The 137,461-nt window shown below is 37.9% G+C and overlaps 1 protein-coding gene across 3 annotated transcripts; it reads right to left on the bottom strand.

Moving 5' to 3' along the window:
- Positions 1–16,065: 16,065 nt before the first annotated feature.
- HIPK3 (homeodomain interacting protein kinase 3) lies at positions 16,066–110,203 on the bottom strand. 3 transcript variants are annotated; one of them, XM_024752623.1, is made up of 17 exons: positions 109,954–110,203; positions 80,814–81,909; positions 42,187–42,310; positions 33,668–33,787; positions 32,448–32,534; positions 31,770–31,954; positions 30,544–30,703; positions 30,005–30,128; positions 25,240–25,361; positions 24,493–24,614; positions 24,240–24,401; positions 24,021–24,083; positions 23,429–23,725; positions 22,980–23,120; positions 21,243–21,478; positions 20,832–20,959; positions 16,066–19,977 (listed from the first exon to the last, which is right to left on the bottom strand). In XM_024752623.1, the coding sequence occupies exons 2-17, from the start codon at positions 81,905–81,907 to the stop codon at positions 19,501–19,503; spliced, it is 3,642 nt and encodes a 1,213-aa protein (XP_024608391.1). In that variant the 5' UTR covers positions 81,908–81,909; positions 109,954–110,203; the 3' UTR covers positions 16,066–19,500. The 3 variants fall into 3 exon arrangements, with proteins under 3 accessions (XP_024608391.1, XP_024608392.1, XP_024608393.1); XM_024752624.1 differs by lacking the exon at positions 109,954–110,203 and adding an exon at positions 109,115–109,329; XM_024752625.1 differs by lacking the exon at positions 24,021–24,083.
- Positions 110,204–137,461: the final 27,258 nt, after the last annotated feature.

The raw sequence follows: 137,461 nt of genomic DNA, 5'->3' as shown, positions 1-137,461 counted from the left end.
CGCATCCTCGCGTGGAGCCGCCGCGCGCCCCCCGTACCCGCGCGCCCCGCCGGGCTCCGGGCTGGGGAGGGGGACCCCTCGCGGCTGTTCGCGCGCCGCGGACATCCGTACAGGGCGTTGGAGGGGTGGGCTTCCCTTCCTCGCATTCCCCACCAGTCCCTCGGCTAGAGGAGGGGAGATGGACAGGAAAGGTCCTCCGGCCCGGAAAAGCGGGGTAAAGAGTCGTGGTCAACGTGCTGAAGAGGTCAGAAAGACCTTTGGCCTGGGTTTTGGAAAGCCCTTTAGATGGGGGAAGCGCTTTGTGCTGTTTGTTCACTACTTCTCTGAGGGGCCCTCGGACACCCGAATGCCAGTTTTACCCCTGAGGAACCGAAGCGCCTGTGGCCTAGTTGCAATAACATTCTGGGTTAAAACGCGTTATAAATATTTATTGCAGCCACACAATGTGCAAAGCCGTGCACATTGGAAAGACCAGGGGAAAGTCTCTTCATAAAAGTCCCTTCCTGAAAGTAGGACATTTAGTCGCTCTCTGGTGGGACACAAGGGCCCGATATCAGCAGAACTGGCCTCCTTGCTTTTCCCCTTGCGAAGCTGGATGTCCTGAAGCAAGTTACCTAGTTCATCGGAGTTTCACACATCCCCTATTTATTGACTAATATTTATTGAGGGCCCACTGCTTGCCAGCTACTATGCGAGGCATCAGGGATCTAAGTGATGAGCAAAAATGTAGTCCCTGATGTGATGAAGCTCCAGCTCTATTCGTTCAAGTGCCTGTTATGTGTCAGGCACTGTTCTAGACACTGAAGACAACAGCCACCAACAAAATCCCTGCCCTCTTAGAGCTGATATTCTAGTGGAAGTACACTGGCAATAAACAAATAAGTAAGAGATAAAATGTCAGCCGGTGATAAAAGCTATGGAGAAAAATCAGTGTAAAAGAAAAAATCGGGGACGGAGTGTTGCAATGTTAAATAGAGGGAAGGAAGGTGTCACCAAGAAGGTGACATTTAAGCAAAGACCTGAAGGAGATGAGGGAATAAGCCTGGCAGGAAGAGCATGCCAGGAAAAAGGGGCAGCAAGGGTGAAAACCCAGGAGCACAGCTGGCTGGGGCATTCAGGGCACAGCAAGCCAGCCAGTGGGCCTGGAAAAGTGTTAAATCTCACTTACTGTGCATCTGTAGGATAGAAATAACACCATATTTCATCTAAGACACACATTTTTTCACATATTAACTTCTCAGAAGTCAGATGTGTCTTATCATGCACCTAAAATTTGTTGACATATAGTAATACCTTCTTGGGGTTCTTATTATTTAAGTTTGCTGTTCAATTAAATCACTTCTGCTGTTTTTTTTAAAAATTGCAGTCTAACTGCGGCAATAAAACAGCTCAAAAAAATCATTTTGAGCCACTAATGAGAAAGCCATGATTCAGACAACACCATAAGATAGGAGGCATGGTGCTGGCCACAAGGGGTGATCCCAGGGACAGTGGGGTGGAGCGTGATGGTGCCAGCAGTCCAGGCAAAGTTGGACTGAAAGATGCCAAAGTTTGGAGCAGCAGAGGTGTTGAGGAGCAGGGAGCATGGAGGGGAAAGAGGGCAAAGAGAAAAGAGAGCAAAAGTGGGCAGGGAGGTAGAAAAAGGCATGTGTGGAGCCCTGGGGCCCCTTGTTTGAAGCTAAGAACTCTGTTAGGAAGAAGTGGGAGGTGGAGAGGGGAAGGAATATTGGGACCAACTTGTGGAAGTCTTTGGACACATTAGGGCTTTTTCCCAAAGGGAGGGAGAGGAAAAGGGGAAGAAAAGTCAGTCTCAGGAGCACCAGTGATGTGCGGGCTCTGAGTTAGCAGCTGAGGACACACAGGCAGGTGTGATGGAGAGAAATATAAACCCTTGACTAGTCATAGCCTCCCCCGCCCCACCCCACCAAACCCAGTCCTTTTCTGCACATTGCAGTGGGGAGAGAATAGAGAGGGAGGCTAGGACTGAGGAAGCCAGAGGGGCTGACTGAATTCACATGGAAAGGGACAGAACGTTGCTGGCCTAAGAGATAGAAAAGATCCAGAAGGGGAGAGGCTATGAGGCAAGAGAGGCAAAACCCAACCAAAGCTGGGTTCTCTGTGAGCATGTAGAGAAAGTGGAGAGAGATTTGAGGGACAGAGATTTGGGGCTGAGAGATAGCAAAGTATATCCTCTGCATTGTAAATGGGATTTTCCCTTCAACATTAGTTGCCAGAGTTAGATAAGGTATAAATTACTTGTCAGTGTTTTTGGTGGTTAGACTGATGTTTCATTGAATCTTTCTCTCTGATGAGCTGGCCTCAAGAGCAGACACAATGCTTATCCTCAAGAAGCCCCAGTCTCAAATCTAGTTAGGGGGCAGACACATACGGCATTAGCCTCAGAGAGATGCAGGGAGTATGCACTAGAGGCATATATGCACATCGCCCATCATCACGAGAATGTGGGTGAGGACTGGCTATTTCTGCCTGGAGGGAGAGGAGAGGTGAAAGGAGGTAACATTTAAACTTGGAGTTTGCTGGCACCACAAAAGTTAAGGTAGAAAGGTGTGAGAGTTTGCAGCATTTTTCAAGGAAAAGTAAAGTTTCTGGTGAGGGCAGCACGGAGGGGACCTGAGGAGATCCTGCTTCAAGGCCGGAGACCTAAGCTGGAGGCAGATGTAGAGAGGCTGAGTTTGTACCTTATCCTCATCCAGTAGGAACAGCTCCGGAGAGGTTTTCTGCAGGCTCAGGAAGCTTGATGAGATCCCAGTCCTTGACTGATGGGTGAGGGTACAGACTCTGTTACTTGACTACTTAGATTTAAATTCTGCCTCTACCATTTACTAGCTGTATAACTTTGGGCAAATCCCATAATCTTTATAGATCTCATCTATAACATTGGAAATAGTAAAAGCACCTACCTCTTTGAGTTGTGTTAAGGATTGAATTGATACATTTCAAGTGTTTAGAAGTACTCTTGACACACGATAAGCAATCAATCTTATCTGTTATATATAATATGACGATTGCAGCCCTCTTAAACCATAAACCCTCTTGTTAATTTTAGTCTATTTAAACAGGGCTTTTGGACTTAACCTATGTGTGAATTTTTTGCTAGGTAGCTTTATAAAGTCAGTGTCTTTTGTGCAAAGCATTTAGGAGGAGGGATTGGGGTGGGGGGGTGGAGAGATCAATCCCTGGGCAGTGGTTTTAGGCCCTCAACTTGACATTTCCACCATTGCCGTGGAGGGGAATGCCTGGGCCTGTTTCATTCTTTTTGCAATAAGCAGATATTTCTCCTCTAGTTCTAATCTCTGTTACTCACACTCCCTGCTGGTACAAAGCCCAGGTCTACACTGTGAAGTCCTTCTTTCCTGTGCCCAAAACTGTGGTAGGTCCTGGAGGCCCTGCGGTGTGCAAGGCGCTGCCTCCATCCTGGAGTGAAGGAGACAAGTAAACACACAAGTCTGCCTCGCCTGGCAGGTGCTGTGGGCACACACAGAGGGGACCTGAGAGAGGAGCTACCCGGTAGAATGGACTAGAAGAGGCATGAGACTAGGGAGAAGGGGCCACCTGAAATGAGGCTATTGCAGAAGAGTGGATCATCTTGGTTTCCCTTTTCGCTCATCTCTCAACCTATGTTTTTAAGTTTCCAAAGCTCACTCTAAGGCCCAGCCCAACAGGCCCAACAAGGTGATGCGAGCACCCACGAGGGCCAAGCCCGACTGCCCAGGTGGGTGATGCTGACCTCAGTCCTGGCCGTGGCCCCTACGGCAGCCTAGAGATTCAGTGTTTGTTGATTTGAACTGGTTTTCCATTCATGACATTTCAACTCCCCGGCTTCTGGCTAATTGCTCTCCAAATCCTCCAGTGGGAGGAGAAAATTGGTTTTTTAACCGTCAAGGGCTAATTTGTCTTGTTAATATTTGTTGCTTTTGGGGCTCGTCCAATCACAGAGCGGGGATATGGTCCAGGCGTTGGCACTCTGAGGCTAGCTCATTTCCACTGCACACTTTGCCTTCATGTTCCAGCTCAGCTACGTGAAGCCCTTTCCTCAGGCCCTGTGGGATGGCAACTAGCATTGGCCATTGAAAATCTCACTGATTCACGACCTGGGTTCCAGTCCTAACTCTATCACCTAATAACTGGTGACCTTGGGGAAATTTTGTAAACTCTCTGTGCCTCAGTATTCCTCTTTAAGAAAATTGGACATGTCAACCCAAGATATCAAGGTATCTGCCCAACATAAATAAAAACAAATGTGCACACAAGTACAAATACTTGTAGCAGCATATTATTGACAACAGCCAAGAAGTGGAAATAACCGAAACAGATAAAATGTGCTCCAGCAGCATACGATTCATCAATAAAAAGGACTGCGGTTCTGAAGCATGCTACAACGTGGATGAACCTTGAAGACGTTATGATAAATCAAAGAAGTCAGTCACAAAAGGCCACACATTACATGATTCCACGTATGTGATGTCCAGAAAAGGCAAAGTCAAAGAGACAGAAAGTAGCACGGTGGTGACCGGGGGCCGAGGAAAGAAAAATGGGGAGTGACTGACTGCAAAGGGCACAAGCTCTCTTTTTAGGGTGACAGAAATGTTCTGAAATTAGGTCGTGGTGATGACGATTAACTCTGTAAATATACCAAAATTCATTGAATTGTACACTTAAAACTAGTGAATTTTGTGTTACATAAGTCATAGCTCAATAAAGCTGTCCAAAAAAAACTAAGCGTGGCACAAAGTGCTCAATAAATCTTTGATGTTATTTTTATATAAAGCCTTTCTCAATGCACATAAAGGAGAGAATATTTACATTTAAAATCTCATTTTAAAGTTCTATCATTTTTTAAAGGTATATAAGAAGCGTAATACAAACAATACGTATCCTAACAAGGATATTAGCCCACTAGCGATAAATGCCAGCTCCTCCAACCAACCAATGCCCCTTTTTGTTTGCCAAAAACACTTCCATTTTATAGACAATCTGATCAAGTGCATCTTCAGACCAGATGAAACCATCACCCCTTTAGAGGCAACTTGCGGGAATTCCCTGGCGGTCCAGTGGTTAGGACTCCCTGCTTCCACTGCAGGGGGCATGGGCTCAATCCCTGGTCAGGGAACTAAGATCCCGAAGGCCGCACAGCACGTCCAAATAATAAAAAAAAAATAATAAAGGCAACATGCACAGTAATAATGTCTTCCATTCTTGAGTACCTGTTAAGTGCCTGAGAGTGGAGACTTTCTCTATGTTAACACAATCCTATCATTCTTCACAATGTCTGATTTAAACCATCGTTTTTTCTTCACGCCTCCATTCATTCAATAAACCTTTACTGATCTCTACTATTAATATGTGCCCAACACTGTGCTCCCTGGGACTATGAAGACGAGCAAGACAAAATCCACCGCCCTCAGGGGGCTCAGGATATAGCAATGGAGAAATTAAATCATAAAACAATTATTTATGCCATAGGTGAAAAATGACATAAGGAAGGAGATATGAAATCTCTTCCTGAGTCAAGGAAGGATGCCAGAGGAGGTGACACTTGAGCTGGGACATGTCAGGCAGACAAAATGGAGACAAGAAAGAGGGGCTCTGAGCCATGCCACAGTATGGAATTGTAAATCAACGGGTACCTTCACACAAGACCAGGATGCTGGTATGGCTGTTTAGTATGGGGAGGAAAGCAATGAGGGATTCTCTTTTTTTTTTTTTGCGGTTCGCGGGCCTCTCACTGTTGTGGCCTCTCCCGTTGCGGAGCACAGGCTCCGGACGCGCAGGCCCAGCGGCCATGGCTCACCGGCCCAGGCCGCTCCGCGGCATGTGGGATCCTCCCTGACCGGGGCACGAACCCGTGTCCCCTGCATCGGCAGGCGGACTTTCAACCACTGCGCCACCAGGGAAGCCCGAGGGATTCTCTCCGTGAGGCAGACCAAGGACATATCACAGAGAATCTCCGCCTAAGAGATTTGGACATTACCCTAAAAGTGATAGTCACAATTTTAAAGCAGGCTAGCATACAATGGCAACTCCAGGATTTCCGCATGAGGAGCTTGGGGGGAAAATAGTCAAGAACTTGCCTTGAAACTGAATTTGATAGGCAGAACTCTGCTCTCAGAACTTTGTTCCTTTTTATTGATGGATAGTATGCTGTTAGACTGGATATTTACTTGCACTGCCTCCCTTGCCTAAGCATTTTTTTGTCATCTCCACTGCTACTATCTTAATCAGAACTGAATTTTAATAAGACCGCACAGCAAGTAATAAGGAGGTTGGTTGGAGCTGGGAGAGGATGGTGGGCTGGAGGCAAGGAAGTCAGATAAGAGCATTAGCTTAGACAAGTTCCTAGGCCTGAGCCAAGGATGAAGTGGATCTGATAGGGGTAACTCATGATAGGAGGAGGACGGTGGGCTGGGAATTGAGGAAAACATTCAGCCTTTGGACTGGGGTGATTGAGGATGTCATTAACCAAGATCTGAGAATATAGGAAGGGGAGGTTTGGGGGGGAGGAAAACAAGAGCTAGAAAGGGCATCCAGGTAGAGACGCCCATTAGGCCCAAGTTTCATACATTTTAATGTGTACATAAATTTGTAGATCTTGTTAAAAAGAAGATTCTGATTAAGTAGATCTGAGGTCACCAAGAGTCTGCATTTCTAAAACATTCCGAGGTGACGCTAATCCTGATTGGTAGATCACACTTGGAGTAACAAGACATTAGGTCATTGAACACAGGGCTTAATCGCATCCCAACAAATGAATTTTTAGAAATCAAATTCTTGACCTTTGGTAATTTTTGAGAAACTATTCCTGTCTTCTCACGAGTTGAAATAAAAAAAAACAGATTTGCTTCTGTTCTTTACTTCCATGTAAGAAGATTATACTTCCTCACACATTACTGTGTGACTTGTAGTCTTGCTGTCCTGATTTTTCCCTCCCTATTGATATGAGGCTTGGCCATATGACTTTTTTGGATAATGGCATGTGACAGTAGTGAGCGCATGCCAGTTCCATTCATAAGCTTTAGGAACCATTGCAAGGTCCAATTCTGCGTCTTTTCCCTCTTCCATCAGGAGAGCATGTCCAATATTTATTACTCCTTTAGTCCAGATACAAACATGAAGAAAATCCATGGATATACATAGGCTGTAGCTAGGAGCAGAGCTGCCACCAACCTGGGACCTATATATAACAAGAGCAAGGGATAAGGCTGTGTTGCTTTTAGCTACTGAGATGTTGAGGGTCATTTGTTACTGCAGTATAACCTAGTGAAAGTTGAGTAATAATAGTCTCTCTGCTATTAATGAAAGAAACAAGGCTACGAATGAAACAGAAGAACTAAAATAAATGTTTCATTTTTTAAAGTTATTAACTTTTCTTATATATCCTCTTTACGGATACCAAGAAGACACAGAATGAGGTTGGAGGCTTATAGTAAACCTTGAGATCATTTGAACCCAAGTTATCAGGAGAGTTTAAAGAACAGCAGCCTTGGATATGTCATTCTGCCTATAAACTTGAACAAATAACGGCCCCTCTGCTGTTCACACAAATGAGGAAAGTGGAAGCACTAAATGCTTTATGGGGTTACGTAGTGATGTGCTGGATCTGGCTTGTACTAAAGTCAGCTGAGAAATTTTCAGCTATTTTGTGAACCACTTGTTAAACACACTCATTATTAGAAATTGAATTTCATAAACTTACAATTAAATGATATTAAAAACAAAAGTAATAAATATAAGCAGCTCTCACTTTATATGGTTCCGATATGCACAAATTTCAGTTACCACAGTTTAGTTAAATAACACCAGTCCATCAACAATGTGGTCCAAATTTTAGTTACCACAGTATATTTACTACGAGTGAAGGCATAAATTACAAACTTTGCTGTTGGCTCTTCAGTCCATAAATCACTAGGTTAATAATGAACGCACTTCATGATCAGTGACCAATCACATCGCCTCTTCCAAAGACTGTTGGTGATTGGTCACTGCGCATCTGTTCATCAGTTCATGCAGACAGCAGAGTATGTAGTTTTGTTACCTTCTTGTCTTCCCGTGATAAACCCACGTGACACTTTACAAAAATGGATAATGGAAAGAGGGAATTGGCCAAAAAAAGATGAACGTGCAGCAGAGAAATGGAAAATGATAATGCTGGAAGTCAAATTTGAATCAAATGTAAATGGAGCCAAAGAAGACAAAGCTGATTGTGAGAAGGCTGACACGCCGCTGTTTGGGAGACTGTACATATACAGCCAGAGGAACTTAGTGAAGGCAAACTCATCAACATAAACTAGCAAAGTGTTGTGACAAAGAGGATGACGATGTCCCAGAGAGGAAGTGATGCCAGCAACAGAATTCACATTAGAGGAGTTACCAGAGATATCTCATGACATTCAAAGCTCAAAGGATAAAATGTTGGAAGATGATCGAAAAGTACAATTCACCAAGATATAGAAAAGATGCATCATAAGTTATACAATGAGAAGAATGCAAGCACTGTTTAAACTCTTGATAAGTATTTTACAAAGAAATAAAACTTTAAAACTCTAATTCTCAATGTTTCTAATGTCTTAAATTATATACTATTATATTAGCCGTACTATTTTTTCATTTTCCTACATACATTTATAACCAGCAGCAGAGAGCTTGTAATGCTTTAACAAAAAATATTCAAGGTGAGGGAACAATTGTAATTATTCCCATTGATTATTAAGATCACTTTGCATGGTTTCAGCTTGCATGGTCATTTTTATGGTCCCACACTACTGTTTTCAAAACGTACCTCTAATTATTTCACTACATTTTGCTATTATCTGTGCTCTTGATGTTATTTATGTCTATTGTAACTATTTAATGGAAGTACTATCTAATGGTGCACATCTCTTCCAAACTTTATGTTCAGTGACATCACGTAGGTAGCTTGAAATGCTATGGCGGGAATATTTATAGCATGGAAATTGGCAAACACTACAAACTCAACTACAAATTAGAGTTTAGTTTATTGTCTTGTTGATTTTCTAGACTGAAGTGATGAAGAAATTGTTAATGCAGTTAAAAGTATATCGTGTGTGTAGCTGTACATTATAAATAGCACCAAAAAATTGAGGGAAAGCAATATTCTCCCAGTGTTTGAAAACTATCATCAGACTGAGCAAGAAGTTCACTCACGTCATTGACCAACAGTGTATATATGATGATAGATGACCAAGGTGTATCTTTGTTGTTTCACTTTGGTCTTAAATGCAAAAGAAAATAACATTCAGGTCAGAACCGCCCTTGTTCATCAATAACGTAAGCAATGCTTTGCTAAATCAGATAGTAATAAAGCATTTATTCATAGCCTGATTTTGTCAAGTTGTGGCTGAATTATAACCATATAAGAGTTTGGCAAGACTCAGTGAAAGCCTTCTGTGAGAATCAATTGACTATATGACATCTATAATAAAAAGTGTTGTATATTTTATCATCATTTGTCAATTGTGTGCCATACATTATTTATATTAATAAAGGTTATAACACACTTATGTACATACATACGCATACAACCCCCAGGCAGTTATTAAATAGTTACCACGCTGGCTTTAGACAATGTAGTGAGGCAAAACATCCAAAAGCTTCAGAGTCAAACAGGGGCTTGTTTTCAGCATTGTTTGTTTCTGTGTTGTTCTATTAATAAATTACTGAGCCTCTCTAAGCCTTTTCCTTCTTCTGCAGAATAAAAAAATAAAGAGGGATTTTGGCACAGGAAAAGGGTTATCATGAGGAAGATAATGTACATAAAAGGCTCTGGTAAAAACTAGGTACTGAGTCACTTTTTCCTGTTACCATTTCCTTCCCCTTCCGGCTGCAAACCCTCTAAGGTTGATTTCCTTTGCTGGAGATGAAATAATCCACACGTTTTTTGGACTACATGGCAGGTATACATGGCAGCAGAGGAATGGAGGGAGGAATGGATATCTCCCGTTGATTCCATGATAAACCAACTAGTCTATTAATTCAAGGATTCACTGAGGCTTGGAATCCTTTCTCACTTTTTCAAATTCTATTTACAAAAGTCAGAAATTTCTCACTCTGTATTATTCAGTGTTCATGGGACATAGCCTGCAATTCGCCCCATCTCTACTTTGTTATTTTCTTTAATGTTGTTATCCCACCAAACTGGAAAGAAAAATTATTAGAGTACTCTTTCTCCCCCTGCTGGCCATACTACGATATAGCAATAATGAAATGAACGGAATGATCCAATGTCAAACCTGAAAGGAAACTCAAAGAATAACTATTCCAGCAAACAGGCTACCCACAAACCAACTCTGGCCTGCAGATGACTTGTGTCTGGCCTACGCCATATTTAAAACAAACATAACTTTTTTTTCAGTTTCATTAGTTGCCAATATTTCACTGACATCCATATTTGTTTTCTCAGAAAACTAGAAGTTGGTAGACATTGAGTGTGCCATGCCACGTGCGTGTCCTGCTCCCTTCGGACTTACCGCCCTGCTTGGCCACAGTCCCCACTCAGTCTGCTTCACTTACTTGTGTAGTCTGCCCAGCCCTTGCTGCTTTTGAGTTTGAAATCCCAATCTCTCTCTCTCAATTTACCAGGGAAGCCCAAACTTGCTCAAAACCGGACCACCTAAATGAGTAGCCAAGCAGGTAACAAAACTGGGCCTCCTAAATTCCATTCAACAGATTTTTGTTGATTTCATTCATTTATTTAACAAATGTTTTAGTGCCTGCTATGGCCAGGTACATAGAGTCAAAGATATGGCACGTACAAGATAAAAACGGCCTTTGCATTCAGAGTTTTAGTTAGTGAGAAAAGCAGTCAAGATAATTATAAGAAATATGATGAAAGTGATGAAATAATATGGGGACTATGACGAAGCAGCAGCACAGCTCCTGTTCTCACTTCATCACCTCCTTCAAGTTAATCACCATCATCATGAATATAACACAACCATTTTCATGATTTACTAAATAAGGTCCTCAAATCCTAGGGTCCACATTTATTCAAAATCCATTGGGCACAAGCGCTAAACAATGGGGAAACAGCAGTAAACATGGCATTTATTAGATGAATTTTCCCATGCATGGGAACACTCATCTTTCTCCCTGATCAACTGCAATCAGTGTGTAAGCCCGAGAGTCACAAGATGGTTAGGGAAGGTAGGCTGTAGTTGCTGGACAAACAACATCTCTCTGCAAAAACGGAGTCAGATATGAGCTTGAGTAATGGGGATACAGGATTAAAGCTAAACTAAGAGAAAAGATCAGGCTTTTCTCTTGGTCAGCGATACCTATGACACCATAATTGGACAGTACTACAAAAGACAAACGAACTACCTCTGTATCATAAACATTACTCAACTGGGTCCTTTGAACCCTTGGCTCTTTGGAGAAATGGCTACTTCCAGATCCAAGGCAGGAAAAATACAAGGTGAGCATAAGGCACCTTATTAGGCCAGAAAATGAGGAAACATTCAGAGACTAATGCAATAATGTCAAAAGGATTCGACAGACCTGAAGATAGTGAATAATTTTACCTTATTGAATAAAGCAAAATCCATGAATCCATAGTGGTGAGAGAGACAGAGAAAAACTGAAGGGAGCACAGGGAGAAAGGCAGAAAGCCTTTATTAGAAGAATGATGCCAGGTAAAGAATGTAGAAGGAACGATATAATTGAAAAATCACCATTTTGCAACCCCCAATGTAATAATTGATTCAGACAATAATCATCAATGGACGCTAAAGCCAAGGAGCAAAATGCTATTGATACTGCCACAGTACCAACCCCACAGACGACAATGGAGAGATTTGCTAGTAACCTCTTTATGTTAGTGTCATAGCCGATAACGGACAACCTGACATTATGCGCCCCTTAATGTGAAGCAATAAGGCACAACTACTCCTACAATTCTTGCAAATGAGCAAACACTAAATCTGATCAAACCACTAGACCCAACTTGTACTTCACAGAAATTCATGCTACAATTAGCATGAAGAAACACACACAGATTTTAGACTATTCTAACCTGAACTCTTCAAAAAAATGTCATTAAAAAAAAAAAGACTGTTCTGAATTTGGTCAGAGACATGTCATAACCAAAGGCAGTGGGTAAATCCTTTTTTTATATACATATATACACTAATATGTATAAAATGGATAACTAATAACCTGCTGTATAAAAAAATTAAATTCAAAAAAAAAGGAAAACACTTATTCACATCTTTTTTTTCTCACATCTTTATTGGAGTATAATTGCTTAACACTGTTGTGTTAGTTTCTGCTGTACAACAAAGTGAATCAGCTATACGTATACATATATCCCCATATCTCCTCCCTCTTGCATCTCCCTCCCACCCTCCCTATCCCACCCCTCTAGGTGGTCGCAAAGCACCGAGCTGATCTCCCTGTGCTATGCAGTAGCTTCCCACTAGCCATCCATTTTGCATTTGGTAGTGTATATATGTCAGTGCTACTCTCTCACTTCGTCCCAGCTTACCCTTCCCCCGTGCCCTCAGGTCCGTTCTCTACATCTGCCATCTTTATTCCTGCCTTGCCACTAGGTTCATCAGTACCAGTTTTTTAGATTCCATGTACATGTGTTAGCATACGGTATTTGTTTTTCTGACTTACTTCACTCTGTATGACAGACTCTAGGTCCATCCACCTCACTACGAATAACTCAACCTCGTTTCTTTTTATGGCTAATATTCCATTGTATACAAGTGCCGCATCTTTATCCATTCATCTGTCGCTGGACATTTAGGTTGCTTCCATATCCTGGCTATTGTAAATAGTGCTACAATGAACGTTGCGGTACATGACTCTTTTTGAATTATGGTTTTCTCAGGGTATGTGCCCAGTAGTGGGATTGCTGGGTCATATGGTAGTTCTATTTTTAGTTTTTTAAGGAACCTCCATACTGTTCTCCATAGTGGCTGTATCAATTTACATTCCCACCAGCAGTGCAAGAGGGTTCCCTTTTCTCCACAGCCTCTCCAGCATTTATTGTTTCTAGATTTTTTGATGATGGCTATTTTGACCGGTGTGAGGTGATACCTCATTGTGGTTTTGATTTGCATTTCTCTAAAGGCAATGGGTGAATCTTGATTGGCTCCTAGACACGGGGAATGGGGAGATGGCCATAAAAGACACTCTTGAAACATCTGGGAAATTTTGAATATGGACTGGAAATTAGATGTTATAAAATTGTTCATTTTGCTAGGTGTTACACAGTTTTGTGATCAGCTGAAGAATGTTATTCTTACAAACAGATGCATGCTTGCTTAAGTACTTAGGGGCCAAGTATCATGATTATCCACAAAAGGTTCAACTTAAAAATTACATATAGAGAGATGAAAATGTGGCAAATGTTAACTGGTGAATCTAGGTGTAGGATGTGTGTGTTATACTATTCTTTTTGTTTTTCTAATGAAAAATTGGTTTATAGTAAGTATAAACATTCGATGTGATAAGAAAAAGTGAATTCTTTGGATTCTCCAAGGAAATAAGCAATGTAGAACCAAGCTGATCACCTCTCTAAATTACACATTTGGGCACTCAAAATATTTCTGAAGTTTGTAAAACATGCAAAATGCTCATGTTATAAATTGAAGTAGAAAATATCAGGATCTAAAATTGCTTACATTATTTTAACCACCTCAACACTTACATTTTTGAGTTTTAAAAAATCTGTTTTTCTGCATTTTCCAAGTACAATGTAATCAGGTATTATTTTTATGATTGAAAAATACTAATTATTAACATCTTATTTTCCCACTTCAAATAACCATACTTCCATTTAGGGAAAAGTACAGATTCTCGATAAGATAAAATAATGCCATTAGAACAAAAAGTTGACACAAAAATTAACATGAAATGGACCACAGAGCTAATAAAAGCCAACACCTAAAACTCCTGGCAGAAAACAAAGGAGAAGGCCTTTGCAACTTTGGGACTGGCAAAACCTTCTTAGGACACAAAAAGCATAAACTGTAAAAAAAATAAAATAAAATAAATAATGAAAAAAGCATAAACTGTAAGAAAATAAATAACTTGGACTTAATCCAAATTCAAAACTTTTGCTCTTCCAAACACCCTGTAAAGAAAATGAGAAGAAAAGCCACAAACTGGGAGAAAGTATTTGTAATACAAACGTCTTGACAAAAGACTAGTATCCACCATCTCTTCTGGACTACTTCAACAACCTCCTCTCTGGTCTTCCAGCTGCTCCTGTGGCCCTGCCACCATTCTCCACGATAGCCAATTCATGGTGTTTACTTCCCATTAACATAACACAGTAAAATCTAGACTCCTTTCTTTGGCAAAAGGCCTGCATCCCCACCCCTCTGGTTCTGTCTTCTAGCTCCTGCTGCCCACTCACACACTTCCTCTCTGACCTCACAAGCCACTTTCCTGGTCTGTCCATATTAAATCTCATCCCTGACTTAGGGCCTTTGTACTTGCTGCTCCCTCTACCAGAAATACTCTTCCCCTGCATGGCTGACTAGCATTCTTCTTGTCACAACTCAAATGTCACCTTCTCATTGAGGCAGATCCTGACACGCTCCTTCTTGGTCACTTAATCGGGCCATTTTCTTCATTCTGCTTACCCTAACTGAACTTATTTACTTTCAAGCTTTCCCTCCCACAAAAACATCTGTAGGAGCAGAAGAATATTCTGGCTTTGTCCACTGACATATGCCTAGCATGGAATGCCTGGAACATGGTAGATGCTTCATAAATATTACTGAATGACTCCTGACATACCTGCTGTGACAGGCACTCTGCTAGGTACTGGCTGAATGGTTTACGTGTGTTGGTCAATGACTTTTTAATCTCTTTAGAAAAAAGTATTTTAAATTCCTAGATCCATTTAAATAGCTAAATACTTCCTAGTACTCTCAAGAAGCCAATTTACCTTCAAGTAAATTGCAAAATTTGGATTTCACCTATATGTGGCATCAGTACTTTGGGCTAGAATGTTCACATAATTTTGAACAACTCACACCCATGACTAAATGGAAAGAAACAAAAAATACATGTGAGGATGTAAAGTAACTAGAACTCTCATACATTGCGTTGAGTGTAAATTAATTTAACCACTTTGGAATCCTGTTTGCAGTACCTAGTAATGTGAAACATCTGTATACCCTATGACCCAGGAATTCCATGCCTACATATATGCCCAAAGGAAATGCATACGTGTTCACCAAAAGATATGAACAAAAAATGTTTGTAGTAGCACGATTCCTAACAGCCAAAAAGTAAAAACAACTCAAATGTCTATCAACAGAACAGATAAACGATGACATATGCACACAGATGAATACTATACAGTAATGGGGTAAATGATCAACAACTACATACAACGTGGACGTACCTTAGAAATAAAATGTTGAACAAAAAGAAGCCAGACACCAAGTGCATGTACATCGAGTAAAAGTATACTGAGAGAGACTGAGAATACGTATTCTCACTGGTATGTTCTGGCGGGGCGCTGAGAAACTTTCCTCCTGATATTTCTCTGAAGTTAAATCCTGGAAGTATAAGGCGGTGTCTGAAGGCACAGCCTAAACTGGCCTACTGGAAACCACATGCTTTTGAAGCCTTATGTTTTATATCTTAAAAATACATGTGAAGTCCCTATTCTTCATCCATGCACATTGAACAGAAATATTTACCTCAAAAGCTATTCAAGAAAATATTCAAGGGAAGCAGGCCCTGGTTATCCTGTGGTTACAGTACTGTGGCACACTACCTCAGACTTCAGTTTAAAAAAGAACTGCTGGAAAGTAGACTGGTTTGGTTAGACAGCCTGGTTCACGTCTCAGATTCACGACTCATTAGTGCTGGGAGTTTGGGCAACTTACCTAGATATTTTGAGCCCATTTCTTCATTTACACAATGAAGATAACATTATATCTCACAGGTGGTTTTGAGAGTTAAATGCGATGATGTTAAGTTAGGTAACTCAATGCTCCTCACCTTTTTCTTCCCTACCCTGTAAGTAGTACTGGGGTGGAAAAAAACGTCAACAAGCAGTTTGCTGCAATATATATATTTTAATTCAAAGTGAATCGACAGTAATACACCATAAATTCTTATTTTGACACTCACCAAAATAGTCACCTGGAAAACCCGCTTTTTGTGACAAAGTACAGAAGGCTTGGTCACATTTAAATCACTGAGAACTAGAGAGAAATACTATCGCAAACCGTAAGAGACATTTTACATCCGTAAAAATTTTCCCAGTCCTTATTGTAATATTGCACAGTGCAATTGCTACATGGCAAACTAGTGTAGCATAGAAGTAAAAGCAAAAACAAACCGAAGAAAGAAAGCCACAAGTCTAAAACCGTTAAACAGTTAACAGTTCAAACTCAGTAATCAAATCTATATCATTGGGTTCTTTAAAACAAATCTTCCTACACCTTGCAGTGTATGATTTAACTTTTACTTAACACAAATCAACTTTAAAATTAGTAGTAGAGATTTTTAAAATGAAAAAGTTTTGCTACTACAGTAACATATTTAAACATCCCGAAGGAAAAGAAACGAAATGTCAAGATATTTGATTAAAAAATAATTTGTAAATTAAAGTAGTATGCAAATACGCAACTTGGAAGTCATGCAGTGTTTTATTTAAGAAAGCAGTAAAACCAAAGAAAACTGGTAAAAATGGTTTTAAAGAGCGTACAAATTCTTTTGTCGGTATGCTAAATTTAGACTTTAGCAGGATCTTGGATCTTTTTTTATCTTCTTAAACACATAAAAAGCACGTGATTAGAATCAGTTAAGAGCAGTGTACTTAACTGGGGTACGCCTTTATCAAACAGGTCTATTATATTATGAAAACATTGAAGTTTATCATTCACCATCAATTTAACAAGACATCTCAGTCTTGGAACAGAAATACAGAAAATACGATGTTTCAGGGTAGTGAACATGGCCCTGAACAGGAAGAAAACTGCGCCAGTTTTGTACCTGGTACAAACATCAATCAATCCTTTGCACTTGGTGTTTCTGAAACATCCATTGCCAGCACTGATTCTTCTCCAACAAGTGAGCAGATACCAGTAAACTGCTGGACCAGATAAATTAAATTAGAAGGCTGTGGAGGGGAGCAAGTTTACTTAAATAGTGACTCCATAAATTTGCCATCTGTAAATAATCTTTTAAATTAATCTTAGGCTATTCCTTTTTATGTGTAATATATATATATATATTTCTATTTATATAAAATGCATAGAATTGATTACTAAAAACACTGAAACTTGTGGGGAAAATTAAGTCCTTCATTTTCAGTGTGACTAAAAATGTACTGCTGGTTTTTATCTTATGATCTAATACTGTAATTTTTAAAATTAATTTCAGGCACATTTATTTCATTGATGATTATTAAATAAAACACTGCTTGTATTCATGGAGTAAAGAAAAGTTTATCCATTATTAGCTTATTGTCAACGCTGTACTAGTGGTATGCAATTCATTTATCAAAGAAATGCTGTAAATCCAAAACAGTTGGAGTTTACACTCAAATGCTTTGTACTGTTTATTCCAGTAAATGCTGTAAGATTATATTCCAGATTTTTAAGGAAAAAAAGTTAAGTCAAGCCTGCAAGATACAGCTTTCTCAAGTGTCTACAATGTCAGTATGAAAATTAAAAATTAAGTTACATTGATACATCCCAGTTTTTTTTATATGCAGTGATGAGCACAAACATTAATAGAGATAAAATACTGATGCAAATAACACACCCCAAAATAACATATGCAATTTTTTTCCATCATTTACAATACAGTAGTTACAATGACACTCCAAACAGAAAAGCAAAGTAAAAAATCAAAACCCCAACTTCTATTTCATGTAATTAGACTTATACAGAAATTAGAAGGCTAAATAACAACTAGTTAATCACCTAATTTCACAGCTATCTGAAGTGGCAATCGTTATATAGCAGCTTATCTATGATACATTCAAGATAAATGATACAATTTATTATTTGCCCATAAGCTAAAACACAGCCTGCTTAATACCTTCCTTTAAATTCCACCTCTACACTACAATATACTTGAGGTCTATGCAAAAAGTAGCTACCTTTTATATAGGAAATGGATGATTAAGTCTTTGGTGCTGTAAAAGCAACTTCATTTAAACATCACCACCACCACCACCAAAAAAAAAAAAGGAGGGAAAAACCCAAGACGCACTTCCTAGGAAAACAAGCATGTAATTTCTGTCCCTGACGGAATGTATTAAATAAGCAAACACCACCAACAAGCAAAACAAGTACTACAATGTAAAAATACTTAAAAACAAAACAAAACAAACCCTCTCACATGCATAAATGAAAAATTGCACACAAAGAACTCACATCTTTTCAAGCTTCAATGGTAAATATTCTGCTACTATTTATTAAATACTGCATGGTTTGCCCAAGCTAGGATGAAACCACATCATGAATCAATGAGCATTTTCTTTCATTATCTACTCAAAGTCATGCCTACTGTACTGCATCTCTAAACATTTTATTAAATCCAATTATACAGCAAACACTCCCAAAATAAACTTAGATTGTATTGCAGTTTCACTTAACAGTATATAAAATGCTGTGTTGTGACAGGTATCAACTATCCATTAGATACTGAATCACTTTTTCTTAAGCACTACTACCTGCTTGCTTTTCTTGAAGCTAGATCATTCTGAAAAATCAAGACAGCAGAATTCAGCTATAGCAAACATGCTGCCCTCTTAGTAAGGAAAAAACAGCTACAACCTGAAATCATACCACACAAAACCAAAAATGAACATTACTCCATCAAAGGAAACTAAAGAGTAAGTCTGAACTTTAAGTGCTGCAGTCCTCAACATTTATATATAGTAATAACATTAACAACCTCAAATATTTAAGGCACTATGTGTGGGAACGGTTTACAATGCAGCTGAGATTATTAGAACAACATTTAAGAGCAAAGTCTAGGCAACATTTTGCCCATGCAAAAGACACATGCAAATGTAAAGAACAATAGCTCAATTTCTTAGGTAAGTGACCCAACATTTATACACTAAGACACAGATAATACAATTCACTTGTATGCTGTAATTCTGACATATGTGCATCTGTTGCTCTAAGTCTGTACACAGAATGGCTTCCCAAATATAGACGTGTCTTGCACTAGTTAGAAGGCAATTTTATAAAAAATAGTGGGAGCAAAACTGGACTTCTGCTCCCATAAGTCACCTGCCTAGAGTTACTACATAAGAAGATAACATGACCAAAGACAAGTTATACCAAATGTGCAAAACACATTAAAAGTGAGTTTTTTTTAAAGCTCAAAGTTGTTTAAATTGCACCCAAGTCTACATGATTCAAAAATAATTTTCTTGTGCCATGGCTAATATTTATTAAATACCATGTTTTATTTTTAATCAAATGTTTGTATCATTGAGCTTCCTCAATATACTCTTTTGAATTTTCACATATATGGATACTGGCTGAGTTTGGTTGGACTCAGTGGAAATCCAGTATATGCAGGTGATGCTGCAATGTAAGAATGTGGTGGGAAGATTGGTTTGTACTGAGTCTGATGAATGGTTGGGGATGGTAACAGACGGGGATTTATGCCCACTGGGACTTGGTGAACTATGCCACTGGGATGGGAGATATTATAAGTTGGATGCTGTAACATAGGTCTTGAGGTACATGGAGAGGCTAAGAGGTGGGCCACCGGTGCAGCACTGCTGAGGGTAGCTGATGATGGGTATGGAAGTAGAGTAGGCTGTCCTCCGAGGTGCGTATTTCCAGCCAGATGGGCGTGCACAGCTGTGTGATTAGGACTTCCATGAGAAAGAGTGAATGGATTACTAGTAACACTAGTAGGGATATAAGCTTGCTGTCTTCGATGTCCAAAGTTTCCATTCCACTCTTGATGCCCAGATCCAAAGTGCTGAACCTATCCAAAAACAAAACAAAAAGATTAATTACATATTTTATAAGTCAAAAAGAAAGGGAAATTACAAGATACTCTGTGACTGATAACCCACAGAGGATCTCTCAGATCTTAGCTTATACACTAAGTATAAACAGAGTGGAGAAAAATAGCGATCAATTTTATATATATATTAGTATTAGCATTTTAATATGTATTACTGCATATTATTATAATATTAACATTGCCACTACCCCCGCTAGTAGTGTCACTATTCCTACCACTACTGATAGCTACCATTTGCAGAGCACCTATTATATGTAAGACTAACACTTTACGTACGAGACTGTATTTAATTCTAATTATAGTTATATAGCTATCATTCCCATTAACTGTGGTCCAGACTTGTTGAAGAGACCTGGCCAAGGTACTATACATAGCACTTGGCAAAACCAGGATGTGAACGCAGGTCTGACTCCAATACCTATGATCTTTTCTTTCCCCCAAGTGAAACACAACTGCCAAACACAGTGCTGACCAGATGGCAAGTACTCAATAAGGCATCTCTCACCATCACAACTAACACACAAGAAATGTAACCATCAATGCATTGGTGTGCATTCTGGTTTAAAGGGCCTAAAACAACAAACAGACTAAAAAACTTTAAGAGAACCTAAGAACCTAATCTTTCTGAAAAATTCAAGTTCCATGGATAATCGGATAATTATCCTATTATTAAGCCAATTACTTTTTAAGTCACTTGGGATAATGAAAAGGGAAAAATTTATTAAGATTTTATACAGTGTGAGAATCTTTTTCCCCCCAGTTAGAAAACTGTTAAATTTGAATCCCAAAGACTCATAAATTCACAAACATACCTGACTGAAATTCAAATGCTGCTGCTGGAATGCTGATGTCAATTTCTGCTGACGATTACCTACTGCGGAAGGCTGGTTTAATCTTCCAGGAGCAGATCGTCCTTTTATTAATGGCTGGCATACAGAATCTGGCAACAACAAAATACCAGAAAGTAGCTACTTTTTCCTTCTTATGTAAAAATTAGAAAGGTCTTTAGATATTTTACGCAATAGTGATTTGAGAACCTTAAAATTAAATACAAAGAAAAGATCTCATGGTTTCCAAGGACTGGGTGATATTAGAAGATATCTCCTTTGTACAATAGATTTGGCAGGGTCAGGCTGGAAATTCAGAGATGACTTTTGGCTCTAATGTTCCTAAATTAAGACCTTTTAAGGGACAATCAGGGAAATAGAGAGGACTCAGTTTACCTGTGTTTGCCATATGCTCATCGGCATTTAATCCATTTTCTAGTCCCATTGGTGGCACCACAACAGTACAAACAGCTGGTTTGGTTTCTGCGTCAGCAGAGGTTACCAGTTCTGTGTTTTGATGCGTATCCGCCACAAAACTGCTCTCTGCAAACGGGCTGTCATGTCCTGAAGAGTCTGATGTTGGAGAGCCATCCACAGTATCACAACTACTTTCCTGTTCTTCATCTGACATACTACAACAAGAAAGTATTTTTATGAACAATGTTTTTCAACATTAAATCTAAAGTTAAATAATTTCCAGAATCCCAGCAAATTGATAAGAATCTTATTCAATTATTTCATACCTAATTACAACTTCTTCCTTATCAAAAAAACATTTTTCATAGATTTCCTAGACTCCCACATTAATTCTTTTTTCAGACTGCTAACCCTAATTCTGTCTATCTAGGAACACACTCTTGGCACTTATTTTTCCCTCCTTTCCCTTCCCACTTGATCCTTAGTCGCAGTTCATAAAATCCCATTTATAAATTACAGAAGATTTCATCAAGACACTACAAAAGAAGTGCTGTTCTGGATAACTGAAACAAAATGTACAAACACATAAGCATGCAACTTGCATATTTCAGATTAAATTCTAATGTTATATATGTGCCTTCAGTGATAATTTGGGTCCTTTTAACTAACCAGTTATCTGAAAGGTCTTTCCCACCTCTCTGAAGGTCTAGCCAGTGTCCCATTTCTCTTCTCGCCCTGACCCTTGGGCCCTGCCCACCACCCCCCAACTCCTTGGGATTTCTACAGCATTTATATTGTTTTACTACTCACTTCATACTTAACAATTTGAAGCATCTCTTTTTATATGTATATTTTAATTATATACTTTTATCTTTGTATTTTATTTATATATATACACATCTTACATGTATGTGTGTATTTACATATACATATGTATAATATCAACTTCCAAACCACATTATAAACAAGTTATAAGAAGAAGATGTGTTAATACTTCTTTATGCTTCCACAGAGCTTAGTTATAACCAAACTATTCAAAACCATATTTCCTGATTATGGAAAAAAGAGAAGACGAATAAAATTAAAGCTAAACTTTTTCAAATTTTGTTTCCACTAAAAAAAAGAATTTCTAAAAGCTAAAATCAAATGTATTTCACTGAAATTTTTATGGCTCATCTGTTAATGCGTTAGTACCTCATGCAGGTTAGGAGAAGCTCACTACTTTAGTGGCAAGGCATGTCCCTGGCCAAAAGGAAGGGTAGGAAGGAAATATGCATGAAACCGTGCAAATCAATCACTATGAGAGAAAAAAAATCAGCAAATACTCTACTGACAGTGGGTCATTACTTTATTATGCAAAACACTCCTTTTTATTTTGCTGAAGTATATGTTCTTATTCCAAATTTAAATTACAACAGTAGTCTGTGGAGCTGGAGTTGAGAATGTGGCTTTTTCACCCTTTCAAAACAAATGATTCTTTAAAAATCATTTATTAGAACCTCAATTTTTCATTTAGATCTGTTCTGTAATAGTAAAGAAAATCACTACTTAAAACCTGAGTTTATAAAAAGGTGATCTAGTTCAAAAATTATGATCAAGAGAGAAGTCACTGTGGTAAACTGGCAGGTACTTACTAATTTAAACAACAACAAAAGAAATCATAGGCTTTTTAGTAGACTTAATATTTATAATGTACTGCTATTGAAATTCCTTTACCTGTTCGGTCTCTTGCAAGGGGATGGGCTGGACTGCCCTGAGGAGCTGGTGCTCAGAGTACTCTCAGGACTACTTAATGAACAAATCCGATCAATATTCAAGGTGCTCTGGCAAGCTTCACAATCCAGATTACCTTTACATCTAAGTAAAGAGGGAAGGGAAAACTGGGTCAAAAATGAGAACATACTTCCCAAGTAGCCAAAATTTACATTATTTAATTAAGGATATGAAACAGTTAAGAGTGACCTACATGGACAAAAATCTAAAGCTCATAATACAGGAAAAATGCTATAGTAATCATGCTAAATGCTATTCAGGAAGTTTACTCTGAAGGACATGAACAGACAAGTAATAAAGCACAAAGTTTTTTTTTCCCACTGCAGCAGAGGGTGCCATCATCATTATTTAAGGATGCAGGAAAATCGCGGGAAACTGCTTTTGGCACTTACTCTCTGAGCGAATGTCTCTGCGACGTCTCTTCTTCGTCAGTGTCACTGCTAATGGTGATCACACTCACCGCAGGACTCGGGGAGTCAGCGATGATGATGGTTTGCCGCTGTTTATCTGAAACTGATGAATCAGGGTCCTGCCTGATAGAAGTTTCACAACAATTTCTTGCCTCTCCTTCTGAGTTACGATTGTCCTGTGTTTCTATGCAACTTGCTTCCTCAACATCTTTCCCATTTACTATCTTTGGAGAAATAAATGCTGATTGTGGGATATTGGTATTCTGCAATGAATTACTCCTGCAATCAAAGGAACAATGTGTTATTTCTATAATCAAAATATATACATGACATTTTTCTAAGACAGCTTGTTATAATTAACAATGCAAACCTTCACTTGTTAAGATTATAACACACTAACATACAGATGAGTCTGTGATATATAAAATACCTCGAGAAATATAAGTGTAGATTGCATTTACATATATTCAAATGGTCTTTTTTTTTTCTTTGGTAAATGTGATATCTGAGTATCTAAAATGGTCTAAAATTATAGGTAGATAATAAATCAAAAGGGCAATAAAGGCAATCTTACCAACTGAAAGCATTTATTTCCTCTCTTCCTGGCTCCCATTCCATTAGTTTTACCAAAATACCTCTGAGAAATTGAGAAGGGAGCTGGCTTAGTGTTTGTAACAAAGCTATCAAAGAGGTCATTTTGAATGCAACAGAGTGACCCTTTGGTGTACATGCAAAATTTATTTTAATGATTAATTTTCAAAATGCAGAGGAAAGTTAAAATATCAATACCAACCTGTTCTGGCACAGTTTATTTTTCTTGGTGGTGGCAGGCTGAGGCCACACAACATGTGCGATGCCCACACTAATTGGCTGAGGGGCTGATAAGGTGATCTGATTGGTTAGAAGAGGTTGTGGCATCACTGAGCTGTAATGATTGCTGTGTGAAATCATTTTCCTAGGGAGAAAATTTAGAAAAATTGAATCCCTACTTTACCATATCTAGTTTGCAAACTATTCACAAAGAAGTACCCTTGTTTTTAACTTACCCCCAGTCTCCGAGCCTTTGTGAACCAGCCATACCCTCAGAAGCTAATGTAGTAGCAGGAGCCATGGGTGTTATCTGTTGCCAGGCAGGTACCAGCATCTGCTGTGTTCTACCAGACCATGTCTGTTGCAGCAAAAAACAAAACCAAAAACAAAAGAAAAACTAGTATGATACAAGTTAACTCAAAGTAACAATCTTCTAGACGGGAATAAAGACACAGACCTACTAGAGAATCGACTTGACGATCCGGGGAGGGGGAAGAGTAAACTGGGACAAAGTGAGAGAGTGGCATGGATATACATACACTACCAAACGTAAAATAGATAGCTAGTGGAAGCAGCCACATAGCACAGGGAGATCAGCTCCGTGCTTTGTGACCACCTAGAGGGGTGGGATAGGGAGGATGGAAGAGAGGGAGGGAGACGCAAGAAGGAAGAGATATGGGGACATATGTATATGTACAACTGATTCACTTTGTTATAAAGCAGAAACTAACACACCATTGTAAAGCAATTATATTCCAATAAAGATGTAAAAAAATTTTTTTAATTTTTAAAAATAAAAAAATTCAATAATTAAAAAAAAGTAACAATCTTCTAATAATTATAAAAGTTAAAGTCAATAATCTACAAGGATTGAATTCCCATCTAGGTCATTTTCATTGTTTCCAACAGCACAAATGGATTAGTGCCTCTACCTGAGTAAAAGGAGGACAGCACATACGTAAAAATAATGAATTATTACCAACCTGAGAAAGAACTCCTGGTCGGATCTGTAGTGGCTGCATGGCTGGGGCCTGCGTTACAAGGGGTACTGTATTATCTACCCTTATTGAATAACTAGTGGGTTTACCATGTGTTGCAGGAATACCTGTGAAATAGAAAAGAACAGTTCTCAAATAAAAGAAAAAAATTTTCTCTGAGTTACCTTATAAAACTCTTAAATTTATGAATTGCTAAAATTCTTATTAGGATTATAAAAAAATTCCCTGCATAAAATTTTCATAATATTAGAAAGCAATCTATTTGGAAAGTGAGGTACTGTCTATCTACCTTGTGGTACCTCATTCCAAAAATTGTTATAAAGCTACTCTTTCAAAGTTGAATGATTTGTTTTTGAAACTTCCCATTCCTTTTAAAGTTTGCTATCATAGCTTTCCTTTCATTTTAGAAAGTTCTGCCACTGGTAAGACATGGAAAGGTGAATCTGGCTCAACATGCTTATCCTCTAGCAGGTAAATGTTCATCTTTTCATACAAACTTTTAGCTATGCTTGGTATTCTCTTCTTTAAAACTATGATAGGATCTTATACACGTCACCAAAGGAGGAATGTATCACAACTTCAACTTCAATGGCCATGATGGTTTACATGATTCAATAAAATTCAGGATGGCACACTCATTTCAACCTCTAAAGGAAAAGCAAAAAACAAACTTTTCTGCCTTATATGATACAACTAAGCATTTATCGTTGTGGTTTAATTTACTAGTATTTCTAGTGGAGAGCTACTGGAACTCCAGGACAAACATGTTCCATTTTGCTTACCCCCTAGGAAAATTAGAAAGCAGGATTACTACCCACGTTAATCCTGTTAATATTAATATGTCTGTGTCATACATTGCAAGAGCACCTTGCAAATATTAAGTCTTATGGTACTAAACTTTAAGAGAGTAAAGTAGTATTACACCAACTAAGAACTTTGACTCACAAGATTTTAGGGATATCTCCTAAGATTAGAAAGCTGAGTTACTAGAATAAATTCACTACTTCATAATTCCAGTCTATTGTATTGTACTTACTTTCAATATGGGGTGGCAGATCATTTAAACATAATCAGTTTTTGGATAAAAGAGACCTTGTGTGATCAGCCATTTAAAAAAATTTTTTTAAAAACAATTCTTTTTTTTTCCTACTGAAAAATAACCTTACACTTTTTATTGCACAAATATTTGTAAGTGATAATTCTAAGGAGAATTTTATTGTGTTTATCTTCTTCACAGAGGTGCTTATCCTACTGGCAGGGTGTTCTACCCTCTGAACTCCACCTAAAGAGCTACATGTGAGGGACTTCCCTGGCGGTCCAGTAGTTACGACTCTGCGTTTCCAATGCAGGGGGTGAGGGATCGATCCCTGGTCAGGGAACTAAGATCCCACGTGCTGCAGCACATGGCCAAAAAAAGTTTAAAAAAAGACAAAGAAAAAAAAGAGCTACATGTGAATTAGATCTACAAAGATCTATGAGTTATTTTTTTAAACTGACCTTCTTACCCTTTCCAAAAAGCATGTCTTGATCAACAAATTCTCCAAGGAATGGAATATGAGCACACCCAGGCTGTGTAGATATATTGCAGCAATAGAGAATCTCATCAGAGAAAAAAGCATCCTCACTTTGATAAGGGTGAAATCACAGAGCAAATTCTTAAATCCCCCCAAAAAAAGATTGCCCTTAAATTCTCCTCGTAATCAATGCCTTAAGACAAGAAGAATTCTCCTATAATCTTTTTTTAAAAAATCAAATTCAAAAGTGGGTTCAGGGCTTCCCTGGTGGCGCAGTGGTTGAGAGTCCGCCTGCCGATGCAGGGGACACGCGTTCGTGCCCCGGTCAGGGAGGATCCCACATGCCACGGAGCAGCTGGGCCCGTGAGCCATGGCCGCTGAGCCTGCGCGTCTGGAGCCTGTGCTCCGCAATGGGAGAGGCCACAACAGTGAGAGGCCTGCGTACAGCGAAAAAAAAAAAAAAGAAAAAAGAAAAAAAAAAGGGGGTTCAGATCCTAATTTTCTATATGCTTATTAGGTTGGCTAAAATTTTTATCTTCGATTACATTTGCTTGATACCTGGAAAGCATGACACAAAAAGTTTAAAGACTGTTCTAGTACAACAGAGGAGAATTTTGCTGGAATGCATTTGATTCTAAAATAGCAGTTTTCATCCAGAGGGGATGAATAAGTAGCTTTTCAGATTGCCAAATAATGTTAAATGCTTGTTTAGTAAATACAACAACCTACACTCAAATTTGTTAAGTAAAAGCTTGTCTAAGTCTTCTGTACTTTAAACATGGCACAATATTAGGGATGTGGCATCCATATAGCTATACCTACACGTTATATCTATAGTATCTAAAATATATGAAATGCATGATGAACTTAAACAGTGTAGACCCAAGGTAAAAAATTTAAAGTGAAGGACAAGAGACATAAATTTTATTTTAAAATCCGAAGTATAATGGTACCATAACTGCTACCCAATAATCATTTAAATATGTTTCTTTGAAATGGATTAGCACATTATGAGGTAAAGGGGTAAGAAGGTCAATACTGGGATTTTCTACAGAGATGCCAAAATGGATTAGAGGGAAAGCTTTCATTTCTAAGCAGACACTATACTAAGATAAGAAACAGTGAGACAACATATTACAGAGCCTGCCTGTTATGCTGCTGCAGCTGCACCTGTTAGTTCTTTAAGTGAACAAATATTTTGCTTTCTCTCACTATTAATTCTAAAACTATTGTTCTTCACATTTGATGAGTTAATGAGCCTGAAAGTATCTCCTTTTCTTTCTGTTATCCTTGTTAGGAACCACTTGCAGTTGTTAACATATGTACAGAAAGGTTACTAACCTTTTATTAATTACAAGCTACATAAAAAGATAAAAGATTTGCCTAACCTCATTGAATGTTTTAAGAATGATGCCCAATTGTACTTAGAAATGTGTCCACAAAGCCTTTTGGTACAAACAGAAGGTAGCTCTGAAAAAAAAAAAATTGTTATTCCAAATCTTTTTTTTTTTTTTTTTTGGCTGTGCCGCACAGCTTGCAGGATCTTAGTTCCCCTAACAAGGATCAAACCCAGGCCCCCAGCAGTGAAAGCCCAGAATCCTAACCACTGGAATGCCAGGGAATTCCCTGCTATTCCAAATCTTGATGAAATATACCACACTGTAGGTAGGTGACCCCCAAACTGATTTTGGTACACGGAAGAGATCATTAGAACCTAAGAATCTATTAGTACAGATTAAAAACTCATCTAAGTGACAATGTATCTGTCAAGATACCACTTACGTAGTAACTAATTGAAAAACAAAAAAGCATCAGTCTTGCATGCTCAAGAATTTAGAAGTAAAATGTCTATGACTTACTATTAACAGTATGTGTATGTTTAACAGACAGATAGAACAAATACACCATGTTAATACTTGTTGAATCTAGGAGAAAGGACATTATTATTCTTTGAACTTCTCTACAATAAACAGTTGAAGAAAAACAAAGAAACACAACAGCATCTTTAAGAGTGCTGACAATATGATATAGGTATTTTTATTACCAAACCAGCCATGGGTCACTGTCACAGATAACAGACCAAAGCTACCCTGGTAGAACCAAAGTGGCTAAAGAGCTGCTATGTTTTCACATCTCTCATTACCAGCCAAGCAAGTCAACAAACATATTTTTGGTGCTTTGTTAGGCACTGTGGGGAAGATTAAAATAAAAACTTTAAAAAGTTGCTCACATCCTTAAATGAAATAAAAATTTCAAATATAACCTTCAGAATCCAGAAATATTACAGCTGGAAACGATCAAGATAGTATCTATTCAGTCTGTTTTCTTTGACAAAGGCTGAAGCAAGTTAACAGACTTGTCTGGGATGGCAGAGCAAACAGCAGAAAGAGAACTAGATCCCAGGCCGACTTAGCACCAAGAGCTCTCACTTACACTACACAGCATTACCACCATGCTTCAAAGAGTCATTTCAGGCCCATTTGGAATCAATCTCTTGCTTTTAAGATATAACTAGATGTCACAGCCTAGCAAGGACATAAGAATGTCATGTAAAACGACATCACTCAGTCATCCTCGGTATGCTATTTCCGAAGGACATAGGAAAGAGGGCTTTATGCTAGCTATTCCAGTCAACAAGTTCACTGCTATCACCCTTTCACCACTAAGAAGTTCCTCAGTGTGAAAATTTATGGCATCTTCAAAGGTGTTCTGTCACCATCTCACTTGAGGATTTGATTCGATATTTTTATCTAAATAAGGGCAATTTGATCAAAATCAATCTTCAAACAAACAAACTAAGCTATGGGGAAAGAACAAGACTACAATATTTTAGGAAAGAAATCCTCTGACCAAAACTTAAAGAACTGAGCTCTCAATCACTGTAATGTCCAGCGATGACATGCAGATAAGTACTTACTTGAACATCTGGAGCAGTTATACCCAGTACAGGACAATCCATACCTTTCCAAGTTCATTAATTTCCACTAAGGTATGTCATCATGCTAGACTCTACAGGAAATACAACTGTCGTATGGTCCATTTTGTTAATGATGACTACAGTGGAGCTGCACTCAAGAAGTATCACTGGTCTTAAGGCTACTGACCTGCTTAAATTAAATTCAAATGTAGCAGTACATGTAGCAAAACCCATGCAGTGTATTTAAAGAATAGATGCCTAAACTTATTTTAAAGTAATGCATGCCTAAATTCAAAGTGTAATTTGAATAAAAGAATACCTTGAATAGCTGGTGGACAGATAATCAGTGTCTGCTGAAAAGCATCACCACAACCAAAATGAGCAGTTCCAGCCTGCAGAGGAATCCCATGGTGCACAACTGAATGAGCAGATGTGGTTAATGCCTGAAACGATAGACGTACATGGCATTCATTATACAGAGCAGGCTTCTAATTGCTGTACACATACTTTATAAGCAGAAATCAAATGCATTTCAAAAAATCGTAATTCTATGATAAAAATGGACCCAGAAATTGATCTTACTGAAGTCTACTTTTTGTAGAGTTGAGACACAGAAGGGCAGGGAGATCATATTGAAAGAATAAAAGGTGAAGGAAAAAAATGGATTTGAGTAGATATGCTCCAATTGTTACCCTGAAATATCAGAGATTTAACAGAACAGCCATAGTAAGACTTCATCAGCACTGGAACTTCTAACTGCTGACTTGGAAACTTCTGCATATTTCAAAAGCAAATCAGCAATCATTTAAAAAAAAAAAAAAAGAGGAGCATAAATTATCAAATACTATAAGTTCTTACCTGACTTCTTAATGTGCCAATTTTAGTAAAATTTGCTGTCAGATTAGCAGTACTGCTTGGAGCAACTGGTCTCAAGAGTGAAGTTTTATTGTGATTATTTGTGTCACATGAATTCGGATGGGACTTACAAATATCCATAATATGAAAACAGGACTTTACACTGCAAAAGAAAAATCGAAAGGTAATTGTAATATTATTTTTTTAATGTTTAGAGTAGTTTAAGATTAAAAATTATTTCCAAAAGGAAAAAAAAGTCTATGGCTTGCAGTTAATCTGCATATTTCCAATAGTATTTCTACCAGGAAATCCTGTAAGATCAAATTTCAAAGCAAGCAGAATATACTTATATCTGGAATATTTTCTTGAGACAGCAAAGCAATAGTGAGCACTTTTTGGTTATAATTTTATGACCCCTACTCTAAATAGTTTTTTTCTAAACTTCTAGATCTCCACATCCCTAAATTAATGGCACCACGTATGTGGTTATTACGTTATTTTCAAAGTGCTTATATACAGAAACCATTAGACATTTTTAAGTACTGGGGGTGTGGAGACTAGTTGGGCTTTATAAAAACATCGATTTTAATTGTAATTCACAATAACGAGTATCAGTTTGTTCCTTTACCTCCTTCATTCAATATTTTAAAAATATTAAAAGAAGCTATTTTAAGTCACTTACTTTACTCTCTTCAGCCTATAAAAAAGAGGACTGGGGTTCAAAGAATTCACAAGATTTGCCTAAGGTAACTCTTCTAAGTCCTTCTCAATTTGGGCATATACTCTTCTCTACTAACCCATAAAAAAAACCTCCTTTCCTTCCACAACACAGAGGGGAAAGAAGGGGGACAAGAAAAGCAAATGCTGTGAAAGGAAATTGAAAATGGAGTTTGCAGGACTCAAAATTGAGGGAGGAACAACCTAACACTTCCTTTAACTATAAATATGCCTGGTTAGTAAGGTAAGAATGTCATGTAAAACGACATCACTCAGTCATCCTCGGTATGCTATTTTGGAAAAAGAACATTGGAATGTGATTTAGATTTGCATTCTATTTCTACTCTGCAATTTACTGTCTATGTGAACTTGGCCAAGTTAGCTTAACCTCTTTTTACTCAGTTTCCTTGTATTTAATGAAGAAATTGAATCATTTTTCTAACACACTGGTTTACCACAAACAGCATTATCATTTCTCCAGAATCATTTTAAAAGATTTTAGAGTAACATACTGGTTGCTATGCGGGAAATCTAGAAGATGTTTCATATTAACAAAAGCATGGTTCAAAGTCTCTGCTGGAGTAATTCTTAAATCTGCATCAATCAGCAACATTTTTTTCAACAGACTAACAAATTCTCTTCTATCAGCTTTCTCAGCCAAAAGATCACTTCCTTCCAAATCCATCACTGTGTTCACCTGCAAAATCAAAATTTCAAGTCATCGAATAAAAATAAGCCATACAAGGTAGTATATGTTAAAGTCTCACAGTTTACAAAAAAAGCCCACAACACAGGAAAGAACAAAGAACTACAATTATTTTGAAATAAGAAAGAACAATTGAGTTTAACAAATCCTCAAAAATATTCTGAGGTACCAAAGAGCATTCAAAGCAGGAAAAAAAAAATTTTTTTAACTAAACAAATATCCACTTCTAGAGAGATGTAAGGAAAAGAAACATGTCTGTTAGAGTTTTCCTTTTTAAAGAAAATACTTGAATAATACAAATTAAATATGTGATAAAGACAAATGCAATTTAGTCCCTGAAACCTCAGAATCAATTTTGTTTGAAAAGCTTAAAAACAGCAAGCATTCTATGTCATATAGAAAATGATTAACGTGTTTTGGCATTCTTGGCATTCAACTCCACCAACTTAAGCATAAGACTGACAAATGTGTCTGTGCTACTCACATGCACTATATCATCCAGACTGTTGAATATGTACTTTCTGGCTTCTTTAGACTTCATTCCTGTCTCAGCCTCGTGTTCTTCCAGTGTCTTATCGAATATATCAGAGAAGGAAAATATCTTATTACCCACCATTTGTAAATCCTTTATTTCTTCAATTCTGGCACATTTAGCCTAATATATTGAATATTCTAAGGCAAGTAGTAGTTTCAAAAGAATAACTAACAAAAATGTAATTTTGGGACTTCCCTGGTGGTGCAGCGGTTAAGAATCCACCTGCCAAGGCAGGGGACACGGGTTTGAGCCCTGGTCCGGGAGGATCCCACATGCTGCGGAGGAACTAAGCCTGTGTGCCACAACTACTGAGCCTGCGCTCTAGAGCCTGCGAGCCACAACTACTGAAGTCGATGCGCCTAGAGCCTGTGCTCCGCAACGAGAAGCCACTGCAATGAGAAGCCCATGCACCGCAACAAAGAGGGGACCCAATGCAGCCAAAAATAAATAAATAATTTTTTTTTAATGTAATTTAAGTTTTTAGAAGTATACAAAAAATGAGAAGTTCAGGTTCAGATCAAAAAATATTACACATATAGATAAATTCCTTAACAAAATAACTAAAGTGAATCATTAAAGATTTACTAATCTTAGGAATAATTTAGGTACTTGGGTTATGTAGTAAGTGGTTAGATTCAATCCCCGTCCTATAAAGCTTAATAAATGTAGAACTGGGTAGGGAAGATAAACAACACAAAATGATACACATAAAATTTTTTTAAACTATTTAAAATGAGTTAATAATTGTGCTGTCAGGTTAGAGAATGAGCTAAGGTATTCAGAAAGGACTCTCCTTGTTAAAAGTGGGGGGTGGGGATTGTCAAAAATGAAAATTCAAAAGAAGAAAAAAATGCAATGAAAGAGGGCTTCCCTGGTGGCGCAGTGGTTGAGAGCCCGCCTGCTGATGCAGGGGACGCAGGTTTGTGCCCCGGTCTGGGAAGATCCCACATGCCGCTGAGCGGCTGGGCCCGTGAGCCATGGCTGCTGAGCCTGCGCGTCCGGAGCCTGTGCTCCACAACGGGAGAGGCCACAACAGTGAGAGGCCCGTGTACAGCCAAAAAAAAAAAAAAAAAAAAAAACAATGAAAGAAAAATAGGCACAGAGGGTATTATCTGTGAACATGAGGCATCTTAGAATATGTTTTTCTAAATTTTTTTTTAATGTATTACCTTTAATCTCCAACCAGAATGAGAGATATCTGTTTCTCTGCAAAAAAATCTTGTGGATTTTGTACCCACATTTAACAACTGTTCTCCTGGTAAACCTTGAGTCTGAGAAATGTATCGAATCTGAAAAATAATTTACAAAACAGAAGAGTTATTCTTTTATTGCATTAAGATATTTATTGAACAACTATATCAGACACTAAGGTAGATGTTAGATCAAGAATTAAATGATGTACAGTGTGTGCCCTAAGAAATCAGTCCAGTGGGGAACATACAAGTAAGCAATTATAATACAGTGTAATATATATTGATATAATACAGGTATAATAAATACATGCCTTATGGAAAAACAAAGAAGAGACACATAAAATAATTGTAGTCATATAAAGTTCCAGATGAGGCGATGCTCAAGTTGGGTCAAAAAGAACAAACAGTTTGTTAGCCCTGAAGGAATGGAAAAAAATCTGAATTATGATGATTTATGCTAAGGTTATAATATGAGTAAATATGGAAAATAAAAAGAATACATCCACACATTCAGAGACTGAAGTTCACTAAGGGAGAAATGGCAAGAGACAAAATTGATCTAGCAGGCAAAGGGCTTTATCAGTAGGTTAAGAAGTTTGGATTTTACTCTGAGAGGCAATACTGGGAAACCACTGGAGAAACTGGAGAAATCTACACAGGCAACTGACAAGTTACTTGACTTAGTGACAAGTTGACGTGGTGAATTAGGGCTATGGGAGCACTGGAGGGGACGCATCTATGTCACTGGCATATGTGTGCTTGAGTCAGTAGAGGAGGACACAGTGTAGATGAGCTCTCTCAGGACACTGAAAAGCTCCAGCCTCAGGGCCTCTGAACTTAACATCCTTCTGTTTGAACACTGTTCCCCCAGACATCTGTATGGCTAGTGTTTCACTTCCTTCAGCTCTCACCTCAGATGTTACCTTATTCATGAGGCCTTTCATGCCCCACTAATAAATAAGAACAAGCTCTCCCCTCTTAGTACCCCTATCTCTACCTATTCTGTTGTATTTTTCTCTACTGTGCTTTTTTATCATCTGATATTCTGGTACATTTACTTTGTATTTTCTTACCCCATTCTGCAGTAGAATGTAAATTTCATGAGGGAAGAACTTTGTTTTGTTTTCTTACACGTACACCCATGACAGTGTCTGGTACATAGGTGGCCCTCAAATATCTGTTCCCCAGATCAACAACTGGGCAGCACAGGGAATAAACAGAGGCTTAACCCCTTGAAACTGTGTTTGAGAACACAGGATTCTTTTTTTAAACCTCAAATACAACTAGTCCATCCTCTCCTGCATCTTCTATTTCTTCCTCTGTATGAGATTTTTGCCCTCGATCTACAAAAATGTTTAATATCTTCCAGCCTAAAAAAAAAAACAAACCCCCAAAACTCTCTTAACTATTTAAAACACTTTTCTCATTCAGTTAAAAGCATTAAAATAGTGGTCTATATTTTACTTTCCATTCTAACCTCAACACACAATTGGAATTTTACTATTACTCTCACGAAATGATAATGTCCTGTTATTAACTGACATATTTAACTGTCACATATTAATCCTTATCTTACTTCAACACTACTGGCTATTTTCAAGTGAATAACTTGAAAACTCTGTTCCTTTCATTTCCACATCATTCTTTTCTATTTCTCTTCCTACTTCTTGGCACTCTTTAACTGCCTTCCTCCATTTGTTATATGGCATTGCATTCTAGAGTTTTATCTGTCTTCTTTCCCTCCACAAGCCCCACGTGCCCATGGTTTTATCTCTAATTCTATGTCTAAATATTTATCTCTAGCTCTGGAGCTGTAGATCCAACTGCTTACTGATACTCTCTATCTGGCAGGCCTTTAGGTACCTCAAAGTGAACATATTCTAAACTGATTTTCCTTAAACCTGTTAATCCTCATGTATTTCCCCCTTTGGAGACTACCACCAACCACCCGAATCAGAAACCTGAAATTTATGCCCAACAAGTACCTCGCCCTCATCACCCAACATCCAAAACCGTAACAATCTTACCTCATTAGTATTTTTCATAACTCTCTCTCCTCTCCATTCCTCTTTCAGGTCTTCTTCAATTCTGAGTTATACAATCTCACAAGCCTCCTAATTACCTGCCTCCCTAATGACTCCATCCACTCACTCCCAATTCATTATTCACATTGCTAAGAACAAGAAATTGCTAACAGCCATTTTGATAAAATGAAAACCTGATTATTACTCCCCTGTATAAAATTACTTTACTGCCTACAGGATGGATTCCAAATCTCTAAACATGGCACACAGGCCCTCCAGCTTTATCTCTTCCGGGCTCTTTACATGCTCCTGTACTCCAGCCCCCTCTAGCACCTGCTAAACCTCGCATGGGTTAGCTTCTCTTTCCTAGATTGCTCTCTAACCCCTACTTATCAACATCCCTGTTCTTCTCCCTCCTTACTCCCCTCCCTGCCACTTCACCAAATCCACGTGGCAAACTTTTACTGTTCCTTCTTCAAGACTCAATTCAAGAAATTCTCCTCTGTAAAGCCATGCCTAACCATCCAAAACAGAGGCAATCACCTTCCTCTGTGCTACCATCACACCTAGAACATAACAATTTTAATGCATTTATAACACTACATTACAATTATCTTTACACGTCAGTTTTCCCTGCTAGACTACGTGCCTCCTAACAAGAGTCTATGTTCATGCTATTTGTATCCCGAATTTTACATGAAATGATAACTAAAATCTCCACCTTACAAATTAGTTTCGTTACATTAAAGTGCAGTACCTCCCCCTCACCCCACATCCCCCAAGTGCCTGAGTTCCTTGTTTTACGGAAACAGAAAATGAAAAGTACTAAGAGCTTAGTATCTTGATGTTGCGCCAGAGTATCGCAGATGGTAAGAAAGGTGCTCAACAATTCAATTTCAACAAACATACACAGGGCATTTATTATGGGTCAGATGCTAAAGCTATGCAGAACAATAAAATATGTTGCCAATCTTCAAAATTTATTCAAAAAATTCAGTAGAATAAATATTTAAGCACATAATCTGCAATTAAACTAGGAAATGTCATTATAAAGAAAAAAACAAAGTGCTAAGAGAATACCATAGAGCAATTAATATACCTAAGAAGTTGAGATGGCACTGAAAAAACAAAACGACAAATGAACCTGCCAAGCTTATTTTTGGTCGTAATGCCTGCCAGTCATTTGAAAAGAACTTGTTCCATCTGTATGCCCCTCCTGTCTCCAGTGGATGAAGGGTGGGGACCTGACCTAGAAGCAATTAATTCATAAATTTGCCTTGTGAACTCAACTAGAATTAAGCTAAGCAAATCAGATTTACAGTGTCAGAAACGCAAACTAAGAAATTCCAGATACTGTTGGAGGATGAGCTGAAGGGTTATAAGGCAGAGCTAGAGTTTGATGACCATGTTAACATAACCAGAGTTAAGAGTGAGCAGGAATTCTGAGTAGCATGTTAGAACAGATAAAAGCACTTAAAGAGCAGCTAAGTTATACTTAAGATCGAGCACCAGAGTGAAATTCTACCAAAGCCTATTAATTTCTCTAAGTGTTGCCTTGAACCTAAAAGCACCTTCAACTCCACACTTCACAAAATCCAGTCATATTAAAGCTCATTCTTGGATTTTTGGACAGTCCACACAAAAATAAATGAACTTTTCCTTGAGCCAACTGGAGAAGGTCTCTTTGAAACCTGAATAGCTTGACAAAATAGAATTCTTTAAAGATTCCCACCCCCACCCCTGGAGTGAGCTCTATTCTTCTTACATAAGATATTTGATATTACCAAGCATAATAAAATTTGAATATAAATTCAGGCTTTCGGCTGCTCTGGATAAGATTCTACCTAAACTCTTTTAAAAAACATTTTTCAAGAACAATCAACATTTACCAAGTAAATACTGTCCATTCATCCATAAAAATATTATTTAACTTCCTAGAATGTTACTGATATTTCCCCAGTAAATATAAGTCAAATTGAGTACATATAGCACTAATGAGACAGTATACCTACAATTAAGACAGGAAGGGATCCAAGCACAGTACCAATTCACAGGGCAGCCTTCTCTACACATACACAGTAAATACATTTGTATACGAAAAGAAATAAAATGCACATATGACAAAATATATTCTCAACATGGTCAGTGCCTAGTTGTAGAATCCAAAATTCAAAGAAGAAATTGCCTTGGAAAGACTTTAAGAGATGACACAGATGATTAAAGGGCTAGAACACAAAGCCCATAATAAAGAATTTAAATAGTCTGAAAAGTTCTTCCTGGTGACTCAAATTTGGCCTTTAAGTATACTATACGTATACTGTTAAGTCTTTTTCACCTCCTTTGAAAAAAAACAATATTACAAGGTTAAATATAGGTTACACAAAAGACATATCAACAAGGGTTAAGAAAGAGATGTTACAATATATTTCACAGAAAGTCTTTATTTTTGTAAATGTTCCATGTGCACTTAAAATGTATGTATCCTGGGCTTCCCTGGTGGCGCAGTGGTTGAGAGTCCGCCTGCCGATGCAGGGGACATGGGTTCGTGCCCCGGTCCAGGAGGATCCCACGTGCCGCGGAGCGGCTGGGCCCGTGAGCCATGGCCGCTGAGCCTGCGTGTCCAGAGCCTGTGCTCCGCAGCAGGAGAGGCCACAGCGGTGAGAGGCCCGCGTACCAAAAAAAAAAAGTATGTATCCTGCAGTTTTGCGTGTAGTATTGGGTGTAGTGCTCTATGCCTGTATCACTAGGTCAACTTGGTTAATCATGTGTTCAAATCCTCTATATTCTTGCTGATATTTTTCTATCTACTTTCTCTATCAATTACTGAAAGAAATGTGCTTTAAATCTCTAATTATGATTGTGGCTTTGTCTCTTTTTTTGGTTCTATCAATTTTAGATTTATAATATTTTGAAGCTGTTGCTAGAGATATAAACTATAGAATTTCTGTGCTTGTGTTGAACTGAATTTCCAAATTAATTGGCTGGGCTTCCACTCTTTATAAATAATGCTGATATATTTGTAATATACAAACACTCCTGTTGTTAAAAGCAATGTTATTAACAAAAGCAAAACGGAAGAAGAATATCTTGTACAACATATATTCTGAGAGATAAATATTTGTACAAAATGTTATCACGGGGGCTTCCCTGATGGCACAGTTCGAGCTCCAGTCCGGGAAGATCCCACATGCCGTGGAAAAACTAAGCCCATTTGCCTCAACTACTGAGCCTGTGCTCTAGAGCCCGCGAACCACAACTACTGAAGCCCGCGCGCCTACAGCCCGTGCTCCGCAACAAGAGAAGCCACTGCAATGAGAGGCCTGCGCACCGCAACAAAGAGTAGACCCCGCTCACTGCAACTAGAGAAAACCCGCACTCAGCAACAAAGACCCAACGCAGTCAAAAATAAATAAAAATTTATTTTTAAAAAAAGTTATCACGGGACAAAACGATAAACTAGCATAGGCTGCTGGTTCCTTCCCTAGAACTCAAATCTGGAGACAGAATACAAATGGAGGTTGATGAATCTGAATAACTAATATACGTAAGACTGTGAAAACCCTCTTCGAGCAATAGCAGATTGACAGTGGTAGGGTAGAGGTGGAGTCTGGAAGAGGGTCAGTGCCAGGGAGCTAGGGCAGACTAGAGCAGGGTTCAGCTGGACTCTTACTGTCTTGAAAGTATCATTATCCATGAAGTAGTGTAGAGGTGGTCTACTGCTAATAGCATAGCTTCTAGATTCAGACTGCCCGTGTTAAGACTATTGGGCAAGCTTATTAAACTTCCCCACACCTCAACTTTCTCATCTATAAAACTTCATAGGGTTGTTGTGAACATTAAATGAGTTAAAGTGTTGACAGTTCCTGGCACCCAAAAGAGCTCGATAAGTATTAATTAGTAATGTAACTACTATTGCCAACCATACTGTCACTGTAAGGCAAAAAATAAGTTAAAAAAATAAAATAGCAACAACACCCCAATTGGGTATCCAAGTATATCATGGCAGCTGATGCCCAGAATAGGAAACAGATAACAGACAGAGGCGTGCCCTTTTACATCCCAATTAAATGATCATAATCCAGGGAGTTGAGGAAATTTTATGAAATTCAACCACATAAATAGACTAAAGTAAAAAACAACCCCAAAAAACCCCACTCATGAATATTTTAATAGATGCACAAAAGCATTTCAGAGTCCAAACCAATTTAGGATTTAAAAAAAAAACAACTTAGGGCTTCCCTGGCGGGGCAGTGGTTGGGGGGTCTGCCTGCCAATGCAGGGGACATGGGTTCAAGCCCTGGTCTGGGGGGATCCCACATGCCGCGGAGCAACTAGCCCCTTGAGCCACAATTACTGAGCCTGCGCGTCTGGAGCCTGTGCTCCGCAGCGGGAGAGGCCGCGATAGTGAGAGGCCCGCGCACCGCGATGAAGAGTGGCCCCCGCTTGCTGCGACTAGAGAAAGCCCTCGCACAGAAACGAAGAGCCAACACAGCCATAAATGAATGAATGAATAAATAAATAAATTTGTTTTAAAAAGGGCAAAATTCCTTAAAAAAAAAAACTTAAAATTAGGAATAAAGGGATAGCCCTTATCTTGAAAACAGACATTTATCAAAACCTCTACAGCAAGCACCATATTTGAAAATGAGTATGAAGTCCAAGATTGGAACCAAAAAACACATCACTCCTATTTGCTTGTATTCATATATTTTGGAAAATACCTTTTAAAACACTGAATTGATAACTGTGTGGCCATTGATGCTGTATGCTATTAACTTTTTTCAATTACTGTACCCATTTGGAATTAAAGTAATATACATTCTGAAAATATTGTGAATCTGGATCAGATAACACCTCCCAGTTTAAAAAAAAAAAAAGAAATCTATTACAGATTTTAGAAAAACTGAGCTTTGGTCAGGACTTTGTGTTAAATTACCATTGTAACTTTTGACAAGTCATTTCATTTTTCCGGGCCTCAGTTTTCTCCTTTATAAAATGTGAAGGGGTAGTAACTAGATAATCTGTAGGGTCCTTTTCAGTATCAACGTTAGTTGTCCAACACTAGAACTGTAAAGTCCAAATCCAGAGTACAACAGCAAACTGACCTTTATATTGCCACTAGATGGTGTCCTGCTCCAGAGTACTATGCATGTCATAAATTGTGGTCCACAAAGCCAAAGGTATATTTCTACAATTTGACAGGTACCTCAGTACTTCAGCAGCTAAGGGATTATGGGACTCTCCAACTAGATCACTAACTCTTTCAAAACTAGTAACAGTTTGGCACCTGCATCAAAGTTAATGATTGGGTAAAAAGATGAAGGAAGCTAGAATGTATGGAAATTTTTATAGAAATGGTATTTTAAGAGGCATGCTCAACATGGAGGGGGAAAGTAGAGAATATTAAAAAAACACCTGGCCTAAAAGAGAAATTTTATGGGTAGAAAGTCATTGGAAGAGGATAAGATTAAAGTTAACGATAACATCTAATTTAATAATTAATATTAAATGACTTTTAGGGTCGTCTCAGCAACATTTAAGTCACTAAATTAACTACCTCTCGTATCCCCTTTTATACAGAAAGCTAAATCTTAGAAATCAGGCATTTTGCTACAAGTTATGTGTGCTTTAAAATGTTCTGTTTTCTATTTTTTTTCATGTTTGAAAGTTAAACAGTATAACATTTAAATAAAAATATAAGCCAGACAAAATATATGTAACCACTGTTAATTCTAACATTTTCTACTAAAATATGAGTTGAGTATATATATATATCTCTAATAAGGGAGATGCTATGAAACTTTCAAATAATAGTGAAGAAGATAACAATTACCCAAAAAAGAATCTTGATATTAAAAACCAATAGCAAACAACACTGTCTAGTAGCTTAGAGAGAATAATGAACACACCTGAAAACTACCATGAAAAGTGTGTAGTGAGGTGATTTGCTGGATTTTATTGAGAGTCATTTCAATAATGTTAAGCTAGACTTTTAGCACCACCAAAAACAGCTAAAAATACTAAAGAGGGTTAGGGTGACTGAGGTACTTAAGACCAGTAAAGGTTGTTGGTTCGAGACCAGTAGCTATGATGACTTTTATTCCTTGGGAGAGGCTGACATTTCAGCTGTCATCACCCAAGTGATGTCTGTCACCCAAGCAAAGCACTATTATTTAAATGGACACAGTCCAGCCCTTTATATATCTATAATATAAAAATGGTACCAAAAAAATTCTCCCAAAAGGTTTTCAGGCCTGTGGATTATACCCTTGTTTATGAAAACACTTTAAAAATCAAGTTCTGTTTTGAGTCCTGAATTTAAATTCTGTCAGATCCAAGGTTTTGCCAATTTATTCTAAAAGGAGTCTCACATGTATTGTATTATATACCTGGGAAAATGCATTCCTGTAAGTCTATTATTTTTCCTTACATTCTACCAATTCTACTGGGTTATCACGACAGTTCTATTACCTGGTCATACTCCAAGGCTCCTGGGTAGAGAGGCCATCCAAGGAATAATTCTGCAATCACGCATCCCAGTGACCACATGTCTATGGCTTCACAAAATGGCAACCCCAATATAATCTCTGGAGCTCTGAAATTAAAAAAAAAAAAAAAAAAAAATCAATCAATCAGCAGTTTTCTTTTAAAATTATCCGATTCATCTGATATTCTAAGAGAAGTTTGTAAAATGAGAGCGAAATCATCTACTATTTATAGTAATTCTTCATTTTCCAGAACGTGTTGAAACCTAGCCATAATCCTGAATTAAACTTCAAGGGGTGCTATGAGTACAACATTGCTATGATAAAATATCTATACTTAATCCAAGTTTTACTAACATGACAGTAAAAAAAGGAAAAGCATAGATCTTGTTTTTGAGACTACAGGAGATTAGAAATAACACACTAGAAAGAGAACTGACAAATTAAAAATACATGCACCATGACACCAACAGAACTTAAAGCCAGACACCAGAAGATAAGACCCAAACAAAACAAAACAAAACCCCAAAGGCTAACCATGGATCTAGACGTGGGTATTACTTCAGAAGATAATAATAAAAACTGGGCTATTTGTTATCCAAAACAGATAAGACCAAGTTCAATATATTCGGCCTTAAAAGGCAGAAAAGTACAGGATACATCAAAACAGTTAAAAAAGCATTTTACCACGTGAAGAACTTTGATTATCTGGAAAATTATTTCATGAAAGATACAATTCCCCGATAAATTGTGTTGCTACTTCACATGACTTTTCCATAAGAAAATTAACATTCTAAGAGTTCTCTAAATACAAAGTCATATAATCATAGTTATCCTGCACAGTCTCAAACTTACAGAGAAGTTATAAGAACAGTACAATGAATACTTTTTCCTAACCCACTTGACAGTAATTTGCCAAATAATGGCATGCTTCGTATTTCCTACAAACAAGAATATTCTCCTACATAATCACAATACAATCATCAAAATCAGGAAACATATACTGATACATCTCCACCATCTAAGCCTCGGACTGCGAGTTTCGCCAATTACACTGATAACGTCCTTTATGAAAAAGAATCCAATTCCGAATCGTGCACTGCATTTAGCTGTCATATCCCTTTCAGTCTTTTCCAATATCGAATAGTCCCTCAAGTCTTTCCTTGACTGCTATGACCCTGGCATAAGATATTACAGGTCAGTTATTTGTTGAATGTCCCTCAGTATGGGTCTGTCTGATGTTTTCTTGTAATTAGATGAAGGTTATAGATCTTTGGGAGAAATGTTTAAAAAGTGATGGGGTTTTTTTCTCATTATATGCTATCAGGTGTTACGAAATTTTGATTTGCTCCACTACTGATAATATTCACTCTGACTACTTAACATGGTATCTGCTAGATTTCTCCACTATCAAGTTTCTCCTTTCCCCTCTGTAATGAAGCATTTTGTGGAGTTTCAATTTGAGACTGTACAAATAATCCAATTTCAATTTATTCATGTATTTACCTATGTAAGTATAATGGATTCCTATTTTATTCAATGGGTTATAATCCATTACTATAATTACTTATTTTGATGCTCTAATTTTCCCAGACTTGACCAGTCGGAACTCCCTCAATGAGCTATGGGTCCTCATTACTATTGGGATGGCACTGTTCCCAGGATCTCTCAGTGTATATTTTATACAGTTTAAAAAAATAAGCCTTCTGCTCATTTTTTTTAACTGAGAGTGCTGATTGTCACTATCTCCTAATGTGGTGGTTCTCAATCTTGGCTGCACATTACAATCCCTTTGTCCTGGCCACACCCCATACCAATTAAATCAGAAACTCTGGGGATGGGAGGTAGGCAGCAGTAGTTTTTAAAGCTCCCCAGGTGATTCCAATACATGGCCAAAGTGAAGAACCAAAGCACTAGACTCAATGGGAAAACTATTCCATCTCCTCCCTACAGCTCTTCTGATCAGAGTAAGTTCAAACGATAATAAACAAATTGTTTTCTACCATAGATTTGGGATCTGTCCAGTGACTCTCTACTCCTAAACACCTCTGCTATAATTAATACTTAAGATTCAGCAGGCTCTTAATGCACAAGTACTTGTGAAAAACAAGTAAGTGTCATGGGGAGATATTATGAGGCATAAAAGAACCTTAAAACATAGTTATAAAAGTTCTTCATTCTTTTGACAAAATACTCAGCAAGTGTGTAGATGTACACACATGAGTTATATTCAGCTATAAGCAAATGCTAAACTGTATTGTAAAAAGAGAAAAAAATAGGTTACACTAAATTATCAATCTTATATATTCACAATATAGAGAGATATTATCCTTTTTTGTTCACTATTTTATACACAGAACATAGCAGAGAATATGCACTCAGTAAACATTTCTCAGATAAGTCATGCCAACACAGGTTGATTCACACAAAGGAAAGAAAGCATCAGTGTGAAATGTGGGTTTGAACTAGGCCTCAAAGAACAGAAGTCTAGGCAGAAAGAGAAATGGACACAAGAGTTTATAAAGGGTATATACTAATCTGTACTTTAAAAGGTTCAAAGCAAAAGGCAGGCTGTTTCAAAAGTATGGAGTAAATGAGATTCACTAGTGATACTTAATCATGTACTACTTTGAATCCTGAAGACTTATTAATAAGACTGAGCTATAGCTGTGTATAAGGGCTTTATGATTATTTTGAAATAATTAATATAAAAAATTCATGGGTCTTGAAACTGGCTACCGTAGAAAACTTCAACATTGCATTTGGTAATGAAAGAAAATTAACAAAATGATAGTATCTAGGATATTCAACTTAAAGAGACCAAAATTATTTGAAATCTGGTTAACAATTAAGAAGAGTTTCTGTCAACTAGACAAAGAGTGATGAATTCCTTCTGCCATTTGTTACCATTTAATGAATGAGCCAAGTTTCTAGGTGACAGTGACAAGAATATAGAGATTTTTTCAAACTCTTGACTAGGAATTGTATAAAACCACTTCAAATACAAATCTAACATTCAAAAGTTGTATTTATGTAAGCAAACTCAACTTTCTCATTTTAAAAAATGAAAGAATTTTAACTGCAAGTTTTATACAAATTCATTATGTATTATTGCATCAGTTTAAGTCCTCTGAGAAGCAGATAAGATGTGCAAGAAATTTCTTCGGAAAAATGTCTCTTAAGGATACACAGGGGACAGGAAGAAGGAATAGGTGAAGAGAGCTTCAGACCTTGAGCAGTTCTGACACCTGTGAAAGAGGTGCAAAGGAAGAATTGGGTGGAAAGAACCTCCAACAGCAGTGCTGTTAAGAGAAAATCTTGACAGGGTCAATGGGGTGTCCCCAAGGCAAAAATTATCTGCTAGGCTTAGTTCCCCATCAAACTAGAACAGCACAGCTCTAGGACCCCCACTGTGTTTGGTCACTGGCTGAGAGCAGCCCAGCAGCAAAGGGGCCTCTGCTGAGCACTGATGCATTACCTAAAGGCACAACAGCTGGAGGCTGTCAGTTAACTGCTCTTCACAGGAGGTTCTCTTGAAGTGGATCCGAATGGCACAATTCCAAGGCTGCCACAACTATCTTCCCAAAAGCTTTTGTATTTTATTTTATAATACTACATATCATAAAGAAAATGTAATAAATTTCTTCACCAAGTCTGAGTCAAATGTGCCTAAATTCTCTCCAGTTTACCGTGGCATGCCATAAAACATTATATTTTCTATATGTATCATCACATGTAAGAAGGTAGGAAAGCAATACCGTTAAGCATTTACAATCTGGATGAAACTGCCAGAGCTGTCAGAGCTCTGCTGGCCAGTCTTACAATAAAATAAACTTTTAAAATCAAAGTATGCACTAAAGAATAATATATCCATCTGTCAGTAATGAATAAAGCTTAGTTTTCTGGTTGTATCTTAATTGGCTCTCAAATTATTCCTCTGGGCTAAATATACTTTTGTATATAAATGACCACAGCAGAAATTCTAATTTATGGACCACTCTTAAAATAAATCTTTTGTTCTACACCTAAAGGAAATTCTTCTACTTCTTTTCTCATCTAACTTAACTCCCCTCTGAGCAGCTATAACGTGGTGGTGCTAAGGATATAGCAGGGAACAGATATCATTTGTACTTTTGTAGACAGGCAAGGCACATTAAACATGTCCATTGGACGGAGAGTATAACTAAACCTGTTGTTCACCACTCTATAAATAATAACTCACAATTAGAAGGCAAGTGTCAAATCCACAAACCAACTCAAAAATTTAGGTTATATGGTAACAAAGGCAATCTATATATAAAATGCCATGTTTCCTTTTTTTGCCATGTGCCTTTAATAAAATTTATCAATATTCATTAAGACCAAATCTTTTTTTACTTTTCTAAAACCTTGAAACACTGATATAACATACAGGTAAAGTGGAGAAGCTAAAAAAAAATTTTTTTTAAGTGGGTAAACTGAACTCTGAATGGTTTGTGGGTCTTTTGCTAGAGAACTCAAAAAGAATGTTAGCAGTAGATGGTTCAATTAAGAATAGTGAAATACCATCACTCAGAGAAGAAGATAACTATTAGTGGAGTTACTTTATTTCATTTTTATTTACTTTTTTAAGCTGAAAATTCAATTACTGTCAGAGAAACCTAGTCATGTTAGGAAAAGGGATGTCTCAGTTCAGGAACTCAATATGTCAAGTTCTAGGAACAATTATATTCTTATAAGAGAAAGATGCCCTGGGTTATCCCTGCAAATGCCATTAAACTATGAACTCATGTGATGATTTCATGGCCATCAAGAAAACAGTGATCATAATATGACTCCTAACTTATTTTTTCAAATACAGAGAATGCTTAGGCCAACTTGATTATTTAGTCTGCCTAACGTTTCTCATTAAAGTTAATAAACTAGCATAATGCTGATACATTTCAGTTTCTTGAGAATCTAGTGACAGAACCCAGGTCTGGTCAAGTCTAGGACACTGATCAAATAATTTCTGAAATGACAAAACTAAGGGCCAGATTCTGATGATTCTGTCAGAAATGTCACTCAGTGAAAATGAAAGGTACAGCTATCTAGGCTTCTCTTGATGATACTCCTCTACATACAAGTGTATAGCTACATGCTTCTCTCTACTTTTGACAAGAAGAAGATACCAGAAAGAATGTGTGAGCCCCACGATTGAGATAAGGTTCAAACGTTTGGAAATTGTCTATTACTACAAATCTATAGCATAAATAGGTAGATGGCGAAGTATTTTAAGAATGCAAAGTTTGGTACCAAGAAAGAAAGCAACCCCACTTCAGTGGATCAGTACTTGGACATATGTAAGCACTACCGAGTGGGTGTGTGTCTTTCAAAACCAGGAAATGTTGCCCTGAGTCAGAATGGGTCAATTTTCCTTTCATACACTCCCTGTTGATCAGTGAGGGACTTTCTATTTTTATGAAGTTGTAAACATAATTACAAACCCTAGGGTCACTCAGGAACTAAGTCTGAATGGTCAGTAGAAAAGTAGAACACAAGTGATGGGAGTTACCTGTTACATTACTATTCAAATAGGTATGCACGCACAGGTCAAGGATGAGTGGCCACGAGAATAAACACAACAAAGTTGAAACCTGTGCACGCACGCGCGCATGTGTGTGTGTGTGTGTTACTCATAGGTGGATGTTATCCATGGATGTGCACTATGGCACTGCAGGATCTGTGGTTACTGAGTCCCTAGAGGTGGAAGCGCAGATATAGGGCCCTGACTGTGAAGTTATCCATGGATTTTCACAGTGTGTGGGGTCACTGTTTGCAGATGACATGATACTATACTGTGAAGTTATCCATGGATTTTCACAGTGTATAAGCAATTATACTCCAATAAAGATGTTTAAAAAAAAAGAAGATACCAGAGAAATGCAGCACAAACTTGGAAAAGGTAAATAAATGGTAAACTCAATAAAGATAAAAATAATAAAATCAGAACAGTCTTCTCTTGAGGTAGGTGATGCAGAAGGCAATTCTTATAATAACAGTTTTATTAAGACATAATTCACATACCATACAATTCACCCATTCAAATGGTACAATCAATGGTTTTTAGTATATTCACAGAATTATGCAACCATTAACGCAATCCATTTTAGAACATTTTCATCACCATCAAAAGGAACCCTATATCCATTACCAGTCACTCCCCATTTCTCCCAAACTCCTCCATTCGTAGGCCACCACAAATCTACTTTGTCGCTTTAGTTCTGTCTCTCTTTTTTTTGTCTCTTTTTCGTCTTTTTTTTTGTTTGTTTTTTGTCTCTTTAGATCTGCCTGTTCTGGACATGTCATACAAATGGAATGGCACAACATGTGATCTCTCACTTGGGGGTCAACCACAGGTCATGGGTAAATTCTGGGGTAAAAACATTCATAAGAATGTTTTGCTATAGTGGTACTTAAAAATCTCTGCAGAATGTTCTGGGAAGACAAATCTTGGGAGTCTGGTAAGGAAGCACTGACTTCAAATAATGCAAATCATCTAAATAGAGCTAGATTTTAAACACTCAACAGACCAATCGCTCTAATAGCAAGTAATTTACCTGAGCCTTAGTATTTTCTTTTTTTTTTTTTTGCATTACGCGGGCCTCTCACTGCTGTGGCCTCTCCCGTTGCGGAGCACAGGCTCTGGACGCGCAGGCTCAGCGCCCATGGCTCACAGGCCCAGCCGCTCCGCGGCATATGGGATCTTCCCGGACTGGGGCACGAACCTGCGTCCCCTGCATCGGCAGGTGGACTCTCAACCACTGCACCACCGGGGAAGGCCCAGTATTTTCATTTTTAAAATGGGGTTTTACTGATGTAGCATGCTCTGAAAATTATCCAAAGGACTAAGTAAAAGAATCTATGTAAAATGTAAAACAGTATATACATTCTCTTAATTTATTCATACTCCCACTGTCCTAATTCACACCTCCTCTCTTCTCAAACCATCACCTCCTCCCTCATCCTCACTCCTGACTCTTGTCCTTGCATCCAACTTTACTGGGGGCAGGGGGGGATTTGAAAGAAACTTCCACATTCTCACCACCACATCTACTAGCCCACTTGCATCTGTCAGTGCTTCTATCTAAGGCACCCATGCTCACTTACTGAAGTACATCACTCGACCAATTTCCCACTCTTTCTCATCACCAACCTCTCTCTCCCTCTCCCTCCTTCTCTCTACATATATATATAACTATCCCATATCTCCCATTTTGAAAAAAAAAGAAAAAGAGAACACTTTCTTGTTTATATACTCTCCTTCAGCCATCACCCATTTCTCTATTCCCCCTTACACCAGTCCTTCTTGAAAGCACTGTTAAGAAAAGCTGCCTCCAATTCTGCCCCTTTCTTGAACTCACTCTAATCAGGCTTTCATTACCCCATCATTCCACCAAAATAGCTCTTGTCAAAGTCACCATCAGCCACTGCATTGCCACATCCTTGATTTATTTGACTTGCAGCATTTGACACAGTTGATTGTGTTCTCCTGCTTTAAACAGTATGCAACTGACTGCCAGGGCACCACTCTACTCTCCTCTTTACCTCACCTGCAGTCCCTTCTCAGATTCCTTTCCAGTTCCATCGCATTTCCACAACCTTTAAATTCTGGGGTGCCCCAAGGCTCAGTCTTTGGATGCCTATCTTCTCTAACTACATTCACTTCCCTTAGGTGATCTCATCCAATCACAGTTTTAAATACCACCTCTATTCTTAAAACCCAAATGTGTATCTCCAACCCAGACCTCTCTCCCCAACTCCAGACTTACGTATCCAACTGTCTACTCAACATCTCTTACTGAGTGTCAACTAGATATCTCAAACCGAACATGTTCAAAACATGTTCATAATTCCCTCCAACCCACTCCTCCTCCAGCCTTCCCCATCTCAGGAATGACAACTCTATCCTCCTAGTTTCTCAGGCCCATAATTTGTGTGAGAATCAAATTTGACTCTCCTCTTTCTCTCACTTCCCACACATTTATCGGCAAATCCCATTGACTTTATCTGCAAAATAGATCCAGAATTTGACCATTTTGCTTTACCTTTACTGCTACAACCCCATTCCAAGCCACCAGCATCTCTCGTTGCACGCTCCCCAACTGTTCTTGCTTCTGCCCCGTCCTCTACCATCTACTCTCAACTTAGCAACCAGAGTGATCCATTTAGTACACAAGTCAGACCGCATCACTCTTCTGCTCAAAACCTCCCAAGAGCTTCTTCCCATCTCACAGTAAAGTCAGATTCCTCACAATGGCCTCCAAGGTCATACGTGATTCAGCCCGCAGGCGTATCTAGTATTTCCCACCATCATCCCATTTGTTTGCTCTCATCCACCTACACTGGCCTCCTTACTGTCTCTAACCATAGTTGCCGCCTCAAAACCTTTACATTTATCTAGAAGAAGGTTCCAGGCAGAGGGAACAGCAGGACTTGATCCCCTCACTCTTACTTTGTGTTTCTGCCCAAACATCTTAATTAGAAAGGCATTCCCTGACCACCTTAAACAGAAGGGTAAGCCCCCACCAGCACATATACTTACCTCTCCTCCTTTATCCTGCTTTAGTGTTCTCTATAGCACTTGCCACCAACTGATATATATGTTTGCTTATTATCTGTTTTCCCCTCCCCCATTAAATATAAAACCCGTGAGGGAAAGAGCTTTAATTCTTTCAATGCTATATTCCCAGCACTGAGAACACTGTCTGGCATATAGTAGGCATTCACTCATTAATTTGTTCACTGAATTGATCAACCAGTGGAAGCTGTTAGCGTTCTGCTGTGAATAGCTTTGTTAACTCAAACACATAAGCCAAACAAGTATCAACCAAGACCTTTTTTACATGCTAGCCACTTTACATTTGGGACAGTTGAATTGTCTTGACTATTAAATAAAAATCAACACCATTTCCTGAGTTTTAACAATGGCCAGGCATCACAGAAATAACTTTTAACACATCAGCTCATTTAAATAAAATGTTCTAAAAACAGATTTCAGCACTGTTGTTCTGTTCCGAGATCAAAAATGCTGGTAAACAAAATGTTCCACGTAAACAGTAGAACCCCTCAATTGAGTACAGTCAGTCCACAAAATCATGAGAAATAATAAATCGTTTTTGAAGCAACTAAGTTTTGGAGTTGTCACACAACAACAGATAACTAATACACTACCCAAAGTTAGCCAGAGAGGGATGGAAATGAGATTTCAAATGCCTTATTCCAAAAGCCTTTCTCTACACCATACCATCTCAATTATAAAATCGTGTAACTGAAAGAAACACAGAAAGCCAAACTAACAGAAAACCTAGAAACTGACACCGAAGGTATTTTTTAACAATTCAATTAAAGTTATGTTCTAGTTTTATTTTCCACAGAATAAGAAAATACTAACTGACCTAATAGTTCTATGCCTTTTTTGAGGTCAACTGGTCTTTAGCTCTCTAGGACAATCAAATGAAAAAAATATTTCACTGCCATTTTTTAAACCTATTTTTCATTCTGTATAAATCCTTTAAAATAAATATAATAACAGCAGTAACAACAAGCAGTTACCCAGCACTATGAACCAGGCAATGCTCTAAGCACTTTATAAATATTAACCCATTTGATATTCATACCAATCCTTTTAATAGATAAAGAAACAGACACAAGGATAAGCAACTTGCCTAAGGGTCATACAGCTAGTGTGATGAGCAGCTGGGATTTAAAGCCAGGTTTTATGGCTTCAGGATCAATGCTTTAACTACTACGTGTTAAAATAAATAATTCCTAGGATTACTAAAACTATCAGACTTTTATCTTACTAGAAGTCCTCCCACTGAGATGTTATACTTATCATTAATGTGTTCTTTTCTCTTTCAACATATCACCTTTGATTTTTAGACTAACCGGGAAATGTGAGATATACACTTATGTTAAAAGAACTATAGTTGACATTTTACTAAGTCCTTTTCCTGATCTTTAAGCATTTACTCATCTTAACCATAAATAATCTTCCATGTTAAATACACAGACATCTGCTGGATACTTCTCAGTTAAAATATGGCTCTTATTTTGGCAGATACTGTGTTCCAAAAGATGACTACAACAACCTTTTACAAAAGCAATTAGGAAATAAGTTCAATAGTGGATGTGACCATCCAGTAGGTGTGATTACTAATAAATATAACGTCAGGCACTCAATAAATTCTTACAAGGCAAAGCCCTTTACTTAGCAAAAGACAGCAAAGACCTAAAGTGGTTATAAAATGCAGGCCCTAATAAACATGTGTTTATACAAGCACAGCAAATCTAGCAAAGGATACACACCCAAGTTTTATCAGCAATTATCTCTGAGGAATCAACCTGGAAAGGAGAGAGAAGTATACATTTCCATAATATTTGTTACTAAAACAAGCATCTTATACAATACAATAAAAGACTAATGTTTAAAATTTTTCAGTCACCTAAATTTTATAGGAATTTCGTGTTTTCTTCTAATACCATTACTATTAAACTACATAATCAGTGTTAACTCAATTTTTTAATTTCCTTTTATTACCAGGAACAATTGCCTACTGAGAATCTCTGATGCTGGGAGGGAAGGAATACTGGAAGTATTCCTGAGAGGCTCTACACTGTCTGCAGGGGCTATCACGAGGGAGACTCCTCTAAGTACAACAGGGGAACTGGAATACCTCCAAGAATCTTCCAAATCATAATGCAACTAAAATCTATGAAAATATGAAAGAACATTTGTACAACTGGAACTTTAAAGAAGGATGACTGTTAAAATATACTAGGGAGTTTACTTCCAGCTTAATCAGCACTTGTTTAAATATCCTGCAGAATGGTGCTTTTTAAAAAAGCAATTCAACACTCTCAGAAAGGCAAATAAATTTCAAAAGAGCCAATCAATCACTTCTAGAAATATTTTCTTTTTGAAGTCACGAGTGTTTACCATGATAAGAAACTTGTTGCTGTAGGCAATAACAACGCTACAGAATACTGGATATTCTCACAGATTGCTTTTATGACTGTAACTGCAACTATTCAATAACGTGTTCAAATGTAATCAAAGTACAGGCTCTTAGAATAGACACTCATTCAAATGTAGCTTGAGCCATAGGCTAAAAATACCACAATTAAAAATATCGTAATTGCAAGGCCACTTAATCTTTTAAGTATGCTGCACAACGATCCAGATCAAAGCGCCTCCAGATCAAAGCGCCAAGTACAAAGAACTGCAGTAATAATAAATATCTTCAAAATCTATTAAATGTAAAGCCTGAGAGGTAGAGGATAGGTGATAGCAAAGATTTAATGGTCATTACCAGTATGCTAAATGTATCGCTTAGAGCCCAACGTCCAAAAAGATGTATATATCAATAATTTGCACATCTATGAGTGATCAATAGCTAATATTTTGTAAAGGTAGGAGTCAGAAATTTATTTTATTTACAGAAAGCCCTATTTATTTTATGTTTTATCTACCAAGAACAGTTGCAAGATCTCAAAATTCCATCTTATGGAAGAGAAAACTGAGGAAATTGTTATTAACATATCAAGAGAGAGAAGCTTGGTAGGGGAATATGAAAAGTATCTGTGGACAATAAAGGAAAAACATGTCAGCAACTGAGGTTGAAAGTGTCTGTTTTTTATATATTGGTTTATATGCTACTGGATGTAGAAAAGTCAATGTCTATCACAGATCATATAAATGGACTATATTTTTAATATTTTACATTGCATTTGTATTTTACAACCCTTTCAAATATTTTGTTCTATGAGGTAGTAAGATAAATGCTGTAATCTTTATTCTACAGGTGATTAGGAGGGAAGTACAAAACAATACAGGTCCAAAAAAAAAAAAAAAAAAATACAGGATTTCTCAAATTTATTTGACTATGAGATATATTTAAAACCATAATGTATCATCAGTAGATGCCAACAGAAGTTCATAATCTATACAGTGTGTTTAAACTAAATCAGACAAAAAATTATTTAATTGCAATAAATGACTCAATTCTGCAAAATTATTGAAAATAACAGAAATGTTTATTGAGTTCTAATGAGGAATCAGATTCTGTGCTAAGTGTTTTATATTCATTATCTCATTAAACTCTAACAAAATCCTGAGGTGGGTACTGTATTATCCCACTGTAGCCATGAGGAAACTAAAGCACAGAAGTAACTTTCCATGTTCTCTCAGCAAGTGGGAGGGCTTATAAACAAACCTACATAGTCTCAGTGAAAATCCAAGCTCCTCAACACCATTTAGATAGATCATTTTATTTTATGAACTATTGCAAATGCATTATTTAATCATAAGACCACATACCTATGCATTAACAAACAGATAGAAGATTAGATCACTCACCAAGTGAGTGATCTCTTACACAACCTGGTGGCATTCTAGAGCATGCCATTTCTTAAAGGTGAAATTCTTAAATTTCACTTAACTAAGCAAATATATAACTATTTTTCTCATACTTTGTTCCTTATAACATTTTTTCTTTTTTTTTTTTTGTGGTACGCGGGCCTCTCACTGCTGTGGCCTCTCCCGTTGCGGAGCACAGGCTCCGGATGCGCAGGCTCAGCGGCCATGGCTCACGGGCCCAGCTGCTCCGCAGCATGTGGGATCTTCCCGGACCGGGGCACGAACCTGTGTCCCCTGCATCAGCAGGCGGACTCTCAACCACTGTGCCACCAGGGAAGCCCCTCCTTATAACATTTTATGTTGACATACTTGTAGATTTATAGAAAAGTTACAAAACTAAACTAAGAATTCTTATACACCCTTAACCAGATTTCCCAAATGTTAACATTTTACCACATTTGTATTATCCTCTTTTATATACACAAACAAATATGATTTTTATGAATCATTTGACAGTTAAGATGCAGACGCTGTATCCCTTTACCCTGAAATACTTCATTCAGTGTTTACTTCCTAAAAACAAGGGGAGCCTCTTACATAGTTACATAGCGTATTTGTCAAAACCAGGAAATCAATATTAATGTGATACTACTATTCAGATTTTGCCAATTGTCTCAATAATGCCTTCTTTTACAATAAACAATCCTTAAAAATAAGTAACTCCCAGACCCATGTCTCTTTAGTTCCCCTTATCTGGAAGAGCTCCACAACATTTTTTTCCCCCAAAATAAAATTTATTCTTCACATGGTTGCATACTCAATTACATTTTATTCTCAAATCAGCCAATTTTCCATTTTAGACAAGAATGCAATGCCTTAAAGGCGAAAGATACTCTCGGATATGATACCTATCCTCTCCTTTTATATCAATTCAGCATCCATAGAATCCTAACTTAATCATCAAAATAAATGCCAAAAGCAAATTTTACTCAATTACAGTGAAACTTCCTCATAATTTCTGAGTAGACAACAATATAAGGAGAAAATACTGAATGCGCTCCTCAGCATTTTGATGGTTCTCATGATACTGTCATTTTTGAAGAATACAAACCAGTTATTTTGTAGAATTTCCCTCAATTTGTGTTTAGTTAATGTTTCCTCACGAGAAGGTTCAGGTTATCTATTCAGCAGGAATACCACAGGAGTGACGCTATCTAGCACTTAATACCCAAGGTCCAGTGCTAAAGAAACAAACAAGCAAACAAACAAAAAGATAACAGGCAACAGGAACTATAATCAAATGCACAGAAACAAAAGGAGGAAAAATCAATAGAGGCAGCCTCACAGTTACCTAGTTATTGAAATAATAACAGGGACTTTAAAATAATGATTAAAAAAAAGTTCAAGAGAATGAATGAAATGATAGAAAGTTTCGGCAAAAAGACCTGGAATCTGCTTGTTAAAAAAACAAATTCTTGATTTCTTAAATACCATTCCCATACTAAAAGGAACTAAGACCCCTTGGAGAAATGGCTGATTCCAGAACTGAGTGGGGAAAAGTATAAGGTAGGCCTGGAAATCTTGTGCCAGAAAAATTACTCATCAGTAAGAAGAAATGATCTACTGAAACAAGCAAAAATACCAATAAATCACAAAATCCTCATGTTGAGAGATATAAATCTTAGACAAAAGGTATGTTCCACTGACATGAAGTTCTAGAACAGAAAAACTAATTTGTCATGAAAAAACTTAGATCAGTAGATACGAATGAAAGGGCCGAGATGGAGGGACAGATACGAGGGAACTTTCTAGGGTGATGGTAATGTTCTATATCTCGATAGGAATTTGGGTTACACAGGTGTATGCATTTGTGAAAACTCACTGGAATAGTGCTTAAGATTTGTGCATTTTACTGTATATAGCATGTACTTCCAAACAAAGAATCATAAATAAATACTGAGCTATTTTATGAGAGGCATGCCTAAGTGCTTAATGGTACAGTGTGCTGATGTCTGTAACTTACTTTGAATTGCCTCATGACATAAAGATGGAATGACAAATGGATAGAGGGATATCTGTGATAAAGCCAATATAGCAAAATCTTAATTGTAGAATCCAGGTGGTGAGTATATGCATGTTCACTGTATATCCTTTCAAATTATTTCTAAGTTTGAAAAGTTTCACAGTAAAATACGGGGGAGGGAGGGGATTTAAATAAGGCCAAGCAGAATTTCACTCACACAAACACATACACACACACCATAGTCAACTGCTTAAACCAAAGAAAAAACCTTAAATGTACCCAGAAGGGAAAGAAGAACATACCATCATCAAAGCAGCCAATTTTCTATAGAAATAATGGACATCAGACTATAACATCTTTTAAAGTGCTGAAGGAAAATAACTCCCCAAGCATTCCCAGGGGTAAAAATATATATGTATATATATATATATACACTTCAAAAATAAAAGTATTTTTTGTAGAACTGACACATTCTAGAATTCATCTAGAAATCCAATCCAGATCCAATCCAATCCAAATCCAATCCAATCCAGAAACAATCCTTTGAAGAATAAGCAAAAGGACTCATACTATGGATCATGGTAATGACACTGTGATACTGGTATAAGAATAGACAAATGAATAGAACAGAACAAAGAATCCAAAAACAGATCCACACATATAAGGTCACCTGGTTTGTGACAAAATTGTCCCTTCCATGTAGTGGAATAATAAGCGGTGCTCAGGTAAGGGATATCCATGTGGAGAAAAACGTACATTAATCCCTAGCTCATACTATACACAAAACTCAACCCCCCCAAAACGGCAGAGCTAAATGTGAAAAGTAAAACAATAAAAGTTTTAAAAGAAAACAAGCAGAAAAAAATCTTAGTGAACTTAGAATACATGAAGATCCCTTAAATAGGACACAAACGGTGTTAATTATAAAGGAAATTTTTGAGAAATAAAACTATTTTAAAATAAGATTATTATGTATTAAAAGAGTCCACATACTCACCCAAGGCAGCCTTAAGAGAGTGAAAAGCAAACCACAGAATGGAAGAAGTTATTTTTCTCCTAAAAGTTTCATATAGAGAATATATACTTTACAAACCACAAATGAACAATAAGAAAGCCAAGCAAATAGAAAATTAGGCAAGGGCTTCCCTGGTGGCACAGTGGTTAAGAATCCGCCTGCCAATGCAGGAGACATGGGTTCCAGCCCTGGTCCAGGAAGATCCCACATGCTGCGGAGCAACTAAGCCCGTGTGCTACAACTACTAAGCCTGCGCTCTAGAACCCACAAGCTACAACTACTGAGCCCACGTGCCACAACTACTGAAGCCCACACACCTAGAGCATGTGCTCTGCAACAAGAGAAGCCACCGCAATGAGAAGCCCGCACACTGCAACGAAGAGTAGCCCCCGCTCGCCACAACTAGAGAAAAGACTGTGCGCAGCAACGACGACCCAACACAGCCAAAAGTAAATAAACAAATAAATTTATAAAAAAAAGAAAATTAGGCAAAAGAAACTTCACCAACTAGAACAGCCAAACAGTCAATAAACTTGACTTGGGTAGTGGCTATATGGGTCAGTTCACACTGGTAATTTATTAAGCTGTAAACTTAAAATTTGTGTACTGTATCTTATACGTCAGCATAAGTTCACCCCTCCTCCCGAAATGTCTGTATTAACCAATATTAACACAAATTCAATTACTTTTTCTTTTTTTTTAACTACTTTTTCTAAGATTTCACAGTTTCTACTTCAAAGAATAAAGCAGAATATATACCTAATGTAGGCCACCAGATAATAATTATGGGAGACTCCTTATCATCTTGCTACCATTATTAATTTCCTTTAAACCATACCACTTCTTTTTTTAAAGTAGCTTCTACTTATAAAATGTCCCAGGACTGTATTGTTTTACATGCATTATGGAGTTTAACCTTCATAAGAACCTTTGAAGTAGCTAATATTATTTTACATATGAGTAAACTGAGGTTCAGAAAGGTTAAACAACTTGCTTTAAGGGACACAATAAGTGGCAGAGCTGAAATTATGAACCTGTGAATAAATAACGTGGCATTATTTAGCACCAGACATAAGTATGTTTCATTTGTTTTTTTACTTAAATTCTATCCTTCTTTGAACAGTTTGTATTTAATGTCTCATATGAACCACTAAAAAGGATAAAGTTTTCTTATAAGCCCTAAAAAAAGGAATATCATCATATCCAAAATATTATGTCGTGTTTAGAATCTTGTCACTAATTCAATGACATATTAGTCTCTCTGAAGGACTTATATATTAATGAAAAGCAATTCAGAGTAAATAAAATCTTTAAAAGATTCAAATACATTTCTGTCATGTTATGTAGCTTTACCATCATATTACTCAAATGAGTTTATTCAATGAGTTTATTCCTTCTAAATACTTCTAAAAGTATTTTGTTTGAAAATGATATCCTGTTTCCAGATGACTTTTGCAGTCACTGATTGTCAGTTTCTTCCATTATGTTTTCCCACTTACAGAGAAGCTATATCCTTAGATTCAAAGAATAATTTATTATTACTTTGTTACTACTCAAAATCTATAAATACACCCCTATTACATACATGTAAAAGAGTTATTTATAAATGTTGATATGCCAAATCTCACTTAGGTATATTGCATTTCACTAGTCTCTTCTATAAAGTAAGTTGGACTAAATGTTTATGTAGCTGTTTCCACCTCTAACTATTTCCTTGTACATCCAACATCCTTAATACAAATATTTTTATCTTTAGGAACTGTTGATGATTAACTTAGCCTTACAGGAAGGAAAGGGAAAAATCCACGTTTGTTTTATAATGCCAGGGAGCATTTTGCTACAATATGAAACAGCTCCTTACCACAGAGAGACTCCTGACATAACAGATACACAGGGTTCGTGTTATCAGGCGGTATATGATAAAAACTATTGAAAGTTACCAAATGCTTCCTAAGTACAACATTTTACCCACACATTTTTAAGTATTCTAATCCCTTTTGATTACTTTATCAGCCTTTTCCAATTGTATACAACTATTTCAAGGACAAAGGCATGCTATAATCTTGATGCCACCACAATTAGGTTTCCAAAAGGTCATTAGTTTGTGACATTTACTGATCAGAACTGAAGGGGTAGAAAAGAGCAAAGTAGTTAAAAAAAAAAAAAAGTCTTCTAATATATCTGTGTGTGCACACATCTGTGATCTCTCAAACCAATCCATAACATACCTCTAACAATGCAGGATAAGAAGAGTAAGAGGCAGACACTATAGGTTAAAAAATCAATTACTAATCTAGTACAGAAGGCCAGACCAGAACAAGGCGGTGAGAAGAGCATGGCAAATTTACATATGAGGATATTTCAGAGGTAAAATCAATAGGATCTGGTCATACAATGATTAGATATATAGCACAGAAACAGCCAACACTAAATAACAAAGGAAATGATTCCTTTAATAATTTTGATATGTAATATGGGAGGATGAGAAAACTTTGGGAGAAAGATGAATCATTTGAACATGAGTTAGTAACATCCAGAGACTGCCCAAGGAGATAACTGGCAACAAACTAGGTGTTCAAAGGGAGAGCAGGGCTACAAGAAGGTATTTGAAAATTTACCATATTAAGCAAACAAACTGAAGTCATGGGAGACAGTAAGATCTCCAAGAGGGAACTACATTGAATGAGAAAGGGGCCGAAACTGAACCCTGAAGAATGTACTCATTTAAGAGGTGAAAAAAAGAACAAGAAAGTTTGTCAGAGAAGTGAAAGAAGGATCTAAGGGTATAGTGTTTAGGAAACCAGTACAGAACATTTCAATAAAATAAAGCACTAACAGCAGTGAAAGACAGAGGTCCAGCCAGATGTGGACTTCAAAAAAAAAAAATCTACCAAATTTGGTGATTAACAAACCAGTCATCGGTGTCCTTCAGCAGAGGAGTTTCAGGAAGATGAGGGGAAATCTCTGAAGAAGGAGCATGGTAAAATGGATAGACTGAACTGAGCTCAAATCACAGCTCTGCAATTAGCTGTGTACCACTGGGCAAGTTGCTTAACGTAGCTGAATCTCAAATTCCCCATTTGTCAAAAAAAGACAGTACTACCACTTATCATGGTTGCTGTAAGGGTAAAGGGTAATTATGAAAAGTTTCTGGCACAGTGGCTGGTACTCAGCAGTCAATAAATGCTGCTTTTATATGAACTCTGTTTACTTTTACATTCTCATTCCCCACATAAAAGAGTATCTACCAGTTCAACGTATGACAGAGAAGACAGATGTAAAACTTTTTAAAATGTAGTGAAGAGTGAAGATAAAATTTAAATGATTTTGCTTTTTGCCTATTTACAGCCATCAATTTGAAAAAACAAATACCCTTGGTGATGACAAGAATGTGAGGAAAAGGACACGTTCACACGTTATTGGTAAGACTGTGCCCTGGAATGGTACAACATTTCTGAAAGGAAATCGGCAGTGCCCAGCAGCACAACGTACATATCCTTTGACCCAACAATCCTCCTTCTAGAAATGTTGTGGAAATGTACCTTCATGTGTCCAAGGACTTCCAGAAGGTTCCCAGTAGCATTACCAGAAAACAAATGAAATGTACATCATAGCGAACTGTTTAAAGAATAAAACATATTATAAAAATTATAAAGCAGAGTCACAATAAAGGGGAAAACTGTTTCTGTTTTGCTTCTTAGCCTTCTGTATTATTGAATTTTTTTCTGACAGTGAGCATCCATAACTATTATAATTCTAAAAACATTAAATCAAATAAATTTTAATTAGTACACTGGTTTTAGATAAATATATTCAAAACTTTTTGTAATTCACTGTTCTATCAAACACACACACACACACACACACACACACATTTGTTCTTTTTAATGTCAAAGTTTAGCACATATTAAATTCTCTCCTAAGTAATACAATCTTGCCACACCAACTGATGACTAAATTATTCACTGGCCACTGAACTGGCACTCTTCCGTGGCAGCAGGCATTCTGTTAATAACATCCAGGGTGCTGAATTCCATTCATGGGAAAATGCTGAAGACTCAGAAACAAACAGGCACATGCATTCTGAGGTGTGTGGGGTCAGGACCGACATCTAATCCATGACATCATTACATTCTATTACAGTACATTCATGACACTATATACACCTTTGAAACAAAGCTATATATAGCACAAGGGAAAAAACTGATAACCTTAGAAATTAAAGGCTTTTATTCAACTTAATTTTAAAAACCATCATGAAAGTTTTCTTTTTAACCTGTTATACTGTTAGTTATTTCTATTTCTATATAACTACTATATTCAATTCTAGAATACAGTCATTCCAATCTGACATAAAATTACTGATTAGCCATTCATATGGCATTACATTTATTACGTATTTTACATCTAAAATCAACAGAATTAACAAACTCACTTTGTGACCAAGCTTTTAAAAAATGATTTTGTCCTATGCCATACTAGTATTACTTAGCATTTACGTACTGTTGTCTTATAACTTAACATCACACCTATATAGCAAGAGGATCATAATACAGCTTTAAACCATTAATGGGCAAATATATAAAGTTAAGTAGCCTCCTCACAAGTCACATATACTAAGTAAATCAGTACTAGAATTAGGATTAAAATTCAGAATTCCCAGTCTGCTAGTTCTACCCAAATCCTATGATATTTTTCACATTGGTTCTTTTTCGTTATTACTGAAATCATTTGTGAAATCATAAGCACTGACTTGTCATTATATAAAAGAATTAAGTAAGGGATTATCTTAGAAGAGTTTATTAGGGAGAATAAAGTATGGACTCTTCAAAATACAGGAAATGATTATATGGGAAATGCCATATTATTTTTCATTTCAGGAAGGATGAAGGGAAGTAAGAAGAAAATTGGGAAGAAATGAAATTAGAAGTTACAAGTGCCTAGGCACATAGAACTGAAGGGGGTCTTAAATAACCTTTACAGGATTTAATACTTAGAATATCTAGACTAATTCCAAAGCTGTTTCCAAATGGACAGAATTTAGTACAAGTCAAAGTAGTTGTATTCTCTTTTCTCTCTTAAAGTAGTTTAGTTAGGTACTTAACCTTAGGTACTTAAACCTTATCGAAACTATAGTCCCTTGGCACAGACAGCCCAAGGACAGTCCTCTAAGCAAGATACTAATACACTTTGTTCTAAATTGGGTCTTCGTTGCTACACAGGGGCTTTCTCTAGTTGTGGCGAGCAGGGGCTACTCTTTGTTGCAGTGCACGGGCTTCTCATTGCGGTGGCTTCTCTTGTTGCAGAGCACAGGCTCTAGGTGCGTGGGCTTCAGTAGTTCAGTAGTTGTGGCATGCAGGTTCAGGAGTTGTGGCTCACAGGCTCTAGAGCGCAGGCTCAGTAGTTGTGGCGCACGGGCCCAGTTGCTCTGCAGCGTGTGGGATCTTCCCGGACCAGGGCTCGAACCCGTGTCCCCTGCACTGGCAAGTGGATTCTCTTTTTTTTTTTTTAATAAATTTATTTACTTATTTATTTCTGGCTATGTTGGGTCTCCCTTGCTGCACACAGGCTTTCTCTAGTTGTGGCGAGTGGGGGCTACTCTCCGCTGCAGTGCGCAGGCTTCTCACTGTAGTGGCTTCTCTTGTTGTGGAGCACAGGCTCTAGGTGCACGGGCTTCAGTAGTTGTGGTACACAGGCTCAGTAGTCATGGCGTACGGGCTTAGTTGCTCTGTGGCATGTTGGATCTTCCCAGACCAGGGCTCAAACCCATGTCCCATGCATTGGCAGATGGAATCTTAACCACTGCACCACCAGGGAAGCCTTAGTTCAGGATTTTAAACTGAGATGTATTTATGTTCCTCAGATAAAATACATGTATCTAATCCACTTGTTAACCAAGTTTCTTATGGTTAGCAGAATCAGTTACTTTATGTAACTGGGGGTGAGGCTACGTTAGAATTCTAGTTACCAAAGGGGAAATTTTTTTAACAATGAAAGATGCCTGAAAACAAAGAGACCTACTTCATGTAATTCCCAAAAAAAATTTCCCTCGATATAAACTTAAAAGACTACATAGAGAAGAATAAACTCATGGCCTCAGAACAGTCTAGACATCTAAAAGAGGTCTATGAACTTCTGTATCTGTTTCTATAATATACCTATAATTACCCAAAAAAAGTATTTATTTCTTAAAATTTAAGACCACAAAAAAGTGACATCACAAAAAGATCTATTATATTTATCCCACTATATGAAATACTCCCACACACCTTAAGTACCCATGGGTATAAGCAGGACCTAGTTTTAAAAGGGAAGTCTCCTGTGATTACTGAAAAGAGTTCAGGGTGAGGTTGGACAAATAAATGTGTTAGGATACTATTAAAAGTTATGCATGTATGGGTAGGGGATTGTATAAGAAGATATCAAAAGTCTCTTCCAACTTTAAAATTTTGAGTCTATGTTCCAGTAATTCACAATAAGAGTAAGTATTTCCTAATTGAGGCTCAGTGAGTGCCTATTCCACATATAAATACCCTACTATGCTAAATATAGCTCAGAAGGAATGACTACAGGGTAGTTCAGGAAAAGACCATCCAGGAGGTAACATCTAAGTTAAGCCTTGAAGGATGAATACAATTTTCTTAGGAAGAACAGAGAAGGATATTCAGGCCTAGACAAAGGAATAGGAGTGAAAAGTACACAGCATGTTCAGAAAGTATTACTAGGCAAGGGATGCTCTGAGGGTAAATTGCACTATAAAGCTGAAAAGGAAAGATGAATCAAAATGTTAACATAGACAAAATGCATTATGTATTGACTATACCCACTGGTCAATCTACATTCTTAAATTCTGACATATACTAAAGGTAGTTTTAACATTGAGATTCTCAATATGTATTTTTATAACTATGTATGGGGACAGATGTTAACTAGACTTATTGTGGTGATCATTTCACAATATATACAAATATTGAACCATTATGTTGTACACCTGGAACTAATATAATATGTGTCAATTATACATCAATAAAAAAAATTCTCAATGCGACCTCAAATTTGGGGGAAAATGATGATATAAATAAAAACAATTCAAGGGACCCCAAATATTCATCTCTGAAAAAGAACAAAGTTGGAGGGTTCACACTTCCTGATTTCAAAACTTATTACAAAAGCTATGGTAATCAGATCACGTGGTATTGGTATAAACACAGAAAAATAGGCCAATGGAATAGAATATAGAGCCCAGAAATAAACCCTCAAGCATATGATCAAATGATCTTCTATAAGGGTACCAAGACCACTCGATGGGGAAAGGACAGTCTCTTCAACAAACGATGTTGAAAAACTTGATATCCAAATGCAAAAAAAAAATGAAATTGGATCCTTATACTCACTATATACCAAAATTAACTCAAAATGGATTAAGGAGCTAAACCCTAAGACCTGAAACTACAGAGCTCTTAGAAGAAATCAAGGAGGAAAACTTCAGGACACTGGGTTTGGCAATGATTTTTTTGCTATGACACCAAAAGCACAAGCAACAAAATCAAAAACAGACAAATAGCACTACATCAGACTTAAAAATTTTGTACATCAAAGGACACAGAGTGGGGCTTCCCTGGTGGCGCAGTGGTTGAGAGTCCGCCTGCTGATGCAGGGGACACGGGTTCGTGCCCCGGTCTGGGAAGATCCCACATGCCGCAGAGCGGCTGGGCCCGTGAGCCATGCCGCTGAGCCTGCGCGTCCGGAGCCTGTGCTCCTAGAAAAAAAAAAAAAAAAAAAAAAGGACACAGAGTGGAAAGTCAACCTACAGAATGGGAGAAAATATTTGCAAATAATATATCTGATAAAGGGTTAATAACCAGAATATATAAAGAATTCCTACAATTCAACAACAAATAACAAGTTTGTTTGTTTTTGCAGTACGCGGGCCTCTCACTGTTACGACCTCTCCTGTTGCGGAGTACAAGCTCCAGATGCGCAGGCTCAGCGGCCACGGCTCACGGGCCCAGCCACTCCGCGGCATGTGGGATCTTCCCGGACCGGGGCACGAACCCGTGTCCCCTGCATCGGCAGGCAGACTCTCAACCACTGCGCCACCAGGGAAGCCCAACAAGGAAGTTTTTAAATGGACAAAAGAATAGACATTTCTCCAAAGATGATATCAAATGGCCAATATGCACATGAAAAAGTGTTCAACATCACTAGTTAAAGAAATGCAAATCAAAACCACCATGGGATATCACCTCATACCCATTAGGATGGCAAAAACGAAAGGAGGAGGCAAAAGGGGAGGAGGGTAAATGGAAGTAACCCAAATGTCCACAGATGGAAGAAATGGATAAACAAAATATGGTATATGCATACAATAAAATATATTCAGCCTTAAAAAGGAAGGAAATCCTGTCACACGCTACAACATGGATGAAACTTGAGGACATTATGCTAGGTGAAATACACCAGTCACAAAAAGACAAGGACTGTATGATTCTGCTTACATGAGATATTTCAAATAGTCAAACTCATAGAAACAGAAAGTAGAAAAAGTAGAATGATAGTTACCGGGGCTGGGGAGAGGGAGAAAAGGGGTGGTGTTGTTTAATGTGTACAGAGTTTCAGATACGCAAGATGAAAAAGTTCTAGAAATCCATTTCACGCCAACTTGAACATACTTATTAACACCACTGAACTACATGCTTAAAAGTGGTTAAGACAGTAAATACTATGTGTTTTTTCACAATAAAAAATTAAAAATAATTTCCATATTAAAAATAATTTTGGCCACCAAATTGTTAGTTCAAGATGATATAGCACAGATATCAGTTTGTTTTTCTAATATGTAGGTAGCAGTATGGACAAAATTTTTCAGAGTGAAATACATAAAGAAAGGGGTTAGCTAAGTACAAAAGTGGTCTAATATTATGTAGCAATTTTTAGAATAATTATGTTTAACATTCCTTCCTAAATATTAATGTATCTCAAATTATAATTCAGTAAATAATTCTAAAACAAACTGTAAAAGTTTTTTTAATTCCCATCAATAATCAAGATTTCTATTTTTCACCTATTAGAAATTGAAAATTGTCTAAATCTAAGTAAAAAGAAAAAAGAGGAGTTAACTAAAATTCAGAAAGTGTCTTAGCTAGTCACGTTGATCTGAAAGTATTTAAAGTGACTTAAATCACTCAATCGTGAAACTAAAGGAACTTAGTCACAGTTGCAACTAAAATATTATCATCAAAAAGCTTCATGAAAGTTTAGCAAGGTGGGCTTCCCTAGTGGTGCAGTGGTTAGGAATCCACCTGCTAATGCAGGGAACACGGGTTTGAGCCCTGGTCCGGGAGGATTCCCCATGCCACGGAGCAGCTGGGCCCGTGTGCCACAACTGCTGAGCCTGTGCGCTCTGGAGCCCGCGAGCCACAACTACTGAGGCCCATGCACCTAGACCCTGTGCTCCACAACAAGAGAAGCCACCGAAATGAGAAGCCCACTCACCACAACAAAGAGTAGTCCCCGCTCACCGCAACTAGAGAAAGCCAGTGTACAGCAACAAAGACCTGATGCAGCCACCAAACAAAAGTTTAGCAAGGTAAAGACATAAAAGATCAAATTTCAATTCTATTTAATCAAACATTTTGAATCTTACACTTTGAAGTTTATATCCCTCCCCCACACCCAAAACTCTGCTTTTGATTATAGCCACACTCTAGGGCTTCCCTGGTGGCGCAGTGGTTGAGAGTCCGCCTGCCAATGCAGGGGACACGGGTTCATGCCCTGGTCCGGGAAGATCCCACATGCCGCAGAGCGGCTAGGCCCGTGAGCCATGGCCGCTGAGCCTGTTCGTCCGGAGCCTGTGCTGTGCTCCGCAACGGGAGAGGCCACAACAGTGAGAGGCCCGCGTACCGCAAAAGAAAAAAAAAAAAAATCCACTCTCTAGGAAACTACCAGTATATTCCATGGATATTAAGAACTATGATAACTATTTTTGGCATTTAATTTGAAAGTGTTTAAGACCTAATTGCATTTATTTACTTTTTATTATAGAAAATTTCAAATACGTACAGTTGAACCACCATCTACCAATCACCCAGCTTCAAAAATTACCAGTGCATCAACAAAAAGACTCTAAAATTATAACGGCTACCCACTAGGTGGTAGTTGGAAAATCCCAGGTATATTACATTTATAAATACTTCAACAGGGGACTTCCCTGGCAGTCCAGTGGTTAAGACTCCGAGCTCCCAATTCAGGTCCCTGAATCGGGGACCATTCGGGTTCGGTCCCTGGTCGGGGAACTAGGAACCCACATGCTGCATGGGGCAGGGAAAAAATAAATTTTAAAAAAATTAACTTTTTCAGGGGGGCAGGAGGGCTGTGTTGGGTATTAGCTGTAACATGCAGGAATCTTCGTTGCGTTGCACGGGCTTCTCTCTAGTTGTGGCATGCTGGGCTTTTGTTTGTTTGTTTGTTCTCTCTAGTTGTGGCACGCAGGCTCCAGAGCACGTGGGCTCTGTAGTTTGGAGCACATGGGCTCTCTCGTTGAGGCGCAAGGGCTCGGTAGTTGTGGCACGCAGCCTTAGGTGCCCTGCAGCATGTGGGATCTTAGTTCCCCAACCAGGGATCAAACCTGCGTCCCCTGCATTGGAAGATGGATTCTTTATCACTGGACCATGGGGGAAGTCCCAGAAAATTTTTTAAAACAATACCTCAAAGGTACTTTAATAACCACAATTCTCACATTAAAAAATTCAGTAATTCCTTAATATTGTCTGACATCCCATTTTTCTCTACTGCCTTATAACTGTCTCTTTACAGTTGATGTGTTCAATTAGTATTTAAATGGAGGTCACATATGAAATTTCTATTTAAATAGTTTCATAGAGTAAGATTACTCTACAGAAACTTATATTGAAAAAAAAAAAAGTCCAAAGATATACAGTTAACCAAAAGCAAATTGCAAAACAATGTATTCTGTGACACTGTTTTTGTTTAAATATTTTTCTTAATATATGATAAGAAAAAGTAGCCATTTCTAGGGGATAAACAATAACCACTGATTTGGGGGAATTATAAAAACAGCCTAAAGTAACTTAACTTTAAAAGCAAAATGTCATGGTTTAGCTTAAAAATTTTTAAAGGCTATTATTTCACTTCCTCTGATTCAGGCAGTCATGTCTAGTAGAGCTTTCCAGGTTAAGTGTATATATATAGAAATATACTCTGAATCATAATGACATTCCTATTTGACAAATGAGAAAGCTGAGGCCATGGAAGTCAGGTGTTTGTCTAAACTCACACACAATTTAAGTCAACAAATATCAACCATAACAAAGCATCTATCTCCTCAAGGGAAAAAAATTAATTCTAGTAAAAAACAAAATAGACACATTAATACTAAAACGTATCTCAAATCTATCGATTTCTTTCCACTGGCACCACCTCTTCTCTGTGGATTGATTACTTTAACGCCTCCTTCCTAATGGTTTTTATACTCCTACTTTCATTCTTGTCCCCTTCCCCCTTGAAAGAGCAGCCAGAGAGATAAAGACATAAACCATACTGTGGCTACCCTCCAACCTCAAGTCACACCTCTACTACTATACCCACTCCAACAGGCCGAAGTCTCATTGGCAGGCTTTCAGATTCTTTACCTAACCAAGCTCTTTCTAATCTCAGAGCCTTCACATGTGCTCTTTCCTCTGTCTAGGTCTCTCATTCCAACCACCGTGGATGGCAGGCTCCCATCAGATCTTAGTTTAATATATCATGTCCTTAGAGCTTTTTCCCTGTCCACTCAATCTAAAGTAGGTCCCTACAACTGATTAGCTATTTGGAAAAAGAACATTAGATCCACACCTCACACCAATTACAAGAATAAACCCGAAATGGTTTAGAGATCTAAATGCTAAAAAACTATCTCAATAAGTACTAGAAGAAAAGAGGACAAATGCCTCTTTAAACTTGGTGTACGAAAAAGGCTTTCTAACTATGATTTAAAATCCAGAAGCAATAAAAGATTGATGAAATTGACCACACACACACACACAAAATTTTCACAAGGCAAAAAACATAAAAAATGAAAACAAAATTTTTAAAAAGGGCAACATATATCATACATAAAGAGCTAATATCCCTCATATATAAAGAAATCTTAAAATCTGAGGGACAAAGGACCAAATGCTTGATAGAAAAATGGGCAAAAGATATGAATAGGCAACTCACAAACATACACACACATACACACACACGCCCTATAATTTTAAAATGATCCTTAAACATGAGATATTTAACTTCACTCATAAGACACATGCAAATTAATATCACAAATATACCACGCTTGGCAAAATTTTAAAAGAATGACAACATATTCTGTTGGCAAGGCAATATAGAAGCAGGCACTATCATACATTGTTGATTAGAATGCAAATTTATACAGTCCTTACTGAAAAGAATTTGGCAATATTTAACAAAACTACACATGTATTTGCCTTTTGACTAATTCCACTTCTGGAAATTTACCTTGAAGATGCAACTCCAACAAGACAAAAATACATATGTACAGAGTTATTCTTTGCAATTGTTTGTAATTGGGATACACAATAGTTAGAAAAATGGTTAGGAATTCCCTGGAAGTCCAGTGGTTAGGACTCTGTGCTCTCACTGCTGAGGGCCCAGGTTCAATCCCTGATTGGGGAACTAGGATCCCACAAGTCGTGTGGTGCAGCCAAAAAAAAAAAAAAGAAAAAAGAAAAATGGCTAAATAAACTATGGTAATACACACAATAAAGTGCTTATTAAGCAGCAAAACAGAACGAGAAAGATCTCTGTGAACTGACATGAAGCGATTTCCAGGAAACACTGTTAAGGGAAAATAGCCAAGCACAAACAGGTATCTACAGTAAGTTATCTTTCTTATAAAAGGGGAACTGAGACATTTATCTGCTTACTTGCACCCACTGCCAAACACACACACACACACACACACACACAGAGAATAAAGTAAAAAACCAATGATTATGATTACCAAAAGGAGTTGAGTAGGAATGAGGTAGAAAGAATGAGGGGGAGTCACGGAAGAGGGGGCATGACACTTCTGAGATAACATTTTAATACTGCTCTGATTTTCAGAACTATGTTAATGTTTCAAATAGTCAAATAAATAAACAAGGATATAAAGGACCCAAAATGGAATACAATGAAATGAACTTAATTATATTTCAAATAAATAACAATCACATTGAAGATGGGGGAAAGGGGAGTTGAGGAAGAACTAACCTAAGTAACTTTGGAACCCAGTACTTTGAATACATCCTCCAAGTCTAAGGCTAAAGAATAAAACAACTATAAATAAATACATACTCCGGCTAGTAAATTAGCAGTGGTATGGGTTAGCAATTCCAAAACTACTTGAAGTGTATTCTAGAATTGAGCAAAGAAGTAACATTGTGGATAATGAGAGCCAAGTTTCTTCATGTCAGAGAAGAGATCATAAATAAAGGAAGAGGACAGAATGCACTCTGAGGTGTCAGAACTAAACATATCAGTATGAAATCATCGTTTTAATATATAAACAGATAGACACAGAATTACACACACACACACACACACACACACACACACACACATATATCTTCTAGCTTTGCCACTCAAAGGACCTAAAAGCAGTAACACCCTAGTACCAATGAGCACATCTGGGACTAGCATCCAGATCTTGTTTCCTAAATACCATTATCTCCAATAACAGGAACCAATGGTCCTTAGAAAAATGGCCAATACCAAGCATTGAGCAGGAAAAGTACAAAGTAAGCCTGGAACATCTTGTGCTGTCAGCAAGTAAGCTCTCAAGGAAGGATAGGGCCATGTTGAAGGGATACAGGAGCAAGCTTAAAAAGGCTCTTCTTACTAGACAGTGTAGGACAATTGTGCAGTAAAACAAATGACAAGGAATAGATTATAACCCACTGAATATGAATCTATAAGTCTATACAACAACAAACAGAGTGAAGGAAAGCTCTTCCTTACAGGAGAATTCCTTACACAGAGGAATGATAATGATAAAGTTAGAAAATCATCATTTTGCAACCCCACACTTAATAACTGTTAAAGGCCATATTCATCAATGGATGCTAAAATTGGTCTATGAAAATAGGATGAGAAACAGTATATATGAATAGTCTCAAAGTACCTCTCCACAAGATACTTATTAATTACAAAGAAAAAAACCTTATAGTAGAAAAATCTGGCAGTCACCACCTCAGTCAAGTGATCAAAGTTAACATTACTAGTAATGGGACGAATTGACAACATGTGCCTCCCGATATGTGAGAACAAAACATCACTTCTGTAAGGTAAAACACGTAACATGAAAACATCAGACAAACCCAAACTAAGGAAGTTCTACAAAATAACTGGCCAGTACTCTTGAAAAGTGTCAGGATCATGAAAGGCAAAGAAAATAAGGAGCTAATCCAGATAAGAGGACACTAGAGAGATATATGTGGCAAATAATGCAATGTGTGATTTTTTTTCTACATTGAGATATAGTTGATATACAATAGTATGTACAGGTGTATAACATAGTGATTCACAATTTTTAAAGGTTACATTCAATTTATACTTATTATAAACTACTGGCTATATTCCCTGTGTTCTACAATATATTGCTGTATCTTTATTTTATACATAACAGTTTGTTCCTCTTAACCCCCTACCCTTATCTTGCCCCTCCCCCAACCCATCTCCCCAATGGTAATGACCAGTTTGTTCTCTATATCTGTTTCCTTTTTGTTATATTCACTAGTTTAATTTTTTAGATTTCACATATAAATAAGTGTTATCATACAGTATTGTCTTTCTCTGTCTGACTTATTTCACTTAGCATTATACCCTCTAAGTACATCCGTGCTGTTGCAATAGCAAAGTTTCAGTCTTTTTTATGGCTGAGTAGTACACCACTGTATATATATATTGCAATGTGTAAACTTGAATTCTGGGCAAGAAAAAAGTCAACAGTAAGACAACTGGCAAAATCTGAATTAAGGCTATAAATAAGTTACTAGTACTAAAGTGATTTTCATTTCCTCAAATCAAATAGTACTGAGCAGTTCAAACAGTTCATCAAATCAATAATACTGATGTTAGCCAATGATGATTCTGATTATTGCACTGGGGTTATGCAAGAGAATGTCCTTAAGTTTAAGAATACTGTGTATTCCTAAACATAAGGACATTCTCTTACATATAATTATTTAGAGGTAAAGGGGCTTTACATCTAAAACTTGCTCTCAACCACTGTAACAACAGAAAAAATATACCTATGTATCTGTATGTGCACACACACAGAAAAAGAATGAGTGATACGGGCTTCCCTGGTGGCACAGTGGTTAAGAATCCACCTGCCAATGCAGGGGACACGGGTTTGAGCCCTGGTCCGGGAAGATCCCACATGCTGCGGAGCAACTAAGCCTGTGTGCCACCATTACTGAGCCTGCACTCTAGAGCCTGTAAGTCACAACTACTGGTGAGGAAGGGAGGGAAGGATGGGGGGAGGGAAGGAAGGGAAAGAAAAGAAGAATGAGTGATAAAACTAGGGTGGTAAAATGCTTATACTTGGAGAATCTGCATACAATTCTTTGCACTATTTTTGTACCTTTTTTATGTCTAAAATTATTACAAAGTAAAAAGTTAAAAAACAAGATAAAACAGAAAAAAGTAAGTATCCTGTTAGTCTCTCTCCCTGTTCTTTTCCCATTACTTTTTGGTTATCTACATATTAGATTGTAAACATCATAATGGTGGGGTCTATATTTTTGCTCCTCAATGTATAACCAGCACCCAGCACAATATTTTACACTTTATAGGCACTAAATATTCTGAATGACAGACTTAATCATGGGGCTATATTACAGTTTTCTATTCACATATCTTTTCACTGAGGTCTCCATCAACTGATGAATGGATAGATAAAATGTGGTATATCTATACAATGGAATTATTTGGCAACAACAACAAAAAATGTGAAGTGTTGATACATGCTACAACATAGATGAATTTTGAAAACATTACACTAAGTGGAAAAAAGCCAGTTAAAAAAGACAATGTACTGTATGATTACATTCATGAGATGTTTGTAAAATGCAAATCTGTAGAGACAGAAAGTAGATTTTTTGTTGCCTAGGGCTAGAGATGGGAAGATTGTGGAAAGATGGCTAAAGAGTGCTGGGGAGCAGGGATCGGGGTTCTTGAGGGGTAAGGAAAATGTTCTAAAATTGTGGTGATGATGCACAACTGTGAATACACTAAAAGACAATGAATTGTACACTTTAAATGGGTAAAATTCATAGCATGTGATTTATAGCTCAATAAAGGTGTTTTAAAAAAAAAAAAACTTTAAGAGCTCTGTCAAAATTTTTATTTGAAGGCCTGATATAGTAGTAAAGTAATCTATGTCTGTGACCACAATATATGACACTGAAAACCACTTCATTATAGACTTTTGGAATCTTCTGTTAAAACTTCTGTTAAGGGCTTCCCGGGTGGCGCAGTGGTTGAGAGTCCGCCTGCCGATGCAGGGGACACGGGTTCGTGCCCCAGTCCGGGAAGATCCTACATGCCGCAGAGCGGCTGGGCCCGTGAGCCATGGCCGCTGAGCCTGTGCGTCCGGAGCCTGTGCTCTGCAACAGGAGAGGCCACAACAGTGAGAGGCCCGCGTACCGCAAAAAAACCCAAAAACAAACAAAAAAGACTTCTGTTAAAACTAAACCCAGTTGACAACTTTTTATTTGTCTAATTAAAGATTCCTAAGCAAAAACAACTTTTATGATACAGAGAAGAAGCTGCCAGCAATTTCAGCCAATACTGAGCTCTAAGGTAAGGGTGAGTTTGTGAGAGAACACTCCTTAAGACTAGCCAATCCTGGGAATTCCCTGGAGGTCCAGTGGTTAGGACTTGGCGCTTTCACGGGGGCCGTGGCCCGGGTTTAATCCCGCAAGCCAAAAAAAAGTCTAGTCAATACTAACTCCTTCTCTACTTTCAAGTCTCATTCAAGTCAAGGGTCAACATTCCCCCAGACACCCACTCTGAACCCTCACATTAGGCTAAGGGCTCTCCTCTGGGTTCGCACAGCACCCTGCACACACTTCTACCCTAGAACTTCCTGACACAAACTATTTTTCTCCTCCATTAAATGATGAAACCATGTTTTATCTGTATCCCTAGCACCTAGCACAATGCCAGCACACAAAAAGGGCTCAACAAAAATTGTGTTAATCTTGCATTGTAAACTTGGACCTGTGCGAACTGTATAAGCCTCAGTTTTCTATTTCTTAAATAGGAATTCCACCAAGCGTCTATCTAAGAACACAGAGATTGAGACATGAGGAACAAACTAGGAATTATATGTAGAAGCACTTGAAAAAAGGATGCAGTATACATACACAATCTTCTGTTATTATAAAGTACCCTATATAAAATACTAGTTATTTTTTTATGGGTCATTCTGTGTGCCTTAACTTTGTTACAGGAACTATGTCTTTGATACTTCAGGGTCTAAAAAGGCATGAGGGGTTGGGAATGCCCTAAACCAAAACTGATAAGCTTGAATTGTTTTTTACCATTACATATCTCTTTGTCAACTGTCACATGGAAAAGAGCAGCATTTACTTCAACAACAACTAACGCTAAAAATAAGTAGCAAAGAATACAACCGCTATACAGGTTACTTTCCAGCCCACTTTCCTGTCTCTATGCTCTGAAATGACTCAGAACCACAGGCTAAAATTCTATATTTAAAAAAGAAGAAAAAGATATTTATGACCTGAATGTTGCCACCACACCTCATAAATACAGCACCTTCTGCTGCTAAAACCTTTTATGCATTCAAGAGCCCTACGTGTTCTTGACAGAAACCATACTCAAGCAGCTGAATTTAGAACATGCTGACCTTGAGCAAATCAATGCCCTTAGCATGTACTTCTGGCTTATATCACTACAAGAGCTAGACAGCCTCACCATCTATAGTAGTCAACAATTTCTGGCCACAATCCGCTGTCTATTTTAAGATATCCCTACTATGCTTCTGTGTTGCACAGTTCAAAAAAATAGAATAACACATGAATCTGTGTTTAAATGCAAATCGTTTACTTTGGAACCTGGGCTATGTGTATTCCCACTGTGATTAGCTCAAAAATATTTAATTTGGTAAGTTTCACTTCCTGCTTCTTTTTTTTTTAGCAATTTGAAAAAAAATTTTTTTCTTTTTTTCTTTTATTTATTTTTTAGCTGTGCTGGGTCTTCGTTGCTCCACACGGGCTTTCTCTAGTTGCAGCGAGCGGGGGCTACTCTTCATTGCGGTACACGGGCTTCTCATTGAGGTGGCTTCTCTTGTTGCGGAGCACAGGCCCTAGAGCGCACTGGCTTCGGTAGTTGTGGCACATGGACTCAGTAGCTGTGGCTCTCAGGCTCTAGAGCACAAACTCAGTAGTTGTGGCACACGGGCTTAGTTGCTCCGCAGCATGTGGGATCTTCCTGGACCAGGGCTCGAACCCGTGTCCCCTGCATTGGCAGGCAGATTCTTAACCACTGCACTACCAGGGAAGTCCCTCATTTTTTAAATACAATCTATTTTAAACAAAGAGTTTTAAAAAAATCAAGTATGAGACACCTCTGCTTATTGCCTAATCAGGTTTATAACAAAAACTAAGGCAGAGGGACTTCCCTGGTGGTCCAGTGGTTGAGAATCTGCTTTCCAATGCACAGGACTGGGTTCAATCCCTGGTCACGGAACTAAGATCCCACATGCCATGGGGCAACTAAGCCCGCGTGGGGCAACTAAGCCTGTGCTGCAACTACTGAGCCCCTGCACCACAACTACAGAGCCCACACGCCCTGGAGCCTGCATGCCACAACTAGAAAGCCCATGCACCACAAATACTGAGCCTGCACACTCTGGAGCCTGCACGCTGCAACTACTGAGCCCACGCACCACAACTAGAGAGAAGCCCATGCACTGCAACAAAAGATCCCACATGCCGCAACTAAGACCCAATGCAGTGTGATGAATTGGGAGATTGGGATTGACAATATATACACTAATATGTATAAAATGGATAACTAATAAGAACCTGCTGTATTAAAAAATTAAATAAAATTCAAAAAAAGGACCCAATGCAGCCTTAAATAGAGAAACAAATAAATATTTTTAAAAAAAAACTAAGGCAGAATTGACAAAGCTCCAAATAAAAAGTACAAATACTGAAAAATAATGATTACCTGCTATTTTTATGCAAAATTATACTAGACATTAAAACACTAGCTGACGACTTCCCTGGTGGCGCAGTGGTTAAGAATCCTCCTGCCAATGCAGGGGACACGGGTTCAAGCCCTGGTCCGGGAAGATCCCACATGCCGTGGAGCAACTAAGCCCGTGTGCCACAACTACTGAGCCTGCGCTCTAGAGCCCACGAGCCACAACTACTGAGCCCACGTGCCACAACTACTGAAGCCCGTGCACCTAGAGCCCATGCTCCACAACAAGAGAAGCCACTGCAATGAGAAGCCTACACACCGCAACGAAGAGTAGCCCCCGCTCGCCACAACTAGAGAAAGTCCGTGCACAGCAACAAAGACCCAATGCAGCCAAAAATAAATGAAATAAAATAATTTTTTAAAAAAACACTAGCTGAAAAAAAAAAAAAAAGAAAAACACTAGCTGATTTAGGGCTACATTACATTTTCACCAATCTACCATAATATTTATAAACTCTTCTAACTCTTCATCCAACTGACATAAACTCCATTTTTAAATTTTTTTATCCAAGAAACACCAAGTACTGTTTTTACAAATAAGAGCCTCATTTTTTTTTTTTTATCTAAACACAGAACCTGTAATTTAGCAACTGTATAGCTTCTGAAATTCAGGTAAATTATTTACTTGAAATGTATGTATAAAAACAAATTAGAAACTACTAGTTGTACTTAGCAGTTATTCATAGCTTATTTTTCTATTCCCAAAAGAGGCTAATATTTGTGCAAAGACCTAATGCTAAAAACCAATATCATAAAATATTTAGTGTCTTAGACTGCTTTTTAAAGGATTTCCTTTACTCTCTTGAAACATTTAACAAACAGATCATCTCAAGTATAAAAAATAAAGCTCTTTTTTACTCTCATCCAAAAGATTTCAAATAAAGAAAAGGAGTCTAGGTATCACACATAACTAAATCTGATATGCCGAATAATGCAGGACCCAAATATAATGAAGTCATTTACTAACAAGTGAACTAAAAATAGAGCCCAAGCAGCTGGAGCCTGGGGGTTTATATAATATGCTAGCTGACTTCTAAAAGCTCCTAAGACAGAATCCACAGAATACAAAGGCAAGAGGGAAACAACGCCATTCCTCTCATGCTGTTAAATCAGATATTAAAATAACTTTTCCAGAAAAATATTAACTAAAAGGAAACAACGCCATTCCTCTCATGCTGTTAAATCAGATATTAAAATAACTTTTCCAGAAAAATATTAACTAAAAGCTAATCTTGTGTTACATTAAATTGAAAAAAAATTGTCAAGAGCACAGAGGATCAAATAAATCTAATTACAGGAGATGTCAATTAAGACTCACTACAGTGCCACACTACAATACCTTTTAAACCATCTAAAAGGTTTTAAGGGACTTCCCTGGTGGCACAGTGGTTAACAATCCGCCTGCCAATGCAGGGAACACGGGTTCAATCCCTGGTCCGGGAAGACCCCACATGCTGCGAGCAACTAAGCCCATGTGGCACAACTACTGAGCCTGCGCTCTAGAGCCCAAGAGCCACAACTACTGAGCCCGCACGGCACAACTACTGAAACCCACGCACTCTAAGGCACGCATACGCAACTACTGAGCCCACATGCTGCCAACTACTAAAGCCCACGTGCCTAGAGTCCACGCTCCGCAACAAGAGAAGCCACCTCAACAAGAAGCCCACACACCGCAGCGAAGAGCAGCCCCCGCTCACCTCAACTAGAGAAAAGCCTGCACACAGCAACAAAGACCCAACACAGCCAAAAAATAAAAATAAATTAAAAACAAATTTTTTAGTAAAATTTTTTAAATAAAAAAAGGTTTTAAGAACAGTATCTAGCACTCTAATACTAAAAATTATAACATCAGGAATATAAAGGGTAAATTAGGCTATATTCCTAATTTCTAACATATATTTTAGTAAACTTAATTATCACCAAGTGACATAAATTTGGGTTTCCTTCTGATAAACTATTAATGGTAGAACATATCTTTGGAGCTGATTTTTGTAGTAGCTAATTTCTGCTTTATCTTGTCCTGGGTACTAAGGCATATATTTGCAAGAAGCTAATCAGGGTGACAGGTATAGTACAAAGGCAGATGCAATACCAGAAAATAACTACCCCGTGTTGGGCCTAAATATATAATCCTCATGTTCTAACAATTTCCAACAATAAACTGCATGTGTTCATCTATTTACTAACTTATTAATAATGGCCAATATTGGCAGATCCTGTACCTGCCCACTGTGCTGGGGCTCGTGGGGCTCCAGAATACACCAAGATCATAAACTCATTTAGGCTGAAATGAAAAGAATTTCCCAAAATTATAAGACTATGAATTCAGGGACCTCCCTGGTGGTGCAGTGGTTAAGAATCCGCCTGCCAATGCAGGGGACACAGGTTCCAGCCCTGGTCCGGGAAGATCCCACATGCCGCCAAGCAACTAAGCCCGTGTGCCACAACTACTGAGACTGCACTCTAGAGCCCGTGAGCCACAACTGCTGAGCGCGCAGGCCTAGAGCCCGTGCTCCGCCAACGAGAGAAGCCACCGCAATGGGCAGCTCGTGCACTGCAATGAAGAGTAGCCCCCACTCATCGCAACTAGAGAAAGCCTGCACACAGCAACGAAGACCCAACGCAGCCAAAAATAAATTTAAAAAAAATACTATGAATTCAAAAACATTTACAAACTAAAGACAATATTTTGAATCATAGTAATCATTAGCTACGCTCAAGACCATCTATTGTACTCCAGGCTGTAGTACACAGAAATTATTTTCTTCTTCAAATTCCACCCATAGCACCAACACCAAAACAACATTTACCTAAAGCATATATGGAAAGACCATACTAAAACTTGTTATGAAAAAGTGGCCTGAACATTTGTGGCAGCCGCGGAAGTGTGTTTAAATCTTAAAATCACTAATCTGAATTTTTATAACTTTTCTAAATGTTCAGTTACATCAGATGTGTCATTAAAAAGCTAGCTCTCTTAAGTGCTGAAAAGTGCCCAAAGATATGTACAAAAATTACTATAAACCCTTTCTCAATATTTAGACTTCTGTTTAATTATCACTGATCACCTATTATTCCTTCAGGTCCTCTATTAACAATAAAAATAACCAATGTCTTTAGCACAGAACTTTGCTGTAGCAATTTCTATTCTGCTTGAGCAGATTTTATGCCTAAATTTTTTTCTTTTTAGTATGAGTTCACTTGTTCCCTCTGTCCTTTGTTTCTTTTCCTGCCTTCTCTTGTGTTTTGGGGGGTTTTCTTTACATCGTTTTTGGAGTATAATTCCTTCATAATGTTGTGTTAGTTTTTACTGTACAACAAAGTGAATCAGCTATACATACACATATATCCCCATATCCCCTCCCTCTTGCGTCTCCCTCCCACCCTCCCTATCCCACCCCTCTAGGTGGTCACGAGCTGATCTCCCTGTGCTATGCGGCTGCTTCCCACTAGCTATCTATTTTACATCTGGTAGTGAAAAATGTCCATGCCACTCTCTCACTTCATCCCAGCTCCCCTTTCCCCACCTGTGTCTTCAAGTCCATTCTCTACGTCTGTGTCTTTATTCCTGTCCTGCCCCTAGGTTCTTCAGAACCTTCTGTTTTTTTTAGATTCCATATATATGTGTTAGCATACGGTATTTGTTTTTCTCTTTCTGACTTACTTTACTCTGTATGATGGTCTCTAGGTCCATCCACCTCACCACAAATAACTCAATTTCGTTCCTTTTTATGTATGCCTAGATTTTTAAAACCTCAAGCCTAAACTGAACTTATCCTGATCTCTATTTATCCGAAGCAGTCTTTTTCACCACATACACACACAAAATTATTTCATTCAGCAAAAATTCAACATTTAACAAATAACCAAAAAATAGTTGTCACCTACCTGTAGTACCGAGATTGCAGATATGTTGAACAAACAGTCTTTGATACGTGACTGGCAGACCCAAAGTCTATTACTTTAACCCTATATGGCTGTCGAACAGGATCCACCAACATAATATTCTCTGGTTTGAGGTCTGCGTGAATTAAACCAAGACTTTTCAATTTTTTCAGTGCAGTGGCCACTTGCTGAAGAATGGGTCGAATTACTTTTAGTGGCAGAGGACTGAACTTATTTTGTTTCAGAAAGTCATACAAGTTTTGTTCCAGCATCTCAAAGACTAAACAAGTATGGTTACGGTGCTGAAAGCATTCATAAGCTCGTACAAAGTTATATTCATCAGCATTTTCAGTACTGAGCCTTGCTAATATGCTCACTTCTATCTGACCTTGACGTGCATAAGAAGGGTGGTTCTTCAAAATTTTGATTGCTACAATTTCATTTGTCCCTCTTTTCCAGCATTTGACTACCTGGCCAAAAGTGCCTCGACCAAGAAAATCAAGGACTTCATAAGTATTTTTCATGGAGCATAAGACTTCATGCTGTACTAACTGATAGTCACCTTCTCCAGTGGTACAATTCTGTTTTGTTCCTGTGGTAGCTGTCACAACTGTCACTGGATTTCCCATGTTGGTTTGCAACATTGCAGGAAGTATGGACAACTCATCCACAATCTGCATTGCGCTATGATTATCCAACTCCTCACTCTTGCGCTTCAATCCACATCGCTGGGGGCCTTCTAGGAAATTCAACCTGTGTCGCCACGCCCCAATCTGAGGTGCCTCCACTTGAGTTTGCTGCGCCTGAGCTGCTATAACCTTTGTAGCACCCGCAGTGCTTTTTAAAACAACAGCACTTGTCTGCAATGAAAGGTTGTGTCCTCGAGGTCTGTTAAATGGTATCTTTGTCTGAAAAGCACTACCCTTCGTGGGAGGATGAGAATTTCCAACGTTTCTACCATTCACATAGGTCCGTGGATAGTTTCTTTCCTGGAATACACAACTGCTTGGCTCTACTTTGAGTTTCTTCACACTACAAAAGGCACTTGACTGAGTTTGATAAATATACGGTGGGTAGACCAAGACTTGTGAGGCCATACCTGCAAAAGAAAAAAACGGCCATGTTAGCTACAAAAATTTCATTTTTTAAATCTCATGAAGAAAACATTTAAGGATCCAGTCCATAATTTATAAAAACAGTTAAATTCCATTAAGATTTTTTCCCCTTGGAGGAGAAAAACATTTTCAATGCTCCATTTTAGTTACTTAGTACTTCAGATATTTTGTGTATTGCATGAAAGGTCGGGACTAAACAGCTGAGTGCATTCATTTAATCAATAAATACTTACTGCTAAGCTACAATGGCCAAGATATGCCCTAAGAACTGTACCAACCAATTTCCCTCCAAAAGAAAAGGTACAGATCCTTAAACTGTACACATTTGGCAAAAGTAAAACATTCTATTACCAATATATCATTTATGAACCAATGACCAAAAACGAAAATATATATTACATAAATGTAGTTACATTCCATAAACCTAAAGCTCCAGAACTGCCTCAGGGAGAAAAAAAAATCAATTGTAAAAATAAGTATGTAAGCCAGATAGAGTTCGTTTTCACAATGTCCTCTTTACTTAATGTCATTTTCCACATCCACCCTTGTAGCAAACTCCTTTACATTCAAATCAAAGTGATACATTTTTTTTCTTTTTCTGGCTTGTGGGATCTTAGTCCTCCAACCAGGGATTGAACCCAGGCCCTCAGCAGTGAAAGCACTGAATCCTAACCACTGGACCGCCAGGGAATTCCTGAGACAATACCTTTTTTTTTTTTTTTTTAGACTTTCTATTTTATATTGGAGTATAGTTGATTAACAATGTTGTGTTAGTTTCAGGTTTACAGCAAAGTGATTCAGTTATACATGTATCTACTCTTTTTCAAATTCTTTTCCTATTTATGCTGTTACATAATATTGAGCAGTGTTCCCTGTGCTATACAGTAGGTCCTTGTTGGTTATCCATTTTAAATATAGCAGTTTATACATGTCAATCCCAAACTCCCTAACTACCCATTCCCCCCTGGTAATCATAAGTTCATTCTCTAAGTCTGTGAGTCTGTTTCTGTTTTGTAAATAAGTTCATCTTTTTTTTTTTTTTTTTAAGATTCCACATGTAAGCGATATCTTATGATATTTCTCTTTCTGACTTACTTCACTCAGTATGACAATTTTCAGGTCCATCTATGTTGCTGCAAATGGCATTATTTCATTCTTTTTAATGGCTGAGTAATATTCCATTGTACAACACCTTCTTGATGAAGCCTTGCCTGGAACACCCACACTCACCCTCCAGGCAGAATTGGGCATTCAGTGCTCTCATAGAAGCTTACATATTCCTCTAATTAGCATTCATGATATGACATGCCTGACATTACACTGTAACTGTCAGCACATACAACAGTCTTTCACACTAGATCTGAAACAAAGTACTCATAATATAGAGTTGGTTTTCAATAAATGTTGGTTGGTTGAATTAACTTCAAAATATTTCCGTTCTCCACAATTTAAAAATCTGTATCATATTCTGGGCAGTCTCCTACCATTTTAACAAATCAAACATCAATTCTTTAACTCAAAAACAACAGATTGCCATCACTATATGTAATATATATAATATTTAAAATAATAAGAGCTACCACCTACTATGCAACAGTTTAACAAATGCTTTATTTGCAGTATTTTACTTAGTACCAATTTGCTGTTAAGGAAACTAAAGCTCAGAGGGACTAGGTAATTGGTTCAAAGTCACACAGCTAGGGTGTAGTAAAAGGAGCAGGAAAATACAATGCCCCTTCAGGTAAAAGGCATAAATTTATGCCTCCTTCAACTTCATAAACAATTCTTGTTACAACCTACCACTTTCCTAAGTTGACCTGGCTTTGGCAAGAAATCAGCTACAAAACCTTATTACACAAATTAAGATTTGTTGTTCAATGTGTAAGAGAAAATCGTAAATTGAAATCCTGGAGTTCCAAACCTTTTCATCCATTTTCTTAAAATCTTGTTGGCATCTATTCTATACTTTTACTCAGGGGAGGTTTCAAAACTCCACCAATTATCATCTTTTTAATGAGGCCAAGCCACATCAAAAACTCATTCTAAACATATCAAGCTCACTCTCTAACTCACTTAACACTGTGAAGCTCCCCAACCTCATCTTCAACAACTTAACATTATCATGATTCTCCTTATTTCAAAGCACTTCTGTGACCCACACCCATAGAAACAGACACAATGACAGATGATGAAACTCACAAACAAGAGTTTCTAAAACAGCTCTTATAAATATACTGATGGATTTAAAGAAGAACATGAACATAAACAGGAGACACATGAAAATCATTTTTAAAATGGAACTGGTGAGCCTGGAGAACCCTACATACTATACATAGATGGTGGGAAAGAAATTTGGCAATACCTAACAAAATTGCAAATGGATATGTTCTCTGATCAAGAATCAGATAACTCAGATACAGTACAAGACAGTCATGCAGCACTGTTTGTAAAGAAACACAACACTGGAAACAACCTAAGCATCCATCCAAAAGGCATCAGTTAGATACACTCTGATACACAGACCAACCAGAGTCTTAAAAAAAAACAATGAAAACAATCTTTTTACCCTGCTATAACCTGATTCCCAAGATAATATTGTTTCATGAAAAAGGCAAAATTCAGAAAAATGTGTACTTTACAACAGATATTACCACGTGTGTTTAATAAGGGGAATTATATTATCAATATTTTTGCACATACATTAATTTGTGTACATACATAAAGAAGCTGTAGGTTTCTCCGCCTTAGAGAAAAATAACAAGAATACTGGGGGCAATGAGAAAGATTGACTTTACACTGTATGTCCTTTTTACCACCTTATTTTTTACTATGTACCTGTGTTACCTGTTCAAAAAAGTTTTTTAATCATCTGGGAAATCTATTAAAACATACAGATGAAACAATTTCAAGATGAAATAATATATCTGGGATATGCTTCAAAATAACAGATAAAGTGGATGGGGATATAGATAAAATGAAATTAGCCATAAATTATTCATCATAGGAGCTTGATAGTGAATAAAAAGGGGTTCATTATACTATCCTGTCTACTTTTGAACATGTATACATTTTTCCTTAATAAAAAGTTAAGTAAGGGACTTCCCTGGTGGTCCAGTGGGTAAGACTCCGCACTCCCAATGCAGGGGCCCGGGTTCAATCCCCGGTTAGGGAACTAGATCCCACACATATGGCGCAACTAAGAGTTCGCATGCTGCAACTAAGAGTCCACATGCCGCAACTAAGAAGTATGTATGCCGTACTCAAGATCCCACATACCGCAACTAAACATGCTACAACAAAGGTCCTGCGTGCCACACTAAGACCCTGCACAGACAAAATAAATAAATAAATAATTTTAAAAAAATGTTTAAAAACAAAAACTTAAGTAAACATATATTTAAAACTCCAGAAAAATTCTGATTCAGTAAATCTGTGGTGAGGTTCAGGTATCTGTATGTATACAAGTTCTCAAGGCCATTTATTGACAGATTCACACTACCTATTCACACTACTGAGAACCAATGATCTCATCTGTACAAAACCCTAGGCAAATTCAAGTCCTACCACTTCAGGGCCCTCAAGTCTGAAAAATCAGGATGAAGTCCTAGGGAATAAAATGCATACCACACTAGGCCAATCCATGCCACGTTAAATAAAGGTGTTATGTGAACAACAGCTGAGATCCAAGTAACTGACCTAGAGATTTAAAAAAAAAAAAAATACTGCATTTCTTGGGGCTTCCCTGGTGGCGCAGTGGTTCAGAATCTGCCTGCCAATGCAGGGGACACAGGTTCGAGCCCTGGTCTGGGAAGATCCCACATGCCGCGTAGCAACTGGGCCCGTGAGCCACAATTACTGAGCCTGCACATCTGGCGTCTGTGCTCTGCAACAACAGAGGCCGCGATAGTGAGAGGCCTGCGCACCACGATGAAGAGTGGCCCCCGCTTGCCACAACTAGAGAAAGCCCATGCACAGAAACGAAGACCCAACACAGACATAAATAAATAATAAATAAATACATTAAAAAAACAAAACAAAACTACTGCAATTTCTGAATCCAGCTGTCCCCACCTTTTCTTTTCCAACATGCCAAGCTGGAAGGCAAACAGCCCAAAGGTTCCAACCAGGGCCAACTAAAGGAAGCTTAGAAAAAGTAATTACCCCTCACCAACCACTGTACTCTGTGGGACCAACTTCAAAGAAAACTTTAGAAAATAAACACGGAGTAGGAATGTCACATAATTTACATAGCACATAAGAAGTGGGTGAGGGGGTAATGCTGGAGATAGTTGTTATAACAGACAACAAGAAAAGAACTCTAAATTACTAATTAACTTGACTACTGTGACTCCCTACCACAGATATTAAGTCTTTCCCTTCTCCCACCCTCCATCAGATTAACTCCTGACCTGAGTATCTTATATTTGGTGTTTATGGAATTTACAGAGTATAGTTAGTACTCTGAGAAGCTGCTAAGTCCAGAGTCCAAAACACTGAATCAGTACAATACTACATATTTCCTATTATTTTTCATTGCAATATATACTGTTATACCTCTGCAGTTATATTTCATGACTTTATCATTTGTTCTTACCAACTGACTAAGAAATGAAGTTTTGAAATACCACCCTTTTGTGAGCTGGAACTGCCTATAAAATCACTCCAAGGACAGTCAAGACTCCTGTTAGGGACTTCTCTGGTGGCACAGTGGTTAAGAATCTGCCTGCCAATTCAGGGGACAAGGGTTCGAGCCCTGGTCCGGGAAGATCCCACATGCTGTGGAACAACTAAGCCCGTGATGAGCCACAACTACTCAGCCCGTGTGCTGCAATTACAGAAGCCCAGGCTCACAGTGCCCACGCTCCGCAACAAAGAAGCCACCGCAATAAGAAGCCTGCGCACCGCAACGAAGAGTAATCCCCGCTCATCTCAACTGGAGAAAGCCCATGCACAGCAATGAAGACCCAATGCAGCCAAAAATAAATAAATAAAATAAATTTATTAAAAAAAAAAAAAGACTCCTGTCAGAGTAACCGTTAAGTTTCCATTCCTCAGGCTTAATAATCTCAGGTACTTTAACAGGCCTTATTTTTCCAAGCCTCTAAAAAAACTTTAAGACTCATCTGAATTCTATTCAAATTCTTCACATCCTGTTACAATTACCAAAACAGCAATGTAACCAATGTTGATAACTAAACCACCACTAACCATAAAGATACGGTTTCTTCTTTTTTTTTTTTTTCTTATTACACACAATATCAGGCCTTCTGAAAACAGAGGGAGGTAGCAGAGATAGAAATACTTAGACTATCTTATATTCAATTTATTAGCCAATATCAAAGTTCTGGATCATCTTCTGCCAAACTTATACATAGCCCTGTATATAATCAGGTTCTTCTTTAAAATATCCTGTGATATCACAAATACATTTAATTAAAGGTAAATAATGCCTTGCATTCTCCTCACTCAACTTTCTTCTTCTACTTGTTCAAATCTCAATTTTTTAACTTTTTTTCCTTAAAAAACTGTGGTAAAATATACATACATAACATAAAATGTATCATTTTTAAGTGCACAGCTCAGTGGCATTAAGGTCATTCACACTGTTGTGCAACCATCACCATTTTCCACCTCCAGAACTTTCCCTCCCACTCTGAAAACTAAAACTAAAACAACTGTCCATTGTCCCCTCCCACTAGCCCCTGGCAACCACCTTTCTACACTCTGTATCTACAAATTTGACTACTCTAGGTACCCCCTATAAGTTTAATTATACAATATTTGTCCTTTTATAACTGGCTTATTCCACTCAGCATGTCTTCAAGGTTCATCCATGTTGCAGCATGTGTCAGAATCTCCTTCCTTTTTAACGCTAAGTAATTTCCCATTGCATGTTTATGCCATATTTTGTTTATCCATTCAGTCATCAAAAAGTATTTGGGTTGCTTCTACCATTCAACTATTGTGACTAATGCAGCTGTGAACATGGATGTACAAACATCTCTGCAAGACCTTGTTTGCAATTCTTTTGTATATATAGCCAGAAGAGGAATTGCTGGATTATAAGGTAATTCCTTTGTTTTTTGCTTTGTTTTGTTTTAGGCAGCACCACACGGGTTACAGGATCTTAGTTCCCCAACCAGGGATCGAACCCGTGAGCTTGGCAGTGAAAGTGCAGAGTCCTAACCACTGGTCCACCAGGGAATTACCACGGTAATTCCTTTTTTTTTTTTTTGCGGTACGCGGGCCTCTCACTGTTGTGGCCTCTCCTGTTGCAGAGCACAGGCTCCGGACGCGCAGGCTCAGTGGCCATGGCTCATGGCCCTAGCCGCTCCGCGGCATGTGGGCCCTTCCCAGACCAGGGCACGAACCCGTGTCCCCTGCATCGGCAGGTGGACTCTCAACCACTGTGCCACCAGGGAAGCCCGGTAATTCCATTTTTAATTTGAGGAATCACTAGACTGTTTTCCATAGCAGCTGCACCATTTTACACTCCAACCCGTAGTGCACAAGGGTTCCAATTTCTCCATATCTCTGCCAATGCTTGTTATTTTCTTCTTTCTTCTTTTTTAACAATAGCCATCCTAATGGGTATGAAGAGGTATCTTACTGTGGTTTTCAAATCTCCATTTTTTTTAATCTAATTCTTCATCAATATTGGCTGCACTAACACCTAGAGCTTGATGTCATCAGTAGCTATAACACGTAAACTTTGTATTTTTTCATTTGAGTTATCGATGAATATTAAACATTACACTTAAGACTGAGCTCTACAGAAACCCATTCCCAAGTGATTACTGAACAAACCCCCTTCTTTCAGACCATCACTGAAAAGTATAGAAATTCTTAAATTACTAAAAACATCAAGTTTTAGGGACTTCCCTGGTGGCGCAGTGGCTAAGAATCCACCTGCCAATGCAGGGGACACGGGTTCAAGCCCTGGTCCGGAGGATCCCACATGCGGCAGAGCAACTAAGTCCGTGCACCACAACTACTGAGCCTGTACTCTGGAGCCCACATGCCACAACTACTGAGCCCACGCGCCACAACTACTGAAGCCCACGTGCCTAGAGCCCACGCTCCACAACAAAAGAAGCCACCGCAATGAGAAGTCCGTGCACCGCAACGAAGAGTAGTCCTCTCTCACCACAACTAGAGAAAGTCCACGGGCAGCAATGAAGACCCAATGCAGCCAAAAATAAATAGATAAATAATTTTTTTAAATCAAGTTTTAAATTAAGATACAAATATGGAAATGTGATCAGTATTGAAGATTTCTAAAGATCTACAAGAAGAAATAAATCAAAACAAAACAAAACCCTTCTAAAAACACAGGAAAAAGGTTTCCTTTAACTAAAGAGAGGCTCAGGGCACTAAAAGATTATCTCATAATAAACAGGGATAAGAGACCAAAACATTAAATACACAGCCAGTACTACACAATTAAAAAAAAAAAAAAAGACTTGTCAATACAACAAACAAAAAAATCAGCTCAATGAACATTACCTTAGGGAATATTTTCATTCAACTGGCAATCAGCAAACAGCTACACTAGATCAAGGTAAACGACTGATTCTGTTACATAAAACCCTGCATTAAGATTTCTTTTCTGAACACACCCATCAACTCTGTTTCCAGGCTATACTAAAATAAGTAGACACAAGTACAGTTCACTTTCAAAAGTGAACTTATTACCACTCTTTAAAGGGAGATAGAATGGAACAGGAAACAAAAATAAAGTTGAGACCCCTTTATCAGGTAAAATGTACAAATTCACCTTTAATCTACCAGCTTCAAAGCTAAGAGCTAAAGAATCATCCTGTGTGAAAACAGTAATGGTATCATGTCTACACAGCTAGAGTAGTACTAAATTCACTAATGGAATAATGTGTTTTTAGTCAAATCACACATTAATTGCCTTTCAGCAATGATTACAACTGCCTTTCTGCATGCTATAATTAGCATAAGACAACAAGACTGAAATGTACCTTGTAAAAACTCAGTGAGCATGCTAAAAACCAAATAAAACAATAACACCACCACCCCACACACACAAGCCAGTGCTTCTTGACCTACTACCAAGTCCTCATCATCCTATTCTGGTCTTTATTGGATCCAGTCACCTCTCATAATCCTCTTTCCTTCCCTCAGCTCAATTAAACCCCAAGATCTGACCTGCCCGTATCAACACAGTACTTCACATTCTGTCCTCAAAATATTATCTCTTCCTTTGATCTACCATCTCTTTCTGATTATCTCCCACCACACAAACTCCCAATATTCCTTGCTAAATTCTAGTTCCTCTCCTTCTAGTAAAATAGATTCAAAATTAACACTTCTCTTATGTAACACACAAAAATATTTTTAAAGATGCTTAAGAGCAAAAGAACCCAAAATTCTAAATCTGAATACAGTAGCTCTCAATCTTTTTCCTGAAACATTTCAGGTATGATGAACTTTGAAGAAGTGAAGCACTTTAGGGGAGGTAGTATTAAAGGGCAAAACTTTTTCAGTAAAAGTACTTTGGGGAAGGTGGTCTTCACAAAAGCATTTTTATTAACACATGCAAATGAAGTAATTTAGCCATTCTAAGAAAGGAGGTTTGCACATCATTAGAATGACTTTCAAAACTGCAGAAAATCTTGGGCTTCCCTGGTGGCGCAGTAGTTAAGAATCTGCCTGCCAATGTAAGGGACACGGGTTCAAGCCCTGGTCCGGGAAGATCCCACATGCTGCGGAACAACTAAGCCCGTGCGCCACAACTACTGAGCCTGAGCTCTAGAGCCTGCGAGCCACAACTACTGAGCCCACGTGCCACAACTACTGAAACCTGTGCGCCTAGAGCCCGTGTTCCACAACAAGAAGCCATGACAATGAGAAGCCCGCGCACCGCAAGGAGGAGTAGCCCCCACTCACTGCAACTAGAGAAAGCCCGCGCACAGCAACAAAGACCCAACACAGCCAAAAATTAATTAATTAATTAATTTTTTTTTTTTTTTTAAACTGCAGAAAATCTTTTGCAAAACAGCAGGGTCAACCTACTTCATCTAGGTAGTGGGCCAAAGAGAAATGATGCCGTTCTTACACTACTTCTGCATTCCTCACAAAGTCTAGCACAGAGTTAAATGAATAATGAAAGCCTCAAGCTATTATAGTCTCAAATCTTTTCACTTATTTTTTATAGGATATTGAAAACACCAGTTTTATCACAACTCTATTTTCCGTACAAATGACTATGTCTTGGATTCATAAGGTCTGACAAGCAAAGAGATCAAAGGAGATAGAAGGAAATCTTCAAGGTAACAATACTGTCCATAATCTAGTTTCATGTAAATAATAGATTGTTCCAGCTTGGTTTATCCATAGACTTAAAGATTTTGCTTTCATGAATATACTTAGAAAAAGCTTCATTTTTTCCATTTTAAAATATTTTCAGGCATATGAATATTTTCAAAGGATATTAAGACATTACAATAAAGTTTCATTCAGAATCATTTTTTTGATACTTGTAACTGGACACAATGCAAACAATATCAGAATTTCATTTCTGTTTCAACTGAAAATTTGTCATCATTTTATTGAGGGATAAAAGGACATTTTTCTTAAGAGCTTTAAAACTGAAAGGCTTCAAATATAGAGAAGAATGTTAAACACAAATATCACACTTTTACTTAGAGCGACTGAACAAAGCTATAAATTGCACAACTATTTGTTACTGTAATGCCCCTTTAACCATTTTATCTTGGATTAGTTCATAAGTATAACTTTAAATTAATGTTAGTTTGTTGTATATATTTCCCCAAAAAATCAGCTCCTGAAATAATTATGGTGATAGCACAAATGAAAACCTTTAACCAAAAGCTGTATTATTTGGGTTGAAGTTTAAATTCCTACTAACTGACCTAATTTTCAACGTATTGTTCAAATGATAAATGAGTTAATAATCTATGAAAGTTACATCAAATTCACTTTTTTAATGTCTCATAGCTACATCCACTGTGATTATCAAATAATGTTTTCAGATATTTTAATTCTACCTTTACCATACTTATCCCTGACAACAGATGGTTGGCCTCGTTCTCAGGTTGCAAGTTTGAAGTTTAAAGATTCAATTACTTGAAGGAAAAGAAAAGTCTAGATACCTTCATTAGTACCCAAACTTTAATTTATGATAACAAAATACATATGAACCTACCAATGTTTTTTCTGACAACATCAAAGAAACGGATCATATTTTGTGGAAGAAATGGAAGAATTGTTAATTAAATCCAATGGAAAACTCTTTCATAAATTTTCACTTGTACGTTCAAATTCTGGGATACTATTTTTTAAATAATCAAGTTAGTTTATCCAAAATTTAGTCACTCCTTATTTGTTTTTTAACATGTACAGCCTACAAAGGTAAAGCCATGTATATAACTCCTTTACATCTTGCATGGACTGAACAGATAATCATCTGCTTCACTTTGGTATGTTTACCCACTTCACCCTACCCCATCCAAAAAGAGAGTCTTCACTAATTAAAAAAAAAATACACACACAAGACACAAAACTGTCTCCAGTTAGTGATTTCCCAAATTTTTATCCTATAATGACCACCTGTGAATTTATCATGAGAAGTTTATAATGCTATATTTGTCCCTCATTACATTTAAACAATTTCACACCCACAGGCTCTAATTATTCTCCAACTGAGGTGCTAGAATTTCCTTCTAGAAGATAAATATAAAAGGGAGGAGGGGAGGAATCTTTCCCTTTCAGTTTAAAATTTATGTTACATTTTTAACAAACCACAAACCTCTGATAGAAAGGAAGGAAGGTTTTCTTTAAACAAGATACAAAAAGCACAAACTATAAGAGGAAGAGATTGGAAAATGTGACTTGATTAAAACTTTTGTTTATCAAATGATACAGTAAAGATAAGCCACAGATATGGAGAAGACACTGGCAACATACATAACTGACAAGATCTAAACAAGCCATAGTGTGTTTAGCAAAACACAGTAAAAAATGGGTAGAAGGTATGAGCTGGCAATTCACAGGTAAGGAAGTAGAAGCCAAAAGGCTTTTTAAAAAAATTTTTCAACCTCATTAGTAATAAGAAAAATACTAATTAAAACTACAGGAAGATGCCATTTTAAACCCATCAGGCTGACAAAAGGTAGGACAACACCCAATGCTGAAGAGGAGCAGGGCAGCAGAGACTCTTATAGACTAGGTAGGGTAAGAAGTACAACCACTTTAGAAAAAGCAAGGCTGAAAATGGATGTGGTCTATAATCTAGCAAGTCTTCTCCCAGGTACATATCCTACCTGGAGAAGCTCTCACACGTAAGTACAACAAAACAGGTAAAATAATGTTCACTGCAGCACAATGATAAAATTTTGAAATAACCTGTCAGAAAAGGGATGGATATAGTAGCGTGGCTTTTTCATACAACATATACAATGACTGTGGCTTATAGCACAGTCACCATACAGTTATGTACCACAAAAAAAGAAAAAATACCAATTATAAAAGTAAGACACTGATTAAGATGTATCATAATTTCAAAGATGTTAAACATGGGAGAAATTGTGCATGTTAGAATTAAAGACATGCAGCAAAATGAATTAACTGAAATTATATATATATCAACATGGATAAATCTCAAAACAACAATGTAGAACAAGAAACAAGTTGCAAAACAGCGTGTATCATTTATTTTAAAGTCAGCAGCACACAAAACGATATTGCAGTTTTAGGTATAGTTAAGTATGTGGTAAAAGTATAAAATTATGCATAGAAATGATAAACATGCCAGGAAGAAAAGGAAAAAGAGGGACTTCAACTGCAGGAACTATTTTGCACCCACGGTGGCAGCTGCATAGGAATTGGTTCTACTACTACTCTCTGTACTTTCATAGCCTAAATTTACGTTAATTTTTAAATAAAGAAGGAGAAAAAATCTACCAGAGAATAGAATAACCTCTTTAATTAGTTGTGTTTTTAAAAGTTAGAAAAATATAACCATTTTAGATATATTTTATTAGCGTATTCAATCAGCCATACACTATTTCATCCCATTTTTCTTTCAATTTTTAAATTTTTCTTTCAATTCAAATCAAGTAAAGACATTTAGGAGCAGGAAGATTTAGCAATGAAGTATGTTTTTCATCAATGAGCTCCTTCTAGCAAGAGGCAAACACATGTATACACATAACTACATCACTAATGAGGGCAGTAACATAAGGATGTGTGAAGCACACAGGCAGCAAAGTAAAGGGGATGATTAACATATGGCTTGAAGGAGCACTGAAGTATTCAGTAAGAAGTTAATCTGAGCTAAATTTTGAAGGATGATGGGAAGAAGCCTGCTATTTAGGAGGGATAGTCCAATAGCACAAACCAACAGCACATATAAGAGCAGAGACTAATGAAAAATATGACATTAGCTTTATTTGGCTAGAAGAGGGGCCCACAAATTACGGTTAGTCAAATCCAACCCAGACTATTTTTGTATGGCCCATGAGCTAAGAATGGTTTTTATATTTTTAAAGGTTTAAAAAAAAGCATGCAACAGGGATCATATGCCACTTGCAAAGCCTAAAATATTTCCCATCTAGCCATTTAAGAAAATATGCCAAGCTCTGCTCTAGCACGTAACTTGCAGCCAGTGGAGAGGGCAGCTGGAGTAAAAAGATGATCCTTGAGAAGAAGAAAGACAACCTTAAAAAGAAAGATCATGAAGAACTTTGTCTTCCATAGTAAGGAGCTATGAGGTGCCTCTGAAGGGTTTTAAATAGAAAAATCAATATAATCATATTTGTATTTTAGAAAGATTACTCAGGCAAATTTGTGACAGACAAACTGGATAGAAACAATAATGGAGGACTTCCCTGGTGGTCCAGTGGTCAAGACTCTGCGCTTCCACTGCAGGGGACAAGAGTTCAATCCGTGGTCGGGGAACTAAGATCCCAAATGCCGCTCAGCATGGCCAAAAAAAATGGAAACAACAGTTGAAAGACTAGGGTGATAATCCAGACAATAGTTGATTAGAGCCCAAGCAAAAGCAGTAGTAATAGAATAAGAGAGTACTGATTACCAATAGTTAGCTATAGGTAGCTAGGAGATAGAACCACAGAACTTGGTGACAACTGAAGGAAGGAAGGAATTAATAAAAACATGTTTCTGGCTTGAAAAACTGATAGCCAAATGTTAACAAAAAAAAATTTTTTTTTAAGGAGAAATGAGAGAGGAAAAATTAACTCAATGTTAGACATGCTGAGTTTGAGGTACCTTGTGACTTAGCCCAAGTTCTCTTAAATGTAGACTCTTATAAAAAGGCCTGCATTCAGGTAGTTTACTTGGGAAGTTATCCTAGAGGGCATGAGTAAGGGACATGGAGAATAAGTCAGGAAAGAGGGAAAAGCAATTAATAAACAAAAAGGAATGATGGAATTAAAAATTAACTATTTGGCAACAATCATAATAATTGATTCAAACAAGAATTATCAATGGATGCAAAAACTAGCAGGTGAGAAAAAGAATGAATATATGTATAACCGAATCACTCTGCTGTACACCTGAAACTAACACAACATTGTAAATCAACTATACTTCAGTAAAATTTAAGGAAAAAAAAAACAACAAACAAAACCTAGTGGGTGAAAGTTTCAAGAATAACAGGATATTATTGTTGGGAGACAATTCACCATGGATCTCTCATGTTTCTCCATGTCTTGCAAGCAGGGACACTGAATGCCTTTGTTCTGCAGTCTCCTTTCAAGGATATTTGTATATTGAACAGCCTTGAAGGTAGAGATAGCGTCTTTCTCCTGAGCAAAGGGCAGGTTGTTTCATGTCCAGGATAACAAAAGATAATGACTCCTTCTTGGGCGCATGTCAGGCGGGCTCACGGCCCCTTATAAACGTTTCCTAAACCTGGGGTTCCCCTCCTGGAGCGCAACTCCTCTTGTGCAGGAGTCACCGGGCCCTGTTTGCAGCACCCTGTGGGAACTGAACTGGGGAAACAGGAAATACTGACACACTGACTACCACTATCGCTGAGTACAAAAGTCCTTTAGCTCTGACCTCAGAGTCTATCTTCTGCCAGCAGCCATGGCTAATTTGTTAGCTTGCAAGACCCTTCATTGCCATACATTTCAAAGTACATTCCCACAAGATACATACGAATCAAAAGGAAGAAACTGGCAGATGCCACCTTAACCAAATGATCAATGTTAAAATCACTTGTAATGGGATATATCAACATCATGTGCCTCCTGGTATGATGTACTGAGAGGAATACACGTCACTGTGATACTTCCAAGAACAAGAAAACAAACATCCAAATTGAGAGCCATTCCACAGAATAACTGGCAGTATTCTTCAAAATGTCAATATCAGGAAACAACACAAAGACTGAGAAACTTTTCAGATTACAGAAAACATAGACATAAAACAAAACAGTCTTTGCTTTTAGGAAAAAAATCAGGTGTATACGGAGGTCAAGTCTGCAACTTACAAAAAGTTGAAGGAAAAAATACAGATGTAGAGAGAAAAGGTAAATGCAAATGGTGTAAAATGTTAACATTTGAAGAATCTAGGTGAAAAATATATAGAGGAATTCTTTGTACTATTCTTGTAAATTTTCTGTAGGTTAGAATTTTTGTCAAGTCACAAATTAAACAGAAAAAAAAGAGTATATGAGTAACAGGCATAAAATAATGTTTTTCTTGCACAAGGCTGCTCTTCAAGGGTTACTCATTTGGGAATGAACTGCTGAATATCTTAGGCATGGCCCAGACCACCTAAAATCCAGAATTCTCAGGCACAGAGCAAGTCCATGGGATCATGTGCCAGCACTAATTTTTTTTAAAAAGTTTTCATAAACAGTGAGAGGAAATCTTTTCATTTAAAAGTATTACTTTGGGACTTCCCTGGTGGCGCAGTGGTTAAGAATCCGCCTGCCAGCGCAGGGGACACGGGTTCGAGCCTTGTCCAGGAAAATCCCACACACCACGGAGCAACGAAGCCAGTGAGCCACAACTACTGAGCCTGAGCTCTAGAGCCCGCGAGCCACAACTACTGAAGCTCGCGCACCTAAAGCCTGTGTTCCGCAACAAGAGAAGCCACTGCAATGAGAAGTCTGCACACAGCAACGAAGAGTAGTCCCCGCTCGCCGCAACTAGTGAAAGCCCGCTCGCATCAACGAAGACTCAACGCAGCCAAAAATTAAAAAAAAAAAGTATTACTTAATTCACATTGGTTTTTGGAGCTTTGGGTCATTATGCAATTTCTTCAATCAACAGAGACTAAAATTAGTATTTCACTATGTGGTCCAATAAATTCAACTAAAAAGGTCTTCTCATTCTTGAAAGACAGAGAACCTTAGTACTAGTCTATACAAGGCTCTATAATAGGAATTAGAAAATGGAACTATATGACTAGCAATATTCAGGCAATAAAAAGCAGTATCTAGTTACACTTCCATTTTTCACTTACTTTGTTTAAAGTGCATATTTATAAAAGACAAAACAGCATGTCTTCTTAGAAATAAAAGACAGGGTGCACTAGAAAATAAGTTTTTAGTGTGAATAGTAAGTTTAACTCTTCATTGGACATTTTAATACCTATATCATTAAACAGGTCATTTTACCAGTATTATATCCAGGAAATTACTGACACTAAAACATCTCATGTAAGAAACCTTTTCATATAAATGAACCACCACAAATTGTAAAGCTTCAAAAAATAAACCTGCTGTCTCAGGTACTCACAAAACATTTATTTGAAAACACTAAAATCTTGGGTATTTTCCAGCAGTATTGTGAGCAAAGCATCTAGGGAATGTGTTGACTATAACACAAATCAGCATGTTAAATAACAAGCTTCATCTGACTTAGCAAAACATTCTAACTTTTGGAACAGAAAGTGATCTGTTGGACATTTCAAAGCTGCTAGAATTCACCCTGTTAATACAAGTTTTTACTTTAGAAAGGCTAGAAAAGAGTTAATTAAAAACAGTACTTAAGAACTACGCTTACTAAAGCATATAATTCTCTAGATTTTTTTTAAAGCTATATAAAAATCAAAACTCAGAAATGGAAATATTGACAGAAAAGTTGAATAAAAATGAAAAGTTCACCTGAAGCACTCTTTATTGAAGTAAACTTTAAGATTAATAATTCACATCTGGTTTATAAAACACGTACAAAAGTAAACTTTATTTAAATTTGTCACACAATATCAATACCAATACCTACCAATGGATTGCTAGAAAAATTAAACAGCTTTACATCTTTAGGTTATGAACAATTCCCTAACTAGAAAGCCAAATGAATTATTTTCTACTTTGTAGGAAATCTGTCCCAAAAGAACCACCACAAAACTTTTATTTCTTATAAAAATCCTTTAAAGTTTGAATTATTAAAGATTAAGAAGGCAAAGATCAAATGATCCCTACCAGAAGAATATCTCCTAACCTAAAACACCTCTGAAACAATTCAGAGGAAGCTGATCGTAGATTAATAATTTGATCAAATGTCCACTGTTGATAAAGCAATATAAAGGAAAAGATTATGCTGACAAATAAGATTTTTGTAAGAGATAATAGTTCAAAGTTCTAAATGAACATTTACAGAATTAAAGGTCAAGTTCTATAAAACTTTTCTAAATTATGGGCTATGCTAAATAAACAACTTTTAGGGGCTTCCCTGGTGGCGCAGGGGTTGAGAGTCTGCCTGCCAATGCAGGGGACACGGGTTCGTGCCCCGGTCCGGGAAGATCCCACATGCCGCGGAGCGGCTGGGCCCGTGAGCCATGGCCGCTGAGCCTGCGCGTCCGGAGCCTGCACGTCCGGAGCCTGTGCTCCGCAACGGGAGAGGCCACAGCAGTGAGAGGCCCGCGTACCGCAAAAAAAATAATTAAAAAAAATAAAAAAATAAAAAAATAAACAACTTTTACATTCTCTTTTTGTACAGCATTCTACATTCAGTACTACTGAAGGAGTACTATCACTCCAGAGTAATGTATGCTACAAGAACTGGAAGTCTAAAAACCAGTGTGAAGTGGTAACAGTAGCTGCCCCACAGGCACACACTAACAACAGTTTTACATTTCTAAGAGCTGAAAAGACAAAAAGTTACAGCTGTATAAGCCTGATTTTAGTACTTTTAGTTTTAAAAAAATCTTTATGAAAGACATTTTAGGGCTTGAAAAAAATAAACTGGAACAAAAAATTCAACTACTTGTTCTTTCCAAATTATGTTAAGAACCTACATGGTCATGATGTGACCTACACTGCTAAATCCAAAGCTGTTTTTTTCTTCCCTACAATTATGTTTTCTCTATTCATATTTGGTTGTCAGATATGCCGCTTTATATAAATGCCCTTTTTCAGGAACTCAGTGAAGTACCTTCAAAAACCTTTCTAAATGCAGAAACCTTCGAGTTTCAAAATTTAAATGTCATATATACCTTATGAACTGAGGATGATCTTTCACAATGGCATCAGGAAATCCTGTGCTTCAGGAAACTCTATGGTATCAAGTGAGAAACAACAGAAGGAACAGAAATGAGACTATGTTAAGAAAAATAAAGATCTCATTCTTATTCTCATGACAAAAATTTGAGGAAGAGGACAGGGCAGAGATTCACAAAAGGTATCCTTAAGAAAGCCAGAAAAAACTAGAACAATGTAATTCATAAAGCCTTAAAGAGTAAAGAAAACCATCGGCTTCTCAAAAGTACTCCCAAAGATGGGACTTCTGGGCTTCCCTGGTGGCGCAGTGGTTGAGAGTCCGCCTGCCGATGCAGGGGACACGGGTTCGTGCCCCGGTCCGGGAAGATCCCACATGCCGCGGAGCGGCTGGGCCCGAGCGCCCTAGCCGCCGAGCCTGTGCGTCCGGAGCCTGTGCCCCACAACGGGAGAGGCCACAACAGTGAGAGGCCCGCGTACCGCTAAAAAAAAAAAAAAAAAAAAAAGATGGGACTTCCCTGTTGGCGCAGTGGTTAAGAATCCGCATGCCAAAGCAGGGGACACAGGTTCGAGCGCTGGTCCGGGAGGATCCCAAATGCCGTGGAGCAAATGCGCCACAGCTACTGAGCCTGCTCTCCACAACAAAAGAAGCCACAGCAATGAGAAGCCCGGGGACCACAAAGAAGAGTAGCCCCCCCAACCCCCCCCATGCAACTAGAGAAAGCCCTTGCATAGCAACAAAGACCCGATGCATCCAAAAATAAATAAATTTTTTAAAAATACACTTTTAAAAAACAAAGTACTCTCAAAGAAAGGACCCTGAATTCTTAGAAATTATCAGAACTGCTTCTGTTTGGCTCTGACTACCTCTAATCATTAACTTCTTAAAGTGACACATTGTTGGGTTGGATATAATAAGCTGTGAACTAAAACTGCAGATTTATATGCATTTAGCAAGGGTCACATAAATATTTCTTCTACAACAAGCTCCACAGAAACACACTGAAAACAAATTTTTATACTGGTGTAAAAAGCCACACTGTCATATAGGATACTATACAATTTTATGTATCAGAATTATAATGATAAAAACGTATTCAGATTTATCTGGCTTAAGAGGTTTTTTAATGCCATAAACATATAAAAAGATAAAAAGATGATTAAGAAAGTTTAATTCAAAAAAAAAAAGAAAGTTTAATTCACAGAAACAGACTCACAGATATAACAGACTTGTGGTTGCCAAGGGGGAAGGGGGGATGGATTGGGGAGTTGGTATTAGCAGATGCAAACTATTGTATATAGAATCAATAAACAACCAGGTCCTATTATATAGCACAGGGAATTATATTCAGTATCCTATAATAAACCATAATGGAAAGGAATATGAAAAACACTATATATATATGTATAGTGGAATCACTTTGCTGTACAGTAGAAATTAACACATTGTAAATCAACTATATTTCAATAAAATAATTTTTTTAAAAAAGAAAGCTTAGTTCAGATTGAAGTTGCCTAAGTAATATCTAACACATTTTAAGTTCAAAATTAAGGCTAGCTATTGATCCCATGGCATAAAATAAACAAAAACATGCTAAATCACTTGAAAATGGCCAAAAAGTAGTTAGTTTACTGATGAGAAATTCATTCTCAGATAATAACTAAAAATTTCTTATTGGCCAAAACTGACCTCATGCCATTTTTCAGGCAACCGCATAAGAGGCCAGATAAAATCTCAGCTATAAAAGTAATGATTACATATTAATTATACATGATGAATATGCCAAAGTGGTTATTTTATAACAATGTTATCACTTAAAATATTATTTATTCATAGAAACCTTGAAAATTCAAAGAGTAAAAATTATCACTAAGCCATTATCATTACCTGAAATCAGACTTCACTAGAGTGGCATGGACAGAGAGCTACACTGCCAAGAGCTAAGAAGTGAATAGAAATTCAAGTAGAGGCTAGAGTACACATTACGAAGTGTGGAAGAAACAGAGTAGGGAAGATAGGTCCACAGACCTGGGGAGGCACAATTAAAAGATGGCTGCTTAAGGATGCCAGATACCTGACCATTTCAAAAGGCTGAAGAAAAAGGGCCAAGAAAAAGGGGGAAATTGAAGTTATCAGACAGGTTCAAGATGCTGAAAAACACAATTCAGAATGAAACCCATAAGAGAGAATAGGGAGTAATCTTGGAGGGAAGGAGATGTTTCTTTTCTTGAGTGTAGTGAAAACACAAAGTGTGTAGCGGTAGAAGTTATGCTCAGAGGTAGAGGGCTGTTAATTTGGAGTAATTCATGCCTGTTAACCTCTACATAAGAAACAGACTCATCTGTTAGAATTAAGGAGTGAGGGGAAGAGGAGAGTTCTGAGAAGTCAAATGTGTCTATGACACATTCACAACTGCTTGGTGAGGTACCTGTCAAGCTACTCAATAAAGACGCTATCCTTTGATTAAAGGATATGAGTATAGAATGCCTGTATTTGATTACTTTTATAATAATTATATTTGATTCCCCAATGTCAACTAGGCACTTTAGGAGATATTAAAAAAAACCTTTAAGACATGGTCTCTGACCTCAAGGAACAGTTCAGATACTATTTTATACTTTTTAGTGTAACCCTTCCCCAAAAAGTAAGGTATTAGTTACCTTTTAATAGGTTATAAATTGAGGTATTTCATTTTCTTCCAGTCAGATTAATATGAAACAATTTCAAGCTAGATATACCTTCAGATATGAGATACTTTAAAGAGATTTTACAAGTTACAAAGTAGCCACTAGAAATACTTTCAGCAAAGCCACACTAGGCTTAGGGCAACTCACAAAGCAAGCATTCCAACTATTTTCTACGCAAAAGCTACTGGCAGCAACTATACTCTAATTAAAAAAAAAAAAAAGCTATTGGCAAACCAATTATGCTATACTCCCTAACACCCTAAGTAGGTTTCCAAGCAGAATTCAATTTTCGGGAATTCCCTGGCATGGCGCTTTCACTGCTGGGGACTGAGTTCAATCCCTGGTTGGGGAACTAAGATCCCACAAGCCGCGGGGTGTGCAGCCAAAAACAAAACAAACAAACAAAATTCAATTTTAAATAAATATAAAATATCAAAATGTTACCAAATTGTCAAAGCTCGTAAAGAATACATCATACAAGACTTCCCTGGTGGCGCAGCGGTTAAGAATCCGCCTGCCAATGCAGGGGACATGGGTTCAAGCCCTGCTCCAGGAAGATCCCACATGCCACAGAGCAACTAAGCCCACGAGCCACAACTACTGAGCCTGAGCTCTAGACCCCAGGAGCCACAACTACTGAGCCTGAGTGCCACAACTACTGAAGTCCACGTGCCTAGAGCTGGTTCTCCACAACAAGAGAAGCCACCACAATGAGAAGTCCACGCACCGGAACAATTTTATGAAAAAGAATATATCATACACAACTATAATAGGAGCAACACAATACAATACTTGCCCTTTGCACGACTGTTTTTAAGGAGCCCAAGTTAAACAGACTTTTGATTTACACAAATTAACTACACAAATAATATCCCTTCTGAACAGTGGTTTCAAAATAAGTTAAAGCTAGCAATTTCAATAGTTTTTAAAGTACAGTAAAATGGAATTCTATCTATATGCTGTTTTCACCTATTTTCTTTCCACAGGTGGCATAAGAGAGGTTTGGAGATCTCTGTACTCCAAACTGAGAAGGTAATAATATAGTTAGAAAAGGCAAACCTTAACAACTTTCTCAGGCAATGCAAGAATTAAGCATGTCCAGATGGAAAAACCCTGAGAGAGCAAGAGAACTAGATTAATCATATTTGAGAAATGACCAACTCCTTCATTTAAATTAACATACAGCACGTCTCTATAAGGCAATTATACTACTAAACTGGTAAAAATAACTGGTAAAAATAAAATTTACTTCCTCAAAGCAGGGATCATCATGTCTTACTCTCTTCATTCACAGCACAGTACACCTTGCACTTAATGGGCACTCAAACTAGATAAAATAGTTTTCAAACACTTATTTTATCATTGTTTTACCTGCCATAATAAAATTAATTTATTTGCGGTCAGAGTCTGTGATCCAGCTACAAAAAAATATTTAAAGCATACTAACCAGATTAAAAAGCTAATACTTTTGGGCTTCCCTGGTGGCACAGTGTTTGTGAGTCCGCCTGCTGATGCAGGGGACGCGGGTTCGTGCCCCGGTCCGGGAAGATCCCACATGCCGCGGAGCGGCTGGGCCCATGAACCATGGCCGCTGCACCTGCGCGTCCGGAGCCTGCGCGTCCGCAACAGGAGAGGCCACAACAGTGAGAGGCCCGCATACGGCAAAAAAAAAAAAAAAAAAGCTAATACTTTTGAACACAATACTATTCTTATCTAACTTAAAATACAAAACTACAACTAATACTATAAAGATACTTGTACTGTCTCCGATGAAACTGATTACAAGTTGGCTCAAAACGTGTTTGTTTTCTTTTGTTTTGAGAATGTAGTGAAGCGTAGCATCATAGCAATAGGCTATCTAGCATATAACCTGTAGTTTTCATTGTGATTTTAAGTCACTGTACCCTATTTAATCTCAATAGAAGTTGTAATAAATTACAGATTTAAAGCCCTCAGAAGTATTAAATTTTACTCTAAAAAAATGTCTGTAGAAAGTCAGGTTCAATTTTCAATATGTTATCAGTCCATCTGACTTATTAACTATTTAAGACTGTAGCATTATTTATCTAAAGTAGTATAGTTTACCAAACCTACAAGACTCTTATTGTATTATTAAACAGATAACACACAGTCAAAATAGACACAAATGAAATTTTTACGCCTTTAAAATAATTGCTTTATAGGGGAGAAAACATTTTCTAAGCAAGTTACTTTCTGCAAAGTTTACTATTCTGTTTTTAAAAAACTGCAACAGATTTTGTTTAATTTATGAATAATATACAACCAAGTAGGAAGAAGTTGAATTTAAAACTAATATTAATGTTTTTGGTAAATCAAATACTTTTTTTTTAATTTCTAAAAGGGAATTACTGGCTAGTCAAATGCAGCCAAGTTTTATATTTTCTATCAAATTCTAAAGACAATTTTCAAAGCCATATATAATCAAATATAGTTTATAATAGGGCTTCCCTGGTGGCACAGTGGTTGAGAGTCCGCCTGCAGATGCAGGGGACACGGGTTCGTGCCCCGGTCCAGGAAGATCCCACATGCCGCAGAGCAGCTGGATCCGTGAGCCATGGCCGCTGAGCCTGCGCATCCACAGCCTGTGCTCCGCAGTGGGAGAGGCCACAACAGTGAGAGGCCCACGTACCACAAACAAACAAACAAGCAAATATATATATATATAGTTTATAATGAAGGACTACAAAATTTTAAAGGTGGGGAGACAGTGACTCATATTTTGTTGATTTATTTCAATATCAATCAAGCCTAAACAATTTTTTTTCCAATTAGGAAAGATGCTCCAGCATTAACAATTATATAAAATAAAGAATTTATCTGACCACCTCTGGCAATCCTTTATTTTCAATGTGACCAAGAGTTATACTAAATAATCAGTCTTTCACAATTTAGATCCTTACCTAAAGGAAAAAGTAGAGCTCAAGGGAGCAAAGTATTATACTTCTCTTTATGCTTCTCTAAATCTCCACTTCTTTTAGGTGTAACCTTTTTGGTTAAGGAGACAAAAAAAAGACAAAGCGGCAAAGAAAATGCAGCATGAAAAAGTATCTGGAAATCTAATCTTCAAAAGAAGAGATGGCGCTTCCTTGGTGATACAGTGGTTAAGAATCTGCCTGCCAATGCAGGGGACATGGGTTCAAGCCCTGGTCTGGGAAGATCCCACATGCTGCAGAGCAACTAAGCCTGTGTGCCACAACTACGGAGCCTGCGCTCTAGAACCCACAAGCCACAACTACTGAGCCCACGTGCCACAACTACTGAAGCCCTTGCGCCCAGAGCCCATGCTCCACACAAGAGAAGCCACTGCAATGAGAAGCCCACGCAGTGCAACAAAGATTAGCCCCCACTAATAGCTACCACAATATTTCACTGACCTTATAACTAAGAGAACCCTGGTTTCTAGCAACTTGAACATTTAAATCAAAACAGATTTCTAAGTCTCCCAAATCCAATTAAGTCACCCCCACTACAGCCCAGCTTCTTCTACCTCATCTGTCCCCCTACCTTCCCTCCCATTCAGTCTCCCTTAGCAGTGAAAAATTCTCAGAAAATTAGAGAAATTATTTGGGTCAAAATAAAATACATTTAAGGTAAAAAATATTATTCTTGGTTTGTTTCATTTCAAAGACTTATCTGTTAGAATAAGACAGCTTTCTAAAGTATTGACTTGGCATTAACTACTAAATATAAAACAAAAAGTAAATCAGTTTAATGACTTAGCTGTCCCCAAACTACAAATGCCACCCTAAAAATATGGTATTTCCAATACTCATCCAGTTCTTTTAATTTCCACACAAGTAGTAAGAGCAGAGGCTCTAACACCCTAGCATACAGTGGTATGCTTCAGAATCTAGGCAATATGTTGCCTTTGTGTAGTGACACATGGCCCAAGTATCAACTGAGGAGAACAGCATGATCTGCTAAATCAGTCAAGGTCTAATTCAACAAACATTTAGGTAAAATGTATAACAAACATCCTCTAAATATCTGTTCTAGCTTGGTCCTAACTGATTAAGTCCAAAACAACAGCTGTGACAAAGCTACAGAAGCAGCACAGTAACATTAAGTTGTTCTTCCCCAAACCACTCTTTTTTTAAAACAATTTTATTGATTGATTGATTGATTGGCTGTGTTAGGTCTTCGTTGCGGTGTGTGGGCTTCTCATTGTGGTGGCTTCCCTTGTTGCGGAGCACGGGCGCTAGAGCACGCAGGCTTCAGTAGATGCCGCGCATGGGCTCAGTAGTTGTGGCTCGTGGGCTCTAGAGCGCAGGCTCAGTAGTTGTGGCACATGGTCTTAGTTGCTCCGCAGCATGTGGGATCTTCCCGGACTAGGGCTCGAACCCGTGTCCCCTGCATTGGCAGGCGGATTCTTAACCACTGCACCACCAGGGAAGCCCCCAAATCACTCTTAATTATACCAATCCAACCAAAAGAAGTGCACTGTGTTTCCTCAAGTCGGTCACATAAGTGCTTTGGCTATCCTAAAATCCTCCACTGATTCAAAACTTCTACTCCAAATCTATATCCCTATATTCAACTTATGTTAAATGCTTAAAGGTACTAGACAAAATGTATTTTAAACAGTTGAATCCAGAACCAGTAAGGACATTTCAAATAATTTATTTAGACTTACATATGTATCATACAGAAAGGGTTTCCCATGACACAGCTTTCAGCAAGTGGGGTTGGGGGGGCGGGAGGGAACACCCTTTCAAAAGTAATAAAATACACTGACAGGTTCCTTGATTTTAACAAAGTTCTAGGAATTCGTCATCAACAGTAACTTCCAATTTAAACATACCACACTGGGAGTTTCAACTTCAGATATTAGGAAATTAGGACAGCTGCAAACCCAGAAATTATACATGAAGATTTCTTTTGGCAGCAACAATATAATCATGTAGCAAGTTACTTTATGTCCTTTAATAGTTTAGAAGCAAGAATAATTCTGGAGGAATATTTTTAAATGTGGAAAATTTCACAGTTCCTTGGAATACCTTTAAATCTAAATACTGCCATGACATTTTCATCTCCAAATTCAAACGTATGTAAAGTTGCAATGGAAACTATTTTTAAAACCTCTGAATTAACCACCAATAATGCAATTCTAATGTACCATATCATCACCCTCAGTGGTGAACTGCTACAATCAGAAAAGCATATTAAGAAAGTTAACTTCAAAAGTTACCAGAATAAGTCATTCCAATATTCAAATGGAAAATAACATGCAAACAAATATTCCATTCAATGGATGTGAAACAGGCTTGGGAAACAGCATTTTAGCACTCTGAAATTTACATTTTCCTCTTCCACCCTTACATATAGATGTCCTCAATGCTGATGTATCAAATATTTAAAACGAAGCTCAATCAAAAAGTTCACTTGACAGCTGTTGCCATTTTAAGTTGCAAGAAAAAAAGGGGAGGGCGGGGCTTTCAATAACCTGCATTCAACAAATACTTAGGTGCCCTGCCATACTAGCTACAGCAATCTACCTCTGTAATTTGCACCATTTTATGATACCCCATGACAGAAGATCCAAAAAAATAAAATAGTATGATCTGAAACTTCTTTTCAAGCACGTTTACAAGAAGAATTACCTCATAAAAACCATCCACTTTTATGTGACTCTAAAACTCCATGCCCAGAAGCCAATGACTGGTTTATAAGCAATATAATGACAAATTCAATGGAAAAGATATTATGACAATAGACTAAGGCTGGCTCACCATGTTATGATCTGCTTGCCTAATATGCATGTTTAGCTACTGTAGTCAGCAATGTCCAAATATAAATCTGAAATATTTAATGGCTGGTTCTGTTCTAGATTTCAAGCTCATTTTATCTTTCTAAAACATAGTTTTAATCTAAGGCTCTCCACAAAAAAATTTTAAAAACAGTCCCTAAAGTATAAAAAATTAAGGGACAAATTATTCAATTTTCCCATAAATGAAGGAAAAAAACTGCACAGTGAAATGTCCAAAGTATCAAATATATCAGCCCACCTTTACATTAACACAAATTAAAAACAAGTTTCAAAAATAAAAGAAAAATAAACCTCAATCAGGTTGAGCATTATATTTCATAAATAAGAGTTCCCTGTACTTTAGGAATGCACCCATAAATATACCAAGAAATACCTTGTTGATTTAAAAGTAAGGAACTTTATTTGGTTGGTTACATTTCAATTACTCTTAAGTGGCATATAAAGACATAAGGTAACTAACAAAACTATAAAAACTATCTTTCAAAAAAAGGTCAGTCTTATTTTGTTTACTTAAATACTAAGTTTAATCATGACCTATCAAAATCTTATCATGGCTCACTGTATAAAATTAGCACCGCACTTGCAAGCATAAGCAGAATCTAGACTTATCAAACATATGGTGAGGCATGCCTAGCTTCTGAAAAATCAAATGAGAATGCAGGATTAAAATGTCTTTGGTTGGGTTACAAACAAAACACGATCCTGTTTAAAAGTTTGCATCAAAAATTTGATCAAGAGAACCTCTCAAAATTTTAAAGCACCCAGCAATTAAATCTTAGAAATAAACTGAAATGGTTTAAATATAACTCCTTCCACTTCAGAAGCTACACCTAACAAGCAAATACCTAAAATAGAAAAAAAAAAAAAAATTCACCCCCATCTCCAAACTACTAGAAGGTATGCATAACACAGGCACAGGCTGGTTTACCAGCTAACTTTTCTGGCCCTAGACCAAAGAGACATCAAAGCTAACAACAGAACCAACCATGAGCTTTCCCTGTAAACGGGACGATAATCTGAAAAACTTCACTGTTGCTAAAAGAAGCTCCTTTAATGAGAAGCAGCGAACGGCAGGTGAAAAAATAAATTCTAACAGGGCAGCAAGAGGTTGTGAAAACACGGTTCAAGGACTGAACGTGTTATGACTGCTCTGTAACAGGTCCAAGGTAATTTACGCACACACCCTTCAAGCGCAATTCCTCAAGCAGAGATAAGATTGGGAAACAACAGGCTTCGGCCAAGAGCCACATACCATTTTAAAACAGCCGTCTCCCTCCCGACAGGAAAACAGACATTCTCGCTCATCCGAAGTCTTTCCGCGAGTTCTCCCAGCGCCGCGAAGGGAAGAGGGCGGCCGCCACCCTAACGAGAGACGCCGGCAGCAGACCCGCCGCGCGGCCGCCACGCCTTCCTCCGGCCGCGGCGGGGGACGCGGAGCGGCGGATCACATTTCTCCTCCCCAACAATCACACGCACTCACGTCCCCAGAGTTGACACCCTCCAAACCCGCCGCTCGGCGACGCTGGGGACTGGGCCACAAAGCCAGGGACGCAGCCATCGGCCGCGGCGCTCAAGTTGCGTGCGTGCGTGTGTTTGTGTTTGTTCCCCTTTAATGAAAGACAAGAGGTCTCCGTAGTGACGGCCCAGGCTGCGGTGAGGGAAGAGGCCCCATGTGGGACTAAACAAAACTTCGGTTGCTGGGAAGAGCCGTTGCGCAACCCTGGCAGGAGGCGGCGGGGGCCGCCCGGCCTGGCCCAGCCCAAGCGCGGCTTCCCCGAGGCTGCGCCACAGCCCGCAGGAACCACGCGCGGCCCCCGCGTCCGGGGGCCTCGGGCCCGGGGCGCCCCGGCCTCAAGGGGAGACGCCTGGCCCCGCCACCCCGTCGGGTCCGGGACGGAAACGCGGGGCATGAGCGCAGGGGATGCGGATGGGGGTGCAGGACGCGCAACGGGTGCGGGCCGCTCCGGGGGACGTCGGGCCCGCGAGGGTCCAGGGGAGGGGCCCTTTGGCCCCCCCCCCCGAACGCAGGCGCGGCCGGTGGAGCCGGTCCCCCGCCCCGGGGTGGGTACGCCCCTCGCCCTATTCACTTACCTTCCTAGAGGCCTGCGCTCTCCCCTCTTCGGGCGGCCGCAGCCCTGAGCATGTCCGGGGTGGGTGCGGGGCCGTGTCGGGGACAGGGAGCCAGGCGCTTCAGCAGGCGGCACCACCCAGCCCGGGCTCAGCCCCTCTCCGCGGCCGCTGCCATCTTGTCCTGGCGGCTGAGAGGAAACGGCGAAACACCCTCCCTCGACCGCTGCTGCTGCTGCTCTGGCTGCTGAGCGCCGGACCCGTGTCCCTCATCTTCTTCGGAGCTCCCTCACGCCAGCGCCCCCTTTACTGTTCCGAACCTCAGTCTTCGGCCCACTCCGCCAAAAATATATATTGTAAAAAGATCCTAACACCAAAGAAAGGCTGAAAATGGGGAAGCGGATTTTACAGGCCTTTCGAGATCCCGTAGTCACAGTTTCCCCTGCCACCCCTTTGGGATCTGTTTCTTGGCTTTTTTTTTTTTTCTATCTTTCTTTCTTTTTTTAAGGTCTAATAATAAGGGGAAATGCTGAAAGTGAACAATCCCAGTCTAAGATAGGTCCTTCCCGCTCCCCCATCCCAAAGGGTCAAGGGAATTGTAAAATCAGGTTAAAGAACGAGGAAAAAGGCCCGCGTGGAAATTTTCCAAGAGCATCTCTATGGTCCAAACCCCCGTAAATATGAAGTTCACCCACCTCTGCGTTGATAATTCTCCATCAAGGTACTCAGTTCCACTCCCAGAGACTAGTTACCTCCCTCATGGAGACTAGGAAATCAACAGAATGGCCCATCTCAAACAACGGAATCACAGAACCATAGAATTTTAGAGATGAAAGAACCTTAGAGATCCTTGGTCCAAACTCTTTAAATAGGGCAGGGGTTCAAAGAAGTTTAGGTTACCTACCCAAGGTTATACAGCCAAGCCCTGGTCTGCACTCCCTCCCTCCTTCTCTTCCCTATCAAACAAATGACCTAAGTATCATTCAGAGTTAATCTTTTTAAATATTAGTTTCTTTTTGTCCTGAATTAGTGTTTAACCTTTTGGGAACACCTTTCTCTGAGGAGTGGAAGTGCCCTCTCTTTGTTCCCTTCATAATCTTCACTAGGAGGATTGAATCTACCCCACAAGTATTTATCCCCAGACATTTTCTATTGCAGTAACTGAGGCAGGGCCTAAAGGGAGTGGCAAATTGCTGCATATTTAATTCCACACTTTGACTCCCTGCTGCTTTTCAAACTGGGAGAAGAATATTCTGAAGAATACCTTTAAAAGAGAAAAGGATAATATGCCCTGAGGCAGTAGGAAATAATATTTTCGAATAACAGTTTTCTTCAAGTTAGGGAGGATAACCAGTTGCAAAGGTTTCCAAAATAGAAAAACAAAACACTGACTGTCTCTCAGCAGCATATTAGCCATTCCTTTTTACTTAGTATTTAGTTACTTTTGATTTTTTTAAAAAAGTAATAGTTAAAAGAACCAAAAAAGGATAAAAACATGACTCAAAGGAGAAAGTTACAATAATAGAAAAATCTATCAGTGAAACAAGGAAGATATTCCACTAGAACTTCAAACTTTCAGAATTTTTGCAAAACATTTCTCTGGGTCACCCCTAATGGAAGGCTTCCATTCTCCTTATTACAGCATTGCTACATGTATGAAGGAAGCTAAAAGGGTAAGGATTTTTTTTTTTCCTTTCTAGCCCCGTCATTGATACACAGTAAGTTCCAGGAAGGGATCCTGTCATCTTTTTTTTTTAAGATTGTATTGTGAATGCCTAATACACTAGCTGATTTATAATAAGTCCCTAGTAAATATAGCTGAATAAGTAAATGAACACTATTAGTTCAGGTCTTCCTCTATTTTATACCTATTGTCTCCTAACTTAATCTCTTTACCTCCAATCTCTCCCTCTCCAATCCATTCAGAATACCAACCTCCAGATAACTCTTCAAGGCCCCTAATTTAGCCAGTTTATGAAATTTGTTTTAAAAAATTGAAAATTTCTCAGTGTTAAGTTTTTTTAAAAATGCAGATTACTGCTTCCCTGGTGGCGCAGTGGTTAAGAATCCGCCTGTCAATGCAGCGGACACAGGTTCGAGCCCTGGTCCAGGAAGATCCCACATGCCAAGGAGCAACTAAGCCTGTGCACCACAACTACGGAAGCCCGCGCACCTAGAGCCTGTGTTCCACGACGACACTGCAACTAGAGAAAGCTCATGTACAGCAACGAAGACCCAACGCAGCCAAAATAAAAGTTTTTAAAAAACAACAATGTTGTGATGATAGTTTAAAAAAATAATAAAATAAAATGCAGATTACTAAATTGTACATGAAAAAAAGTTTATGAATAAAAAGATGATAGCCAAAAAATTTCATAATCTTTTCATTCAAAAATATTGCTTAAATACTATGTGCTGTGCTATGATCTGAGAATACAGTGGTGAAAAGTGAGACACGCTGTGAGCTTATATTCTCTCTAGAATGTTGGCTATCATACAAATAATTAGTAATAATAACAGGCATTATAAAAAAGAAGTACAGGGTGGAAAGAGGGGACAGAACAGGAGAATCTAATAAAATGGGGATGCGGGGTGGGGGGGACGCGGGCGGGGGGAGCCATGGAAAGACTGGTTCATCTCTCATCCTGCAGGACTCACTCAACGCTCACTTCCTCAGGGAAGAATCTCCTGACTTCTCTGACTAAGCCAAATTTCCATATATCTTTCCTCTGTAGCATTTTTCTCAGTTGCCATTTTATGTTTATATTCTGGTTGTTTGATTAATGTCTACCTCTTCCACCAATATGAAAAGTAGAGAGCACATCTTTTTTGTACTCCATTGTATCCTCAGCACTGAGGCAGTGGTGCATAGTAAATGATCAACAGGACCAGTTACATACATACAGGTACAGGGCCCAGTACAAAGTGAAAAAGTGGTTCCCCTTGTTCAAAATTATTAAGAATTTCAAGTTGGTGACAGAGGAGTGAAACCAATCATGGGGACTTTCTAAGCACAGGACTCTGTGCAAGTACACAGGTTGAATTAAAGTTGAGATCTAAAGGATATAGGAATTAGCCCAAAGAAAGAGAGAACACTTGCGGGCAGAAGATAAGATTTATGCAAAAGTCATGAAGAAAAAAAAATGCGATAAAGAGTACAAATTTGAGAAATGGATAGTTTTTAGTCAGAGTGAGAGGATAAGTCACAAGCAGATGAGGGTAGAGGGAGAAGCAAGGTCCAGATTGGGATCTAGGACTTCATTCTACTGGCAAAGGAAGCTATTGAAGGATTTAAGGAGAGACACAGCATGGTCAAAGAAGCTATAGGCTTTGGTGTGAAAACCATCTCTTTTACTGCTTTCCACTTTTCTGTATTTTTCAAATTTTCCTTTCAATCTCAGGGTAAAAGCTAAAAAAAAGTACGACGGACCTAAAATGGTCTATAAGGCCCACAAGGAGCTCACCTCCCACTTTCTGTCTCCTCACTCCACCCACAATTCCTCAAAGACGCCAGTCACTCTCCCTTCTCAGGTACCTGGATCATTCAGGTACCTCAGGTGCCTGAAACATTCCCTAAGTATCCACGCACCTCCTTTTCAGGTCCTTAGTCAAATTTCCCTTCTCCATGCAGCCTTCCTCAGCAATAATCACCTATCTATACACATAAACTCCCCATTTTTTATCCTTATCTTTATCCTTAAGTTTTAGCACGATCTAAGATACTATTTTATAGGTTTTCTTTCTCTTCTACCTACTCCTCACCCTGATCCAGACAGTAAGCTTACAAAAGTAACTTAATATAATATTTGTAAAATGAACAAATGAATTTTCTCTGTAAACAGTATGAAACACTCCATAAACTCAGAATGCAAACAGTCACAGTTGTTTGAGATCACCCAAATTGAAATCCAAGACCTCTCTCCCTCCCCCTCCCTCTCTCTCTCTCTCTCTCTCTCTCTCTCTCAGGTCTTTCCTAACCCCCACACCCCAAAATTAGTCCAAAGAAGGACAGTACTCCTCCGACTTACCTTGTGTTCATCACTGCCCTTGTTCCTTATTTAGCACCTATAGGTTCCAATATGCAGAAATGGCCCTCCCCAGCCTTAGGGGATGAGGCTGATACTTCTCCAAAAGAACCTTGGAATTTGTCACAGAGCCTGAGTCATCAACCCACATTCCCGTAGTTCCTCAGATAAACTGGGGATTTGTTGCTGTAGTTGCTGTCTCCCTCCAGACCCTAGGTGTCCTTTCCTGCCTTGGTGGGGAGTGGGGAGAGGAGGACTTAGTCAACGAGAAAGAGCTCCCAACTACAAATCTCTGAGGGGAGAGGTTCAGCAGGGAGCCTCTGTCTCCTCCCTCCTCAGAGCTCCTGGCCACTTTATGCAAATAATCAACTTTCTCCCTAGATATCAGCTTTGTGTACCTGGGCCTCAGGGATGGGCAGGTGGGATCAGAAGAAAAGTTCCTTCTGGATTGTCTCACTGGTGCCTACATTTGCATGACAGAAAGGCCCACTCAAGTAACTCTTCGTAACCTGTAGATGTTTCCTTTCTTAAAAAAAAAAAAAAGGTTCCCATTAAATACAGATAAAAATAACCTCATCTTAATCTGGAAATTCACAAATCTCATCTTAATTTGGGAGTTCGGTACTATAGTCAACACAAAAATCTCAAATAGCAAAATTCAACCTTGATTTGTGAATTTCCAAGGTATAGTAACCATCGTTTTGTGCATATAACCCTACACAATAATATGTACATATTAATGATCTGCTATTTGTAGGTAGTCATAGGGTAAACGTTTCATGTGCTTCACCTCTTAGAGCGCTTAAGAAAATTTATGAAGATAATACATTTTCAGCTTTTCCAGTTTCATCATCTTCTTAAGATGGAGTCTAGCAATCACTCTCTTTGTTACAGTTTTTCTGTTAAATTTTTAATTTCTTCCTCCAGTATGGGGAAGACACTAACGCACCCACTCACCTGACACCCAAATGATGTCTCCTTTGTTGAAGAATCCTTAAAATCCTTGGCACATTATTTCTATAGATAGGTTCATTTGTGTCATATTTTAGCTTCCACATATAAGTGATATCATATGGTATTTGTCTTTCTCTTTCTGACTGACTTCACTTAGTATGATAATCTCTAGTTGCATTCTCCTTCAAGTTTGATTGAATCCATTGCATCAGCTTCTGGAGAAGAAAGGCCTGCCAGCACCCACACTGTTCACATTTTCCATCCTCTCCAGAGCTTCTGGAGTTTAATTCTCAGAAGTTAAATGTACTAATGATACAATTTAATGGAGTAGCATAGTTTTTATATTGGGAAAAAAATGTTTAAACTAAGGAAATGCAAAACAGACAAATAAAATAAACCATCCATCTTGTTCTCATCTTGACATTTCCCTGCTCATAAACCTTCAGACTGCTTCACCTATTAAAAATGTGTGTATTTCTTAATTTGGCTGTTGAGGGACATTGCAGTTGGATTTGTCATCAGTGTTCCCCTACCATCATTGATCATCAGTGTTGCCCTCCCATCATTGAAATCCCAACCACCCTTCAAAGTCAAAATTAAATGTTCACTCCTCCAAAAAGCTTTGATTGAACATACTATTCGTAAGTGATATAAGTTCACCTCACAAATATTTTTAAGTCCTACCATTTGCCAGATGCTGTTTTGAATGCTTTTAATTACTCAAGGATAACTATTACTATCCTCATTTTATAGACGAGGGAATTGAATCACAGAGAGATGAAGAATCTTGTCCCAAGTTTGCACAGTAAATAATGGAGCTGGATTTGTAATTAAGCTGTCTGGCCTTAAGCATCTAGCCCAAATCACAGATTTCTTACTAAATGCGTTCTTTTTTTTCCTTTATTTTATTTATTTATTTATTTTTGGCTGCTTTGGGTCTTCGTTGCTGCGCGCAGGCTTTCTCTAGTTGCGGCGAGCAGGGTCTACTCTTCAATGCGGTGCGTGAGCGTCTCTTGCAGTGGCTTCTCTTGTTGTGGAGCACGGGCTCTAGGCGCACAGACTTCAGTAGTCGTGGTGAACGGGCTTAGTTGCTCTGCAGCATGTGGGATCTCCCTGGAACAAGGATCAAACCCATGTCCCCTGCATTGGCAGGTGGATTCTTAACCACTGCACCACCAGGGAAGTCCCTCTTTTGTTCTTTTTTATGGCTAATATTCCATTGTGTGTGTGTGTGTGTGTGTGTGTGTGTGTGTGTGTGTGTGTGTGTATACCACAACTTCTTTATCCATTCCTCTGTTGATGGACGTTTATGTTGCGTCTATGTCCTGGCTATTGTTAATAGTGCTGCAATGAACGCTGGGGTCCTGTATCTTTTTGAATTATGGTTTTCTCTGGGTATATGTCAAGGAGTGGGATTGCTGCTTCGCTTCTTCTTTCTTTGACCAAAATATCCATTCCTCCAAGTAAATTCAAGTTTAATCTTAAGGAAAGCATGCTATTTAAACCATCCTTTAAATTTTTATGTTTCAAAATAGTCAAACTAGCCAATAGCGCAAATAAAGCCTTTGTTGGAATTAGAAAAGGCACTTCTCATGATGTTTTGCTTCCATCTGTCAGAAAATTGTCTTACTGTATCAATTTTGTTGAGGCAGCACACTTTTCTGCCATATGTCTGAAAGGCATCACAATAAACATACAGATTTGTGATGTTTGCAGTGTGACTCATGCCCTCCACCCCAACCCCTCACCCCCAGCAGCCCTGCTGATACAGCCTCCCTTTCTTGTCCTCTGACCCTCCCAGGAAGTGGCAAAAGGAGACTGGGCAAGGAGGAAACAGGAGACTACTAAGTTAACTGTGTGACTCTGGGTGCATTTCACACCTTTCCAGGTCTTTTTCCTCATCTTTAAATTTGATATAATAGTGCTTATCTTGCAGAGAAGTTTAGGATTAAATGAGATAGATTATGCAAACCCAGTATATGGTGGGCTCAACGTGAAGGTTAAGTGACCACCTTGGATGAAAATCATCAAAATATACAAACTTCCAGTTATAAGACAAATAAGTATTAGGGATGTAATGTACAACATGATGAATATAATAACACTGCTGTATGTTATACATGAAAGTTGTTAAGAGAGTCAGTCCTAAGAGTTCTCACCACCAGGAAAAAAATTTTTTTCTTTTATTTTGTACCTATATGAGATGATGGATGTTCAGTAAACTTTCTGTGATAATCAGTTCATGAGGTATATAAGTCAAATCATTATGCTATACACCATAAACGTATACAGTGCTGTATGTCAATTATAGGTCAATAAAGCTGGAAGAAAAAATGTTAGGTGAATATAAATGTTTAAGAATGTCTAATTAGTAAAATTTCAGGCTACTTGGAGAACATATTTAGTGTTACATTGTTCAGTCTATGTCCCTTTTGAGATCAGCCCCAGAAGTCGGGGAGAAAAGGGGAAGGGTTGAGCTACAAAAGGAAATGTTTGCCTTTCCTCAAGATTCCCTTTCTCTGCCTCCCTTCCTCCTTTTCTACTGCAAGAATGATTGGTCCTCCCAAGCTCAAACCTCTCTATTTCCCTTTACTGCATTCAGTGTTATGTCTGGACCATCCTTTTCAGTTTTGTTCCACTTTGAGAGGGGCAATTTTCCCTGAGAGAAGAGAATTGTCTTGCCCTAAATGCCAAATTCTGAAGTCCATCCTGGGGGTATGCCCCAACCAGAAAGTTTAGAGTCCTAATTGTCTGGATTACTCTCAGTTAACAATCAAATAGCAACTGAAATTTCTGCTCAGACTAAGTTCACATTTACCTTATCCCCAACTGACCCCCAAAATGTCTGCTTTGCCTTCAATACATATAAGTATAGTTATTTATGTCACTTGCTCACTACTCATATGTCTAAATTACTATGTAGTTAAATTAATTAAAAACAATTCATCTTGTTTTTTTCTTGAAACATTGAACCCTGTCCAAGTATTTTCAGGGCTTCATAGTTTTTTGGGTTTTTTAAAAATTTGTTTTTTATTTATGTATTTTTGACTGCGTTGGGTCTTCAATGCTGTGCGCGGGCTTTCTTTAGTTGCAGCCAGCAGGGGCTACTCTTCGTTGCAGTTCACGGGCTTCTCATTGTGATGACTTCTCTTGTTGCGGAGCACGGGCTCTAGGCTCGCCGGCTCTAGAGCGCAGGCTCAGTAGTTGTGGCACACGGGCTTAGTTGCTCCACGGCACGTGGGATCTTCCCGGACCAGGGCTCAAACCCATGACCCCTGCATTAGCAGGCGGATTCTTAACCACTGCGCCAACAGAGAAGCCCCCACAGTTTGTTTTTTATATAGCACAAGCTCACAACTTTGCAATAATGCAGGAAACATTATTCCTAAAATTCCTATTGGGGTTAATGCAGTAATACTTTTTTCCTTTTCTAGTAGGGAGAAAAAAACATATTTGCAGAAAAAAAAGAATGGAAAGAAAGAAAGGAGGGGAAATTATTAGAGGGCCTATGAGATTATGGGGAAAGCAATCAAATGTGAAGCAAAAAATAAAAATGATATGTTTTCCCATGTAGAGTTCAATTAGTTCACATTGCAGTAAAATTAAATGAAATGTGCAACAAAACCTAAACAAACATTATTTTTTAATCAGTATACTGAGAATTACTGTGTAAAGATCATATCTGATCTGCAAACAGACTACAGAATTTCATTTAAAATGAAAAAGACAATTTATTCATTCTTTGCATGACAAGGAGCAGAATATTTTGAAACCATGTAAAGGAAAATCTACTTTGTTTATATATAGTTTGTTTTATTTAAAATATAAATGAACTAAAATAATGGTATATTAGTGTCATTTTTATGTAATTGATATGATAGGAAATCATGTATCACACATATCTAGATTCAGAAAAAAAATTCAGGTGATTTATAATTATATAATAAGCTCTGAGGCTGAAGATACACTTATTCAAATGTCTGAAAACCCAAAAACACTTGCCTTATAAAATCTGCAGGGGCTTCCCTGGTGGCGCAGTCGTTAAGAATCTGCATGCCAAGGCAGGGGACATGGGTTCGAGCCCTGGTCCAGGAAGATCCCACATGCCGCGGAGCAACTAAGCCTGTGAGCCACAACTACTGAGCTTGTGCTCTAGAGTCCACGAGCTACAACTACTGAGCCCTCGTGCCACAACTACTGAAGCCCACGCACCTACAGCCGGTGCTCCACAACAAGAGAAGTCACCGCAACGAGAAGCCTGTGCACCGCAACAAAGAGTGGCCCCCGCTTGCCTTAAGAAAGCTCACGCGCAGCAACGAAGACCCAACGCAGCCATAAATAAATAAATAAATTTATATTAAAAAATACTTAAAGGCTTTTAAAAAATAAAATAAAATCTGCAAAAGGGTAAATACACCCATGACTCTCCTGTGTTTATAAATTTGTTATTTCTTTTTTTTTTAAAGATTACACTTTTTTTTGTTAATTTATTTTATTTATTTTTATTTTTGGCTGCGTTGGGTCTTCGTTGCGGTGCGCGGGCTTCTCACTGCAGTGGCTTCTCTTATTGCGGAGCACGGCGCGCGGGCTTCAGTAGTTGTGGCGCACAGGCTTAGTTGCTCTGCGGCATGTGGGATCTGCCCGGACCAGGGCTCGAACCCATGTCCCCTGCACTGGCAGGCGGATTCTTAACCACTGCACCACCAGGGAATCCCCACGAATTTGTTATTTCTTTTCCCCAAAACATTTAAAATAAAATTTAAAATACCATGGTTTTATCCTCATCATAACAACCTACTTCTATTATTTAAGAAAAACGAGATAAATCATGGGCTACTTTAATATCATTGGAAGAAACTTAGAATCTATGGTACACATTTATAATTATTATTTTTTATGTCTGTGGTATTGTCTTCAAACAATTTAGAGATTCCTGTAATGCCTTGTGCTCAGGGTTTTTATGAGTTGGGATCACAAATTAGAGAACACAGAGGTATTTGAAATCTTCCCAGTCAGAGCTGGTGTAACAATAGCATCAGATCTTCTTCCACCTACACTACTGTTCCTTATATCTTTGTGCCTCGGTTTCCCCATCTATAAAATGGAGACAATAGAATGATACACACCTCATAAGAGTGTTCTGAGGATTAAATGCATTAATAGCTGCAAAGTGTTTCGACAAGTCCTGGGACAAAAAAAGAATTCATAAACATTGGCTGCCATCTTTGTCATCAATCTCATTGCTTCTGTTCTTGCCCCACTAAAGTCCATTCTCTACACAGCAGTCAGAGTGATTGGTTAAAGGTATAACCCAACTTATACATCCCTGCATTCAATAAATAATAATTGATCAGTGCATCAGTTTAAAAAATATGTCCGTAAATTCTTTGATACTCTTCTCTTCAAGAAGTGAATCCTAGGGCTTCCCTGGTGGTGCAGTAGTTAAGAATCCGCCTGCCAATGTAGGGGACACAGGTTTGAGCCCTGGTCTGGGAAGATCCCACACGCCGCAGAGCAACTATGCCCATGCACCACAACTACTGAGGCTGCGTTCTAGAGTCCATGAGCCACAACTACTAAGCCCATGCACCACAACTACTGAAGCCCATGTGCTCTAGGGCCTGCATGCTGCAGCTACTGAAGCCCGCGTGCCTAGAGCCCATGCTCTGAAACAAGAGAAGCCCCCGCACCCCACAACTAGAGAAAGCCCACGTGCCACAACGAAGACCCAGCACAGCCAAAAAAAAAAAAAAAATAGAATGAAGCAGAAATAATGGTGTGCAACTTTGGACACTAGATCACAGAAAGATATTATGGCTTTCACCTGCTATGTTGAGAGCAGCTCTTTGGAGAAACCAAGGAACTGAGGCCTCTAGCCAACAAACATACGAAAGAGTTTGGAAGGCAGACTTTCCAGCCTCAGTCAAGCCTTCAGATAACTTTAGCCCCTAAAATATCCTGAGCCACAACAACACAGTTTAGCCCCTCCTGAATCCCTGATCCACAGAAACTGTGAGATAATAAATGTTTGCTCTTTTAAGCCACTGAGTTTTAGGGTAATATGTTCCATGGCAATAGATAACTAATAAAATTACCCGCTATGTCCTAGACAATCTTCTAGGCACTGGGTATGAAGCAGTGATGTACAGAGCAGACAAACTCTGTGTCCATGTGTGGCATTTACATTGTAGTGGAGCTGACAGAATATAAACAAGAAATAAATAATGTCAGGTAGCAATAAATGCTCTGAAGAAAAATAAAGCAAGAGAAAGACATAGAGAGAGCCTGGAGATTGGAGTGGAGACATGATGGTAGGGGTGGGGGGGAAGCATTTTTAAACAGGATGTCCAAGGAGATGGCTTTAAGCAGAGACTCAAATAATAATATGAAGGAGGGAGCCACATCATTATGTGGAGGAATAGTGGTTTTGATTTTTGTTTTTTTCTTCTGGGTTGATCAAATAAGAAATGTAAAGACCCAAAGGCAAGAAAGAGCTTGACATATTTCAGGAAGAGCCAGGCCAGTGTGGCCAGGGAGAAGAGATCAGGGAAAGAGTGGTGTGAGGTAAGATCTGTGGGTAATCAGGAAGACCATGGAGCTTCGTTCCTGAAAGCTTCCTAAGCCAACCAATGAAATGAGAATGACACAAATGCTCCTTCCCAAGGGCCACAGACCTACCTCTCTGACCTCATCCCCTCCCGGATACCCCTCAATCACTGCATTCTGGTCACACTGGCTTTCCGCTAGCATTTATCACCCTCTAAAAATATCATGTTCATTTGCTTACATACATGTTTCTTTTGTCTCCTTTCACTGGAATGTAAGCTCCACCAGAACAGTAGATTCTCATAAAACCTTGTCAGATGAATGAAAGGAATATATTCCTTTAAGACAATGCAACAACATTACAGCCTGACATACTCTACTACAAGGGCTTGCAGTAAGTCACCTCTCCAAAGAAGAGAAAATCAACTCCCACAGGAGGGTGGGCAAGCCCTGAGCCATAGATAACTGGAACTATGAGTTAGACATCCACAGGCTTATGGGATTCCAAAAGTTATGTATTTGACTCCAGTAGATACATTTCTCCCCTCTTAGTCCAAAATAAAGATAGTAATGCATGTATCCATCAAATTATGATTGCAGAATTCTTTTTCATAAAAGGATATGTAATTTACTACAATATAACATATCAGCATAATATATTAAAAGTTATTAAAACTTTCAGAGAGAGCAAAATTCAAATCCTGTCATTTGTTTCCTATGTGACTTTGGGCAAGCTACTTAATCTCTTAAAGCCTCAATTTCTTCATCTGTAACTGAGGAGATAATAAAGCCTACCTCTTAGAATTGTTGTAAGAATTCAATTAGATGCCAAGAAGGAAAGAAGTGCTCAACAAAAACAAAAAACCCATATTGATGAGGGATATGTCAAAGAGACACAGGAGCCAACTGAAAAAGCTCTCAATGGGCAATCTGGAACATTTTAAGCAACAAAATATATAAAATCATATTGGACTATAAGAGAGTATAAAATAAATATCTGTGAGTCTATGCTGATGTAAATAAATGATTAAATAAATAAACAGTGGGAGAGAAGAGACAAATTTCCCATGCAGAAGAATCAAAAAATGTATGTAGATATTCCATCGACGAGAAGATGGACCATAACTTCCCACTCCTTAAGTGTGGGCTGCACATAGTAACTTCCTTTCAAGAGGACAGTATCCAAAGGTGTGAGGGTGGGGATGAGTAACTTTATAGTGGAGAAACCTAACAAACACTATCTCACCCAATTGAACAAGGTCAACATCAACAATGATAAATTGCATGGCTACTGTGTATCCTTGATATAATATGATGAAAATGGCACTTTATCTCCGTGGTTTTCTTCCCCCAAAATCCATAACACCAGTCTAATCATGAGAAAAACATCAGACAAGTTCCAGTGGTTGTGCAGCCCACAAAATAATTGACAACACTTTCAAGGTCATCAAAAACAAAGAAAGTCTGAGAAACTATCATAGCCAAGAAAAGCCAAAGAAGACATAATAAATAAGTGTACTATGGTACCCTGGATGGGACCTTGGGACAGAAAGGCATTAAAAGCTAAAGGAATCTGAATAAGCCATGGACTTTAGTTAATAATAATATATTAATACTGATTCATTAATCGTAGCAAATGTACCATACCAGTGTAAAATATTAATAATAAGAGAAACTGGGTATGAAATATATGAGAACTTTCTGTACTATGTTTTCAATTTTCTGTAAATCTAAAGCTGTTCTAAAAAACAAAGTCTATTCTTAAAAATTCAGTCAGAAAAAAGTATGTAGAAAATTTATATAAAGTCTTCAGCACAGAACATCCTAGTCATTGTAGATACCGTGGTTCATCTAATCTTAGCCATGGTTGATAGTAAAAAACAATTATTAGTATTTTATGGGCCAGTAAGAAAGAAAAATTGTTGTCAATTAAACTATGACACAATGCCTTAAGAATGGTCCTGCGAGATGTATGAATTGGTCATGCCAGCCTCCCATTACTCTGAAGTATATTTCATCAGTTTTCAGTAATTTGGCATGTTCTCCAGCTCTCACTTGCATTGCTTGGCTTATGATAGGCAATATTTTTGCATACATCTTCCTAATAAATTGAAACATATCTTCATTATTTATGAGTAGCTTACTTTCTTCCATCTCATAAAGAATTTGTTCCTTTGCAAAAAAAAAATGGAATTACAGTTATTTCCTGAATGACAAATATTTACCAAATATCAAATTTATGCCCTGCTGCTCTGTGTCTGTGACTTTCTGTCAATAAATTTTTGTTTCCATGAAAAATACTAGTGCCATCTTTTCCCATTTTAAGCAGCAATTAAACTCAACACCTATAGCACCAACAACGCACGTAACTGAATTAAAGAGATGGCAGTTTGAACAATTATAACTAAACTCACAAAAGCAACTAGGCAAAGACAGCCAGGTCACAAATGCTGCCTAGTGGATAGTAATTCTAAAACATCATGGATTATAAAATATAAGCAGCATCCTGATTTCCGAAATGTTAAAATGTGGAAAAGAAATGTATGTCTTAGAGAGTTTGGATAACTAACTGTGTTACAGCCATACAATGGAAACATTGCAGCATTAAAAAAGAAAAAAATCTACTTTTATTTACAGAGAAAGATATCTAAGATACATTGGTGTTAAATGTTGTTACATATGATTTATTTCTGTAAAATAAAAAATAATATATTAACATTTATATGTATTCAAATACATGTATTTTACATAAATGTAATTGTTTATAGTAATTATTACTGAGAAGTGGGATTATAGTGCACTTTAACTTTCTGTTTTGTTTGGGTTTATAAAAATAAACATATTTTACTCACATAATCAGTAAAACATATAAACAATCAGGAAAAGAAGAACCTTATGGTAAATCTTTGAATAAAGTTAATGATTATCCACTGGTAAAATGTCTTCATTTTAAAAATGCTTTCAGCAAAAAAATTAATTGTACCAGAAACAGTACGAGGTGCTTTCCCACGCATTCCCTTAACTAAGAGAAAAACAAAAAGCTGACTATTTATCACAGAAATTATAAGGGAAATTCCAATATAGAATAGAATTTTGGGCTAGATCAATAGTCTAATTTTTTAGGACAATTATAACATAAATGATGACTATTAGCAACTATTAAGTATCTAAAAGACTGAAATTATATGTAGCTAATTTTAAAACACCATTTTAGGAAATAACATGCTCCCATGAAAAATATTCTTATTAATAAATCCTAACTCAAGGAGTTAAAGAATCGAAAATGCTACCACTTTTCCAGTTAGGGGAAATAGGTTAATCAATAACTAAAAGAGAGGAAATGTGCTTAGTAGAACCGGGTATGTTCACTTTAGTTCAGTCTCTCTGTCGCAATATTTAAAGAATGAATTGACTTTCATACTGGTTCTCTAAAATCCTGTATCAGATTAACTATATACACTCATACCACAGACACACGCAGGCATCTACGTGTATGCACACACGTATAACATGATCACTCCTATTGTTACAACAATACTTACCTTCAGTTGATATAATTCCAAATTAGGCGGGCACCCATCTAAGCAAATTAGGAAGTGTTGCTTTTCCTGTATTTGCAAAACAAACCCAACATTTTAAAAACACAGTCTAACACTGTTTTAAGTTTTGAAATGAGGAAACAGATGACAGGCATAAGGGAACCCTAGACTAGATATTTATAAGATGCAAAGATATCACATTTGTTGTGCTTCTCCTAAAACAAGCCTTTTCTAAAGGAGAATTATGACTAATTAAGTGTGAGTAAATGAGCATATGCAGGAAACTTGATAAAAATCCAACAAATTAGGGAATAGTCCAGAAAATCTCTTGTGGGTTGTGTTCAGTACAAGTAGATAAGCATCTTTATACAGGTCCGTGTTCTTTAAAGAGTTCTCTAAAACTGGCATAATAGGAACATGGCACCACTTAATACATGGCAATTTTGTCATTCTTTTCTTGTCAAAATGAAAAAAATTCTGAAAAGTAAAGGAAATTAATTTGTAAACACTGGACATAGAATGGTTTCATTATTTTTAAGTCTTGAGTCAAAACTAAACTAACTCCTTAGATATTATTTAACTTGCTACATCGGAAGTTTGCTTTAAGATTTTGCAGATCACAACTGCTGTAATGCCAACAAAAGCATCTGTAGTTCAGTAGGGTTTAACTCTTATCAAATATTACAGAATAGTTCTCTCTGCTCCTGAAATACTGGGTTGTATTACAGCTTTGCATCTGTCTGTGGGAATTATGTTACAAAAGGCCCAACTTTACTTATGTTTCTATGTTTTCAAGTTCTTAATGTAACATGCTGTTAAGGCTGGCATTCAGGAAAGAGACAAATTACTGAAAATGACAAAATATCAAATAGAAAAGAAGTTTGCACAGGTAGTAGACAAATATTAAAAGTTTTATTTTATTTCATAGGGCCATCACTGTAAAAATTTTATATATACTTTAGATAATAATTTACTGTACTATAAAGGAAATATTTTAAACAAGGAAACTTCAACAGATAATCCTCACTGGAGATCTACACAATTCCCTCTTTCCCTTATACTATGTACATTCATAGTAAGAAAATGAAAAGTCAATATAGAAAGATTTCAACCCACTTTTTTTTTTTTGGCCACGCCAGGCGGCTTGTGGAAACTTAGTTCCCTGACCAGGGATCAAATCCCACCCCAGCAGTGAAAGCACCAAGTCCTAACCACTGGATCGCCAGGGAATTCCCTCAACCCACTTTTAACATGAACTTTGAAAAATTAGGGACTTATACATAGAAGGCTAGCTTCCTTTATATGAATATACAGCTCCTACAAATCATTATAAAAAAGACAAACTTGGGACTTCCCTGGTGGTCCAGTGGGTAAGACTCTGTGCTCACAAAGCAGGGGGCCCGGGTTCGATCCCTGGTCAGGGAACTAGATCTTACATGCATGCCACAACTAAGGAGCCCCCATGCTGCAACTAAGGAACCCGCCTGCTGCAAGTAGGACCCAGTGCAACCAAATAAATAAATAAATAAATAAATAAGCGTTTGCATGCCACAACTAAGACGTCTGCATTCCACAACTAAAAGAGCCTGCACGCTGCAACGAAGATCCCCACGTGCCACAACTAAGACTCCATGCAGACTAAATTAATTAATTAATTAATTAATTAATTAAAAAGAAAAAGAACAACTTGATACAAGAAAAAGAAAAAAAGAGAGAAAGGTATTTATCCTACAGATTTACTCATACATTCATGAAATAATGCATGTATAAGTATACTCTTTGCACTGTTGTTTATAATACCAAAAGATTAGAAACAACCCAAATGTCCATAAATAGGAATCCCGTTAGATAAATTATGGCATATACATACAATGGAATACTGTGCAGCTATTGAAATAAAAATGAAGCAGATTTCTAGGTACTAATCTGGAACAATCACCAAGCTATACTGTGAAAAAAGCAAGGTCTAGAACAACGTGAATAACATGCGCTTAACAGTGTGGAAGATAAAGATTTATGGGTATATGTATATATTCAAATATATAGAATATCTCTGAAAGAATAAACAAGAAACTAAAATTTTCTAAATGAATTTTTTTTTGTAGTTACTGTATATGTACCAAGAAAGCTAATAACTTAGGGCTTGGTTGTGTTGTTGTTTTTTGTTTTTTGTTTGGGTTTGGGTTTTGTTTCGTACTCTCTCCAGGAAATTACCTGGGTAAGTAGGGGCCAGAAGAAGAGAGACTTACTTTTCACTGTATAATCCTTTCCATTTTTTGAAGCAATTGCTAAGAAGGATATGCCTTTGATTTCACAAAAAATTGACAGCATTGATTTGAGGATTGAAGAGGAGACTGCCTGCTACAATTCCCACTCACATGAGAATCCCGCTAAGTTAAAGATGGGATGTGGCAGCAACTGATGGCTTGGAGAGAACCAGGCAAGTCTTTAAGAAACTGGTCAATTTCCAATTCACCTTGTGGAGCTCTCCTCTTTTATTTTTCAGTATATTTTATTTCCTGAAAAAGCTCCTATTCTCTCTTCCACCCCAAGAAATGCATCCCTTTAATCTACAGTGTAAAAGAGGTGTTCTCCAAATTTTAAAATCATTAAATCAATTTTATGTCAATATTTCATGCAGAATAAATTTAATTTTTGACATACATTTATTTTATAAGCTCATTTGCATTTATATTTATTTACTTTTATCAAGTCAGTTAAAAGGAGCAATGAAGCCATTTTGATGAATGTGTAAAGCAGAAATCAGAAGTTATATATAATCTTTTGCCTTATATCTGCCTTTTCCTCCAATTAATTTTTATACTTTGTTTTGATTGTATAGTATCACAATATTCCTTATCACAGAAATATATGGTTACAGGGAGTAATAGGTTGTTTACGTTTTGTTTTTTTAAATAGTGTGCCTTGGAACTTTGAGTTGCTCTTTGATTAAACTCATTCAGAAATGCAAAGATTTAGGCTGTTTGTTTCAAAATTGCATCCCTAATAACAATTTTTTATATTATAAAAGTCAGATAAATACTCTAAACTTACATAATCCAATAATCATGGAATCTACCTATAATAAGATATTATCATGAGATGACAAATGACGCTTTGCATTACAAATTAATTTTTATCCAAAGAGGATGAAAAACCAGAACCAGAGTTGGAAAGCATGAAGCAAGTCATCTGAATCAAAGAATAGCATGTTGGCTTATAAGCCACACATCTTGGCAAAGAAAAAAGTGCAAATTTAACAAAATAGTATTGATGTCTGATTAGTCAACAGGGAAAACTTGACTCAGATGGATTTCTATTTTCTTCCTCATGTTTGATATAATGCATATTGTGTTGCCCATATAGTTGCACTGCGCAGGGATCCTTTCAAGAAAGAACTTGCTGAAGAGTGCCATCAGCTAAGAGTCTTCAGCTACAGCACCTTTGGGATCTGTCATGGCATCCAAACCCAGGGCACACTCTCCCCAGACAGCTTGCAGCTAACGACTGAGCAGAGCTTGGGGTCTGGAGCCTGGCCATTTCTGTCCAATGTGAAACTGAACAGGACCCTGCTCGGCCTTCCCAGGGACAGACCCCAAAGTCCCCCACCTCTTGTTTGTAGAAAAGCTCCTAGCCTCCTAGGCCTTCCCCAGGTTCCAAATATCAAATTTAATCAGAGAAGTGAGAAAATGCAGAAACAAAAGAAAACAGTCATTCAAGACAAAATAATAATAGTTTAACCATAAAACAAAGTCAAGGACCTTTAGTTCCTCCTCAAGGGCTAGAAATAATATCAGGAGCCATAACCTTGATTTGTTTTGCAGATACCAAAAACCCTACCAGGTGGAGAAAGTTAACCACCTGCTGACCACCAGCATGTAGACCCCACACCAGTTGGAACCAGAAGGTTGATGATTGAGGTTCCCAAAACATCATCCTGTTACCTCATCATCAACAAATCAGGGAATTGAGCATGAGCTGATTATACACCCCTTAAGCCTCTCCCTCACACTGTCTTTTTTTTTAATTATTATTTATTTTGGCTGCACCAGGTCTTAGTTGCAGCATATGGGATCTTTAGTTGTGTCATGTGAACTCGTCATTGCGGCATGCATGTGGGATCTAATTCCCTGACCAGGGGTCAAACCCAGGCCCCCTGCGTTGGGAGCATGGAGTCTTACCCACCGGACCACCAGGGAAGTCCCCCACACTGTCTTTAAAAAGCCTCCCTGAAAGCCACCAGGAAGTTCCGGTCTTTTGAGCATGAGCTACCCTGTCTCCTTACTTGGCTCCATGTAGGGCGCCTTGCAGTAAACTCTATGCTTTCCTTCATGACAACCCAACACCAGTAGATTGGCTTTGCAGCTCATCAGGTGAACAGACCTAAGTTTGGTTCAGTAACAGAAACAGAACTCCTCGGTTGGCAATCTTTGTATTGTAGCTCTCCATTGGAAGGGCCAAGACTCTCAGAGCTGCACCATAGTCCAAAGTTCTTCCTATTCATTTCTCAGTTCTTCCCTCCCTCTTCTCACAGGTGTCAGACCTTCATCACAAGCTGACTTCTGTTCTCTCTCCTTTATCTTTCACAGGCCTTATCCCTAATAAATCTCTTGCACTTCTAATTCTCACTTGATGTGTTACCCAGGGACAGGAGCTGAAATATGCATATTAAAAGTATATTCACTATCTTTATAATACATTTTAATTCACTGACATCAAACACATAATAGTCACTCATCTCTTTTTTATTTTCTTGTTTGGACCTTGAAAATTATGCAACTTATTCAGCCACAGTGATATGTATGTTCCTTTTTTGCCACTTAATTTATTAAAAGGATGTTACCTGTAAGCATTTGTATCTTGAAGAATCATTTCCCAAACAGTCCATTCCATCTTAGTATTACTCTGTAGTTATTTTCTTGGCAAAAGATACCTAAAACACTATACCATTTTTCATCATAAAAGTGATACAGCCAAGACATCCAATTATCAGAAAGCTTCTTCCCATTGAGACAACAGCCCAATTTATTGAAATAAGTGATTACTATAAATTCAAAATGCTTATTACTGTTTTTTAAAATGCTGGAGAAATTTGCAAAGATGGCTTCTTTATTTGTTGGTTGTGAATTCCACATTATAAAATTGTCAAATATTTAGGATTCAACTCAAAAGCAGAATGTGAAAATCAGCAGTAATTAAATCAATTTAGTAAACATTTATCAGGGCTGCTTACCAAGCCGCCACTTAAAATAGAAATTTCCGGCTCTTATCAGAAACTGCAAATTTTCAGACATTGAGACATCCCTGTGATACCTATCTGCCTGTCCATGTTCATTGTAACTAAAGGAACACATCTCCCAGGAAATGGCCTCATAGAACTTTAAAAGCACAAGAAAGGAAAAGTGACATCATTCTTTCAGTGGTACCCTACCAAAAACTCTGAGATAAGTTTTATTTGAGTTTGTTTTTCTGACTGTTGAAAATAGGCTGGTTGCAACAGAGGTGTCAGATTGCTTCTCTCTCTGTCAACTTCAAGTTCAAATTTAGGAAGTCATTCTGCCTCAGAACATGTTGTGCAAATTAACAATAGATTTCTAAGCTGAAAATACATTTCAACAGATCTAAATTTTGCCTAGGTGGTTCTCTTCCCCATCGCATTTTGGTGCTTTATAAAAGTGATTGTTCCTCCCATGATTCACTAGGGGTAAAATAATTTATCCAAGTCAACATTTAGAAGAGAAATTTCTAAGAATGACATAGCATTCTTTGCTTTCAATGTTCTGAATACTCCTAGCAATAGACTTTCCAGTAAAATACTGAAGGGAAGCAACTGTTGATTTCCTATCACAATTATTTTATTAAATTAGGTAACTTGTGCAGCAAGACCCTACAGGAATAAGACAAAGAACAGATAAGTTTTGATGAGCAGAAAGTGTGAAGCACAGAGCACTACTTGGAAAGGAAAGGAGTCATAAGAGTGAGTAGTACCCACAGTGATAGAAAAGCTTGGGAGTGTGGGATGGTTCTGTAAGCTGTATAAACTTACTGCGGAACGTAAATAGGGCAAAGTGTGTTCTTAAAAAGCTGGAGCTTTTTGACAGAGGTTGTGGCAATATCCTTTCCCAGTTTCTCAACTTGTGTGGGCCTGCTCCTAGGAATCACATTTGAGGACACATGTAATTTTCCCACTTTGTAGGTGATTAAGAAGGCAACAACATCAAATGGTACCCCTGGAAGCGTTAACGCAACTCTCTGGATTACTTAGGCCCTTGGGAGAATTGACTTAGTTTCCTAGTTTTAACACAAAGAAGGCTGAAGTCAGCCTAAACCGTTGCTAACAGGTCTTTTTCAGCTTTGGGTTCCTATGTCTCTTTTCTGAAATTACTATATATTTTGAACGTTCATAGTATGTTACAGCCTACTGAACACTAAACAGAACATTGCAGCAATGTCTTCATTGATTTTGAACATCTGTAATTCTTTTTTTTTTTGTTTTGAACATCTGTAATTCTTATGTGAAGTCTGGTACCAGCAGATCAATTATACTTGCTTCAGGGGTATAACAGATACAAGTTTTCCATAAAGATGAATGAAGAAGGCATATCTATGCTGAGAAGTCATTAGTAGTTAGTAAATTAGTGTGTTCTTCAGATCTGAAAGAACTGTAATTAAGTTACAGTTCTTAAATGTTTAAGAACATTTAATTGGATTTTCTCTGATTAGAGTATGTATTACCATTTATAAAGAAATTAAGCAGTTTAAACACATATAAATATTTGGTATAAACAAAATAATCCAAATAGTTTTATATGAATGACTGCCAAGAAATCCTCCAATTAAACAAATGTTTGATCAAAGTTGCTTCTGTTCTCACAAGGTCCTAAGTTATTATCCTTACTCATTCTTCAAAGCCCAGTGCAGGTTCTACTCCTCCATAAAATCCCCTCCAAGGACTTCAGCTGCAGATTTCTTCCTCCTCTGAGTTCATTCTGAACACAGAGATGTTATATTTTAGCTTAGCACTTAATTATGCTAGTGCAAGTCAATTTAAGACTTCAAACACTTTGGAAACCGGAACCATTTTTCCTTGCACCTCAGTCAAAGTTTAATACACACTTTTCATAGCATTTACTTTGTGTCAGAGACACTGTGTTAAGTAGTATATAGTAATATGATCCTGACAATCACCTTCTAAGGATAGATTTAACTATCCCCTTTTTAGAAATAAGGAAACAGGTATAGATAACTGAATTCACAACACAGTGAGCAGGCAGTGAAGCCAGGGCTTTAAACAAGGTAGTCGTCTGCAGGAGCTCAGTCTCTGAACCACAGTGCTGTAGAAATATAAATTATAGTGCCGGGACTTCCCTGGTGGTACAGTGGTTAAGAATCCTCCTGCCAGTGCAGAGGACACGGGTTCGAGCCCTGGTCCGGGAAGATCCCATATGCCGCGGAGCAACTAAGCCCGTGCGCCACAACTATTGAGGCTGTGTGCCACAACTACTGAAGCCCGTGTGCCTAGAGCCCGCGCTCCACAACAGGAGAAGCCACCGCAACGAGAAGCCCACGCACTGCAACGAAGAGTAGCCCCCGCTCACCACAACTAGAGATAGCCCATGTGTAGCAGTGAAGACCCAACGCAGCCAAAAATAAATAAATAAAATTGATTCTTTAAAAATAAATAAATAAATGAAAATAATGGTGCCTTGGAAAGAAAAGAAATGGTGCTTTGTTCTATTCTGAATGAAAATTATGATTACTCAAACTAGAAACCTTTAAAGAGTCAGATCTTTGAATAATGAATGAATAAATTATACTCTAAATCAGTGCATGACTATTACATAGAATTTTATTGTAGAGAATATACGAAACTATGCCTAAATAATCCTTTTGAAAACTTTTACTTATTAATATTAGTAGAGCTTGAAAGTCAAATCCCAGACTCTCTAGAATATTTTTTTGTGAGGAAGCACTACTAAGTGAGAGAGAGATAACTCTTACGTTCAAAAATTGTAAAACTAAATGCCTAAACTGATCATTTGTTTCCAGAGTGTTAGTGAAAACTTACATAAGGTGGAACTGCAATTCCATGTATGTAGCTTTCCTGTGGATATTGGCAGAAAGGGTAAAAAAGCATGACCCGGTACTGCATATTTCCAGAAGTTTGTTTCTGCATCACATTTTGGTCATGTTCTATTTTTATACGAACCTCAGGGAATCAGGACTGGGAAATATGTCTCTAAGGACACATATCAGAGGAAGTTTTTCTAAAGTCAGCAAGTACTTATTGAGTCTTTTGTGAGCCAAGCGCTGTACTAGACACTCTGGACATAGCAAAAGGAGTTTACCACCTAATTTTGTATTGTTTTTTTTTTTTTTAAAAAAAAAGAAACTTAATGGCTCCTCAAACTCAAGTTCCCTTTTTCATCAGGTGCCTCCCATGTTGGACAGTTTCCCTAAATGTATATATTTGTTGCTATCTTTTGTTAATGTTGAATTTTATGTAGCCTTATGCAACAGTCATTACAGGCCAGTGAAAAAATGGGGCCAGAAATGAGGTCCTGCGATGACTTAAAGAGTCTTATGACTCCAACTAGTGTGGTCATCTGTAATTTAAATATATACAGCTTTTGACTTAAAACACTTCAGAGAACAAACTCCCCTAAGTATGTTACTCAAGAAATTTGTGTCCCTGCCTACACATTATCTCTGAGTCGTCAACACTCCTTTTGAAAAAACCAAAAAATACAAAAGGTAATTGCACAACTTTGTGGTTAGAGAGACAATATTATTGTATGCTTTTAAAATTCCTTCTTCCTCTTTTTTTCCTTTTATTTTTCTTTACATTTATAATGTCTACTCATTAAAACTGAAGGCAATTTAAATTCTAGTTTAGCATTCACACAAAGTTCAGTGTAAAATCCTTCCCTAAAACAATCATTAAATTCTTGTGGACTCATCAGGAGTTATGGGAAGAATTTAGGCTTTTATTTAAAGTTAGTATTTGTAACATAAGCCCTTCCCAATAGTGTACTCATTCATTTTCTTTTCTTTGTTAAATATTTACTGATTTCTTTACACCTCTGGTTATATTACCACAATACAAGAAAGTCCTGTTGAATCAAGTACTTAAAAATCCCCAAACACTTACGAAAGAAAGCTTGGAGAAAGTAAACAAAGCCAAAACAAATCGGTAGCTGAACTTTGCTATGATAAGGCTAACTGACTATTAAAACAGACTCTATAGACAGAAGCAATATTGCAATATTATCATTCTACAGTGAGAGCTAATATATAAAATTATCATTAAAAATCTTTTAAAACCAGCAGTCTAGATGCCTCAGAGTGCCAGAAGTGTTGTTTATGACTAGCAGCTCTTTAAAGTTCCGTCATTTCAATTTAGGTCCTTTTTCTTCAGAGATACAGATTGACTTTTTATTTCCCCTCAAAATTTCATACAATAGTTAGTTAGTTGTTATGTCTCATTAGTCTCCTTTAGCCTGAAACAGTTTCTTAATTTTTCTTGGATTTTCATAACTGTGACACTTGAAAATTACAAGACAGCTATTTTGTAGAATCTCCTTCAAATTGTGTTCTTCTGATGTTTCCTCATAAATCGGTTCAGATTATGCATGTTTGGCAGGAATATGACTGAAATAACACTCCGTTCTTCTTGTTGCAAAGTATTAGGTGACACACAATTTCAATTTTCCCATTACTGTTGATATTCACTTCGGTCACTTGACAAAGGTGGTGTTTACTAGACTTCACTGTGAAGCTACTCTTTTTCCCTTTGTAATTAACATGTTGTAGGAGTCTCTTGAAACTATATACATTTCCCATTCCTTGCCAAATTCTCAATTCATTCATTTATAACAATATGAACTCATGTTTTCCATTTTATTCAGTGGTTTGGTTTTGGGGTTTTTTTGTTGTTGTTTTGTTTTTTTATTTTTGGCTATGTTGAGTCTTTGTTGCTGCACGTGGGCTTTCTCTAGTTGCAGAGAGCGGGAGCTACTCTCCGTTGCTATGTGCGAGCTTCTCATTGCAGTGGCTTCTCTTATTGCAGAGCACAGGCTCTAGGCATCTGGGCTTCAGGAGTTGTGGCTCGCAGGCTCTAGAGCACAGGCTCAGTAGTTGTGGCTCACGGGCTTAATTTCTCTGCAGCATGTGGGATCTTCTCAGACCAGGGCTTGAACCCGTGTCCCCTGCAGGTGGATTCTTAACCACTGTGCCACCAGGGAAGCCCTATTCAATGGTTTATTATCTCTTTTTACTATTATTTTATTTAGATGTTTAATTTTTCCAGTTTGGCCATTAGGAGCTCATTCACCCTGGCTTCTGTGTCTTTTTGAAATGTCTCTATTATTCTTCAAACAATTCCTTGCATAATATAACATTCCTTAACATAATATAGTCCAGATGCATCTTTTACTTCCTTTGTACCAGCACTGCAACCAGCCATTTCTTCAAGGAATTCTGGTTCCTTTTACTGGAGAATGGTATTTAGAAGCCAATATTTGGGCACTAGATGTGCTCAGTGCTTGTGAATGTTGCTGTTCAATTATACTCTTCAAAAAAAATTAGTCTTTGCTCTAGTGTTTACAATATACATTTTTAACTAATGTAAGTTCACTTTCATATCACACTGTTCTGTTTCATGTATAGTGCAGATACCCTATAAAAGAGTTTTCTTAATTCCTCCCTCCTGTTCTTTGTGACATTTCTGTTATGCATTTCACTTGGCTATATGTTATAACCACTTGATACATTGTTACTATTATTGCTTTAAACCTAGTGTTATCTATTCAATATTAAATCAATTAAAAAAGAAAAATAAAATATTTTATTTTATTTTATGGTAAATTAAATTTCCAATGCTCTTTCTTTCTTTAGGTAGATCTAAATATCTGACCTATATAGTTTTCCTTTTGCTGAGAATTTCCTTTCAACATTTTTTGTAGGGTAAGCCATCTTGCAACAAATTCCCTCAGTTTTTATTTGTTTGAGAAAATCTTTATTTCTCCATCACTTATGAAAGATAATTTCACTGGATATTATCACTATATCATTCACTATATTCATTAGGTTCATAGATTGGTTTTTCATTTTTTATTTTTTCACACTTTAAATATTTCACTCCACTCAATTCTTTCTTACATGGGTTCTGTTGAAAACTCCACTATAATTCTATAGTTAAGGTGATTTTTTTCCCCAACTCTGGCTTCTTTCAAGATTTTCTCTTTGTTTTTCTGCAGTTTGAATATGAAATGCATAGGCATGGCTTTTGCTCCTCTTAATTGGCTCCAACACCCCACACCAGGACTCTTCTCCAGGTAGACACTTTGTTTGGGTTTTGACACCTTGGGCCAGGTCACTTCTGAACACACAAGCCTTCCTCCCCATTCAGGTCCTGCCTCTCACAGTGGGCCACCCACCCTGCATGGACACCTTCCTCAGCCCACTTGGGCTCCAACATCCCACTTCAGGCTGCCCCTCTGCACCTTCCTTGGGCTCTGATGCCGCACACCAGGTCAACCCCAAAAGTTGATGCTCTCCTCGTCCTGACATCTTGCACCAGGCCTTCCTCTACAGAGATGCCTTTGTCACCACACTTGGGCTTCCATACTCCCCATCAGGGCACATACCCATGTGGATGCCCTCCTCCCCTCTGGCAGGAACATTACAGAAGTGATGCTGTTTTCTTCTTACTTCATCCTGTCCAGTGACACCTGATTTCAATATGTCCCATTACCAATAATGTTACCTTGATCACTTGATTTAAGTGATGTCTGCCAGTCTTCTCCACTATAAACTTATTATTTTTCTCTAAATAACTAGTAAATATTTTGTGAATACTATGCAAATGTCCCATTCCTCATCAAACTTATGGTTTACTCAATGATTTATATCAATATAGACTTACAGTTTTGTATTTTATTCAATAGATTGTAATCTGTTACTTTCATTGTTTATTTTGATGCTCAAATTTTTCCAGACTTGGCCAATGGGAGTCCCTTCGAGCTGGCCTTTGCATCCTTTGACATGTCCCTAACATTCCTTGGCTACTTCGTTACTCTGACACAATAAGCTATCCCAAGATCATCTTGTAATTTCCCTGTGCCAGACCTAGAAATAGCCATTTTTTAAAGGAGTCCTAATTCTTTTTAGTAGAGAATGTTATTTAAAAATCAGGATCTGGTCACTAGACATGCTTGTTGCTACTAGGTTCTCTCAGTGGACAGAGCTGGGCAATACATGTATGTATGTGTATACACATATTTACATCTATATTTATTTCTCTCTCATCTATCTGTCTATAATACACATATACAATTTTTACTGAGATATAGTACATATAACTTAAAATTCACCATTTTAAAGGGTACAATTCAAAGGCTTTTAATATATTCTTCATAAGCAGAACACACTGACATAAATCGCAGCAATACCAACAAAAATAAACAA

Source organism: Neophocaena asiaeorientalis, unplaced genomic scaffold, assembly GCF_003031525.2.
Source record: "Neophocaena asiaeorientalis asiaeorientalis breed wild unplaced genomic scaffold, Neophocaena_asiaeorientalis_V1.1 scaffold196, whole genome shotgun sequence".
Taxonomy (NCBI): domain Eukaryota; kingdom Metazoa; phylum Chordata; class Mammalia; order Artiodactyla; family Phocoenidae; genus Neophocaena; species Neophocaena asiaeorientalis.
Note: the sequence above shows the minus strand (reverse complement) of the source record. Positions and strands in the feature narration are given on the sequence as shown.

Excerpts from the sequence above, each read along its gene's own strand:
- HIPK3 (XM_024752623.1), bottom strand. The coding sequence starts at position 81,907 with ATGGCCTCACAAGTCTTGGTCTACCCACCGTATATTTATCAAACTCAG. Across the intron at positions 42,311-80,813 it reads CTGCAATCTCGGTACTACAG|AGCTCCAGAGATTATATTGG; the intron begins GTAGGTGACAAC and ends TTTTAATTTCAG. Across the intron at positions 31,955-32,447 it reads GTCTGGATGATATAGTGCAT|GTGAACACAGTGATGGATTT; the intron begins GTGAGTAGCACA and ends TTGATTTTGCAG.